The sequence below is a fragment of the Boleophthalmus pectinirostris genome, unplaced genomic scaffold, assembly GCF_026225935.1.
Source record: "Boleophthalmus pectinirostris isolate CB_2022bp ecotype Guang Dong unplaced genomic scaffold, ASM2622593v1 HiC_scaffold_19, whole genome shotgun sequence".
NCBI lineage: Eukaryota > Metazoa > Chordata > Actinopteri > Gobiiformes > Gobiidae > Boleophthalmus > Boleophthalmus pectinirostris.
The window spans coordinates 19119707-19263885 of NW_026571140.1; the positions used below are offsets into that span (position 1 = coordinate 19119707).

At 38.4% G+C, this 144179-nt stretch overlaps 1 protein-coding gene across 1 annotated transcript; it reads right to left on the reverse strand.

Moving 5' to 3' along the window:
* Nucleotides 1-24857: 24857 nt before the first annotated feature.
* LOC110175368 (protein unc-13 homolog C) lies at nucleotides 24858-97651 on the reverse strand. The gene is given in 31 exon segments (XM_055154841.1): nucleotides 24858-25143; nucleotides 25898-26057; nucleotides 27442-27534; nucleotides 29822-29969; nucleotides 30992-31072; nucleotides 31524-31576; nucleotides 31937-32064; nucleotides 33615-33752; nucleotides 34224-34312; nucleotides 37556-37633; nucleotides 38867-38944; nucleotides 40216-40359; nucleotides 41184-41280; nucleotides 42329-42455; nucleotides 49187-49272; nucleotides 51114-51247; nucleotides 57265-57393; nucleotides 59868-59957; nucleotides 67349-67417; nucleotides 68083-68233; nucleotides 71182-71345; nucleotides 71530-71645; nucleotides 72856-73025; nucleotides 78853-78994; nucleotides 80938-81165; nucleotides 81826-82045; nucleotides 87262-87333; nucleotides 89640-89718; nucleotides 90701-90770; nucleotides 93467-96511; nucleotides 96514-97651. Coding segments are annotated over 31 exon segments (7803 nt in total).
* Between the last annotated feature and the right edge of the window lie 46528 nt (nucleotides 97652-144179).

The window sequence follows — 144179 nt, forward strand, 5'->3', positions numbered from 1 at the left end:
AACCCATGCGGATACACTCGTCAAGATATCACTTCCCCTTTCTCAAACCTATGTAAGTGCGTAACCTATGTTGAGTTTGTTTATCGTCCAGGATCTATGGGCCTGGATCTGCGCGTCTCATTTTTCATCATAGAGGAGGAGAGGGGAGCGCACAGTCCGATTGGGCTAGTGAAGGAGAGTTCGAGGCCTGTGGGGAAATGACTGGGGTTTCCGACTTCAGTCCATTCACTGCGTTTCCTCCCGCCTCAGCTGCTACTACACTACTACAGCGCTCACCTTTACAATGAGGCGGTGAGGCCCCAGCTGATCCGACTGTGGATAGAGTAGACACATGCGCAGAGTGGAGCAAATCCCAAAAGCCATTTATTCCCAAAACTACACTGTATATTTTCTCAGCACTTTTTACTGCCATACACTTATTCAATCATTCTGATTCATTTAATACAAAATAAACTATAGGCTACTCAATATATCTGTCACATGAGTTGGCAAAGGCTGTTATATCATAAGAAACAACTATTATTACAAGCACAATAGTTGTCTTCTTTAAATGTCTGTATCATTTTGATGTCTAAACTGCCACATTTCAACAAATAGACATTTTGTTTTATCATTCATTTGCATACTTATTACAATGCATATATGGGCGCAGAGAAATGGTCTCCATCTGGGAATCACTATAGTACATTTATTTTTCATCGTTGGAGGATACGTTTGGAGAAGGCATGACTCAGATTATATTAAAGGGCCTATTGTACACTGTTTTGTTTTACTCATACACATTTAACACACAAATCCTGTATATTTTGACTGAGTTATTCTTCTTCAAACGGAAAACACTCAGTTTCTGATGTCATGTGGTTAAACAAGAAGTGCTCCGCAGTGTTTTCAAACTCCATACACCTTCTCTAGAATAATTTAGATGATGTCAGCTATGGAAATGATAATGTCTCTAATAAACAAAGAGGAAAAGGAAGGTGTTAACTTGAAAACTACCACTACATGACATGAACAGAGGATTCTGAGCTTGGGAGCTGACCGATGATTCAAACAATGAAACAAAACACAACTCCAAGTATGTTTTTGATGAGGTAACAACATTATAACATGTCATGAAACTCAAAAGAGACAATTATACATAATATAGGACCTTTAAAATGTAGCTGTAATCTCAATTATAACATAGTAATACATGTGTGCACCAACGTTACAATCACTTTGTAAATATTGTAAATGACCACTGGTGGAAGAAGTACTCAATTTTGTTACATAAGTAAAAGTACAGATACTGGAGCAAAAGAAATACTCATGTAGAAGTAAAAGTACCGCATGAAAAAAAATCTATAAAAATTAATAAAGCACCTGTTGAAAATGTGTCTTAAAGTGTACCAAATAAAAGTATTTCACACAGATTTTGAGGTCTTTTAAGACTTCACATGTGATTTTGACAGATTTGTGCTGAATTTTGAAATTATTAAATCAATTGTTTAATCCTATCTGTTTTTGTTTGTATATTTTTGTTTGCTTACTTACAAATGTGTTCAAAATAAACACTTTTCTGCAGGTCTTAAGCAATAATGAAAAATACTTTTATTTTTTAGTCCAGTTAAAATGTAGTGGAGTAGAAAGTACAGATACCGACTCTTAAATGTTGTAAAGTAATAGTATAAACTAAAACACAGATACCTAAGTACAGATACCTTAATTTTTTCTCAAGTACAGTACTTTACTACTCTTAATTTGTTACCTTCCACCACTGTAAATGACCAAACCAACACTTGGGAATAGATGTTATTATTTAGGCTGATGCATAGCCAATATGCTTACATAAATGTCTCACCAGAATCTTGAATGTAAATGGACGTGTTTTGTTCTTTAGGAAGTTTATCCCTGGATGAATGCAAATGTCTACCTGCTAATACCTGGTCAAAATGTATGCAGTACACATCCACCGGCTGACCTAAATCCATTACCTTTAGTTTTTTTTGTGTGCTATTTGTTTATTTCCACAGATAAACAAAGCAGTCTTCCAAATGGGATTTAATGACATTTTGAGGTTTTCTGTTGTAGAATTAATTGATTGTTAATTGTTTTTTAAAGTTAGAGCTGGTAAAAGCTACGGCATGTTCAATGTCACTCCCACTGTGGATTCCATGCCAATCAACATTTGGCCAAACTAAATAGAGATAGCCTGAGGAGAATTCAAATGGAGGGGATAGATAACGCAAATGAATTCAGGGAGACAGGGATTTGAATCTTGAACACACTGAGGAAGTTGAGCTTTTTGATGCTTTTTTTTGTAAGTACTGAGCATTATTATAGGCTTTATGTTAAGTCTGCTGTATAGCATGCACATTTTGACAGATAATGCTTATTTTCCATTCAAAACTCAGGCAATTTAAGAGCTGGAGAAATAATGTGCTGATCATATTTACATATTTGAAACCATATTTACACACCAAGAAACCGCTTGGATTATTTTTTAAAAATCCCAGAAGTGAGTCAGGTTACCATCAAACCACCCCGAGTTCAGATGGACTTGAGTGACAGATGGACTAGTCAATCAGGGATAGGCATGGTGAGTCTATATCAAAACAAATATGGCTTTTTATGCCTTTTAAAATTACTGGCAAATTAAAATATCTTGGGGTTATAGTGCAAATGGAAGACTTTTCCTATTTCTATTGTAGGCCATGTAAATGCCATTTGATTTCTCTCTCAAATTTCTTGTATATTTTTCAAAATTTACAATTTTTTTGGAGTAAACAATTCTTTTAGACTATAGATTAAATCATTCTACATTTGTGTAAGCCATAAATGAATGGTGGCCTTGGTTTGCCTCATTTCCAGCAGAGTGTTGTTTTTGTGGCAGAAGATGTACAAGAATTATTTAACACCAGATATACCCCCATGGCTGATGACTGAGAACACTGAAGTTGACTTTAGTAGTCTTCCTGCTCTCCCCTTTCATCTCCTATTGAAAATTATCAAAATTTGTCCAAAACTTGTCCAGAATTTAAAATATTCTTGTATGATATCTTCAATTGGTATTCAAGTATGTATAAATGCTCTTTAGTATATACATATGTGTGTGTATATATATATATATATATATATATATATATATATATATATATATATATATATATATATATATATATACATACACACACACACACACACACACACATATATATATTTTTTTATATATATATATATATATATATATATATATATAGAGAGAGAGAGAGAGAGAGAGAGAGAGCAGTGAAGAGCAACTATAAGGCTCACTTTGATACACATATTGGTAATCATTTGTTTTTTTTAAATAAAATCATAGTTTCTTGAACATACAGAGAGTAAGGCTTTAGACTAGGGTGCAATACGACAGCTTGAGGAGGCTAAAAGCTAATAGCCACACTGTGTTTGCCCTTGCAGCCTCTGTCCCCAGGGTTCTGTCAACTGCTCCATTCACTGTCCAAAGTAAGAGCCCAAGAGCACTAAACCTCACCCAAGTCTGCTTCTTTTCCCATTCTGCAAACATACCAAGGGCTCTGGGAGAAAGATGGAGATGGAAGGCAATAGGCTTAACATGTTCCAGGCAATAAATGTAATATGATGTATCCTACATGTTTCACTGAGCAGAAAGAATGTTGGAGCACGTGCCAGTAGTTTGTAGTTTTTTACAACTGCTTCTACACCAACACAGAGTTTACTGCCTTATTTTATCACACAAGTAAAAAGGAAATAAATAAAACATGTCAACATAATTCTGGTGTTAATATCTTCCACCTCGTACTCTATTGCTTGCTTTAATTTTATTCATCACTCTGTTTCGCATGATCTCATCATATGCCTGTCTGCATTGAATAAAATGGATCAGTGTATGCAGATTGGCTATAGTTAACTCAGCCCGGGGTATTAAACACCCTGAGCCCTGGCTGCCCTTCTGGGATTAAATCCTGTCCGTTGCCTGTTATAGTGAGGCCTTTCCATTGGAGGTAACTGCTGGCTGCGGGCCATCACTCATTCTACAAAGGCTTTAGTAGCTCTTACATTACATCCAACACTGACCCAGGTGTCAAAGCAACATGAGTTCAGATCACCATACATTACAGCAGACCTAGCAGGTGCAGATAAACACCCTGCTCTGAAGTAGAGAGACAGTGCTGTACAAGCTTTCTTTATTCTTTCATTTTTCATCTGTGAAGTGCAGTCAGAGTTAATAATGGTAGTAATGAGGGAGATCAATATGCAATAGTAAGTTTCAAAACTGATCACTTACACATACCTTTGGATTTTTCCAATAAACACAATTTATATTTTATGTACAACTCAGTACAGTTAGTTCAGTTGTGATGTCTCTTTATATCAACTGGGGCTATGGTTCTTTCTGATCTGCATTACACATAGAGACGTCTCCTTTAAGCATGTTTGAAATATACATGAAATTACAGTAATCCTGAGCACAGACCAAAATGAGGACGGGGATGACTCATTCATAGTGTGTGGAGTGTGGGATTGGCTGTGGCAGGGTTTGGTAGTGCAGGCTTGCTAGCTGTAGCTGGGCCTGATGCATGGGACTTATTTCCACATCAGTGAATGGTACAGGCTGAATCTCAGTGGGCTGGGTGACCCACTTTTCAGCACTCCAAGTATGTGTAAGTGCTGCACACAGCATATCACAGCACAATGCGCGCCTCTTATGTGGATGCACTCACGTGTCATGGCAAACCTTCATGCTAAACATTGGCTTTGGTGTTGTTATTATGGTAAATTTATAGTAATAATAATGGTAAACAATAAAAATAAAACTATAATATATAAAATTTTAAATGCTCAGACCCCTTTCAGCTTTAGCTTTTAGCTTTATGCGTTGTCTTTGACCCAAGGTCCACTATTTTATTTTAGGATGAGTGGCTGTGGAATTGCTTAGTCAAGTCAGGATTACTTTTCTTACTGAAGTCTGGGTTTCTGAACCAAAACCAGGTGAGTCAGTTTTTATGAATCCATAGTCAGGCTCAGTGCAGTCTAATGTCTGAATTTGTGATGTCAATTTTAATTTTAATTTGTCTTATGTTCACACTTATGTGAGCTATTCTGATCTTCTGGCTGCTTCTGGAGAACCAGGCATTCTGATTTGTCAACCTTATTATCTCTTGTTCCTAAATTTTGTCACGGATTTAAAAACATTGTGACTTCATTACATTTTATTATTACTTTGATTGTTTATACTGTGTAGGTGTGTGTCATTGTAGCAGCCATCAGCACAGTAATAGACATGTTTTGAGTAAGAGGACAGGGACATGCATGACTGTATGATGTATGAGATTTTAAGTGCTCCTGCTCAGATGGTTCTCTGTGATATAAAGTGAGTGCACTATATAATAATTTACAGTGCTGGTGTAAAAGAATGTCATATGGAGCATGATTTATGCCTCCTGGCTAAGGGCTAATCATTCTTCTCTGAGGTCTATGGTGGTCCCAACCTCATGAATTTACAATATGTATTCTTAACGAGAGGGGCATCAGATAATTCTCAGCACTTTGGTCATGCAGGCTTAAACTAACCAAGTCATTTCACAGATGTACATTCACACATTTTATGTTTAAGTGATGCTATCATCAAACAAAAATAAAAGAATCCTTCATCAGCGGGCTTAATGTTTGTATGGGTTTTTTCTTACATCTAAAATGCATCTTTTAAGACCCCACACCTGCCTGACACAGGCAGCTGCTGCAGTGTGAGGACAGTCAAAATAAGAGCCAGAGGTTAATTGCAGATGATGCACACACAATGGCATCTGGTTTTCACTGTGGGGTCTAGTGATAGATTTTTGATTTAGGAGGATTTATGAAACCTCTTCAAGTGCCAGGACTTCAGTTCCCTGCAGATTCTTTTCATTTTGTTGTTCTATTTCATCTCAGAGTAGCTAATAGTTTGTTTGCTGAAGGGTCTGACCTGAGACAATCTGCAAAGTAAAGTTAATTTACACGAAAAGGAAACACAGCAGCTCTGTGATGTGAATCATGCTTCCTGGCACTGGGCTTCTATCCATCAGTGCACGTCTAACACAGGCTTGCGGCAGCGCTGGCCTAAGCTTGAACCTTATTTCAGTTTATTTTGCAAGCTTTGGCTCCAGCCCAGAACCCTGGAGAAATACTCAGCACCTTGTTATCAACTAATCTCCTGGGGAGCCAATGGCAGACGTCCTGGAGATGCCCAATCTGTTTTACAGTGTAGAAGACAGATAGCCTTTGTGATGAGATGGGGTATAGAGCCCTGTTTAATGTTGAGGCATGTAATAGCCATATTATTATGGGAGTAATACTTGGAAATGTTTGTTCAGGTTATTAAAGGCTTTCTACTGCTTCACTTCCACTTCAGTGAACTTTCAAATAACTGAACTAATAACTGAATGGTGCATAAGTTTTGATTAACAGCACTTTACATGATTCTAGCAGTAATTGGTTATTTTGAATTAGATATTTTAAACTTAGACTTTATTGATCCACAAGGGAAATTATTTGGACACAGTAGCTCCCACATCACAATATAATATAATAACAAAGAGTACAAAATATAAATGGTAATAATACATTCTAAATAAGTGGCAAAAAAGAGCAAGAGACAGGTGTCAAATAAGGCATAATGACGTAAATGTATATGTACAGTACAAGTCAACATAAAATAGAAAAATAAGTAATAAAAAAATCTCAGCTATATACAAGAGGTCATAAGGAAGAAAGTGTAAAAAATTATATGATGATTGACAGAAACACATAAGGGTTAGTTGTTGGAGCATGGTATGAATGTAGTCCTCTATATCTCACTGTTTGAGCATATCAGCAAAAAAGGTGGTGGCAATTGTAATGGAATAGTAATTCAGCTGTGATTTAACAACTAATGATTAAAACTAGCCTAAATAAATAAATAATAATAATAATAATTGACAGCCTGAATAAACTTTGTAAATTTACACAAATGTGTCATCACCTTCTATGTGCATACAGTGTGAGCAACAAAATGTCATACATAACACTATTTATAAGACAGTGTCACCCTGACATCGGCTCAGACAGGGTTACATCTGCGTGATCTCATGTTCAGTTTGCAGCACATAGAGAAAATGCCACTAAAGCATCTCTGCAACATGCACATTTTTGAATGATATGTCTACATTTGTGAGGCTATACTGACACGTGCAGAGTAACCAAAGTCAACTGCAGGGCTTAAGGACCAAGAGCCCCCACCTCCTCCTTCCCCTATATTGTATAGGCAGGCATATTTACAGTGTTATTGTGACACTGCCAGACAAACAGAGGACTTGTGCTGAGAGGTACTCCCTCTCTCTGAGTGCACTAGGCTGATTTATGTTTCCTGAGAAGTGTCGGAGGTGAGATGATTACGCCGCCAATCTCCCTGGGAAACTCAACAACACCATAAAGGTTATTAAAACTGCTCCTACCTCACATCACCATATGGGTAGATAGTGCCCAAATGAGCTTTTAACAGCAACATGGAAGATCCAATCTCTCACAGGGCGATGGGATCACCACCACACTGCCCTTCGGAAAAATTCAATACTGCACAATTACATTCATGTTGCTTTAAGTTTCTAATCTTGGCTCCTTTTCACTCCAGCCCATCTAGCTGCGATCACCAGGACCTGGACTAGCTCTTGCTGGAGCTTGTCTCAGGGGACTGGGGGAATCAATGTAGGATTGACTCTCTCTCTCCTGTGTGCTGATCCTTCCAGGCTCTATCCTGTAATACCTTTTTCTATGCTGTGTAGGGTGCCTTTAATGGGCCTTCACTGCAGCCCGCACATGAAGCTTAGCAAAGACAACTAAAGGTGTTCTTGACTGGAGGTCAGCACCATCTTCATTGAGAAGACAAATGAGAAGTCACCAAGAGGCAGTGAGACTAACAAATGGACACTGTCTGGAGCTGTTTACACTCGTTAACATACAATTGATGCTGGCATTGGTGAAACTGACACTGGATTAGACCTCTTTAGATTAGCCCACATATAATGAGCCAAAATAGACAAACACTTCCTATGAAGAATAATCACAACATAGAGAAACACATTACATTGCAAGCAATTATGTGATTCAGGGGCATTTAATTTTTTAGGTTATTGAGACTGGAAAATAGAGACTTGTGTTTTTGTTATTCGGCATTATTTCAATATCCTTTCGGATCAATAAAGTATCTATCTTTTGTCATCATTATTTATGGCAGATCTATTCCCAGGTTGTATAACATACACTGAACTTGATTTTGATATACAGAAAAAGGCTTAGTAGTTCTGATATAGACCAAGACTGTGCCTAAAAAGTCCAACTTTGTCCCATTATGTGATTTTTTTTCAGGACCAATACATGCTCAAGTGTGTATCAATTTTCAATAGCAGTTTTAGAATTGATTAGTATGCAGGTAATGGTTTCTTTTTGACAACCCAAGTCCCAAAGCCCCACTGTGTAGGAGTGTTTGAGGAGAGGGTAAAAAGGGAGAGTGATGATGAGAATGAAATGGTTTTACTGTTTAAGCAAGGCACACATAAGACATTTTCAAAGTGATGAAAAAAAATCCCATTTTGTAATTTAGGTACACCCATTTTTGCACACCATTTATGCACACTGATTTCTAGAGTTCATTCATGACTCAAGATTCAAAACAACAAAATTAAAATTTAGAGCATCAAACACTGTTTTGATGTATAGTGCAATACCAAAAGGTGCAAGACCCCATAAATAACCACAGTGTAAACATGAGCACAATAAAGAGATATAGTGCAGCATAGGGACATACAGTCAGACATGTGGAGTTTTTGTCATTATACAACAATGCAAAGTCCAGTTCATTGTTATTGTATTGGTGCATGTGGTTATTGTCCATGGGAGAGGGCAGAGAGGGGAGGGGTTCATTGTTAGCAGCCTTATAGCCTGAGGATACAGGCTGTTGGTCAGGTTGGTTGTTCTGGCCTGTATGGACCTGTACCTTGGGCAGCAGGTGGAAAAGGTGATGAGCAGGATGTTGTGCACCACTCTCCTCAGACAGCAAGTGGTGCAGACTGTACTGATCTCCAGGAGAGTCGTCCCAATGAGTTGCCGGCCCTGCCCCCCCTACCTCAGAACACTTCTGATGGCACAGTTGTAAAAGATCACCATCAGTGGCCTTGGGATTTTGGAGCTCTTCAGTTTCCTCAGGCAGTAGAAGTGTTGCTGAGCCTTCTCCAGAGATGAGGCAGTGTGAATGCCCCAGGGCAGGTCCTCAGCTACAGTCACCCCCGAGATGAGATCATCATGTTATTAAACTGTCATGTAAACTGTTAGACCTGATATGAGTCATCTGATTTCTTTCTGATTGTCCATACCTTTTCTGATAAGAAAATGCAAAAAAGGGTAAACTAATGTGACAAGGTCAATGAAAAAGAAAAGTAGTTACTCTAAAAGACCATTGACTAACAGATGTCATGTTTCTGTCGATCAGCTTTCTTTTGTGCACGTGACCACACTCAAAAAGCAGATCTAATTATTGAGGTATCCCATTATCTGATTTTTACTAGCCCTGTAAATATGCCCACACCCAGTGTGTTGGGGATTGGGGATCTATTTGAAACATTTTAAAACTATGAGATGTGGCTGGCTTTTAGGATGAAGAACAATTCCATAGCAGCTGCAAAAATAAGCAGGGAGGACAAAAATAGTTCTGCTGCCTTCTGCCAAATTGACAGTGTAAAAGTTAATTTGTTTAAGAGAGGCCATGCTATTTGGGTAGAAAAGGGCTATGTTTGGGCAAAGGAGGAGATGGATGCTGTGGTGATATGTTTCTGTTAGTTTAGTTTGTTAATGTTTTAGACTAAAATGAGAAGGCGCTACTGCTGAGGCACAGGTTAGTTAGGGGGATAGCAGTGGAGTTATTTTCAGTCATATTTTCATGTTTGTACTTTATAAGTTTCTCTGGATTTGACGGGAACTAGTATATGACAAAATAGTGACATTAAAGGAACTTTTGTAACTTTTCAGGTTCAGGGTATGCTACATGCTTGTCTCCATTGAGATGTTATTGCTTTGATTGGAATGTTTCACCGTATGGCATGTCATTGCCTGTGTTTTATTGCCTATAAAAAATGAAAACATATTTTTACTATGAGAAGGGTCTCTGACATGTTACTAGATAGACAGATAGGTAGGTAGGTTCAGTGCCATACTGTGGAACATTCTAAGCAGTGAAGTGTAAGGAACCAGAAGAGATATAGCACATTTAAATCTAGTTTTATTACCATTGTGGTATCAAAATCAACATATAGTACAAAGGCTATTTCTTTGTATTGACAACTTATGTCAACTATTTTGTAACCATAAGAAATGTTTCTTTTTACAACAATTCAATCAATAAAAAGGAAGATAAAAAGAAGTATTCATTTCAGAGTTATGTAACCTCCTAGGGTCAAATATCTGACCTGACCTCACATAGTACTTATATTACTCTTTATGTCCTAATTTTAAAATATTGATTTGGAGATCACCTCTGACTCCCTTGTGACACTAACATGATCATTATGGCTTTTGCGGGAGTATGAGTTATTTGGTATTGTTGGCTGCACAATAATCAAATCTTTAGAGTTTACCAACTGGAAGTCATCAATAAGATTTATCCCTCTGATCAAGCTAATAATAGAGAGAGAGGTAATAGCTTGACTCCCTTGGGCTAACCTTTTTAACTTCAGGACTTCTTTCCACAAGAGTTCATTATAACACAGCAGCAGCAGCCCCCACTGGATACAACCAATATCTCTAATGACATTCTAATGTGCCATCACTTCAACAGCTAAAACAAACAAGCCATCAGTGAAGCCCACATTAACCATTCACTATAGCTCTCCTCATTGGCCCACTCTGGCATGGCTTGGGCATCTGTTCAGTCTCTACCATGGACTATACTCATACATTATTAAGTCCTTGTTTCCACCCAGAGCTGTCTTTATTCTTCATTTGCATTTCCAATCTATACAACTTCACTAATGGAAAGAGTGGCAAAGTCCCTTTATGGATTCTTCTGTTTAGATATTGATAGACTTTGGTTTTACGTCCCACAACAAGCACTACTAGGTCTAGCCGTAAAGATTATTATTATTTTTTTACCCTTACTGACTATGAAATAACTGTAACAACTATATATGCACAATATTTCCAAACACTTTAAAGGTGCAATATGTAATTTATTGGAGGGTTGGTCTGTCCCTGTTTGTCTCCATGAATGTTATTCTCTTGGCTGTAATGTTCCACACATAGTATAGTATTAAACTTATCCACCAGGCCAAGTTACATGTCAGCGCTGTGGATAGGCGACCTTACTCATAGTAAAACTGCATGTTTTTCAGATTCCGTTTCCACAATAGAAACAACTGCACCTTAATAAATGCACAACACATAAGTTTAAATGTCCTATATTATACAAAATTTACTGAGCTTTAAGTCATGTTACAATGTTGTTACATCATTAAAAACATATCTAGAGTTTTGTTTTGTTTCATACACATATGTCTGAATAAATCTTAATTATTAGTCTGTCTACAGCTCCAAATCTCAAAATGTATTGTTCCACCTTGTGATGTCATGAAGTGGTAGTTAGAGTAGAACTAGGCAATTAGGCAATCCCATGGCTGAAATCAGCATAATTCATCAATCATGATTCTAGTGAAGGTGTATGGACACAATGAAGCACTTCCTGTATTACAACATGACATCACAGGTGTTTTCTTTTTGGGAGAAGAACCTAAATATTCATTAAAATATAATAAGAGAAGAACCTAAATTTTCAGGGTTTGTGTGTTAAACATGTTTGAATGAAACAAAACATAACTCCAGATATGTTTTTGATGAGGAAACAGCATTATAACATAAATCAGAAAGTAGTGTGATAGGGGTGTCTTAATGCCATATACTCAAAAACATTGCAGGCAATAGAATGGACACTCCACCATAAAAATCTACATACAGTGCATTAAAGTTTTTCCTTGTGGTAAAGACTGTAGTTACTATAATATCCAAAATGTGTTTGAATAGTAGCATCAGTATATTTGCCAATCTAGTATATTGTTGTAGTAGCCAAAAAGTGTTACTAGCCATTTTACACAAATTGTTCATAGTTCTTACTTCTGCAGCGCAAATGGCAATTGGTGACACAAACCTTTAAATGTAAAAACGTAGGTAAAGAGATACAGGGTTCTAGCTTGCCTTTGAGCAAATGGAAACTGGTGCACAACCCTTGATTGATGAATCTTGGGGGAGTTTTGGACTGGTGAATTACTGCAGTTGGGGTTGTTCCAGTTTATTGTCAAAGGGAGGATTTGTGAGTTTCCAAAGAAATGGCTTCATATGATGGCCTAAGATGACTTCTACGTTCTGCGGGAACCAGTACTTTTCTAATTAAAAATTGAATTAAGACATAATATTTATTTATACTATCAATTACTTTTGGAAAGAAGTACGTGCTGGAGAAAAAAAACATTTTTTTTTGCTTTATGGATCAGAGGTAGTAAATAACGTTCATTTTCAATCAGGTTTGTGGAGATGCATACACATGTTTTATATGTTTTACCTCAACACAACAAAAATGAAAACAATATAATTTTAGTCTATTATTTAGCAAAACTTTTACATAGTGTGGCTTTAAAAAATACTGCTGAAAAATACCACTACTACTGCCTCCACAAGTACATTTGCAAACACCATCATAACATAATATAGTTTACTGGATTTTATTTATTTATGGTCAGATGTTTTATCTTGGGTAATATAGCAGACAAATATACACAATTTTAGTGTTCTCTTATAGTGACCTCCTCCATCTCGTCTTCTATTGGGTTATAAAAGGTGATTCTGTCTCCGAGCGATCGACCAGGGGTGATTTTGAGGCAATGTTACAGCCAGTGTGGGAACAATAAGACCCTGTGTCCAACCAGGAAACAAAGATGAGAGAGGAGAGACAGGCGCTGTTTGTGCTCTGTTTGAGTGTTTCTTCACATGGCCCATGTACCTGCACCCTCTCCAGCTTTTATTGAGATTAATGGTCCAAACCCTCATTGAAGCCCAGATAAACCATGCCACAAATCATTACGCTTTTTGTCCTCACAACCAATCCTGGATGAGCTCGGTGGTCTGTGTCCTTTAAATCAGGGCATCCTTTTACACATGGTGGTCACTAAAGATATGGTGAGTTTGCTCCTGTGTGCCAACGACGAAGAGCACATTTCATAAACACAGAATGTAGCTATTTTTGTACAGAAATATGTCAACCTTTGTTACATGATGCAGTCTTATAGTGCCAAAATAACACAAAAAGCACACAGGAAAATTACAGGGCCCACTATATTCTGATCTATGTTATAATGTAGTTTCCTCATCAACAATATACCTAGAGTTGTGTTTTGTTTCATTCACATGTTTAATAAAGGAAATGCTCCACTGTGTTTTTAAACGTCATCTAGATCAGCCCTGGAATTGGAATCTCTGGAATACCTATTAACCAAAAGGTAAAGGGTAGCTGTTTGATTTTGTAATTCATTTGGCAAGCTTTAATACTTTGCTCCATTCTTTGTATATTAACAACCACATCACTATTCATATTATTGTAATCATATATACATGTAATAATTTTATATTTTGCTGCAGCTGCTTTAATAAGAACACTTGTTTTTATACCATTTTTATAATATGAGATGGAGTTAAGGTAGCTTCTTATTTGTGGGTTTGCTTGAGATAAAATTTGTTTTTTTAATTGCTGGAATGACTTTAAGGTATTATCATTTTACATAAAGATCCAATATTTTCGTAATACTGGCTTCCCTCCATTCTCCAAAACCTGCATCGGTACAAGTGATTTGGAAATCTGGATTATTGGCAGTAGGTGTTTACGAATAGCACTAAGAGATTTGCAAATGTTTCTGAGAACATACTGTAATTGTTTTTAATAAGTGACATGAATGTTGTGAGTTTTGGAGATGTAGACAGGCTAATAATACTCAACTATGTGTGAAATATTTGATAAGGTATTGCTTAATGCCCTATAAACTTTTACCTATTCTTCCCTATCAAAATGGAAGAATCTGGACAGTTTTATAAATAGAGCTCTACATGTATTCTGCTGTGACAGTGGTGAATTCTGTAGTCATCATAAGTTTCCTTAGCCAAAGTTGTCTGTCTCCCAGAAGAGCATAGAAACCTTAAAAATTCTAGAGCCAATATATTTTAAATTCGCCAAGAAATGTCTCCCTTGGCCTTTTACTGACCTTTTCTGAAAATGCCAGCATCATCCACATATTACCTGCAGAATTATCTGACTAACGCAGTAACAAACCGACCAGTGTAGTAACTTGACAAATGTAGTATGGATTTATGGATACCAGAGGCGGTGTTTTAGTAAGTCAGATGCACTGCAGATAAGACAGACAGTAATATCCATTCTTTAAAGGGCCCATATTACACTATTTTCTGATCTATAATCTTAGAATGTTCTTTCCTCATCACAAACATATCTGGAGTTTTCTTTTGTTTCATTCACACACATGTAACACAGAGACCCAGCTTATTCAGGTTGAGTTCTTTAAGCTGAAAACACTCTGTTCCACCCTGTGATGTCATGTAGTAATACAGGAAGTGCTCCACTGTGTTTTTAAACCCCATACATCTTCAGTAGAATCATTTGGATAACTTCATTTCTGGAATTGATAATATCTACTGAAAAAAAAGTAAAAGGTAGCTGTTAACTTGGAAAACTACCACTTCATGACATCACAAGGTGGAACAGAACATTTTGATCTTTGGAGATATAGAAAGACTAATAAAGCAGGTTTACTCTAATGTGTGAATGAAACAAAACACAACTCCAGGTTTGTTTCTGGGGAGGTAACATTACAACATGTTTAAAAGCTCACAAGAGTCAAGAGTTTAATTTAAGCAGTTTAATTCTCCTTTAGGCAGTGTTGACTCAAAATAAAAATAAAAAATCTAATAATATATTACATCATAATCTAAACAGAGGTGAATGATCTTAGATTATGTACATTAACTTAATTATCTCACTACATATACACAAGGCAATTTAACATCTTTACCAGCATCTTTTCATTTCAGTTTTTCAGTGTCCTTCCCTCATGGCTTTTCTGACTTTGCATAGAAGCATGCCGTACATAACCAATATAAGACGCTTAAATGTTACAAAACAACCCAGTACGTACCCTTTTATACTTCAAAAACCAAAACACTGAAACATAAAAATCAATTAACATTTCCCACTGGCTCATTAGTTAAGTTTCAGAGACATCATGTTGAGCCCCTAAAGAGAGATGTGGGATGCTTTGGCACCACAAGTCCCCTTAGTGACCCCAGTGGCACTAAGCGTTTGGTGCATCCCTGTGCTTTGCTCCACTCCTCCATCTGCTGCAGGGCTTTCCTCTCCTCTCCTCGCTCAGACAACCACTGCCACACACAGTAGAATGCTGAGGTCTACACACTGGGCGCGCTCCGTTGGTCCCCTGCCTAGTTATTATTGATGGTCTGAGCGGGGGGGAAAGTGGCCACCAGCAAGAATGGTGCAGGATTTATTGTCATAGTTCATATTTGCAATTCAGACAACTTACCCAAAGCCAAATGTCGAATCACGTACCCCTTCCAGAAACCCTATGCATATATAATGGCTAAAACAGGGGCTACTTGCTAATGTGGTAATTGGTAACTGGGATGTATTGCAAAGGTGACACTTCTTCTGTGATTATGATTAATAGCACAACTGTCACCGCACCACAGCTATGGCCCAACAACTGCCCATTAGATTATGTTCCAGTCTATGAAGTAATGTCACACGCCTCCTGCTGGATCAGTGAGTTACTGCCTGCGTACGTGCATGTCCTGTGTGTCACTTTCGTCAGGCATGTGTGACAGTCTCAAGATGACACAAGATTTTATGTGCTGTTATGGCCAGTCTGACCATGGTGCTCCCTTAGCCTTGATGGAAAACACTAACGGGAGTCCTAATAGGTACATGGGTGCAATAACATTCGATAAATAGGCTATTACTCTTAGAAATAGGCAGGTAATACTCAATTTGTAATCACACAGACAGTTATGTTTGGTTTGAATGATAAAAAGAAGTGAGATATGTCTACTGATGCATTATTCTTTTTGTTGTGGGTGTTTAATGAAGCTGGGTATACATTCAGGTAGATCCTTTATGTTCTACTATCCTGTTCCTCTCAGCTAACATCTTCTCAACCAATTATTTTTTAGTTCTTCCTCCACTTAAAATCACCACCCGCTGTTAAATTTTTACATCTTTTCCTCTGATCATCTGTTCTTCAGTTTCAGTAAATCTCAATCAGTAATTCTCCAACCCTTTAGTGCCTTTGGTCACATGGTTAGATGGTTAGGATGAAGTATTATTATGTAGTATTATTACAGGTTGTCATGCAGTGTGTTACGTTATACAAGTTTTTCAAGAGCTTTTTTGAGGAATAAATGCTTGTGTACTTGATAGATAACATTCAATAACATCTTCATAGAGACAAATGTGTACTCTCCATAAAAAAGCTACATAAATAAATATTCAATAAATCCATTTACTGTAAAATATTTTCTGTTTTACAATCTATCACCACTCCAACCAAAATCCTCCATGGTGACTGGCCTCTGCTCTGCTCCATGACCACCTTAACGACTGAACTAGTGCTCTCTCCTCTACCCCGTCACACGGACCAGAGCCATTTCACTTTGCTTTTTTTCCCTCAGCACCATCACACTAGTCACAGTAATCTCTTACTGTCCTCAGCCCTGTCCTCACCTCACTGGCTTTCGACCACCATTCCGACTGCAGGTCTCTCTCACTCTCCCAGTTCATAGGGAAACTGCACTGCTCTATCAAGGACACAACCAGCTCAGTCCTTGTTATGTGGCCTGCATCAAACAGCACAATAGTCAGGCATTCATGATGAGTTATGTGCTAGACATCCCTTATTCTGCCTCTCTTTATATTGGGTTACTTTGTTTATTCTACACCCATGCATCCATGTCTCTTCTGCATTGTTTACCCAGCCATATTTAAAAGATAAACTCATTTTTGGTCTTCTATATTTTACTTTCACCCGATAAAGGTAAATGCAACTTTTTTCATGGAAGGTTCGCCACCATGCATCGACATTTCTTAAAATATCCCACAATATGATGTTAAACTTATCTTAATCTATTAGATTTATTCCATTAAGGATGATGTTATTGCTGAAATTGTTTAAAACGTGTATTCTTACTGCACATCTGAATTGTAACTTGGCCTGCTGGCATCAGTTGCTCATCTCCATGGAGATTGGTTCAATGCCATCCTGTACAACAATCTTGTTTTTTACTTGTTCCTTTCATGAAAATGCATATTAGCACAATGAATAACTGAAAGTAAATAGAACGCAAAGCAAGTGGTATACTAAATCAGAAAAGTAAGATAGAGCCCCTTTCTTTTTCTTTTCAATCTGCAGCACATATATATGTAGTTTGTAAGAATAAGGCGTGAATAGCATAAAATCTGCCTGCATTCTTTCATCTGTGGAAGCCTAAGCTGCAATAAACACCAGACGCATTACTGTACACCTCTTATAATTTATTTATTTCTTCCCAAAAATGAATGAGTGGGCATCCAGCCTCCAGTTGAGTAATTGGCTTTCGTCCATAGTTGCACTCCCAAATGACTCTGCATACTTTTATTGCATTAATTAATTGCCCGTTGAGTGAAAAGCATCGGGGCGGGCGGAGAGAACCTTTTGGCCGTGAGCTGTACGTTGGTCAGGGTGTCGCGGATCACAGTTAGAATGGAGCGGTCCAAGTGAGGCTCCAAGCTGTAATTACACGTGAGCAGATGGCTTAGCTCACTCCTCTCTCTCTCCTCAACCCTCCTTCTCCCTCTCACACTCTATACCCGCAGTGCACTCAGCCCCCAGCATTGTTGATTATTGTTCAACATAAATGGAGGGCCGCTGTTACCTCCGTTACTCTTACACGCTTCTACCACTGACACTGGAAGCTGTACGCAAATGTAAATGTATGACAGCACATCATGAGGTTTCATACTGGGAAGATATTCTGTAGCTCTTCAACTCTGATATTTTCCACTTGTCTCCTTATAGTTAAGTTTCCTTATACTGCATGGACTCCCACAGGATAACCATGGTAAAATGATCTATAGTCTACAGTTCTTTTCCTATTTAATATAGCCTTGGTGATTCACACACTGTGTATGAATTATGGAGTACAAAGGCAAGGAACCGTCAGTGTAAGTCTTAGTATCTTCTATCATTAATGTCAGCCCCCCAGCAAGTTTTTCCATATTATAAAAACCCTCTTGTGTGTTCTATAGCCCATTTGTGAATGAGCTGCCTATATACCCTAGTCAAAAAGTCTATATTAGATTTTATAAATCCCATTAGAATCCTCTCAGAATGAAGCTATAGCTCCCTCACTTGTGAGCTGGTAGCTTTGCTTTCATGTTATTAGTAAAAAAATGTGAAGTCATTTCATCATGTGCTATCTCATGGTCTTCAACTGCTCTATCACAAATCATTGGGTTGTACATTCTGAAACTTCCATTTTCCCAGACGCTTCCTACGTCAAATACATTAATGTTTCCACTTCAACAAGTAACTGTTGGACTGTGTGAAATGAACAGTTTGTCTTTCCCACATCCATGTGCACTGGGCAAGAGGCTTGCTAAGGAGCTAGCTATAGACATTTGAGATGCTACAGGCTTTTTATACCAAATGTGGCAGCAAATGTGGCAGAGGACTTCCAGAGGAAATACTTTGAGAGAATGAACCATTTCATCACCAGCTAAAACCAGAGTGCGGAGTAAGAGTGAGGCTTTTCTTGTTTACCTGGCTCTCACTGGAAGCTGCTGTGATGCTGCAAGACACAGAGGAGAGACACTTTTGGCTCTTCCTCTCCTCAAACTGCAGGATTTTCTAACCCCACCTGACCAGCCCTCCTGTTAAACACCCAGACCTTTGACTGAGACACAAAGGTGAATGAGAAGCACAGTGTAAATGTTTTTGCAGCAAAACTGGAATTTCCCTCGGGAAGTCTCTGTCTGTCTCTCTGTCTCTCTCTACTAAATAACATACATTTTCCTTCAGTAGTTTTTACATCCAAGGGTTAATCTACAGATATACTAGGCTATAAATAGCTGTTAATAACTGATTTGTTATTGTACATTATGCGTCTTATTTTGAGCACATCTGTTTAACTGGATAAAGCCAGGGTTTTAAACAGAAGCCAGCTGGGAAAGCAACTCCATATTATTGATATCTAGACTATAGGGCTCCAAAGGAGTTTTCAGATTGCTTTGTGGTTTGAGTCATACACTTTGGCAATTTTAACAGAGAAAAGACAGATTCCAGCTTTTAAATTTAACATTTTGTTAAATCAAAATGATATAGTCACCTTTAAGCAATCAGGTGAGTTTAGGAGCAGCCCATTCAGTTTAATCAAAGACTCCAGGATGTAATTTAGAGCATTCAGCTGGAAACAACACCCTGGATAACTACATCGCACAAAAGGGTATAAATAATGTTTTTGCACCTCTACTCTTGTTGTCACATGCATTTGCCATAAACCTGTCAAGCAGTAGAAGCAATTATCCTGTTGTTAGCCACGATGGTGCACTAACGGTGGAGAGCCAGCGTCACGCTTCAGTTCAACGGCTCATCTATCAGGGTCAGAACAGGCGAGCTGAAGTCTAGGGGCTACAGCTCAGGTCACCACAGCAATGGCTAATGAGAGGAAGAACCATACCAACACGGCAACATTACGAAGCCATCACCAGCATACACTCACCAAGTATGTGGTCAGCTATGTGTCAAGGGCACACTGTGGTCACGTGAAAGAAAACTGTGTGGAAGGAATAAAATAATAGGCTACAAACTTTACTGAAACATTCAGCACTATGTAACTTTTCTGGTGGAGGGTCCTTCATCTGCGCCTCTCCATAAAGATGTTGACTACTTGTTGCCTGGAATTTCCACATAGGGGCATTAAAGTTATCTGTCTCCATGGAGACAAGCAGGTCATGGTATCAAGTGAAGTGACAGATCTGATGTATGGAGAGGCAACTCCGCGATATGCCAGAAATTTCCCAGAGGGTGGGAAAAGGGTTTGAACAAAGAGCTGTCTAAACACTGAATGACAATTTGATGAAATGACCAAAATAACAATGTATGGCATTTATTTAGTAAGACGATAAACCCCTTGAGATAGAGCATCTCATTTTCCAGGGGGTCCTCAAAAGATCTGTTTTATACATGCATGTCTGCTTCCTGTTACAGGCAAGATTTTGACCATTCAAAAGAAGTGACATTTAGTTTTAAATTATTCATATCTGTCTATCTACTGTTTTATTTTTTCATGATTCTGAAACCGATGGATTGGTTCAGCTCACAATTCAATCATATTGCCAAGCCCTAAGTGGCAGCCAAGTGAGTAGTAGGACTATAACTGTCACAATTATTAATATATCGATTTATCATTCAGTATTTATCAGTGGTTTCTATGCAAAAGTGGGGAGATTTTTGTTATTTTAGTTGTAGTACAATAAAATTTGAGCTGTAGAGGGTTGAATGACTAATTCAAACAATGAATGTCTAATTATTGATTCATTCTGCTTTTTATTTGTTGTAGCTCATGCCTTTTAATGTTGTATTTAAAAAGGATTTACTGGAATTATCTTGCTTTCAGTATTATCCTTTATCGTGATATTTCTGCGTAGCAATACATCGTAGTTCAAAATTAGTACATGACAGACCTAGAGACTAAGAGCAGCGATACAGGATAAGACAGGATAAGTAGCGTGTGTTATTCTTTTAAAGGAGCAAGTACTTTTTGTTTTTTCTTCTGGAAGTTCAAATTATCACGTGAGAGTAAATGCCCCAAAAATACACCCAAACAACATGGTTTATATATTTACATGTGGAATCTACAACCCAGAAATACCTGCATGTTGTGAAGCTCTTCACATACTGTATATGGGCCAAGTAAGTGTACGTAGTCCTCCCCAGACGAGAGGTGCTGATGATTTATTAAAGTACACAAAGGGAGAGCGGAGGTGCGCCAGACAGCGGTGATGGAGAGGAGAGAGGATAGCCGCAGGGAGATGAAGTAGGCTGCAGGTTTGTCCCAGTCGAGGTGGACACAAGGGTATGGGGAACTACACATGAGCAAAAAAAACATAACATTGTTTTGAATTATTTGATTTATATAAGAAATCCTCATATTGCCAATGATGAGTAAAACTTTTCTGAAACTGGTGAGTACTGTAGTGTAATAGGTGTTAATAATTTTACATTGAAGTAAATATTGCATAGCATATTACACTGTGGTTTGATGATCTGTATTAAAGCTATTTACATGTGACATTTACATATGTACTTAATGTTATGACCACTTAATGGTTGTGAGTGAAATTATAACAATTTTGTAATTAAGGCACTCATCCAGAAAACTAGGTCTGACCTTTTAATGCATATAACATTATTAATAAGCCATTAGCAGCTCAAGTAGGGTCAAACCAGGCACCAGTCACTACATAAGAGAGTATATATGAAGGAGTGCATAAGGTTAATAGCATACACTGTAGATGATTGGAAATGCCCTTACATATCGTCCGGTGCAGTGAAGAAATTGCTTTGTATCAAGTTCTTCTCAAATTAGATTCCCAAAGTTTCCACTGGACCCATTCTGATCCAGAGGCTGCTGCGAGTGAGTAATCTCTCAAGTGAGGTGCCCTCCATCAATCTTCCCTCCAGACAACACACAATGTGCTCTGAAGGACACACTGAGCTCAGACTGGAGTAGCAAACACAATACCCTGCATCACAGGCAGACCAGCAGTGCATATTCAGAAAGTGATTTTTTACCATGCCATGGCCCTGCAAATAAACAGCTTTGTAAACAATATTTTAATCAACAAAGTGGATGCATGAACTGCAATAAAAGTCTAAAGTCTAATTCTTTAAATTGTAAACAGTGTATGTGCATTCACTCAACAGTCTATGTCATCTTACCATAGATTATTCCAGCTAGCAGATCCTCAAAGATCATTGTGTTGGCATCCCCATCTCTCCTTGTCCTTTGAAATGCACTACAGATGATGATAACAGAATTCCAGGAGGAATTTACCATATGCAAATGAGAGGTCAAGGTTGCAAAAGTCAGAGTTGATGTAATTGTGCTGTTGGCAGTCCTACATGAGTGAGTTAGGCTAATGTTTTTCCTCCAGGATAGACAGTTCTGTCTGCAGATGTATTTAACTCCTTGGCGTTTCCTTTTATTCTCTTCTTTCACTGTCTCTAATTGCTCATTACACAAATAAGATTTATAGTTTGGCACAAAACGGAAGATAGTCCTCCTATTATGATACCAGTCCTTACATTAACAGAGCTTTATGGTGGCATACAAAGAAGCTATGAATCCGTCTCATTACTATGTCTTATGAGAAAGGGCTGGTGGATTAACCTTCTCTGGAACCTCTAGATTTTAATACACTGGTCTGGCAACACAAAGTAATATCAGTCAACTGGAAATTCACAAAATTTTACTTCCCCACATTTGCCACTTCTCAAGTACACTCAAATCAATAACCACAGATTTTGTCAACTGATATTCCACCACCGGTGGTTTCACTATAAATTACATGTAATCAAATATTCACTGAGAAGGCAACAGCACACAACAGGACTGTGTCTGAATATTTGGCTCTAATCCTGTCATGCGGAGAGATGGCTCTTTGGTATTTTATGCTCAACAATGCCTGTCCTATTATCTCAGTAGTGCTTCAGTCTGTTGTCAGTGATATCTCTCGTTTTGTTTGTGCCCTTTGGTGTTTGGACCAGACCACAGCCGTGAAGAAAAAGGCAACATAGTGACACTGACAGATGGACTAACTCTAGTCTGGCTGTGCTGACCCGGACACAGGTAATTGCCGACAGTGGCATTTCTCATACAAAGATATCCTGGGGAGACATTTCATTCACTTGTATGCTGTTTTTTGTCATTTGAGATTATAGTGTTACCCTTTAGAAATTCTTCTTAACATCTTAATCTTGTATATTAGTTTGAGGTCTGCACAGCACTGTTCTCTGCATAATTGGACCTGTAGATAAGTTATGACCACTTGCCAGCACTCATAGGTTTTGGGAAATTTAATACATTTGTTGCTTTAGGGTAGAATAAACACAATCTTTTCTAATTAGGGCCAACAATTAATTTAAGGTTGAAAGCTGAAAGCATAAATAAATAAATGTAACTGTAAAAGAGGTTGTCCTAAGGCAGCCCCAAAACATTTTGTTTATACTTGACAATTGATGTATCCCTCAAGTACAATTTAGATTCTTCTATGTATTTATTATAACATCCTTTTATCTGCTGTTAACTACTAGAAAGTAGAAGACTGTATAATTAAAACATTTGCCTCAGCTCAAACAGAAGTGAAGTGTTTGTGTCCCAGAGAATTACAAAACCCAGTCACATCTGAACATACTTTATGCACATTAAAGAAAAGTAGACTTTTGTACAATATCTCACTAAATATATTTACATGACATACAATTCGCCATCAGTGCAATACATAGGAATGTTGCATATTTTCCAAATGTTAGACTCTTTCCTTTATGAAGAAAAATAATTTAAATCAATGATCAAGATAGAACTGTGTGATAAAGTAACATGTGCAACTTTGATCTGTTTACAGCAAAAAAATAAAGTCTTATTACTGCTCTATCAACAATCAAATATTAAGCTTTGTAAATGAAATAAATAACATGTACATATATATCTCCATACATGAAATGGATTGCTTTTGTACAAATATTTTATATAACTTTGGCAGTTTATCAGAAACAAAGTTATTGTATAAATCCAAACAAAATATAGTTACCAATATCTTGTAAGCTTGCCTTCCAAAGCTCATGTTCACAGTGGTCATTCAGAAAGGCTGGAAGCTGATGGCAAAAACAATGAGAATCCAAAGAAAAAGAACCCTCTCCATACGATCAGAGCGTTAGCACTGGAGGCTGTCGTCATTGTTGTCATGATTATAAAATTACAAACACCTATGAAGGTTTACATAGCAGTCATCGCCATTTAAAAAAACATCTTTTAGGACGACTTAAAATACAAAGAGTTTGAAGGCAAGGGGTAGGACCCTGCTCGATGGTCACTGTGGAATCATGGGAGAGACATGGCCCAGAAAAGACATGCACAACAGTGCTGTGTGGAAGAACGTGAAGCCAAACAAGGTCAAAAACTAAAAACTCTGCCACAATCAGAACGCCACACAGCCAAAAACTGACTTACACCGGACAAAAGAATCGAGCAAATTTTCAAACATACTATGTTCACCATATTTCATATATGTTGGTTTGTTCTTTTTTCACTGGTTTGGCACTTCATTGGAACGAATCTCAGTTCAAAAAGACTAAATGTTGTACAAAAGGTTTTTCATGTCTCATTAACATAATTTGTAGAATATAGTACTTAATAGTAAGCATACGGTAAGTAAACACTTGTACATACTGTAGTTTAAAATGAACATTCCAACAGATGTTACGCACATGCACAAAACAAACAAACAAACACAACTCTCTCTCTCGCACACGCCCGCTTGCTGCCTGTGACTCCACTCTCTGATTCTTTGGAAATCTCCTTCTGCTAATTCCAGCCCTTTCCTGACTGAACATCTGTTGCTACCGCTTCATACCTTAAGTACTTTAGCTTAAGACATGACAACTCTTCAAATCCTAATACTGCATTTAGCACAGTTACGACACCTCCTCCGCTGAACGCGTGTCCGTCTTTAGGCGCACAAACTCTTTAGCCACTTCGTCGTTGGTCCTTTGGGAGAGTATCCTCATGATAGTGAGGCCAGTTTCGTCCATAGAGATGCTCTTGACCAGAGGGTAGCAGGCCGAGCAGCTGCCTGATTCAGCCAGCTCTCGCAGTGGGATGACAGTCATGCCTATGATGCGGTCCTCCCGTGCAAAACAGTAGTCCTTCACTGAGACATGCAGCTCGTAGTACTCTGGACCATGTTCATTACTCAGGACACTGCACAGGGAAAACAGGAGAAAGTCAATACAAAGGGGCATTGTTAAAGGCAGTGCACTGAATTTTTACAATTTTCACACAGTGATAAATGGATCTAGTCAATTAATCATAGAGGAGTTTCTGGATCATGGTACTGCTAACAATACCGTCCAGTTGTGACAAGAATAAAAAACACAAAAATAAGTGCAGACAGTGTATAGTGGTCTAATTGAGTACACCATACTGTACTGGGGCAAAATAGATTTTTGATTTTACTACATGAAATAATTGGGTAGAGGACCTCTACATACACAAACCTAAGTACCCTATGAAAAAGCCTGGTTAGAGCCCATGTGAGTGAATGGACATGCTGTAAACAATGTTCTTCAGGTCACTCACGCTTGCTTTTGTTCAGGTCTGGACAAAGGAGTCACTTACAGTGTCTGACCGGGTGACATTTCTCCAGTAAAAACATACTGATTGTATGTCTTCAGACCATCAGCTCCTTTTATGTGAGTGAAATGAACGTTTCTATTTTAATGAGCTGTTCCTCTCAGTCAGCTTTTTCTTTTGGCTGCTCTCTAATTATCCACAGCAATTACAAACTTTGTAAAATCTATACAATGAGAGGTGTAAATCTTTGTACATCTTTATTTAACAGCCAGCCAGCATTGATTACACTGCTGTATCCACAATTCTTTTTTAGATCTCTAATCTCTTCTTCCTGCACAGATATAAAGCAGACTGTTGACCTAACGCTCACTGTAATACTTACTACTGGAATGTTTCGTTGTACTTTGGTGACCAATTGTTGTTCTTGGTCTTAGTGCTGAATTTGCGTTTCTTGTCAGCCAGGTGTGGTCCGACGGCGTTGACCTCCACAAAGGGTCTGAACATGGCATTGGTCTGCCACATGAGCTTGTTCACCCCCACCACTGTAAGAAGAGCAGATCTTGGTGGTATCTTTGTAAACTTAAAATAATAACTGGCTAAACAATCTGTTTACCAATGCAGTAGATGTTTTTGTTATGAGAGATTTAAACTCTATCGAAGCATTTGATAAGACAAAGCCTGAAGTCAGCAGATGTGAAAACTACAAAATGAATGAGACATATATGGAAATAGGAGCTTCTTGTGACCGTAGCACTATTGGCAGCTTGAGAGAGAATAGGAATATTGCTTTTTATTGAACTATTTTTCTTATGCCCTATGGTGACAGTATTGACAGAAATAAAATATGCTAGCTTTATAGAACATAATACACAGATAAGTCTTAAATACAAAATCCAAATCACCATAGCAACGATGATCCATTTGCCATTATACAGTGAAGCAGCCAATTAAAACAGCAGCATATGGTGGACTGTGGGAGGCATAGAGCTCATCACTAGAGCTATTTGAGGAATGCTTTTAGTTAAATCACAGTTGTGGATAATGACATTGGATTTAATTGTAATATAGCTGTGTTTGTCAACAGCGGGTACGTTTATCACTATGGGATAGAAGAACTGATCCGGTGTAACATTATGACCACAGACAAGTGGACAGTAGATAGATACAAACCAGCTAAAATAAGAACTAGACATTGACACTGAATAACCATTGCTGGTTCTAATAAAAAGGTGATACAATAGAGAAGAGTTGGAACGATATGAAAATTTCAAACTCAATATCGATACTAAGGAATAGACTCGATACCCATATTGATTCCAATACCACAATGAAATGTAGGTTACACAGTGGTCCATGAGCGTATCCTACTATATGTGTTCTTGTTCTGATACAGCTCAAGATCATTCTAAAGCCATTCAGGAAAGGTTCAGTTCTGTCCTTTGAATGTGATTTTTTAGTATCAATATCTGATAAAACAAGTAAAACTAAGTTTGGATGCATACACACACACACACAGTATGTTGAATATAGGGCTCCAATAATTTAAACAGACCTTCAGAATACATAAATAAATGTAAAAAGCACTTTGTGTAGAATTTTTGTATGAAAAGTGCTCTATAAATAAAGATGATTTGAAAAATAAATAAATAAATATATATATATATATATATATATAGGTACACAATGTTCCAATGAAAAAGAATAGTATCTTAAATTATTATTAGTTTAATTTCTAATCTAATTTGTCATGTCTGTTGTTTCTTGGTTTTGTTTTAATTATGAGCTGCATAACCTTTGTGTTATCTAAGTGTTAGCCAGAATTCTAAGTCCAGTTGTCAAAGAGATACCATGTCCCCATGCAGCAACAGCCATTCATTTAAATACAGGCTTTATTAAAGGAGGTGTGTGTGATGCCAAAAAGCTCACCCTTGACGCTGACTTTGTGCTCCCCGGTGCCAGGATGAGAGATGAGATTCACTTGCATTGACACCTCCCCCACTGATCCATTGGATGACTGACCTGGACACACACCAAAACAGCAACAAGAGGATTGGGAAAAGTGGCTCTGCGATAATCAAAGATGTTGAAAGAGACAGAAGAGAGGGGTAGAATACAGATGAAAGTACAGGCCAGACAAAAACAAAGTCTTTTTTTTTTGTTTTAGGAAATGTATGCAGGCGAGAAAAAACAAGCTTGTGTGTCAAAATACCCGAATGCTGGATAAACAGTAGGAGTGCGAACTGGTTTTACCCCCTATGGCATCACAGTAACAAACAAAGCCAGGGTTTCCTTTCACTTGAGGCTACATGAAAACCCCAGCATCAGACAGAAAGTAGCATTGTTTTAAAGGCTGGGACAAAGAGCCGTTGGAGCATGACACTGTAATGAATATACAACAATATCCCAGTCAAACTCAAAATTATTTTAAAGGCATAAAAGTATTACAGCTATATTTGCAGTGCCATCGCCCATGCACTTTAAAAAGAACACGCTGTTGCCAGGAAACAATTAGAATTGATTGCTTACCATGTGTCTCTATGGTGCTAATGCATGATGGGACTTGGACCATTAGATCGCCTCATGTTACAACAGCACAGATGTTCAACGCTGAAAGTCTACAGACTGTGAGCATCCAATGGTTTATCAATATGTTCTTTCTACATTTTGAGAGACAAATATTATAGAAATTGGTTCTATCTTAAATAATCCTTATTTTGTGATGATAAAAAGTTTTACTGCTTTCTTACTCTGTTCAATTGCAAAAATCTGCAAGATATTTCATCATTTGGTTGCCCACACAATCAAGTACGAATAACATGAAAGTGCACTATGCACAGTGACATGTAATCTATAAAATGTTATTGTGAATCCTTCAACAAATCCAAATGTTTTATTTACATCTAAGCACAAAGTAGAGAAATAATGCACTGCACAAGGCTGTCTGCTATAGTCAGCATGCCATGAATGTGTCTCCGTTGGTTTTATTGTACTCTGATGAATACATTTGAGCTGCACAATCAATTAGAGATACAATGCTATTCTTCTTCCAAACAAATGTTAGTACACATATATGATTCAGCCCTTGACAATAACAAACCATCGCATGACATTCATTTTCCTAACAGCCCACTGCACATCAAGCACCTCACTAACTCCATTTGGCGCCATCCCAGTAAACCCTGTCAAACATCACACTGTAAGCTAAAAGCAGAGCACAATGACATGGTCAATTAAAGAGGCACATAAAATTGTCTGAGAATAGCACAGCGCCAGTCCCATCTACTAGTAAGAAAAATTGGAGGCTTTGATTGGCCCGCTAGCTGTCTGTTCCCCCTGTGTCCTGCCTCCTGCTGCCAGCACTGTATTCTGCAAGGATGAACAAGTTACAGCACCACAAGCTCACAGCACCACTAGCGCGCTGAGTCCAGTCCCCCCAAAACATGCACGACACCTAAAGCTATTACAGATACAGTCATAACCAATTCCCCAAGACAGCCAGATGAGCAAGGCAATAATATATAATGTAGGTCACCAGGGAGGACTAGGTAAATCGGGGAAATATCTGTTTGAACACACAATATGAAATTATCAAGATGGTGCTTTACATGAAAGGCAACACAAAAAACAAGGTGAAGGGAATTTCATGTGCAAATACTGTATTGTATTGTGAAACACCACCGGTAGAACACATTGAAGTCACTTTACCTGCTATTTGTTGACATAGTCGTGGCCACTTATACATATATAGGTTACACTTACATACACTTAGATGTTTTATGTAATTATTTTTATGCCCTTTTAACAATTATTAATATTATACTTAAAGGTTATATATTACACCAAAGTGACTCATGTGAGCTTTAAACCATGTTAGAATGTTGTTACCTTTTCGTTTCATTCACACTTGTTTGAGTAACCCTTTATTATTAGCCTGTCAGTGTCTACAACTTCAAAACTAAAAACACTTTGTGATGTCAGGAAGCAGTAGTTTTCAAGTTAACAGCTAACTTTTACCTTTAGCTCAGTAGAGATAGAAGTGTTTTCTATTTGAGAGATGAACTCAGCCTACACTTGCATTTCAGTTGTTATTTTTGGTACCAATTTTTGATTGCATATTTTTTATTCTCCTGCTGTTTTTGTACAACAGTGGAGAAAATAAAGGTTATATGTCTTCTGTTCTATATGTTCAAATGACAATTTTGGGGGGCTTTGCACTGTATGTTATGTTGTTTCTCCTAGCAGTCACTTTTAAGGACTTTTGTGGACTTTCAGAGGAACTGCATTTTTTCATATACTAAGTACTTACCTTGAGAGGTTTGGGTGCATATATATTTCTTGATCAAGGCATCTGTAGGTTGAGTGTAAAGGCTGAGAGCGTATTTGAGCGACTTCATATCAGGACTCTTTTCTAAGAAGGTTTTCTTCAGTCCATTTCCACCAGCATGGAAATATTGCTATAATGAAAAGAAAAGACAACTGTTTTCTAATTCAACATCTTCAGCTCTTAGCAGAAGTAATTAGCAGGCATGGTAACAGTGTGGGATTTCAAGGACAGTAGGCAGTGGACATGGTGCAGCAGACAGACAAAGATGAGGAGAGCTATAAGTGCCTCTTCTACGTCTAATTACCCAGCGTTTAGACTCTACCCCACACTTGTGCGTTAATGCATTTGTCCTGATGATAAGACTTAGTGCTGAGGACAGACGGCTGTGCAGTTCTTTCTATTCTGTCAACACGCCCACGTTTGGAGGTGGAGCAGAGGCTACAGACAGTGCTTATTAAGAAATGGCCTTGATTACACCAGTGACTATTGTAAAAGCCTAAAGAGAGATCCACTACAATGTCCCTTATTAGTCAGTCTGTCTGTGTTACGTAGTTGTGAGGAACACTTTACTTTCTAAAGTGCATTCTACTGCTTACTGTTTAGAGAAGCTTTATAATATTTCACTCATCAGTCAAGCTAAATTCATATCCCAATAGTTTGCAATATTTGATTAAATTTATTTCAATAATGCAGCCTTTTCAAATATATTTATACAGTGCATATTGGTTCAGCACACCAGCTCTTCCTTGTCATTATAAAGTGTGTTTGGTGAATGCTCTCATTGGAATACAGATGAACAGGAAACGACCACGTGAGTGATATAAAGCTGCAGGTTCTGTCTTCAGAGACATATAAATCAATTAGACTCCTCAGCACTTTATGATGCTGTAAGCCCTCAGTAGCTCCATGCTATAACTCTTCTTTTGTCCCTGAAGAACTCGGATCTTGAAATTGTCTCTTGTCCCTTGACAACAAACAGCTGCATAGCAATAAATTTGTAGTAATGTAGTTTGCCTTTCTTTTGCTAGCACTTGATAGCACAGAGTAGTTCATTGTTTTATTCTTAAAAGGTATAGATTTTTGTTTCTCTCTTTTACTTATTTGCACATAAAACATTGTGAAGATTCACAGTTGTCTTAACATAAGGCTTACCTTGATGGTGGGAAGCACCAAGTCCATGGCTGCACATTGTCGTGGAGTTAAACTCCTGGCTTCCTCTCGAAAAGCATGCTCCTGCATAAACATGAATGCATTAAGTCCAGTGTATTTTATTTATTACTTTTTACAATCTAATGTGAAACTCTTCACTTACTAGTACATTCAATAAATTATGATAATTTGAATACAGACCTTTCCTCTCAGTGATGGGAATGATATAAAAAAAAGTCATTTTTAAATGACTTTAAATGCTACATTAATTCCTCAGTGCACTAGCAGCAGTAATCCTGTATGCAAAACCTTTCCAAGAACCAAATGACAAATGATAATACCGCTACAGATGTTGGAAAAATACTTTTAGGAGGTTAGAGGTTTACAAAAATAAGACAGATAATAACAAAAGATCCCTTGCTCAAAGTCTGGCACAATAAATCACATTTACATTCTTTTCAGTTTTTCTTAGCATGTGTGGAAAAAAATATAGTTATAATAAAAAATCCCCACAATTTCTTGCAATAAATATTACCTTCAATTTGGAAAGTTGTCCTAGATCCTTGGCAGCACTGAAGATCATCTGAGCTCCTTGCTATTTGGGTGAAAAAAAAAACTTTGTTATTTCTAGTAGTAAGTTTCTATTAAGTAAAACAAATATGAAAAGAAGCAATAACTGCATTATGTCACTGGACTAAAACCAACTAAGACAACAAAGCTACACAATCTACAAATGATGAAATACAAAGATGAAAATTATGACCCTAGTTCAAAGATTAAGCATATGAAAAAATAACCTGCCATGTGCTGTAATCTCCATAATTTCAGTGTTATGAGCAAACTGAACAGATGGGAGGAAAGTGAGGGGAGTAGAAACAGGTGGGGCAGAGGAGGGAGGTCAGGAAGATGGATATGTGAAGAGCGGAAAATGGAAAACTACACAGAGACTTACACTTTGGTCACTCAGCGGTGGCAAAACGATGGTTCTCTCTATAGTATTCAACACTATCTTCCAAAGCTCTTTTAGGACCCGCTTCAAAACAGTCTTCTCACAGATCTTGGCAAATAACATCAAGCTAAAAACAAAATTTGATAGTATTATTATTATTAGTAGGGCTGCACTATATGCACATAGTATTGTGATCAAATCAATTCAAGTTGGTGCAAAAGAACAAATTATCCTGTATAATGCCATTTAATAAAAAAATCCTGTTCTGAAATAATTCCTGGAATTGTCATATTAGTTAATCAGTTCATATTTCATAACATTTTTCCCTCAAATCAATTTGTACTCCGAATAGAATCATACTTTTAAAATACATATAGCAAACCTAAGCACAAAGTTTTTGATGCTATACACAAGATGTTCTAGCAAGTACCACTAATTAACTGAGAGAGAAACATGCTTCTTCAAATGGGGTGTCCTGTTTTAATCTTCCTCTATTCTACAAGCATAGTCTTAGAGACAGGAGGAAGGATTTTGTATTTCTATATCATTAAGAGGATTCACTGTAATACCCCACTGGCCTCAATGTTGCAATGACAAATGGCCCAAAGCAATTCTCTGAGCTCAGTTGAACCATATCATTGCTTTGGTTCCTTCAAGATTGCCATAAAAGTATATACAATTCCTTGATTGAATCCCTTGACATTCACAAATAGAGTAGCGACAAAAGCAGTCAGCTCATTCATTGCAATACGATCACAGCATTGACATTGTGGGAATTTGAATATGCAAAGCTTCAGCAGGCGGACATCAGTAGGAAAAAATACTACGCCATTGAAAAATGAAAGTACGTCTGCAGTCGGTTACCATAGTCTGCATTTGTAATAACAACAATTACAACAGAACTACAAAGCAGCAGGGTCACTCTGACAATGATCATATACATATACTGCACAGCTGTTATTTTAAGGCAAAGTTTGTACAATAGTAGCAAAGGAAGCTGAGTGAATATGTTTTACCACTTATCCCAGTGGTTTCTTTGGTTCTGATATATCTCTGGCAATTGACTGTCTTGAATATCTGTTCAAAGGGAGGAGCTAACTACATTAAGTTGGTTACAGTTTGTTTTGGCCTGGATCTGAGGATGGAGTTGTAAATGGGTGACAAGTTGTACTTTAGGCCCCAATTTCTGTTTAAAGGATTGTTTTTCCTGATAAATATAGACTCTTTGACTCTTTCAAACCACCTCTTCTCCCTTGCCAGGATCTGTACAACTTTACACATTTACTTTTTTGAGGACTTTGAGAGGAACTGCAAATTACATAGGTTGAGCTAGTTCTATATTGTTATTTTTGTTTTCCTAGATAAATAAACTGCACATAAATAGTCTGAGCAGAGAATAAATAACATTCAGATATGTATTGTCTTTGACTCATGCAGTATTTGATGCAGCGTGTCAACAAGCCCCAGGGCACAATATACAGGATTTATATGGGCATGTCTGTAAACAAACCCAATGCTTTTTCTCTCTGGTTTATCATCAACAACTATTTTCCTTTGAATGAACTCCACCACCTCTATTTAATTTATTTTTGTACAACAGAATGCCAAAAAAACATAATTCTCTGAAAAATAATTAGCTGAGAAAGAAACTTACTTCATGCTTGTGTTTTGCCTTACTTTTTATCCAGGAGGTCCATGAGCGGTCGTAGAACAGTCTCGGCATCCATCGCAGGGTTACTGCCTTTGATCGGACCTTTCATTTGCACCAGCTCTGTGTTCATTTGCTTCACACAGTCTTCTATTACAGGTTTGAAACTGTAACAAAAACAACACAAGTTCAAATCCTTTGGTTTTTAGAGTTGGGCAAACAGGGTCAAGTAACATTATTGAGGAGTACCAATTACAGGGTGAAAGAAAAGTAGGCTGGCTGGCAACTTCATAATTTTTAAAGTTCAACATTTGTTTTGTTAACAAAGTTCTCAAACGTCTGTTATAAGAGTGACAATATGTATTGCAAATAAATATGCTGACTACTTAACATTAGATTTCCTGTAGGATATATAATTTGATTTGATTTCTTATAAGTATATATAATGCTATAACTATAATCTCCAACATGCAGAAACATCTTTTCTTTTCATTTTTGTTCCAAAAGCTCCAATATTCAAACAAACTCAAAATGAATGCTAGTTGAGAACAATTGGGAACAAAAATATTTTTTGGTGTTTGCCCTGAAAGCACTTTTAGTTTCGCATAATTAAAAAGAAGCGTTAGTAAAATACAAACCTTGAACCGAACACTCCACTGAGCTCATCCAGTACTGTGTTGAGTTTATTCTGCAGTTCTTTCAGCAGATCACTGGCCTCTGCATCAAGCTGTCAGGGGGAGACAAAAAGCAGAAGATCATTAGGATTCTGCACCAGCCCACACTGACTTGAACAGTGGTGCCTGGACGGGGTGCCTGTGCTGGGGTGTGGAGGCGGGCACACAGAGCAGAGTACCCTGCTTTAGCGGTGGTCTCCCCCTTGCTCTGTGCCTGCCATCTGTGCTGATCACCCAACAGAATACCAATGGACAGCTCACCTCAGAGTGCAGCAAATAATGACTGCTTGCCGAGTCATGAGACATGGTGTCAGCAAAGCAGCGTGGAGCCAGTGCTTTCTCAAATGGGAGGGCATTTGTTACACTGCTACCAATATAGTGGAGCAGGAGAATGCTGTTAGCCAGCCTTGACACTGTTAACATCACAGATACAGCTGTCATATATTGTGCAATACCATTGTGAAGTTGAATTCTAAAGCCAGTCAAAGTGCAAAATGTTCACGTTTGGCTTGCTCTGATGTGTGTCTACCTCACATTTTGTAAGTACCTCACAATATGAGTATGTGTTTGTGTATTGTCGGTTTCATGCTCATTTGATTTAAATAAGTATGTTTTGTAAATATGGCCTAAGCAACTGTCACTATTTCTGTATTCTGACCAGCAGCCGTATAAATCGGAGTATTGATGTTCCTATGAATCGCTGTTTATGTTACAGGATACACGCAGGACGTTGGCCTTGTACAAATGTTCAAATATTGATGGGTGGAGAACACACGTAGCTCAAGTGCAGCGGTGCCTGAGATGGATGTGTAAAGACTGGCCTGGCACCACATGCATGACAGATCAACACATTAGGCCCGATAAGCTCAGCCATGGAGATGCTCCTCTCACACACTCTAATGGTGAATGGCTCAGCTGGGAAGCGGGTGTGTAAACTAAACCTTTTATAGACATTGTTATTTCCCAAACATGCCTTTATCTCCAGCATGAATATGAGAAATTGTGTGTTCACATGCGTACATCCTTGTACTACTGTTGTCACTTAAATAAATGTAAGTGTAGCATAAAATATAAAACTGCTCATGTAGAAGCTGCCCTTGTTTTTTCCTGGGTAAATAATAGATAGTGGAAAAATGTATGTAATAGTCTTTTATCAGTTGTATCTGCACCCTATTGCTTATTAAATGTACATAGACAAAAAAACATAAAATATTCCTGTTTTAAAATGCCATGTGCTGATAATGCAGAAGAAATGCTACACTGTGATGCCAACAAACGTTAAGAATTATCTTTGTGTGACGGTATTCACATGCAATAGAACAGACCCTGGATTTCCATTTTAGCTATGAGGCCAACTGTAAGATGTAAGATTGTGCCTGTAGCTGTAAGCTGTAAGACTGTGCCTGTAGCATTTCCTTTATCACATTTTTTGCCTTTGTCATACAATCTATTCACTGTGGTCTTGATTTCAAAATGTCAATACACAAGCTATAATAGATCTTCAGAGGAACAGATGATCTTAGAGTTGTTACTCTGGCTCTATAGATTTCACATCAGAGATAAATAAGATGACTGCTTTTTCTTATTTGCTGTGACTAGTCCTTACAATTACAATTCTGCAGGGTGGATCTGTCACTGACAGACCTGTCACTGCTGTCCTATCAACAGTGTGAAAAAGGCAGTGTTGTTTCCTACAATTCCTACAAAATAAGTGAAAGATGTAAAAAAAAAAAAGTTAAAATTACACCAATCCTTAGATTAGGTTTCAGAATCCTCATTTTGATAAGAAAATACTGTGACGATCAAACTGGTGCCAGCCACTTAATTTCTCACCAAATCTGAATAAATATGATACATTTGCCATGAATAGAAAAGTGGACAATCGGTAAAAAGCAAGAATCAGGATGATTTTCAATGATGCTTAGATGAGCCACTATCCCGAGAGCGGAGTGGATGGAGAGTGTCTATTCCGGGAGGCTGATGGGTTGCTCTGATTCCGTATGCTCTGTGGCACATGCGGCTGGAGGGGAGGGAGGGGGTGAGGGGGTGGCAGGGGGACAGGCTGTGGGCTTTGATTTGTAACATTGACTATATGGCAAAAAGGTAGTGCTGACGGATCCTATAATGAACACACCTTACAGAAGGACACAACCCCCTCCTCCTGGAGACAGAGAGAGACAGAACAGAGGGGGGAGAAAAATAAAAGGGGGGATAGAGGTAAACAACGCAAAAAGGCAAGACAGGCGTTAGACATGCATTGAAGTTAGGTCGACAGGGAAAGTACTCCACTACAGAGAGGTACAAGGATTTCACATGTAAGTGTCAAATGGGAAGGGCAGACCAGGGCTCAAAAGACATTATAGAGGAAAAGTAGTCTACAATCTACATGACACTGTCACACCCAATCAGATTAGTCGTGTGATGATCACAGTACACACACTTATGAGGTCAGCGTTTACATAAATGTCACCAGATAAAAGTCATTTACATAATACTGATACAACATTGCTATGCACCTCTGGTCGAAGTTTGGGATCTAATTACTAGTGTCAAATTTACTGACAACATAAAATATGTCCTTTCCTCAAAAACAAACTAATTTGATCAAGATAAGACTTAGCACACACTGGGGATCACAATAGATTTTGGAATAATAAAACCAAATTGGTAGAGACCCTATAAATAACTATGCTTTGCAATAGTAATTTAGCTATAATCTGGTGTAGTGCATTGCGGTCTTTGAGAGCTTAAAGGTGTTGCACCTGCTTTCTTCAGATAATAAAGTCAAATTTGTCTTATGATTTTTTTTTTGTCTTGCCTTAGAACAAGGGACAACATGAGTCCACTGTGCACTATTTCCATCTTCTTATAGAGTGCTTTTATTATTGGTGAACCAACAACAAATAACTGACAAATTGACAAACAACTTATGTTTGGATTGTAAAAATCAGGTGCAGCGCCTTCAAAGTGTCTCTACATTGCTTCTTCAAATACAGAACAAAATACTTGTACGAGTATTGCTATTAACGAATAACACTGTCTAAACTCAAAAACAACAGGTAGAAGTCTGTGTTTGGAGAATATAAATGTGACTGTCTATGTTCTACTTAATGAAATAGCTAGCTGTACCTTGATATCAATTTGCAGTGGAATAAGTGGCCTGCATTAATGTGACATATTGTGGACACGAGTAATTCTTCAACAACATTATAGATAAGGGAAAAACAATAAGAAAAAAGACAGAAAAGACAACATGGGATTGATGGCAGTGCTCAGTGTTCTCTGAGGATACAGACCTGTTTGCCACCCATTGACTCAAACATCTTCTCTAGTTGGACTCGCAATTGCTGAATGTTGTTGAGAAGAATGCATGGCTGTGGAAGAAAAAAATATAAACATATAATTAACAATAAAAATGTAATTCTATTTCCAATAGAATATTGTGAATTTGATGAAATAATACATATTCTTGGAAATCAACTGTAAAATCCATTTGTTGTGATTTTCTGACACATCATCTATACACAGACGTGATCTTTCCACAGAGAGCCGACAGTCAGTTGGGAAATGCAATACATTAAACAACTGGGAGAGAAATGTCTGCACTGAATATGTCAGGCATTATCGATTCCCAGCAGCACCACAACACAAGAGGAACAGCCGGCAAACATTAATCACTTTGGGTTCTATGGAGGTCATGGCTAATTCTTCAACTTTTGCAAGAAGTTTCCTCTAATGCAAACTAAATTATGTACCCCAAGTGTAGCATTTCACCATGGTAAATTATGATGTTTATAATAGAAGATTATTTGCCCCAAAGTGAATGAGATGATTGGTGGCTTTCAGTTCCCTATTAAGATAAGTTTCTTTGTAAGAGCAGCTTGTGTAAAGATCTGAAATGCAATATAAGATTTTCTTTTATATACTAGTCAAATTTCTGTAAAAACAAGAGAGAGAGAACAATCCTTACATGAATTTTAGTAACAATTGGCAAGAAAATGTAATTATGCATTAGTACACCTTAACATGCATACCTAGAACATTAACCCAATCGCACAACCACCAAAAAAAAAGTTGTTTAATCAAAATACGTGAGCGACTGTCAAATGTGTCTTAAGGCTCATTGTGATTGTGCCAGTGCCAACTGAGGGGAATTTCATTTCCCATCAGATGTCTGCAGGAAGACAGGACATTTCTTGTTTTCTCCTGGACAGTCGTAATGAGCCTGTCAAGAGAGTGGAGAAACATCTGCCTCCAGTGCTGTGCCTTCTTTATCTCTCATTCCTTTACTTCTGAGACTGGTGCTGTAATTAGGCCATGCACGAGGCTTAGTGTGTAGTCATCCGTCACATTAAACAATGGACAGAGAGCCTTGAAAATACCAATGGCTTTTCCCCATCAGCTGCATGCCTTGTGATGAATAATTGGACAGAGTTAATAGAGACACTTTTCTGTGTGAATCACGGGGGTTCAGTATAGAATAAACTTGACTGAACTCGACTGAACCTCTTATCCAATGTTACCATGCCAACCACACACAGATCACGAAATAGCTGCCATGTTTGCAACAAAAGTTATACAGACAAACTTTGTGTGTGGGCACTTACCACATTCTCTTTAGTTAAATACAAGTGAAAGTCCTTGGATATGATTGCAGCATACTGCAGAAGAACTTTGTTGATAGTCTGTAAAAAAGAAACATACAATACAAAGTATATCATGTAATTTGTTTTCACCTAAAACTTAGTAAGTCACTGAATAACTACTTGGCAGTAAGAAAAATCTAATTCAACACAAGTAAGTTTGTTATCAAGAAAACATTGTGAGTTTTCATACAAGCTGAGTGTAAATGTTCGGTACCATTCTTATCTCACACACCCAAATATGATAGCCCCTGGAGATTCCTGTCTAACCTTATCTGTCAATCTGTCATCCACCAGAATTACAAAGAAGCTGAAAATGTGTGCAGTGATGTCTACCTTTTACTTTTACTACCTTTGTCCTCTTCCTTTCTGCAGAAATTATACTAATCAACTAAAATTCATAAAAAACAAACAGTGCATTGCATTTCAAAGCTCTCTAAAATCTTGAATCTCCATATCTGACTAATCTCCTACTGCCTACACACCATCCTACACACCGTCCTATCATTACGCTCCTCATCTGCCAGCCTCCTGTCCATTACTCCAGCCAGCAGTGGCTTCCGTGGAACTAGTCACTCTTCTCCCTACCCCTGGAAATTTCTCCCACCATCCATGTACCATCCTCTCTTTCAATCAAAAGTGCATCTTCTTGATCACCACTCTTTCCCCCTAATCTGTTTTTCTATGTTTATAATTGTCATTCCTCTTCTTTCCTGAACATACCTCACCCACTTGGATATTGTTCAGCCTATTATCTGATTCACTACAGAGATTCGTGTCTATGTAACTGTATTCATTTGTCTGTCAACCTTTATGGAATTGCATGATACAATACCACCTCCATCTGAAACTCCTCTGCACAGTACTTACATTTCCTATACAAGTCTTGCACTGCTAATGTAGCATTTATCTTGCAACGCATACATATAGTAGACACGAGACTGTCATATATGTTGAAATGTATGGTAGTTTGTTCTGAGATTTTAGACTGCTGTTTAATGAATAAGTCGGCTTTCATGTTAGGAATCAAGCATCATATTTCATTGCTAGTTTAATTATCTGTTTTTAGAATGGTTTATTGTGTATGTTAGATATTAAAGAACAAACTGTGCCATCAAATGTAACAAAATAGGGACAAAAACAACTAAAAGACAAGAGAATGAACAGAACTGCTGAAGTCAGAGTTTGAGCAGTTCCTAATGACTCGGAAAGCAAGTATCAACCTGAGCAAATAATGCATGTATGCAAGATCAATGCTAACATCTTTAACTGCTGACTTATTGGTCCCTCAAGGACTATTTAAAGAACCTGACCTTCGCAAAGCGGCACATGAAATGAGCCAGAGCCTGTGGGTTTGGACACTCCAGCTTCTTGATAATCTCAAAGCTCTGGTTGAGTTGAGTGAATACATCCACAACTGAGCAGGAAAACAGGGCGTGCTCTGACGTCTGCTGGAACTGTAGAGAAAACAACAAAAAAACATATGTAAATATCTCATAATTGTCAACAAAGTAAACAATTCATGTCACTATAACTCAGCGGATGGCAATAATAGGTGTGAATATAGAGGAACTTGCTGAGTGAACAGTACTAATAACAGGCCTTCATCAATGAAGGGAACATGGAGTCCACTTGTGAATATATCCAGTCCTAATGACATTGATAGACAGACGCTGTTAATAGACCCTTGGAGCTCTATTTAATTATACACATTAAGGAGCAGTGAGAGGAGAAGTTAATCAAGTGATTTTAACATCACTGGGAGGACAAACACTACTGAGAGGATATCAATGAATCATACATTTTTGATAACCTATTATATTTCTAAATCAGGCAATCACTGACTTGCTTTGGTTTTGAAGTATACCAGTGTTAAATGATACATTTAAGTGTTGTAGAAAACTTACATTGAGAGTAATATTCAAATCCTCTGGAATATTACATTTTATTTAAGTTGCTGTACGATAATTGTAATTGCAAATTTTTTCTGTTTCTGTTGTAATGTAAACCTACACAGATAGCTTGTCATAATTTCCTTAAGTGGCTTTTAAAGCTCAGACACTCTCCTTTCTGTTTATGCCTAAATTGATATTCCTGTCACTTTCCCAGCTTGGGGATGTGTTTGGCTGTGCTACATTTCTCTATCCTAAAACTGTGTTTCTCAAGAGCTGTATTTCCTTTTTTACAGGCTGCCCTTGTACAGTAATAAAACAACCTAAAGTGGCTGTGTTGAATAAATATAAGTAGGATATTTTAGGGAATAATTAAGTGTTCCGCTCACCCCATCTTTCTTGTCCCTTTCCAGTGCACCGTTCAGGAAATCCATGGCAACGTCCTCATTCTCATCCAACCACTGAATAACAAATGGCTCGAACCAGCTGAAATAAAAATAAGTTAATTAAGCTAGGTACAATTTTAGCATTCATTTAATATTATCTTACAAAAGATAATTTAAGTTTAATAAGAAGTCCAATGTCAAATGTTTGGTGAAGAAGAAAAAGCGTGTGGTTTAAGCCAAGGCTTTTAGATCAGGTTTCAGTTTGTCGACAGATTGGAGGCAGATAGAGGACAGCAGAGGACAGACCGTGCCAGGGACAGATGAGTAGAGTAAGGAAGTACATTTGTTGGTGGAATAGTAATGCTATTCTGTCTGTTTCACTTTGCCATTTTCTTGTTTAATATGGTCCCTGAGCTTGTCCTCAAAGCTACAAACGTCCCCTCGCAGCTATTTTGTACCCTGCCCGAGGGCGTCTCTATGGAAGGGGAAACCAATAAATAATGTGGGTGTGGCAAAAGTGAAGTAGTTACTGCAAAAAACACAGTGTATGTGGGTGTTTGTATGACATGTACAGGCCTGGACAGAGCAATCCTGATGGAGATGGTGAGTGACAGAGCTGGAACAGGGGGATGGGGACTCATTACTCTGATAGACTGGCGGCATGAGATGAGCCAATGAATTCCCCACCTGCATTATCAGCATGTATATAGGCCCTGCTTTGCATTGCTGCACACAAATACATGGGATGATGAGCGAAAAAGTGAAAAAAGGGACCAAACCAAGGCTATAGTTTTGTTACATAGCTCTAGTCTACACAGTTATATCAACAGATGTTTATTGCTGTGATTTGCACCACTTGTATCCCTACAATAATGCTCTGTAATACTGTAATAATTTTTAATTACATTACATACCAATTTGTTGAGAAACCTATTCACACAGTCAAAAGGTTCAACATCAGAACCAGCCACTTTGCTTGTAGCTTGGTATTCACACCACTGTCTGTTACCTCACTCTTCTCATTAAGGTTTATTGAAGCTTGGTTCTTACATAAGGACAAATAGATGACATTGGCAATCTCTTGTCTGTTAAAAACAGTGATAATTAAGAAGATAGTAGTGTAAGAATATAAATGAAAAGGCACTTACAGAGAATATTCGGGTGGGACACCCTTGAAGGCCGGCAGGTCACGGACATACTCATTATAGAACCATTTGACTTTGAAGTGAAGATTCATGTATTCAGTACTTTTGCATAGGCGGTGCTTGTCATGCTCTGTGAATCAGAAGACATAAAATCAAATTAGCTGGTTAACAAAGATACATTTCTGTTTGTATTATAACTGGACTAGAGATGCAAGCAGGACAAAATGTTACGAAAGTTATGAAAAAGATAAAAACAAAAACAAAAAAACAAACAAAAAAAAAAAACATACAGTTAAAACCAAAAGAATACTTCTGATCTAATATTATACACCAAAGGGGCTGAAAAAACTGTGAGTATATAAATAATCAACGGTTCTGAGTCAGTCGGTTGTGAGAGTGCTGAGTCATGTGGTCCAGTGGTCAGAACAATTAAACATTTCCATAGCATGCCCTGGGGTGTAAGAGAATCGTACAAAGATGGAATGAGGGAAGGAAGAAAACATGTGAACCAATGGAGCAGCAGACTGAAAGAGACTGAGAAAGGAAGAGAAAGGGTGGGCAATTAAAAAGCCAATTACACTAAACAATTTTAGGATGATAGCTATGCCGTTAAAATGATAATCATAATTTCTGTCATACATTATTTCTTGAGAATGCATGTTTTTTAAGAGCCAAGATGATTAAAATAAATTGAAATGACAATGCCAATTACATCTAGCTCAAATATGCCCATGTGATACAATAATAATAAAAAGTAATAAAACAATATTAGATGATGCAGCAGGAGAATATGGATGAAGGCTTTAAGCACCAGGCCAATACAACATTGGTGTGGTTAACCAATCTTTAAACGTGGGTGCCTTCTCAGTGTCATACAGCTCTGCATACCTGTCTAACAACATGGGATTAAGAGGAACGGAAACTACTGTGAAAAGGTGGATTTTACTCAAAAGGTTAATCTGAAAAATGTATACACACATTTCCTCTGTACGAGATTCCATACAACATCAAAGAGTTTTTAATCCACTCCACACAGCACTGAGCCGTCGGGACTTAGTACGATAAGAACCTGGGTGCTTACTGCAATTCTAGTGCCTTTTATTCTAAAGTGAGCACTGAGGGAAAATGGTTCTAATGTGCAATTAGGCTCCATAATATTGAACTGTAAAAAGCAATCATGTGCTTCTAACTCTGATTAAGTTTAAATTATCACCGGACTATAGAAATAATGCTTACTGGCACACACTCAATGTTGTAATGTAATATGTCATCTGTTGAATTATTTACTGTTAACTGAAAACAATTAACATTTTAATGACAATAACTTCCTTTCAAACTACATACATTGTTGTAATCTTTCTTTGCTGAAGCATTAATTTAAGTCTAAAGTAATGCTTTATGTAAAAGATACAGAACAGAAACCATATGCTTGCCCCATTATTGTACATTTTCACAGTTTCCACCTTCACTCAATGCGCTTTACATCAGGAAACTATTCAAACATACGCACACCAGTGTACACAGATAATGGCTGTGAGGTGGGTTAAGTGTCTTGCACAAGGACACGATGACAGTATTTATCTGTGGGAGCTGGAATCACACTGCCAACCTGTGGGTCAGTGGACCACTCTACCTATGATGTTTATGAATTGAACCACCACCCTTCGGATCAATGGACAAACACTCCAGTCAACTGTTACTGTCACCCAGGCAAATATTTTAGACATCTATCCCCCAGTTAGCTTGTAATGACTGCAAGAAGTAAGGTACAGTAAAACAAGCAGTGTATAGTTTTGGTCCATGTGAGTAATTGGTGAAGACAGTCTCTGGGTCTTGAGTCATAAAGGACTGAGCTGGCAGTATACTGTATAAACAGAGCACACATAGTCACACAGTTACACTAGAATCAACAGAAGACAGCAGATGGAGGTCAGAGTGGAGACGGAAAAGGACATCTCAGCAGGTGTTAGTGGGACAGGCCTGTTCTGCTAGACTGCTACTTCACATGGAGGGGGCTTTCCTCCCTGTGAATGTAAGGTTACCTCAAGGAAAGTTTGGTTGTTAGTAGAGAAGTATTATTAGGAAATGTATGTGCGTAAAATCATATTGGCTTTTTAAAACATTTTAAAAAAACAAGACCTAAAACTTAATTCACTAATATAAAAAAATACATGATTAAATGCTGGATGATATTGTAAGATCAGGAGTTTTTAGTTTGGTTTGAAATGTGAACAAAATAGCCTACATCCACTCTGTAGCTCCAATTAGATGGTTTAAATATACACTGCTAGAACTGAGATACACACAATTATTACACTCCAATGAAATGCAAGGATAAGGTTTGACATCAGAATGAGTCATTTGTTTATTTCAGAAAAAAGACGCTTTGCATGCTTTACTAACCTAAATAAAAGAAATTTCTAAAGTACGTCACTACTCTTCTCTTTATTGTTGCGTTTATTTGTGTTTATTATAAAACACAATTTATAAAAGGAGTTATTCAGAAAGCTCTTGGATTCAGCAAATTCTCCAATTGTTCTTGCTTGCATCTCAGAATGAAAATATTTTCATCCTATAGGCATTTTACATAGCAGTTACATTGACAGTAAACAAAAAAGTTACATAAAGATGACATATAAATATCACTTATCAAACTAAGAAAATAACCAAGTGAAAATTGAAAGAATATCCCCACAAATGCATTGATTGTCTGTTTGTCTCATCCAGCTCAGTGAAATTGTCAATCCAATGCTCAGGGATTAAAAGATTATCTTGCTGAATTCAAGTTTAACCCTTTTACAGTGTCACAATGCTAGCCTGCTCTCAAATCACCATGGTTACGCTGATCTCTTATGTACAAGCTGCCTACACCTAAACATTCAGACCGATCAATGCTCTTGAATAATGCCCTCTCTCTATAGCTCAATTCAATGAGCCGTGCAGCAGGGATGGTGCCCCTAGAGGCTGAACCATGTCGAAACTCATTCACAGCTAAACAACAATCTATGTACGGGGGGGTAGAATTGCACCTTCTTTATACTCCATTGTGACAAACAAGAACTGTAATAAAATGAGTTCCCAGCTTTATGACTCAGTCTTTAAAACATCTGATTGCACAGAATATAATTGATTTTCCACTGGCTTTAATATGTGTGGTAAGCATATTGACTTATTGGGATACTGGATTGTAATTACACTTGGAGTTTGATGTAGCAAAATGTAACTGAATTAAACTTATTAAGAAGTGCAACTGTTGTTTTTTTTTCAGCTTGCTTTAGCTGTTGTCAATTGTGTCTCTGTGAGGATCATTAATCATGTTTTGTCAGATCCATCCAAATGACCACAATTCTACTAAGATGCTCTATTTAAACTATTTAAACAAATACCAAAGAAGGACACTGTCCTCTAAAAAGACTGAGTGGCCTGTCTGTCACTAGCAAAGGTTTCCATCGATCTTATGTCCTCCTGTCTTCTTGAGCCTAAGCTTAAGCAGATCTCATGACTTATGGTCTCTAAACAGTGGTCATCTGTCAGCAATCATGACTGTCTCATTAACAGAGTCTCCCTCAGATCAAACCTTGTGTCCATAATTATCATATAGCAGTCTCAAGTGTGATTTAGGGATAGGACAAATATGAAATACTCAGGGTTGCCAATATTGATATTAAGGGATGCAGTAGAAAAGCGATTTAATTCATGCTTTGAGTTCCTTAATTCAAAAAGAGGTTTCAGTTATGGTACTGTAATTCTTCCATGGGTCATAGTCTAGCAGGAATAATGCCATAGACATTTTACAAGTGGACAAACTATTTTGCTGCTAAATGCCATGTCAGAAACATGCTAAAATGTTGCAGCCAATACAATATGCACACTTGGGTAGGTCTTCTACAGATACTGTACTCATAAGCATGCATTAGTGCTTATGCTGGTGGTAAACAGCTGTCTTGAGGGAGAAACAAGCTCAAAGTCCCTGGTGAGGATGTCATCTTGTATAACTAAGCCCACAGGGGCAGAAAAACTCATGGGAGACTCACTCACTCTGCTTCATTGATTTAAATGCTACGTGAACGATGATGAACTATGATTCTTCACCACACTCCTTCCTTCCCAATCTCCAATTACCATCTAGAGGAAATATCTATACAAGCTTGTGTGGTTAGACTGATTTCCCCAAGACTAAAGGCCAAAGGACCAACATGGCAGACAAGATATTTTTTCCTTAGTGACACAATTCCTCCATCTTGGCTTCTGACCCAGTTCTGTCAAAGGGTAGTTCTTAAGCTGCTTCACAAGGTCCCAATGACACACCCCACTATAACACCAGAGCCCAGAGAAACACTAAGTCCACTTGATGCAACTGAAATGCTTAATGCTATGGGACATGGTCAGTGTCATGACTAACTAATGAGTTATCTATTGTTGTTCATTAAATTAATCCTCTCATCACAATGTACAGCTCAATATTTAGAAGTACGGAAGCCAAGGGTCATGAGTAATTAGATGTCAACTTTCAAGCAAATAAAAAGTGTAACTCTAAAACAAAGAGATGTAATTAAAACTCGGCACCCTTTTCTCAGAGATAAAAATTTATTGCAAACCTTTTGACTTCAGATTTAATTTATCATGTTCTATAAGAGAAAGGAATGATCATTAGAATCACACGTATCTGCCCCATATACAACATCTCTTAGAGCAAACAAACGCCACACATCACGAAAGAATATTAATTGAAATTCAATTATAGAATTCTGTACAGTGAGGCTGTTCCAGCAGAGTGGAGGTGAAGTAATGGGCTGCCTGAGCATTGGATCTTTAATGACATGCTCCAGAGGCCACAGCCATTAAACAGCCTATAGTGAATAAACACAGTATAGGACTTCATTGCAATGCTAAAAGTAGAAGCACAGTTTTTCATCTTGTCAAGCTGTGCATTTATTGTTGCGTATTCACATTTTCCATCAAAGGAGCACTTGCATCAGTTTCAGCTACTGTATGCCCTGTTTGAGAAAGGTAATGGTAGAATAAAAAGAGAGTGTTAATGCCACTTTGTCATTCATTCACTCTCTCATCTTCTCACACATTTTCCTGTTTAGCTTCTCCTGTTCCACATCTCACACACACATACACACAGAGGCTAAAATTAGCAGCATCCATTTCTGCACCAGCATTGGCACCAAAGGCCTTCAAGCAGGAAGCAGAGGATGCATCAAAGACTTCATTAAGTAAGGCGACTGCACACGTAACCGCACATGCACACAACCACGCACACGCACACACACCCCTTTTATTTCCATTCATTCTTTACATGTATCGTGCCACACAGAAGCCCTGCCCATGCTCGAACACAGCACACAGAGCTACACATAAACAAAACACTGCAACAAAGTGGGACGATGCTGGCGCCTCCTTCAGGGCGTCTGTCAAACATCCCACTGTGGCTCCGCTTATGTAACAGGTCACTTGTATTCCTTTAAATCAGACACTGAAGCCGGCAACCCTGAATTCAAATTCAGACCATACTCTTATACATAAACTGTACAGTATCTATGTCATCTTACTCTGTACACATAAGGAGACAGGCTCACTGTAATCTCAAAAACCAAATATAACAAAGAGTAGAGCCTTTAATTCTTCAATTGATTGTGGTTACTGCTGATAGTATGGTGGAATCTTGTCAAGCATTTTTGTGTTGGATTATGTGTATCTGAATGTATAAAGATAAAGCTGCACTAAATTAGAAAAGAGATATAAAAAGAGCACTACTTCATTACAGGGAGCTCCTTTGAGTAAAGTCACTGTCTCATCCCGCTCCTGGCATTGGGGCTTTCACTTGTACTTTCTCTCGACACTTGAGGCCAGAGGAGGCTGCAGTGTGGAGAAGTATGTGAGCCAGTGCATCTCCTTTTGTTACACAGACATCCTCAGGCACATCACATGTACACACAAATGTACTGTGCACTACAGCGCAGACCTGCTGTCACAGTAGCCACTAACACCAAAGGTGGTCACATGGACACACATGCCTTCATAAAGTGCAAAATGTCTTTTATTTAGCTCTTTCTTTTTCTGTAGGACAAAAACCTTGGACAGAAAAATATATATTTTGCACAAACAATAACAGAATGTGTTTTCTGATGCAAAAGTTGAATTTATATAATTAGTGTCCAATCGTCCAGTACACTTCATAGGCTCTAGTGAATTTCTACAGGATAGGATGCAGATGTAGTGCTCTACACTGGGGTGTCTTGATCACACCTGGTTGCTATAGAAACCCAGTATGACTTTTTTCCAGAGATAGCAGCAGGTATATAATATGCAGTTTAAATGAGGATAGATCACCAATAAGATGCTATGGTGCCTGATACATTTCCTTTTGCACACAGCATGTAAACCTCTGACCTACAGGATGTCTAGCTCTTCTGTCATCATTAGGACCCCTATATCACACCCTGCTAAAGGAAACTGCACTGTCCTCCACCATAGGAGACCTCACTGAAGCATCAAAATTCTCTCCTTTATATTTATAAGGGGCAAACACAAATACACAATTTGTACTTGTGTGTACATTTGCCCACATTGTATACATAATCTGGATGGAGCATAATCCTTAACCCCCATTCCTCAAAACAGCTAGTTCAGTAAACTCAGAGAGGCATTTAATGCCTTTAGAGAACTGAACCAAAGACCATGGGGGTGGGGAGTCAAACCCACATTTAAATGGAGCATCTGTGGCTCAGGCAGTGGAGCACATATATGAGATTTTTATTTACTTTAATTTTCACACATTAGTGGTCTCTGAAACACACTTACAACATGGCATGGATAAACCAGGATTAATGCCTGGTCAGCAAAGTCACTGACCTTCCATAGCATACTTCATGTCCAAGGCAAAGAGGTTCCACGTGATTTCAGAGCTGATCTTGCCCACGTTCAGCTCCTGTGGAAACCTAGAGGGAGCGAAAATGGTTTCAATCAGTCTCATTTCCACACAATGACACACTTGACCGACTGTGGGAATGGCTTGGCACATACTAAACTTTTACATATTGCAACACAGATGACTGGAAGACACTGCATGAACTACAATGTAAAGGAAAATCACACCGCTAAGGAGAGTAAGAGGGTGGGCACCTATTTGGCAAGTAATCTGCTATTTTGAATGACTATAGATTTTCAGTCAAAGCTTGAGCGTGCGGTGTCAGTGGTTTAATTATACGTACCTACAGACAGTAATGGGAGGACTTTTATAAATGACAGGGGTTTGGCCACATAGAGGTCAATTTATCTGGAAATGTTTTGTTTTTGGCCAGAGACCGCCTTGTTTCAAACAGCAAATGTCTTTGTCTGACTGTTCTGTCTACTCCATTGGGAGATATAAAGTATGTTATTGGCAGTCTCAGATATTCTCACCTACTCGCCTCGGCAGTACTCTGATGTGCAACAGAAACAAGGGCTTAGTGCTACATCTTGCACTTGAAAGGTTATCTCTCTATTCTTCTATGAACCATACAAGCAATAAACCAATATATTCCCTTGAGACTGTTAATGCAGGTTAAGGGAAAATGACAATGGACTTTTGCCTACGAATTGTTGCATGAAGTCAGCAGCCACTGTGGTAAACTAAACTAAGGTAGATGTAAACTTTCAAGTATAAAGATGTTGCTAGCTTTCACAAACCTTGCTTTAGAGAAGCTCTCATTCCAAAGGTAATTGTAATGATGCACTTGGCTCTTTTTTTCAAGTTTAGATTTAGACTTAGACTTAGACAAACTTTATTGATCCACAAGGGAAATTAATTGGACAAAGTAGCGCACACATCACAATATAATATAGTAACAAAGAGCAAAAATATAAATGGCAAAATAAATTCTAAATAAGTAGCAAAAAAGATGGTAAGTGACAGGTATCAAATAAGACTTAATTATATAAATGTAAATGTACAAGTAACATAAAAATAAAAAGATAAGTAATAAAATAGAAAGATAAGCTTGCAATAAATTGATAAAATGCATACTATTTAGATGAAGACAGTATGTAGTGGCATCTTTGTTTGACAACTATTTCTGTGTATAATCTCCAAAGCAACTTAAGGCTTTAAAACACACATAAGTGTTGATGTTTATACAGGAAAAAAAAAAGTGGTATCTATATTGTTATTTGCCAAACAGATTAACCTTTTATCCTCAGGCTTCACTGCAATTCAAAGGGAATGGATGCAGATTTTATAAAGAGAATAACAGGAATAGTTTTTGTGATTCTCAAACCTGACCAAGGGAATGCGTTGGAAATGGGCATGAATATTGCAAATCTATCATTAGACAGTGGAGGAGGGAGCTCTCGGCATAAACAGAGCCTTAATAAGCATCGTAAATCAGCAAGAGGAGGGAGACAAGAGACGAGAACGCTAATGCTAGTTTGTGAGTGATACAGAAACAAGAAAATGCATCTTGCTTTTATTTGCAGCCACTTTTATTCATGTCATATAATTTGATTTTGATTATATGTACCAAATGACCTAAGCCATATGCAGCAACAATTCCATTTTGTACTGGAAAACACTATACCGGTACCTTTTATTTCCCACAATAACTACAATGTGATTGTAATAAAAGAAAAATGCACTGAAAATTACAACTATGAACTGAAAAAAAGAAACCAATCTCACCAACTGGAAACAAACTCTTTCTTATGGTTTATTTGATCAATAAACCATCAAACTGATAAAGACATACAACTGTATTTCCAATTATATGCACACTTTTTTAAAGAAACGTGAGGAAGAACTTACTGGTTAATGACGGGGGTGTATGCAGTGCGGTCCTCATCGATCACAGATACCATGAGGGTGATCAGTTTGGGCCAGAAGTCTAGGTTCTTGATTGATGGTCCCTGCTCCTCACGGGGAATATCCTGCTTCCGGCTCTACAGTGGGAAAAATAGAGATTGCACAGTCAGGAACTCAACCAAGGTAAAAACAACAACAACAAACAAACAATAATAATAAAAAAACTACACTGAATGCACCATACAGAATATCCTGGTAATACAATCAGTTGAAGAATTACTTTTTAGTAGGATACAGAATTAATTCAAAATGGCCCACACAAAAGCAAACATTTGAGGGATGCTGAAGCTTCTCTAGAGACTAAAAGCAGAACACAGTGCTTACAGGTAAAACTTCACTTCCACATTCCATCCATTGGGGGTTAAAATTAGTCAGTACTTTTAGCTTTCAATGGTGGAAAGTGGCTATGTAAATGCACAGGAAATAAAATACTACAACCAAATGTCTAAAACAAAGAAGTGAAATAATGAATAGTGAAAAATGTTCAAAAGCTCCAAAGCATAAACTACTTTATTTAATGATTCAGTAGCAGTAGCTTTAGTAATTTGGGAGAAAACACAGCAAACCAGTCACACTGTAATTTGGCTGTGTGAGTGCACACAAAGCATAACATTTACATTTTAATAGATTTATGCAAATAATATACATTTCTATTAGCTGTTTGAGCTAGTGTGCTATCGAGTATCACACTTGATACCCACGGCTGCACAAAACAATGCGATACAGATCTATTTGGTTTCAAAACAGCTGGGATATCTCTTTTGTGTGTCACTGTACAATGGGAACCTCGCTGACATCCCATGGAACAAGACACTGTAAATTAAAAGCACTGTCTGACTGTAGCATTAGTGCTCTCCACACAAGACAATCCTTCTCCTGTCAGCAAGTGTCTGTCTCTGCAATCCATTCTCTACCAGCATGTTCTTCAGTACAACACAAGGCTTTGCAGGGATCAGCTGCACTAACAGATCTGTATCATTAGATAGAAAAACAATGACAACATCAAATAGCATTCACAAAAGTCTAGTTTGAGAGTAGACTCTCAAGAGAGGGCTACTTCCACTGCATTAGAAGGATGCAGATACTGAATGGGTAATTCTATTGGGGCCACAATCTTCACTGGGAGATAACAAGCCAATGTATATTTGTGTGAAGCAAATAAAAAAACAAACTGAAAAACAGAAACACAAATACAATATATTCTAATAGAACCAATCATTAAGTATTATGCCTCAAATAGTACTGGCTAAACCAATTAGACAAAACCTTAGAGTTGACAAAAAAAAGTTGACAATTGGGAGACAGAAGTCCACAGTTTACTAATGCTTTCATACCAATATACCTATTCTCTAAATGATCTAGATCTTATTTAATTGTCTGCGGTGCACTGTATTCATGTGATCAGACTTTATGTCGCCTGGAGAACAGAATTTAATCACAAGGGAACAAGATTACCAGGCTTTGGAGCTGACAGCTGATCATACAACCCTGTGCTCCATTCCTCTAATCATTAAACCAGGGTTCATGGCAAAGATTAGTGTGTGCTATTCTACTGATCTAAAGAGAGGGCGATTCTTATTTGCATATGCAGTGGCTGGCTGAGATACAGTAGGACAGAGAAGGTTGTGTCTTGCCTACTGACATGGATGCTGTACTAGCAATAAAAGCTAATGCTGACTCCCTGTGCTCATTTGTATTCCCCTCAAGCCTGAACAAACACATTGTTAAAGGTGATTAAGTAGTCTGGCATCCTTTTACAGTCAACAACACACTCATGGGCTTTGCTCTCAATAGGATGTGCTCCTCATCCTAAATAAAGAGCACTCTACAGTATGGGTGCTTGCTGTGCACAAGGTGGTGTGGGCACTAATTCTGTAAAATATGACTCCTCCAGGGTTGCAGTTAGTAGTGGTTGTTTGGTATATCCAATATCTTAACTACTTAAGGGAATGAGAAAGGGTAATATAACTACATGCAGTCAACAAAGCCACCAAGTGTAAATCTGATAACTAATCTGCTAAAGAAATCCCCAAATATATCAAGAACCCATTCATCTGATTGTAGCGTGGTGGTGTGGGAGCATCTTCAAAATAAAGGTAGTTACATCCTCAACAGTGTAGCTAAAATTAAATGCTCTGTATCAGTGGCGGACCATGCATTTCACACCTAGGCCTTCAGTAGTACTCCGTGTGAAACAATCCACTCCTCAATAACTATTTTATGGTTATAAAAGCCATGTTAGTATACAGAAATACAGTACAAAGAGCTGTGGAGATTCCATGCACGAAGAAGTGAGGAGTGGAGGTGCGCAGAGATTCCGTGCATGGAAAAGAAGTGAGGAGAGGGGGGTGTGTGGTGCATGGAAAAGAAGTGAGGAGAGGGGGGTGTGTGGTGCATGGAGAAGAAGTGAAGAGAGGGAGGTGCGTGGTGCACAGAGAAGTGAGGTGAGGAGTGGGGGTGGGGGGTTGGGGGGAGTGGGCAAGCAGATTCTGTGCGACTACCGTAGTTTTGCGAGGATTCATGTGGTTAGGAAGGACCTAGTCAAGGCGGGGGCCACTTGTTGTCAAGGCGGCCGCTTTAACTATAAAGTGCTGCAGGAAACACTGATATCTCCAGTACTGTCCTATACTGACCTGCGACATGAGGGACCAGGCCTAAACCAGAACCGAACAAGGACCAAAACATGTCTAAACCAGGACTACACCAGAACTAAACCAGGTCTGAGCATCGAGACGGGCCCGGAGGTGCGCCCTCGTATACTGTCATACTGACCGCAGGCAAAAGCACCAGCGCAGAGCTGGGCTCTGCGCAGCTGTCACCCGATCTCGTTTTGCAGACACCCTGCTCTGCAGGCTTGGGGTTCTCTCTCTCTCTCTCGTTGGCTCTCGCTCTCCAAGATTAGTTCTGATTTAGTCCTGATTTAGACCTGGTATAGACCTGGTGTAGACCTAGCGTGGTCCTGGTTCAGACCTGGTTCCGCTACTGATGCAGTTTGCTATCTTTGGCTGGTTCCCTCTCTGACTATCCAATCAACGTGTCTGAATACGGTGACATTGCTGTACACCTGCTAGAAGGCCCTGGTGATACCAACTCAAAATCTGATTGGTTGAAGCAACAGTTTCATCGACATTTATTTTGTGCTCGGGGGCCTGCAAAACGGATTGTGAAGGCCTCCGGCAGACTTAGACAAATTATGTCTGAAATGAAACTGAGTGAAATTGCCCCAGTAAGATATATTGTCTAAGCAGCTCTTGAGGTCAAAATATGTCTGCTGCCTGCTGACTGTGTGTAATAATAAAGCCTTTAAGTGCATGCTAGCATGCTGGTTGTTGCTAGAACAAAAGAAAGTAATTGAAAATAATTAAATTAAAGTGTAACTGCTACTGTTAAGAACTGTGTTCAGTAAGAACAGTGCAACATGTACCCAAAACACATGCTAAATGAGTTACTAGGGTCAGAAACACGCAGTCAGAGAACTAAGGCTAAACAAGTGATTAGCAGGCAGAGAGTAACAGTGGCAGGACTTTCACATACGGTCCCGCCTGCTTAGACTGGCAGGAGGGCATTGATTTTACTAGCTGCAGGTGGATGTGAGCAATTGTTTGGGGCTTAGGAGGCCAGACCAATCAGTGCACAACGGGAAACAGGAGCCAACCGGGGCGGGACAAAGAAGACAGGCCACCAATCATAGGTACAGATTTCTGCACAAAATAAAGAGGACTATGCAGAGGCAGAGGATGATGTGATGTGCTTGTGATACCCCCTTTTATCCTTTTATATATTCTATTCTATGTAGAGAAATTTTCCAATCTCTCAGAGAGAGAGGATAATCTAGAAATATAGCGCTTGAGTCGAGCAGTGTGTAGACTGCATACTGCACAATCCAGGTAATTTCTTCCAATTCAATACACCTGTATATCCATACACATTCAAACACAGTATTTTTTAAGCAAAAGAGCCCTTAATCTCAATTTGAATAACAAATCATAGAGTTTTAAATGCATACTTGCTTGAACAATGCTGAATGAAAATAGGTGTGCACATTAGACATCATACATACACCATACTGACAGTGCATCAGTGTTTTAACTCTATATATTTCTCCCTTCCAACATCTTTCAAATCCCTTTATTTTCTACCAAGATTTAAGAAATTATACCTTATCCTCTTGCATCTCCCACAGCTATTTCCCAATGAAGCCAAAAGCACAGACTTTGTTGTTGTGTTAGGCTGCAACACAATATTTCACCGGCTGTTTGACCATGGTGTGTCATCCTTGTTCACTCACTGTTAACAGCTACCTCATAGACCACATATGCTGACTCTTGAGCTTGTCAGTATATGTGAAAAAGATCTATTCTAATCACAATAGGGTACAGTTTGTGTCCTTGTGCGAAAGCATCGATGTGAGGGAAAGTGCATTAGATGATGGTATAATTAGTGCATGTGTCTATCTCAAGGCCTTGGTAATTGCTTACAACCTCCTTAGGCTATTTAGACAAAGCAAGCCTATAATTCAACATTTGAGTAGATTGCACCCTATTATAACCTAAAAAAAAACAACATTATCTTCTGTAGCATGAAGACCATTTTCTTTGGGTAAGAAAGCGTAAAATAATCAGGCAGAGTTGCCTGTTGGTAGCAATGGTTTACTCAGGTGAGATACAAAGCATATCAAAACATTAACTTGAGCAAAATTACAGCACTTTTATGGCAAATCATACGGGATAATCATTTGCCATAAAATAAAATATTTTCTACACCTGTTTTCAAACAAAATTACAGCACTTCAATTAAACTACGGTAATGTGTCAGGAGTGAGGTATTAAAACAATAAAAGACAGAAATAAAAATGTAATTATCAAAATGAAATAAACTATATCCTCTTTCTAATATTTTAATAAAGCAACCAGAGGTGGTCAGACCTACTGTGGGGTTTTAGATGACATCGTGACATAAATAAAATTATAAAATTGCGAATTTTACTTTTGGTTATCAGTAAGGTAATGTGGATGTTGTTCCTGGCTCCACCTGGGTATATGACATCATCCTGCTCTAGCCTCTGAAAACACCAATTAGTTTTACATTTTACTTGACATTTATTTTATTGAGGCATACAGTGTATGTTTATGTTATGTTTATGTATGGTGTATGTTAGATGTACAACTTTTTGTAAGCAGAATGTAGAATCACATTAGAATCTGTGTTATCATAATAACCTCCACAAAACAATTCATTATAGCGTGACTGTCTCAACCTCTTCCACAAAAGTGCAGCTTGTGGTATGGCCACCGGGAATACCCCCATGCAAACTTCCCAATAGACACAGTGTAAATTGTTACTGCCCAGTAAATGTCACCCACAATATATAGCCTATTGATTTCTAGCCACACCACACTGGATTTATATATTCCCAGCATTGTTGCACACATATATAGAGAACACACTAAAACTGAAAGGGCAACCATCATGTCAGCTTTATGACACACTTGAAGGTGATGCAGGAGAAAGACGTGACAAAATGAAGAAATGTAATAAAATCTAATAAATAGTAGCACTAATGACTAATGACTAGCACTGGGCTTTCATCAAAATTCAAGTTCATGAACATGAGCTATGTTTTAGAACAAACTTAATGTACACAAGGGACAATTACAAATAATTAAGTGGCTTGTGTTACAATAAATGCATTACTTGATATGATACACCCATATTGGGAAATTAGTTCTAAACCTGCTCAAGTACACCACTTCCATCATACACTATAAATATCCAAACTCTAGGGATACCACTTGATTTCACTAAGTGAGGCCAACATCTCTTCATTTACTGTAGAGCTGCAACAGTTTATTCTTCTTCTAATCTAAAGCAGCCGGTAGAAGAAAACTCTCTCCTTTACTTGACTACACATCAAAGTCTTGAGAAGTGGAACAGTCAATTTCAAGCGAAAGGGTCATTCTGCATGACATAAGCCATAAAGCTTTTAGGCTAAGTGCTTTTCTTCATGTCAAGTACAAAGAGGATAAAGCTGACATGAAATGAGCTGAAAGGCTTGAGGTGAGTAAGAACAGAAAGAACTGGTAAAGTGGTTTACCTGGTCCAGCAGCTGGTTATATAGTTCGTGACAGTTATCAAAAATATATTTGTAGGTTGAATCCAGGCAAGCTTTGACACAGTCCTTCACAACCATGCTCGCTCTTGGTGGACTTTGTAGCTCTTGTACCTGCATAAACACATACAAGATTCAGTTTTATTGGGTTTTCAAGGCTTCTCAAGTCAATGCAGTGAGACTAACATCAACCAGGTCAATAAGGTCAACCAAGCACAACATTGTGGCCACAGATATGTTTAGTTCTTAACACAGATTATTTTCATCATGCTAGGGGCTGCATTAGTTTATATGTAGCAAATTAACATTATGTCATATTGATGTGTGATACAATCAATTGGTCAGTTTTGACAAACAACAGTTTTTATGTGTTTTGGAGCATCAGAGATGGACACCAGGGATAAAATATATATTTGGTGTTAGTGTTGGGATTGGGACTGTGACTGATATAAAAGTATTTGTAGAAAATCTTACCAAAATCTCATAATTGGAATAACTGTACAGTTCAATCTAAAGGATGTTTGTATACAGGAGCTATTTATTAGTAAATATTTATGATGTTTTTGAACAACTTTAACAAATGTAAATGAAGATGTTGAAGTTAATGTAATTTTTTGTGCTCTCCACCAGGGTTCAGAATGTTTAGCTGGTCAAAAAGCATTTAATATTGAAAAAATTTAAATGTGTAAATGTAATAAGGTAAATGTGTGAAAATATTTCATCTTTTTGTCAACTCGGTCAGCCATTTTCAAAAATCTGGAAGAAATATTATTATCTACATCTCTGAAGCCTCTATTTGTTACCCTTACTCTATTGAACGTAGCACTACCACACAGTCTAGTAACTTTTACACTTTTTGATATTCAAGATTAACAGTGTTGAAATTTCTGCTGTCACAGCTGCACAGCGTCAACTCCGTCAGTCCAGTATGACACATAGTGTATTTCAGTATAATCTATGTTTTATAACGGAAAAAATTGCATTTTGTCAACTCCATCATATTTCATTTCTGATGGAGCTAATGCGTTGCTGACGGAATTGATAAAGGTACCTGTAGTCTCTAAATGTGCTAATAAAATATTATTTGTGACCTCAGAAATTTGTTAAATTGCCATTTTACAATTTAAGTTATTATATCACATAATATATATGAATTAGCATAAATAACATATTTTATAACATCAAGTTGAATTTGTGATGGAGTTGACATTTTAGGCTAATGGAATTGACAAACCAAGCATTGTTAATTCACAGTTTTCTTCACAAAAAACATTTTTTATAGACCAATCATGTTGTGACACTAGCACTTGGGGGTCTAATACATGTAAAACATGTAATATCACTAATACCAGAATAAAACCTCATGGAGGGGAAGAGGAGAGGGAAAGAAAGGAGAAAGAAACACTGGAGGAGCACTAGCGAGGAAGAAGAGGGCAATGCACACTGAGAGACAGGGAGTCGAGGGTTATCTCATAGTTTGGTAGTTCGAAGTTAAAAAATTCAGTTTTGTGAAATATGGTTAGTGTAAAACGTAGAGTTTTTTTTCTTGACTATTGCAATTCAGTTTATGTGGAAATATACAGCCTAATTTATGTTAATTATTTACAGTAATGTATTTTATAAGTAATAGAATATTTTGAAAGATATTTTGAAACTTAATTGAACATCAAGTGTAAAATGACAATTAAAATTTTCAGGCAAACCTTAATTGGACACAATGGTAAATAGTTAACATTTTAATTAGATTACAATAAATTACATTTTATGTGTTTCTGTGTGTCTGATGGAGTTGACAAGTGTCTTTTTTGTCTAAAATTCAGAACTTGTTCTTTTGCGTTTCTGTACAGCTCAAACCTTACTCTACACAGACTCTCATAAATGTAGAATGCTGAAAATGTGAATTTGTTGTTCAACAATATCCATACCTTGTTAGTAAAGTGCAACCTTTTCAATTGTATTATGGATATTCTGACTGACAGACTCATAGATTGACTTTCAGATGTGCCATGCGTACATTGTGGCACACTAACTGCACTGCTTATACATGTTAAGGCTGAGAATGACCAAGGCACAGACTGAAGGCTTTGCTAACATAAACTGACAGTTTTCTTTCCTTAGCTCACAGCTGCCATCTTAGCTATGCCTCAGAGCCTTGGCCCTGCACCCCCAATCGCACCAATGGAGAGCTGCTTTTCATATAGCAGTAGACAACTAGACAAACTGTTGCAAGAGGGAGCTGTAACCCTTTTAAGCACAAGCATTCTCTAAAATAGTCAATATACATAAGTGTATTTCATTACTTCACTCTGTTATTGGAAAAGGGTGGAAAATACACAGTAAATCTTTTTGGGGGCTAAAGAGTGAAAGGTTTTCAGGCAGTATGTGTTAGGATTGATTTCCTCTAGATGAAATGTGGCTAAAATCAATTACGGTTTATGTTATTAATTGAATGGCAGCAGATTTCATGGCCTTGACCAGTGCTCTGTGTCACTTTGGCAAGGGCAAAGCACTGCTGCAATAAATGTCAGAAGTCAAACTTTATCTGAGATATTTACAAAGGTCAACATTTCAGATACTGTTTGCATTACCTTCATTCTGAAAAATGTGATGCTAGTTAGTAGATCAACAGTGGACTTGAGATCTTGGAGTCGCTCTGGGTTTCCTGCTGGGAAGTTGTCCTGGGAAGACAAAAGAGAAAGAAATAACTGTCAGAACACGCGCCCTATAGCATCGTACAACCATCAAAAAATAAATAAATCTCAGTCCATAAGTCAAAATATTGAAACTGATTAGAGAGCAAAGGGCAGCGATCATAAGGAAATGAGTGTCTGTCTAATCGTTTAGTGGACAGGGGAGGTCTCTGTTGATGAAAGCCCCTATTTCAGGGCCATGAAGTCATCAGGCAGTGCACAGAAGTGTGACCGAGTGCATATAAAGCCTGACAGCCCAGAGCCGTGCCATCACTGGCCCATGGACCAGCCCACTCCCCTCTCTCACTATGCTGGAATAAAATTTTGCTTGTCTTTCTGTTCCTGCTTTGGCTTGTCAATAAATGCACACAGGAGATTCAAGTAAATAAACAATAAAAAAAAATCCCAGCAGCAGCCTTCAGGCTCCACAACCCAATCACAGACAGGACTTTTCCTCAGATTAAGGCTCACAACAAGATGAAGCACAACATATTGCAGGGCTTTGAAGTTGACCAAACAACTTTTTTATGAGAAAAGTTACTGAAGCAATATCTTCACTCAAAGTTGTCAATAATTTTACATTACTTTTACATGGAATTCCAGGTCATGATGGAATTAATAATAACTTCAATGATTGTCCTTGGAATCTATTTTGGCTCAGAATTACCTCCTGAACGAAGGGTTATTTTTACATTGAGTTAATAGTGCCAATTAGAAAACCAAATTTAATACCTGAAATTATTTATACAAGGGAAACACTTTCATTCAGTATTTAAGTTCTGCATAAAAGTATTCTGTGTAATTAAAAGTAATAAGAGAAGGTTATCCTGCACGCCATGCAGTCTGGTGGTGCCAGCGGAAGTGCCAGTGGAGCTCCGAATTTTTTTGGTTTGGAAAAAAAACACGCGTCACACCGCAACAAAACTGGTCCACAACTGCAACTGCAGCTGCAGTGGCGGTTCTAGGATTTTTCTGAAACAGGGGTCATTAAGGGGCCAACATTTGTTATTTTAGGCTTTAATTAACCAAATAATTTCATGGCAATAGGCAATCGCCCATTCAATTGATACAACTTAAAAAAGTGCCTGTTTTTAGCCTAGTGTGAGAAATACAGTCGGACTAGATCCAAACCAGAGTCCCGAACCAGCGGGGGCAGCTCCGGTTCAGGCCGGGCTCAGAGGAGCTGGAGCGGGGAGCCTCGACCTGAGGAAGCGCTTTCCCGGGGCGAACCAAATGCGCGGAGGACGGACGCTCAGAACAACATATAACAAACCAAACTGGACTCACGCTTCTGTCCGGATGCTGCACCACCTCGGAACCAGCCGCGGTTCTTGAGCGCGGAGGACAGGAGCAGCGCGCCCGGACCTGTAGTCTACAGCGCATTCTCGCTTTTCCCGCACGGAACCAGCGCGCAGACGACTGAACGTACCCGCTCGGACTCCATCAAGTCCATCAAGCACTGGTCTTGCTCGCCACTGTTTGGAAGCAGCACATGGAGGATGAAGCCTCCGGACCATCTGACCAACGCGCTTGTAACAGAAGACCAAGGACCAGACCCCAGCCCCGTCCTGAGGAGCTGCGCGCTACTGTGAGCACTGTTGGCTGCTGCTGTTACCCGAACTTTGTACAAACTCACCGCATCAGCCCAAAGTTCTACATGTTGCTGTTTTATGAGTTCATGGTGATAATTTAAGATGAGGACGGCCCGTGGTATTAACAGGAACATCGGTGTTGATAACTGGAGGTATCGCTGTTTACCGGGGAAACAGACACGTGAATCGAACCAGTTTTGGTTCGTTTGCCGGTGTGAACGCGGACCACACTGGAGTGTATTTGTTACATAATAACAATTTTATTGCCTGGTGCGGACCAAATAATCGAACTAGTGGTGTGAAAACGACCTTAGTTAGATTTCAAGTTGTCAATTGAAATTAATGTGATTCTCATTACTCAACTGGAAGTGCCAGCCACAACAGTTCACAATCTTTATACTCCCTTTAAGAGCTGTTTCTTGTATGGCAGACATCACTGTGCTTGACCCATAGGGGCAGTGTGTGTGGGAAAGGAGAGGGGATCTTTAGTAAAATAAACTTTTTTTCTGTTTAAATCAGAATCTGTTTTACCCAGTCACAAGGGAAGAAAACTTCACCTAAAGTAAAGTTTTAAGGATTTTGTCCTGAAAAACAGCAAAAAACTAAAAGACAAAGAGTTAAGAGACAAATTTATAGCACAGGGGCTACGAAGCATACTAAAACAGCAAGGCCTCTCTAAAAGTAGGAAAACACACAGTGTGCACTACTTCCAATAAATTCCATTAAATGATGGGATAACACAATCGCATTCTGATTAGCCGTTTGGGCCTAATTTTTATGCTGGTGCAGTCTATTCTTTTTGAAGGCAAGGAATTTGATGTAACTATCTTTGTATCTTATTCTGAACGTTTTAGCTGTGGTAAATATTCACTTTCACTTGAAATAATATATTGTGCATTGTAGTGCATTATTTTTTGTTGAAACAGATATACCTTTGCCATCAGATCTTTGACTTCCAGGTGATATACGTACCCCTTGAGCTTTTATTTTTGCTTTGTCTGTTTTAAATTTGAAAGGATTATCATAGGATTAAAGCGGTTTAGAGACTATCACAGGAACTTGCACCCATACAACTGCAGCTTTGTGACAATTCCCCAAAGAAATAAGGAGAAGCCCTTCAAGGCATTACAGATGAGTGCTGTATCCCTTGGAGACACAAGATTATCTGCTTAAAATTCACACATCTTATTATTATTATTAAAAGAAAATCTTTATTTACACCATATAGTGTACAAGTATACAAATGAAATTGTACAGGATAGGAAGAGAGGGAGCACTAGTTTGCATGAGGTAAGATTTTTCTGGAAACTATGAAAGTGCATGCCCTTAAGAAGAATAGTACCCAGGCAATAAGAGTGCTTACTGGAAGAAAAACTCTTTCTAAGTACAATGGCTCATACATCTCAACACATTAGAAGACACAAAGGCTCAAAAAAAAAAAAAAAGCAAAAAGGCTGCATGAAATTACAAACACCAAATCAACACTGTAAATAAACAAATTACCTTACAATAAAACTGGGAACAATAAATGTCTTAAGTCTAAAGCCCCAATCTGCACTAAAGACAGCATAGACAAGCGAGTGACGCAAGATGTCACCATGCCTAAAGCCTGTTGGAGTAAAGTTTAACTGGAAGAAACGCATATGAGGCAAAATGCAAAATGGCAGATCTCTCAGTGCTGATCCAGGGCCTGTGTTTTACAAAAGCAAACTCAATCTTCCATCCGAATGTCATTATGGGAAAATCCATACGGTGGACGCTTGCACTGGCCAGATCAGAATCTTATTACCATCCGATAGTGGCAGAGCGGCCCATGAGAGGGAGATGCTGAAGGAGGGAGTAGCTGTGTGCTTGTGTGTGTGTGCTTGCATGAGAGGCAGTGGTCTGTGGCAGGCTTGACAAGAGAGCAGCAGGCCAGAGCTGGCAGGTGAAGCCGATGAGATTTTCCCTGACTGCTTTCAGCAGACACCTCATCACTGCACAGCAATATAAAGCATGATTTAGCCAGAGATTTCCCAAAGTACTTGGTGCAAAGACTAAGAAGAAAACCATATTTAAATATGTATGCATATCCACCTATTTGCACTTATTGTGCAGTGGTGAGTGTGTACTTGCTTGTACATTGACTTTTATGCCCAACTGTTCTCAACAGTTTATGGACAGCTCCAACAGGGGTTGTGTTCCTATTACACAATAGTAAGCGTATAAGTGTCTTTACATAAACTATATACGTCAATGTGTCCCAACACTGTATAGCAAAAGTACCAGAGCCAATAATGTTAACTTGTTCCAACTTTTGGTCTTAAAAATTGTGGTGCAAAACTTTCTATATTGTAGTTACTCCTCAACAGTTGGGGAGGTAAATGAAGCATATGCAGAATAAAGTTCATTTCCCAGTACCCAGCACTTGACTACGACGGTGGTTAAGGATATAGATTAAGAGAAAAGCAATGGTTACTCCCAAGTTTCGACTAAAGCCCATTGATTCTGTAATTAATGTGCACAGACACGGATCATTATCTGCTGACTACTTTCATTATTACAAGTCCTGATAGGGCATCCTTAACGCGCTTGCAAATATCCTTACAAGCTTTTCTAAGAAAAAGATGAAAAAATCTCTTTGCTGTATTTTGTCAGGTTTTTTCACATGAACAACTAATTCTAATCTGCAAATGGGACTACAGTAATTCAGTTGGTAGATCATTTGTCCACTGATCCGAAGGTTGGCGGCTGGAATCCTGCTCTCGACATAAACATAATTGGTTGAGCAGTCAGATTCACTGTCCCACAGGTTGGCTGGTGTGATTCCAACTCCCACAGATGAGTGCTGTCGTTGTGTCCTTGGACAAGACACTTAACCCATTTCGCTCCCAGTGTCTGCACACACTGATGCAAATGTGTGTGTCAGTGGGTGAGTGGTTCCTTGAAAGCTCTTTGAGTTCCTTGAAGGTTGAAAAGTGCTATATACAAATGTGACCATTGTGATCATTGTGACTTGATGTTTGTTTTTTCTAAGCTTATGCACAAATGTTAGTTTGCATGTAATAAGCTCTATTCAAATGTTATTTGTCAATTACTTTGAAAGAATGGAATCCCGAGTTCTCCTTTTGTTATCCTAATACCAATCTTTCTCTCCTGCCACCTCCCTCTTGTCCTTTAAATCCTCTTCATCCTCTCCACACAGCCTGTGACTCCCAGTCCCTTCAAGTCCATGGTCTTTCTGCCTCTATTGTTATCACCACACTGGTCTTCGATCCCACTTGTTTTTCCTTTGTAGACAGACAGCGGGATCTGCTCCTATCAGGGGTGTCTCTTGTAATCACATGTGGCTTCGCACAGTGAGCACCGGAGAAGAACAAGGTGAAGGCGCACAATCAGCTCCTCACTGACACATCGCCTGTAGTGTTACGTTAAGGCAGCAGGGTCATCTTTGAGTGAGTGTTCAGTGCGCAAAGCATGCAGGGGACAAGTGACGCTAGCAGGGGTATACCCGAATCTGTGTTTGTTAAACAGCTCTGACAAAAATAAGAGATGCAGTTTTTACACGGTGCATAAAATGTAAAATTAAACCCTAAGCAGAAACTAGTATGGTCCATTTGATTACTATAAAACATACAAAGAATAATATTTGGACTGCAATCAAACTTATGTAATTTATATACAAAATAATTTAATAATTGAACACTACAATTGTGATTCATTGTCTGTTTACATTTGTAGCTAAATTCAACAGCATTAACATCATTATAAAGTTGTTACAGATAACAGAAGTTATTATCAAGGTACTGCAAAATTGAATCCACGAACAAAGGTCTACAATCCCCAAACATCTAGAGAAAATCATCCATAAATCACCATGAAGCAAATGAGCTGGTTCTACAAATAGGCTTGAAAGTGGAGGTGATTTGAGAGAGGATTACAGCATTACACAGCCATTGCCAGAGAGCATTGTTAAACATGCAGACAAGAAAACGCCACAGTATTAGGTCTGTGTGGGAACAGGAAAGATAAACATTCAGCATTCAAATGTGGACCAAATCATGAGGATTTTGGGGTAAATGTTCTGTCCATTAAAATTGTAAAATATTTTGACTATATGGCTCTGAGTTGTACAGTATGTCTGTTTGGCTGTAGAGTATCTTATCCTTTATTTGCAAACCCATTGAAACTTGCTGCTTAAACATACTCATAAAGCTTGACTTGAGCACTTTATGAAGAAATAACTGCATGACATATGACTAAAAGGGCTGTGGGTGAGTTTGTGGTAAATTCAAATTAGATCCATCCATCCATCCATTTTCGTCCGCTTATCCGGGGCCGGGTCGCGGGGGCAGCAGCCTAAGCAGGGACTCCCAAACTTCCCTCACCCCAGACATGTCCTCCAGCTCCTCCGGGGGAATCCCGAGGCGTTCCCAGGCCAGCCGAGAGACATAGCCCCTCCAGCGTGTCCTGGGTCTTCCCCGGTGCCTCTTCCCGGTGGGACATGCCCAGAACACCTCCCGAGGGAGGTGCCCAGGAGGCATCCGGAACAGATGCCCGAGCCACCTCAACTGGCTCCTCTCGACGTGGAGGAGCAGCGGCTCTACTCCGAGCTCCTCCCGTGTGACTGAGCTCCTCACCCTATCTCTAAGGGAGCGCCCAGCCACCCTGCGGAGGAAACACATTTCGAGCACTTGTATCCGCGATCTTGTCCTTTCGGTCATTACCCAGAGCTCATGACCATCGGTGAGAATAGGAACGAAGACTGACCGGTAAATCGAGAGCTTCGCCTTTCGGTTCAGCTCCTGCTTCACCACAATGGTCCGATACAGCGACCGCATCACTGCCGAAGCTGCACCAATACGCCTGTCAATCTCACGTTCCGTCCTCCCCTCACTCGTGAACAAGACCCCAAGATACTTGAACTCCTCCACTTGAGACAGGGACTCTCCACCCACCCGGAGAGGGCAAGCCACCTTTTTCTTTTTCAAATTAGATAATTTGAGGAAAATAATCATAATGACCTACTATGTGACGACCCAAAAATATCGGCATGGTCTATCAGCCATTGGCTTCTCTAGATTCTAAACAACCATTATCGGCACTGGCCATGAAAAAAAAACACTGGTCAATCTCAACTACATATCCACATCAAAACTGGGACTAAACAAGAACTAAACCTGAAACAAAATCTGGATTAGAATTACATGTAGAACTAACTTGGCCTCAAACCAGGACCAAAAGTGTGAACGAAGAAAAACTAAATCTGAAAAATTATAATCATAAATTCTTTTTCATATGCACTATATACCTTAAATCAAACTTAGTATTGTTCCTGAACTAATATATTTTCAGCCGATTGCACAATAGTACACTCTGCTGGACACAGTCATTGATTATTTCAAACCTTCTTAACCCATAGAAACCACTTTCTTAGATATGAAATGATTATATTGGTAACACATTAGTAATATCAGATGTCATGTTAAAAGATTAATGTTTCTAAATCACTAAAAAAATGAGAGAATTAGTATCTCATCATAGTGCAAGCTTACTTTCATCTATACCCTTATATCCTGAAATATTCACCTGCAACACAATTTGCATGCCAATTAATCCAAAAAAATTGGCATGAACACCATGTTTCTAAATTGAATCTGACAGAGCAGCAAGGAACCAGTTGCTAAGATGCAGTTTCTAATAATGAAATGATAATAAACAGCAGGGAAAGGGCATATTAATCTCAGAATAAATTATGTGCTACATTGAAAAACATGTGACAGAACATTAATAAATCATCACACCTACCCGATATTTGGAGAGGTCGATCCTCAGAGAGTTATGTAGCTGGTCCAGCAATTTGACAAACTTCTCTCTCTGTTAACAAAAGGTATGTTGTGTCAAGTGAGCCAATGGAAAACATGACCACGTACTGATGACACGACATGATCTAGATCTAGAGTCTCTTACAGTTATTAATTTCGATTTGATTATGTTTACCATTAGGCATGAGACCAGATCTCGTGACATTAAATCTCACAAGATGAAATTGCAACGATATTGTGCATACATGTGAAAAAGTATCTTCTGAGATTTTGCTCTGATGGTTTTGAAGTTCAAATGACTACTGTTTTACAATGACAAAAAAATATAATATAAAAAAATAAAACAATGTGAGGGCAAAACCTTTATCGAACCTGCACAATTTAATAATTATATTATGTAAAAATCTTGTTGCTTTGTCTCTTCTAGTCGGAAATGTCTCATCCTATTCCTTTGCAGCCCATGTAGCACAAAACGTTAAAACAGTTATGAGTTAGAATTTAACACTGTTATATATCCACCTCTTTAAATCATTCAAGGGCACAGACGTGGTAAAAGTTCAACATCAAAGTGTGCTTTGGGTCTTTGTGAACTATATTTTCTGTTTGTCTGAAGGCTTTCAGGGGATCACAAGTCAAAGCAAGGAAGGTAACATTTTGACCCAGGACTATATACTACTGCTTTTGAGTTCCACAAGAGCTATAAATCGGTGCACTTACCCCGAAGTTGGAGGCTGCAAATCTGTCTGAAGCAGATGCCGTGGTTGTGGTGGTGGTGTGGGCGAAGTAGGCGTTTATATTTGCAAGCAGGTTGCTCATCACTGCTGGCACACCGGGACACATGTATTTGGCAGAAAGACAGGAAAAATGCCTGTGAATGAAACAAGCAGCTGTTAGCATTTATGGTGCAATATATAAGATGGGCAAACATTTAAATAAACAAATAGCACTATAAAACCAAAATAAACAAAACCCCTCAAGCATTTAAAAGACAGTATCCAGAAGTTAACTAGTGCAAATAGAAAAGTATATTTAGCTGGAAATTCCTGCAGCGAAAACAAGTTTAGCCGGCACACTGCAGTACAGTATTTTTTCACTGTAACCACAGAGACTGCTGAAGAGGAGAACATATTTTGATGTTCCAAACAATTACTCCTGCTGGAAGAGTTACTGCAAAAGTACTTGACTGCTTGCTGCTTACTCATGTAATAACAATAAATCAAGGCTATCAAGTAGTAAATAAACTCTGGTTAACCTATAGCTTGAGAGATATAAGGCTACAGAAAGCAGAGCAAGCAACTGTAATTATGAACCCTCAATGCTTTATAGAAGGCTAATATACTTCATAATTGCATTACAAGGACCACAGGAATACAGGCACATTTTACTCTTTTGGATTCATACCGAAAGCACCTAACAATATGCATAAGTTCAGAAGCAATAATTGCAATTGATAAACTAAGGTATCTGGTTTAGAAGGTGGAAATAAAGAACATATGTTGATTTAACATTTTACACCAGTGTATAATACCACTTACATCATTATTTATGACGCACATCAAGAACCGCCACTATCTCCATCTGGATATATTTAAATAGCATTTTCATCTATTTTCTCTGCCTCTGTATGTATAAAAAATTTGCACTATCTATAAGGGGTGTAAGTTGTTTGACTCCCACTCTAATGGAATCTGGGTGGATTTAAAGTTTAAAGTGTAGAAAGATGGATTACTTGGGATTCAAATTATTTTGCTTCATGATGAAAAGATTATGAATAATACCATAAAGAAGCAAAAGGGTGGGATATTTAAAGGCCCTATATTAACTCTTGTGAGCATTAAACCATGTTATAATTATAAATGCCTCATCAAAGACATGTGTTTTGTTTCATTCACACATGTCTGAAAGAAATACTCAGTTTAAATATGCAGCTTTTTCGTGTTAAACATGTGTGAATAAAACAAAACACAACTCCAGGTATGTTTTGATGAGGAACCAACATTATAACATAGATCAGAAAATAGAGTAACATGGGCTCTTTTAAAAATTTTTTATTGAATTAGAGATTGATGGAAATGTTTTAATCTATCAAGTTGAGTTATACGACTAGGCAAACTTTTTTCTTTCAAGCTTTTATGGTCTAAACGCAGTGTGATTATAAGGTGTTCTCCGCTACATAAAGTGAATGTATTAAAGACAGCGCAGTTTGGGGGAGTAATGATTGCAGTTTTACTCCTATCCATGCTTCCTGGTCCAGCACACAATTTTACACAGACACACCACCACATGCGGCTCATCAGGAGGCCTATTTAATTACTCTGCTTTCAGCCACCAAATTACCCGGGAGTACTTGGGGTTAGGCGAGCGAGTGATGCGGGCAGAGTGGCGATGGCATCCACTAAATTCCCTTGGTGCGTTTAAAGCTCGATCTCCTGAGTCAGTTTTCAAGAGGGAGACATCAGTTGTGCTGGTGTTGCCGTGTCTTTATTTTTATGAGCCCAAGAAAACTACTGTGCCCTAAACTCCCATATAATTTTGTGGCCTAGCTGGCAAGATGAAATGCGAATAAGGAGGGGTGTGTTAGGGCACCACTGAGAATGCAAGGGTTTGTAGGTACCATGATTTATGCAGCCATCATTGCAGGAGTGACTAGGAGTGTAGGTTCGATGATGAAGAAAGCAAAAAGGTAAAGGCTTTCATAAATTCCTGATGAGGCATAATAAGCGCTGATATGAAAAAAAAAACACACACACACAGAGTAGACTAGACTTGAAGCCCGAAGCTGCAACTGCATTATAGAAAGCTGGTAATAAGGACATTGTTTCATTTATGTGTACTTAAAGAAGCTGTCTGCCTTCGATATGCCACAATGCACATTCTTGCTAAAACAATAGTCTGTCACCTAGCAACTCAAAACGAATCAGTAGCAGAATTTTAGCAGGTGACGAAATAATGTAGAACACCACTGTAGAGGCTGTCACCACACTTGGTTACAGATTTCCATTGTGTCGTCAAAAACAGTATCACATTAGAGGCTGCAAAGGCTGAAGATTTTTAAATTATTGTTTCTATGTTACAGTGAAAACGTAAAGCAAATGGTAAGAGCTGTTTAGAGTTGTTCAGTGAAGCCTGGTTTGATTGGAATAGTATGGCAAAGTACAGGTCTCAAATTACTTCCGCAATTATTACATTTTAATTATTTCGGTTGGAGATAATAATAGACCAGTTGTGCGTAAGGAACTGTTGTGCAGGGTAAATGTAAAAGATATTGTGTTGTTATTGTTTTTATGTATTTATTTTATGTTTTTATGTGAAAAAACCCTAACAGATATTTGAATTATGAAAAATAATAGAACAAATGCTGGGTGGGTTCTGGTGTTTAACATAGTTATAATTATCTACATATCTTATTCCAGTGACATTATTTTCTTTCCATATGGTCACTTAAGACAGTGGGTACTGTGATTTGATCTCATCCTCTTTATGGGATTACATGTAGAAGAAACTGAGACTTGAGATATTTATGGCAGCAAATGGTCATGAAAGATCAACCGGACGGAGAGGAAGGCAAAGCAGAAGTGTTTATGTCCATCCATGATCAATATGACCATTGCAGGTTAGAAGTTTTTCCACAGGACCAGTGATTAATCAATCAGACTCAAGAGAAGTTCAATAGTCCTCCGAGCTGGGAATCTGCTGAGAAGACATCTTTACTAGGCCTCCTCCTGCTCTCTGCTCTCCTCCCTTCTCCTCCACTCTGCCCAATGAGACAGTGACATATGGGTGAGGCAAAAGGCCATAGATCAGGGTGGTACTAACGTCATAGCCTGATAGATGGACTCCACTCCGTATCTCATGGCGAACTCATCCACTATCTCCTGGGACACGTCGTCAAAGTAGACCTTCCACGCCTCGTCCCCTTTCACCTGGGGGATCTTCACCACGCCGCCGTTCTTCACCTCCGTCAGGTAGTGGAACAGGTTCTGTGAGTGGCATGGGAGAGATAAGAGCGAGTGGGTGAGGTGATGAAGCACTCTGTCACAACAAGTAATGAAAGAGATGTTTCTGTCTATGGGCCTTCACCTGCAAAGTGAAGATTATGGCCCTGTCCATCTGTAACTGGGCGTGGCGTTAGAGTGAAGAGGTGCTTCATATGATGATGCTTACCTCATGTAGACAGGTGTACTGGCCATGAGGTGGAGCCACGTTCTCCTCTCCCTTCATTTCAACACTGATCTTCAGTCGGATGGCCCCAGAGACGGCAGACTTGTCTGTTCTTTTATCTACAAAGTAAAGATAAGAAATTAAATTTGTGTATTGTCAAATAGTTAATTCTACACTGACATGCAATGCATTGCCCTGTTCCATATTATACCAAGAAAATGCTAATCATGTTTCCTGGTACGCACACACCACCTCAAAATTCACACTTAACTGGACGTTCCAGCTAAGTGGAGTTAAACTCAGAACAAACCAGGACTAGAACGGGGCCAAATCAGTTCAACATCAGGGCTACAATGAGCGGAAAATCAGGGCCAGATCAGAAATATATTTGTCTATGTTTTCATGTATCTAGCAGGTAAATATTAATTAGACTTTAGCATGCTTTTACAGTTCTGTAAAGGAAGGCGCTACCAATCTCTACTAATAATAACATATTGTGAGAGGGGTCAAGATCCTTATAATTCAGATGTATAATAAATTATATACATTGTAAGTATGTGTGTGTTTTTTCAGTATTCTTCAGTAATTCTTCTCACTAATGGAAGGTCTGTTGGGAAAAGTATATTACCTTGCACTGTATCTCATTAAGTACTGCAGTTGAGATTTTAGCCTATATTAAGGTGAATTGATGTATAGATTTCAGTAGGTCTAATTGCAGGCAGGACCTTTCAGAGATAATGGCTGTTAAACTGCCATTGTGGTTCTGCTGTGTAATAAATTGTATGACCATGTTAGACTATACCCCTCAACAATCAGTCAAAAGAAACAAATGTGAAATATAATGATTCAAAATGATCATGACATTAGCGCAACAAAAGGATAAAGGCCACAGTTCAAGAGGATGTGAAGTGGCCTGAAGAGTGGAGTAGGTGGAGGGAGGACACCACATCAGTAAAGTCCTGTTTAAACATTCATTGAGGAGGTTTAAAAAGGCTCAGAGCAGCAGCAGAGAGCAGGGGTCCCTATTACCACAAATTGCCATCTTTTAGCTCACGTGGCAAACAAAGACAGTACTGGCCGGTCATTGTGTTCAGTAGATGTGGAGGTGCCTATATGCTTCCATTCAATTTTATACGGCATGAAACCAGCTACCTAGACCTATATCAAGTGCTGAAACTGAACCACAAATCACAAGGCATGATGGGTGACCTCAGCTGAGTTGTTGCCTGACCAGTGACCACAATAAAAAACTGATGTAAGGTTGTGTTAAACTAAAAAGTAAAAAACATTCAGTTATAGTAAGTGCTGGGAGGCAGAAGTTGTTCATACCCAAATTATACCAAACGTCCATCTCTCCACTCAGAGTGCGGACCTCGATGATGGTTTGGCCCAAGAAATCATCCGACTCCCTCTTAAAATGCTGCTTGACCCGTGATTTGATGTCATCATCCTCATCCCAAACTCGCACCTTGATGCGGTCGGTGGCGTTGTGGCATTCACTGCGATTTGGAAGATGATTGCACCCAAGTCAAAACACAAACGCTGAGACATGAGCAATGGCAGGAGCACATTCAATGACAGCTCATCAAGTTTGTGGGAATTCAGTGGAGCGGAATGACAGTCAGAAGAACAATTCAAGCAGAAACTATTCTGACAACGATTCTTAACCCTTTATCGTACGGATGACAGTTTGATCACTGAGAATATATATATATATATGTTTTGGATTTTGGATTCCAGTTCTGTCAGCATAATAGCTTAAATCTCAGGTGTGACTAGGTTCAGTGACAGGACATTAAACAGCAAGATTAAGACAGTGAATGTGTGGATCCAATTCTAGTGGAGCTGTTAAGGACCAAAATAGTGCCCAATTGTTCATTTTTAAGGTACAAGCATGAAACTTTGCCAGATTATTAACATCCCTAGGACCAACATTTCTGGATATGGAACCAAGCCCAAGTCGACTCTGGAGCCGAGTACCGCGCATGTTACAAAATGGCCGACATGGAAACGAGGCTGGGAGCTCAATTACTGCTTAAACCTTCTTTTTTGGAAAATAATGTTAAATTATCATATAGGTTATAAAGAAGAATATGTATCAAGATACTAGCTACTTTCAATGCTGTTTTTAAAGTGAAAGTAAACATTAAATAACAACAACAACAACAAAAAAAGCTACTAAACTAATGGTGTTTTTTTAAAGGTGCATCATGTAACTTTTCTGGTCGCCATGGAGATGTTATTGCTTTGTCTGGATTGTTTCACAGTGTGGCATTAAATCTTTCTATCTTCATGCAGACTAAACAAGGCCAAATTACAGGTCAGATCTGTGGAGAGGCGACCTCGCTCACAGTCAGAATGTCTGTTTTTCTAGGTATTTTTGAGCTATAAAACCAACTGTAATTGAATAAATGTAAGGTAGAGCTGTTTATTGTCATACTGTAGAACATTCCAGGCAGAGCAATGACATCTCCATAGAAACAAGCAGGTGACGGGCCCCGAATCAAAAAGTTACACAGTGCATCTTTAATAGTGTCATTTACTGTTTCTAGTGCTTGTTTGGTCATTTTAAGAGCAAACTCGGTAAATTAGCAAAAGAATCTGGGCAACAATGTGTAAAAATGAGAGTGTGTGAACTCTAGTGGCCTCTGTGATATCAAGTACTATGTGACATCACGTAGAACTGCCCTGATTACAGCCAGTTTTTTTTGTTTACAAATCCCTGGCTATAGGAGAGGAGTTTGTAGTTTGGATGCCTGTTAGACCAGTCACACTGTTCCTTATACCCCCTAGCCCCGCCCCTCTCTCCTTTACTCCTCCAGGTACCACTCAGTCTATCAGCGCTATTTGAAATGTGTTTGTGGGCGGAGTTGAGGTGTTTAGTCCCACTTCAAGGCAAAAGTAAAACTTCATGAAAATAGTTTTGTGTAGGTTTGATTTTCTATCTTCATTTCTCTCTCCCCCTAATCTTTCTTTAGCCTGTATATTCAATGGTTCAATCAGCTCTTCTGTGAGTACAGTACAAGTACAGTTACATAGCAAAACATCTACTCATTGACAAGTACTACTGCAAAACTTGTGCTTGAATAAAAGTATAAAGTATACACATAAAAACTACTAACTACACTTTAGTGACTAGCATTTTATATAAGACTGTGTAGATAAAACCTGAAGCTGACTTAAGTTTCTTTAATGCAGTCTTGTTATAGATGTTACACCTGCTTGTTACTATGGAGATTTCATTGCTTTGCCTGAAATATTCATCAGTAAGGCATTCAACGTATTTATATAACCTATATATATATATATATATATATATATATATATATATATATATATATATATATATATATATATATATATATATATATATATATATAGTATGTATGTATATAACCTATATAACCACCTCTCCATAGATCTGGCCTGTAAACATGGCCTGGTTGCGCCACTTTCTTGTCTCCATAGAGATAGACAAGTTTAATACCATATTGAGTAACAATATAACACTGCCATTTTCGCTCCCAGCAGAAAAGTTACATAGTACATCTTTAATACTACTAACAAATGTATGCCCAAAAATCCCTCCTAACCCATCACAGTATCATAATAACAATAATGACAAGAGCAGAGGTGGACGGCTCATTCCAGTAATCCCACACCAGACTGAGAACACCTTTGAAACTGTGGAGATGGTGATTTGGGATTATGACCAAATTAAGACAAGATTAGACCAGGTTTTAGTGACAGGTTTTGTCATATTTTCATTGCAATCGATTGATTGTAATAAAGATATAAACCCATTTTTAAGACCACAAATTTACTATGTTTTAGTATATATACCCAATAATGTGAGATATACAGGCTATGTAAAAGGTTTCACAGTATGACTTTAAACTTATCCATCTCCCTGGTGACAAGTAAGTACGTATTTTTATTTATATAGTTCTTTTCACAGACATATGTCACAAAGACACTTTGCAGATCATTATTCAGCATTATTCATTCACTCTAGACCCAGTGGTAAGCTACTACTGTAGCCACAGCTGCCCTGGAGCAAACTGACAGAAGCGCGACTGCCATGCCAATCGGCACCACCAGTCCCTGTGACCACCACCATCACTCGCACACACACTACTTTCATACTAGGCAAAGTGGGTGAAGTGCCTTGCCTAAGGACACAATGACTGGCGTCCCACAAGCAATAGACCCACTAAATGTAAGAATGTCTGCATTTTAGGTATCTGAGCAATAAACACATTTTCAGTCCTTAACTGAATAAACACAATACTGATGTTTAATGTCATACAGTGAAAGATTCCAGCCAAAGATGTGACATCATAAAAGAAGCAGGTTGTGGACCCCCAAACAGAAAACCCAAAGCGTGATGACAGTCACTAGTTACAGTTGTGGACCACGCTCCACCAGGCAAAGAACGTGCTATGAACTTATCAAGTGTGGATGCAGAGTAGCCTGTGCTGGGTGATGCAAGTGTGCAAAGACAAATTTGGCATGTATAGATTCATGCCAATGTGGCAGCAGCTGCACTTAGAGCACTTTGAATAAGTTTAACGATTTAAGGAAAATCTCTGATATGTTTTTTAGGGTTATGCCTCACATCCATGCAGCATTTAATTACCATTGTGAAACATGATGAGGAACTTACAGGTCATAAGAGATGTTTAAATTGTTTTTGTTATCAAAAACCCAATAAATATGGCTTTAAAACCACTTACCATCCACCCGCCCGCCGGCGGGCGATTTTCCAATAAAAAATGTTCACTCTGTATATTCACCTTCATTATTGTTTTCACTACTGGCATGCCATACATCGTTTGAAAGCTTAATTTATCAATAAAACAACCATATCATTCATTTTATGCCGTACAACGAGCCCGAATTTATGTGAATTTAAAAATTCACATCATAAACAAAGAATAAGATACGCGTTTCTTACCTTTGAGCCGGTTCTGTCTGTCCAAAATGCGTTCAATCCATGAAAAGTTGTACTCAATAAATCCGTAATAATCCACAGAAAAAGAATATCAAGTTGTTTTTCCAAAAAATAATTCCATGTGGGGGAATAATCCAGAAAATCGTCGTCCGTATGAGTGGATGAATCCGTGAATGAAAATATTATGTCTCTTCTCCGCCTCTTCTCCCGCTCTCACTTCCCTTTCTCTCCCGCTCTTGGGTACGCTTGTTTTCCCCACACTCTTAGCTTCAAAATGAGACCCTCCCCGCTGTTGTCGGTGGCGGGGTTTAGGTGGGACAAGCCGCTGAAGAAGCTAACGCACTCACGTACTTCCTGGCTTTACGCACGCGTCATCAGTTTGTTTACGGGAAATCTCTTCAGTCATTGGATCTTCCAGAAAGTGATTGACATATTGTTTTAGCCTATCACCAGAGCTTTCAAACGGTGGGTGGGACATTCAGATTGTATTGGAAACGGACCCTGTGTTTATACGCGCAGCCGAGAGGGACCAGGAGAGAGACACAGAGAGCAGTAGTAGTAGTAGCAGAACAGCCACTTGGAAGACAATTTTGGCTACTTTTAGTTTTTTTTCTTGAGAAAACATGCCTAAAGCTCAGAAGAATTAGTATTATAATAATAACAATGATTATTATTATTATATTATTATTATTATTTTGGCACAAATTTGGCAATCTTGTGCCGAATTGTCATTTTGTATACACAAAGGCTCACAGCATCAAAACCCTTTGTCCTAGAGATCTGAAATTCTACACAGTTGTTGCCAACAACTTGAACAATGAGTGTAGTGAGTCACAAATGCCTAGCATGAAGTATGCCCAAGCTAAGGCCTTTATTTTTTTCTATTTTTTTTTTTTTCGAAGCAAAAAAATACATTTTTTTTTTTAATTTTAATTGACTGTACTGTAGGTTAGGCAGCACTCACAGTCTTCATGTACATATCTACAGAAACTAGAAGGCCTAAGCTTTAAAATGGTGCCTCACACAAGCATGTGGGTTCTAAGGTTTTCTTTTAATAAGCTATGGCATTTGGGTATGTCTTACCATTGTGCACACACCAAAATGAGGCGGGTGGTAACAGGTTAAAAGATAAAATATTGTATTAACTTGGATTTCAACCACAGGGAGCCCACACAACCCTTACAGCCTCAAGGAAAATGGTCACATGACCTCATTAATGCTTTGGAGCTTATGAAAAATTGTTGTTCAACATTACAAAATGGATAACTAAGCAAATTAGACTGTAAAAAAGGGATTATGCAGTGTTTTTTATGCCAGCCTCATTTTCATATAGTCCATTTTGTGACACGTCCAGTTCTCGGCTCCAGGGTCGACTTAGGCTTGGTTCCATATCTAGAAATATTAGTCCTGGGGGTGTTAGTAATGTGACTAAATTTCATGCTTGTACCATAAAAGCAAACTATTTTGGTCCTTAACAGCTCCACTATTCTTTCAACATTTATTGATTTTCTGTTAGAAATTTCTGTGTGCCTCACCCATAGAGTCCTCTTATACAGGCCTTTGAGGTCCATCACTTGAATATGAATGAATATGAATCAATTTGTTTTGTTTTTTTAAGGGACAGTCCAGAATTTTGGACATAGGACCTAATTTCCTAGTTAGCCAGAGTGTTGGAGACATGTGGAGACACTTTTTAAAATAGTCTATCCAATCCTTGTATTTGCAGAGGTCGCTGGTGCCAGGCTAGAGCATATCAACCGCCATAGTTAGCCTGCCACTAAAAACAGTCTTTTCCACTCCACAAATGACATCTTTATGCAACAATCAGTGAAACAGCGCACACATTTATTATTTTTTTTTTAACAAATCCTTTTCAAGAGATGTAGCCTGCTGCACTTGTCTAGGACTCTCTTTCTGCCAAGCACACACTAATGTATTGCTCTATTAATCTACATCCCAGTAGTAATGGGAAAGAGTTTTATTACAGCCACTGCTGGAGTCTCATTACAGGTATGTCTTTAGCTGCTCCTGCATGCAGAAACATTGAGTCAAGGGCTAAGAAATGCTAAACAAATTAGTCAAATAGATTATTTATAAAAAATATATATATTTCAGATGGATTTCAAAATGAAAAAGTACACTATAAAAATCAAGGCCCAATTTTGCTTTTAAAAGGCAGGACTGTAAAATAATGGCACAATAAATGAGAGCGATAGCTTTTCTGATGACTTTAAAGTAATACTCAAGCTTGTAACAGTTTCACAAAGCCAATGATTCCAATGATATCACACTATCAGCATTAAACTTACACAAATATCAAATGAGATTATACCAAATGGACATAAAAAAAAAAAACAAATTGCAACACTTACAAGTAAAACTTTTCATCCCAGACAGGATTGAGGTTTCCAAAAATAGTCTTGGTCCGGCGCTTGGTCTTACCCACTTGGACTGTTACATAAGGGTCACTTGAACCCGTTTTATCCTTGGCCTGAAGTCCTTGGGCACTCATGACTAGAAAATGAGAACATACATATTCAAATAGATGAAAAATGTATAGCATAAAAATGTATGTTTTTATACATTCTCAATTTGAGTCAACACCCATTTCTACAGTGTAATGTACTTCTTGCTTAATATTCACAACTGTGCCACTGTCTATATTTTTAGTCAGAGGTTTGTATTGCAGCCAGAGTTTCTTGCCAAGAGTAAGGTGTTCACTGAAACTATAGTGTAGGAAAATCTGCATTCTGATCAATTCTGTAGATATCCTGAGTGCTTTTTTCAACTCAAACAGCAGAGCAATCTTCACATATCAACAAAGAAGATCAGTGATTGAGAATCTCCCTTCAGCACATGGGCTGGAGGTGCAGAAAGGCAGTAGTATTTCACTGCCATAAAAGGAAAAAGGACACTGGGACATTAAATATGCATAAGTGATGGTCTAAATTATTCAAGGTACATATATAACCCCCAGCTCGATGCAGACAGGAGCTGGTGGGCAGGAGGGGCATACACTGTTTGCTTCAAGAACATTTAAAATCAAATGCCTCAATTCAAATAAAATGTTCCGTCCCAATGATATTTACTGATCAATAGAGACAGCAAAAATACAAATACAATATATCATTGGGTTCAAGTTGAGGTCAAAAACATAATAACTACTGCATTTTATATTGCTATATGACTTAACTTTTAGGCAGTTTAATTATGGATTACTGAATTATTGAAAAGTAGCAAAGTTTTATTTTCATGTATCTGGCTCTGCTCAACCAGTCACAATCTATAAGCCGAGTTGACAAAAGCAACATCTGGGAAACTAAAATATGACAGATGGAAGGCAGTAGTAGGTCAACCTTTCTATTAAAATGTCTAAGGCTTTTATCAGATTTGCTCAATAGACTTATTTATATTTGTGTTGCATCTGCTGCCTTTCCTTCTAATGGCACATTTCCAAAATTAGAACAACTCACGGCCAGTGCCATTTGAGGCCTATTGTTTTCCCATATGATAGTAAAAATATGACTGCTCAATAAATCCAAAATTGGACTTTCAATAAAACCTCTAGGTGATTCACAGAGGCAACCCTGGGTATTTCTCATGTCATTCTATTCCCTTTTCCCGTTCTTCTAGCTTTTCTCTTTTTTTCTTTGCAGCGGCATTTCCCCTGGTCTCAAATTCTTGTCTCTCTCCAGTCTATTGATTGATGCTGTCAGAAATGCAAAGTGGGCAATAACTGAACTCAGCCTGGCACAGTTACCACACACGCAGATCCATGTGCCGGCCGGGCTGGAGGTTGCATGCTTTGCTCTTGACCTTGCCAATAAAAACATACCTAGAGTTTTATTTTGTATGTCTGTTTTGTATGTATGTTATGTGATTTTTTAGTGTGTTTGACCAATTAAGAAGCCAAATAAAGTCTGCTACCTCTTGTGTATCCATTATTTTAGACTGTATAGAAAATAGCATCATACATCTAAGCCACAATCTACTATTGCTGCTGGGCATACTTTTGAGAATATATAGGCCTTGAAAGACTGTTAAATATAAAATGGCTTTATATAGGTAGGTATAATTACAAAAACAATCCCATTTACTGTAATGGACACCAGCCTATGGAATCCAGAATTTGGAGATCTGCCTCGTATTCTAAAATGAAGGTAATGCACAAGGCTTCTAATCCTCAGGCAAAATAATAATGTAAAAGATTTTTAAGCCTCAGATCACAATCATGTCCAAAACTTTCAAGTAACCAAATGCAGTATGTATCTGTAATCGTGTTTATATTATTGCTTGTAAAATAGAATAAGGATCCAGTGGTTAATAACAATACTACTGTATTATAATACTGCTGGAGTGAAAGCAAAAATCATTGTGACTGTTTGAATAATGCATATGAATATTTCAGTAAATCTTGCTGATAAGAATGTCAGAGTGATTAGACACATGAGTCAAACCTATAATGTTGATCTTGGCAGACCACTTGGAGGTTCCGTCCAGCACAGCCTGCTTGGCAGTCTTCAGATGACTGGAGAAATCCTCTTTAGAAATCTGGAACATTTCCTGGATAACTTCAAACACCTCAGGACGGTTCTTTTCTCGAATCTTCATGCGTTCCTTCATTGCCATGATAATGTTCTGAGTCTTGTCCTCTGCTCCATGCTTGGAACTCTTCTCCACCGCCCCTGAAACAAGAGAATTGCAAGGTTATTTTCTGATTTTTATGTAATCAATCCCTATGTGTTTTTCATCACTAAACTGCATAAAAGATATTTCTCCACTGCTATGCATATAATAAAGAATGGCAAGGATACTGTTTATACAAGAATCTCATTGGTAAACACAACACAGGCAAATAATGTTTATTACTGCGTGTATTGCCAGAGCAAAAGGGTACTGTATGTTATGGTAAATCTGCTTATCAAGATACCATCATGTAGCCTGAGTTCATTAAAAGCACAGATTTGAAGATGAATCAGAAGATGAAGGAATATAAAGAATATTTTATGCTGGCATAAACAGATTGGAGGTTCCAAACTGCCATGGAGAAACTAATCCATTTAGTAGTGTATTAGATATGCCGCGTGGCTCACGAGGAGCTTGTGTGTTACATTGTTCTTTTGACAATGGGGGTGGCTGATTGGAAACGCTGATTGAAACTGTGATGAATCCCAGTGAGAGACTCGAAACAGCATCATGGCATTTTAGCTTCAAAGAAGATTACATAGCAATACATACACATATGTTATATTTCTAAGCAGATGTACCATAGCAAAATAAGAAATAGCATTTCTGTCAGACCAAACTATTATCTTAACTGCAGGCAAATGTATTTCCTCTCTTACTTTGTAAACAGTCTGCATTGAGTAAGTCCTGGCACTTCTCATGACACTTGACACCACATTCAGAGCAGCGCATCCCTTGGCGTGCAATACCCCAGAGCAACCCCTCACACTCATGACAGTAAGTGGGAGCGGTGGCTGTCCAGACCTCAAAGTTGTGAGGCGTTGTAGAGGAAATGGGGTAAATTAGTGCTTGGAGAGTCTTCTTGAAAACATGGAGTTTCTGAAAATAAAGCAACAAAAAAGTAGGAGATTAAGATTTGAGATATGAGTATTGTATACAAAAGTGTCATTGAGTACAACACTAAATAAAAATGAAAAACATGTTTTAAAAAGCATTATATACACTTGTTGGATTAATATTGAATAGAAAACAGATTTTTACAACATAATCATAATTGGTGATTGTAATCAACAGTTTATCTTCGTACATTTTGTTTGTATCATGTATAGCATTGTATTGCTCTACAGCCTTGTGTCCATTAACCTACATATAAGTATATATAAGTATACATGTGTATTTGATTGTAAATGAGTTTCTTTATTTGCCACAGATTTATTCAAACACGCCTAATCGTTCAAAGCTTCTTCATACCCAACTCTGAGGGGTGTCTAGACTGACTGCAGTGTAACAGAAGCCTTGGTAAATTCGATGCAATTTACTGCAGCCGAACCCCCATCCACTGGGAGCGGAAAACAGGCAGGGACTTGCCAATTCTTGATGGCACAATCAATGGATGCTGTAAATAAAGTTTTTAAAAGTGAGCATTATCCAGATTGAGAGAGAAAGACTGAGAGGGCGAGTAAGTGACAGAAGGAGAGAAGGAGATGTATCGCTGTTAAATAAATCTTTAAGAGGTGTCTGCACTTCGTTTCCTCCTCTTTCCCTCCCTTTGTTGACAGTCCCAATGTGTTAACTATGTGTTTAATGCTAAAGGAATAATCAAGAACTATATTTCAAGAGTACATTATTCTCTTAGAAAATTAAGTCAAAAGAGGTAGCACACTAATCTCATAGTTCTCAACAAAAAGATGCAGTGTCATAGTGAAATGCAAGACTGGACAGAAGCTGTAATGAACCAAAGGAAGATAGGGATTTCCCACAGTAATCTGAGGATGATGAGAAAAAGCAGATGTCTCAGATTGACTTTATCCACAACTTTTACATGAGTCTCACCAGATCCAAAACTACAAGCTTAGCCAAATGTAATACTAGGCCATCTAATCATGAAGACAGAATTCACACTAGATGAAAGGGGACTGTCTGGAGAAAGCATCTTTTTCACATTCTCACTTAAAGGACTGATTGTATTGATCTTTTTGTTTTGTTGCTCTGGTCCACTGTCCCACTTCCTTTGCTGTTAGGTGATAATAATTCAAGCAATTAAAATGGTATGAAGGAAGACCCAGGACACTCTGTCTATCGGCTGGGAACACCTTGGGATCCTCCCGGAACAGCTAGAGGAAGTGGGCGTGGAAAGGGATGTCTTTACACACACACTCGTGGAGGCACCACACAGCTGCCTCCATGACCTGGTCCCTGATAAAGCGGAAGAAATTGAATGGGTAAATGAAACATTCATATTTCCAGTTGGCTTGTCAGTTAAGCAGAATAGGCCAGTGTACTCCTTATTCTGTTTGTAAAAGCATATAAAAAGTATTGAAGATGTTAATAGATTGCAGATTTGCACAAAGAATTACTGCTGAATTGCTATGTTTTCAACCCAATCTTCACCTCAATTGACTTTCATTTCAGAGACTCTATAGTCCACAAAATGACACATGAAAAACGCTTCATGTGCGAGTATGTATGTGTGAATGTGTTATACTGTGATGTAACCCTGGTGGCTTTGCTGTCTGCTGCTACTGATTGACAGCCCCGGGCTTTGCCTCAGAGCAACATGACATGACTAGTACAATCTAAGATCCTCTCTTCGCCTTTTATTTCATAACTTTTTTGTTTTTTTCTTGCTCAGAATATTTTTTACAGATCTGTTGTTTCCCATTACAGAGTTCTCCCATAATCTGTTCCACCACATTAAATGTTCCTTGATAACAAGTGTCAAAACAAATTGGTGGGGTCCCTTCTGAGTCTATAAACAAGGTGCACACATACTGAAAATATACATATCAGCAGGTCACAGTTTGTGAAATAATGTGGGACTGTGTTCGAATTGTATTGAGTATATTTCGTAATGAGCTTTTAATAGAATTTCTCATATGCATACATTTGATGTAATGGAATATTAACACACCTGCTTGCCAAGTGACAGTCGGTTAAATTAACCTGCTCACATTTGGATTCTGTGTTCATGGGGCCTCTGCAGTACCAAACATGGACATTTCTGATGCAATACGGACATTTCAGATGCACTCACTCAAAGAAGCACTCCTCTGGACTTAATACAGCAGATAAAACTCTGACATCTGTTTGTCCTATTTAACAAGACTACACAGTCCGTAGCTTTGCTGGGAACTCAGCTACCACAACCAATTATGTCTACTTCGAGTATCCCTTTAATCAGAATGTTGGATATCAATTCATTCATGAATTTGAAGTTTAAGACAGCAAATGTCAACGATGCCTAAAAATCAACCCAAGACTTAATTCAACAATAAAGACAAGGTAGTGTTTTTTCTTCTTACTTAAAGATCATTTATTCAAGTAAGTGATGAAAAGCTGTCACTGGAGGGCAACTGACTTATAAGGCAAAAATGCACAAAGCCACAGTGAAAATAACAACCGTAAAGATGAAATATGAGTGCTTGCATATGGTAAAGAGCTCTTCTGAATGCATTAATCATACAGGCTTAAGACAGCATCATGTTACACATCAGATATGAAATTACCATCTTGGTTATACAGCTTAGAAACTGCTTTCTCGTGCTGTTTGACTCCAATAACCCCACCTTCCCTCAGGGAGGCAAGAATTGCAATCAATTAATGCAGAGAGCCCTTTGGAGGTCAACACATAAGTGTCTCTCACCATTGACTGGGATTATTTGCTTTTTCTCTATCACAGAATTTTTATATACACATGGTATTTATTGCATTGCAATGTACTGACAATGTGACATTAAGAGCAAAGGATAAATCAAATGGCAAATATAAAAAGTAGTGTTTACACACATTGAAAAAGTGAAACAGTAAAAGAAAAATGTGATGCCAAGCCATATGAATATCTAATGATAAAGCCATAAACTAATATCTAATTTTCACTCTGAAACCTGTTACTCCAATCTTAACATTGCAGCCCCTTGAGTACAATGGAAACTCCAAACTGTAAAGGTTTGTCAGAGTTCTAGAACTTTTCTTTGCATAACCTAAAAAACTGGAGTATGTGTCTTCAATGAAGGTTAAAATGGTTAAAGATAAGCAAAAAGCTCCGTGGAGGAATGATGACTCGTACAGGGCACGGAAAAGGGAGTGCTGGAGGGCCGAGCGGAAATGGGGCAAATCAAACTTCTAGAGATTTACAGAGAAAAGATGCATATGTACAACTACAGTTTGGGTAGAACAAGAGAGAGGTTTCAGACATTATTGGAAATTGCAATAACAACTCTGCGAACACACAGTGAACAGATTAACAAACCCTCCAGCTCCACTGCCATTAGAACTAATTTCCACATCTAAGTGCAATGAGTTTGCAGTATTTTTTAATGACAATGTTCAGGGCATCAAAAATGCCATCAATTCCACAATGCAAATAACAAGCATGTGGCCACAGAGACACTTAGAGCTGAGCCTGTACCTGACAAAACTGTCTTAAAGATCTGTTACCCACTAGATTTCTAAAGTCTGTCCTCAACTTTTTGCAAACTTAACATATCACTTCAATCTGGAACGTTCCAAAAGGCTTTGAAAACTGAGGTCATTAAGCCTCTCCTAAAGAAGAGCAGTCTTGATGCCACAGTACTGAACAATTTCCAACCCATCTCAAATCTGTTGTTTTTTGGCAAAGTTTTGAAAAAGCTGTTTACCAACAGCTTACTAACTTTCTCCAACTTAACAAGTCCTTTGATATTTTCCAGTCAAATTTTAGAGTCCACCACAGCTCTTATCAAGTTGACATCCACCTGAACACTGATGCAGACAAAGTCTCATGCTTGATCCTGTTAGATCTGAATGCTGCTTTTGACACTGTTGATCATGGGATCCTCTTACAAAGACTACAGGACTGGGTGGGCTTCTCTGGTACTGGTTCAAGTACTATCAAGAAAGTAAGTGTTTTGTTGAAATTGGAAACTGTGTCTCAGATTACATGGCCCTGTCCTGTGGCGTGCCCCAGGGGTCAATCCTGGGCCCCCTTTAGTTCAATCTCCACATGCTGCCGTTAGGCCACTTAATACACAGCAATAATGTGTCCTACCACAACTATGCAGACGACACTCAGATCTATTTCTCACTGGCAGCAGGGACTGTGGACAAGTGGACTCACTCTGCCATTACATCCAATAGTTCAGTGTGTGGATGCAAAACAACGTTCTGCAGGTAAACTCAGACAAGAGAGAAGTCACGGGCTCACAGAAACAAAGAGAGTGTCACTCACCTCCAGTCTCTCTCTCTAAAACCTTCAAATCAGTCTAGAAATCTAGGGGTAATAATGGACTCAGAGTTGAACTTTAACAGCCACATCAACTCAATAACATCTGCAGCCTTTTACCATCTAAAAACAGAGCAAAAAGCAAAGGTTTACTGTCTAAAGCAGACTTGGAGAGACTCATCCATGCGTTTGTCTCCAGTAGGTTAGACTACTGTAATGGCCTGCTCACTGTCCTCTCCAAACGAGCTGTGAGACAGCTGCAGTATATTCAGAATGGTGCAGCTCGGGTTCTGACTTGAACCAGGAAGTACGAGCATATAAGTCCTGTGCTCAGGTCTCTGCACTGGTTTTCTGTGGCTCAGAGAATACACGTTAAAGCGACTCTGCTTGTGTACAAGTCTCTCCATGGACTAGCACCACAGTACATCTCTGACATGTTAGTGCCATATGAACCATCTCGCACTCTGAGGAGCTCAGGGACCAGCCTCCTGCTGGTGCCCAGAATCAGGACTAAACATGGGGAGTCAGCGTTTCACTTTTATGCAGCTAAAACCTGGAACAGTCTTCCTGAAGATGTGAGACAGGCCTCTACGTTGATGCTGTTTAAATCCAAAACAGTTCTGTTTAGCTATGCATATGACTGAAAGGTTTTAATTTTTCCATTCTGCACTCTTTTTAATTTAATTTAATTTAATGTCTCTCTCTCTTTTTAATTTTATGGTTTTAATGTATTTATTATTCTTTAAAGCAGTTTGAATTTCTTTGTGTATGATTTGTGCTCTACAAATAAACTCGCCTTGCCTTGCCTTCTGTCCTACAGTAGCCTAGAATAACCCTGTGTTCACTGTTCACAGGGACTGTAAAGACCATGCACACATGATGTGTCAGTACTCACCAGATCCTCATTATTCAGGGTGGAGCGGTTCACTAGAGCGAACGAGATGCCTGCCTTTCGTGCAGCGAGGGTCTGAAGCAGAAATGAAACAAATCACATAAGAAAATATCCTTCCAAAGAAAATAAAAAGTCAAAATGAAGTGAGTATGTGACGAGGAAACACCAGCTGTATTGTACTGCTATAGGCACAGAGAGGTATGTTGCAGTGCACTGTTTGAAAATGTGTACTTAGTAAATTTAATATCAAGAAATCTTTTTGTTTTGTTACAATTAATATAATAAAAACATGACTTACCAAAGCCTATGATTTCCAGTAGCAAAAACAGTAAAAAGAAATGGAAACTGAGTTAGAGACAGATCAGATGTGGCAGGAACAGGTAGATTACAAACAGCAGAGTTATGTTTGACAAAACTTAGCGGAGATAGGTGCTCAACTGCCATGCAGGACTGTGAGTTTGGTGCACGGCTCTGCAGAGATCACTATCAATCAAGTGAGATTATTCAGCTGTTGCATGACTTTTAACCACTCATGCAAAAGTCACCAAATTGCAGTCATGCTTAGCTTTTTATTCAGTTCTCTGCTGGATGGAGCTTTGATCATATTTTCTGCTGTCTGCTTAGCACATTAGGTGAACACAGAAACACTCACATACACTCATGAATGGGTGAAGCCAGCTGCAAAACACAACTCAGTCTTACTCATACAAACAGGACACACACCCAGACCAACACTGACTGACATGGATGTTACACACACTAGTACCCACACCAATTAGCTGCTGTCTATCCACTGAGTGATTAGAGTAAGTACATAAAGTCTACAGTAAAGGTAGTCATGTAAGAGGAATGCAGACATGGACAGCTGAGTTTTGGATTAGTCTTTACCAGCACCCACACTTGTCTGCACAGCTCAGCTATGGTAAAGATCCATGAAGGCCATGGAGAATGTAGGAGGGTATGCGACCTCTACATGAACTGTGTTGATGTAAGTTTATCAACATGCACCGGCACTGCTGAGGTTGCTGCGGGCAATGCATTACGAACCCATATTCACATATAAGCTTCAGCTACAGTGGACTGTCACTTTGGCAATTAATGTTTCACTTTACTTTTTTTGATTGTTATTTTTCCTTATTTGTGTTGCTGGAAGCCTTGCTTGCTGTCCCAATTACACGCTGTTGCTGCCCTGAAGCAATCACACAGCAAATGAGGGATATTGACAAAGGATAGGCATGAGAGGGGACCAATTAGTTTGCTGACTACTGACTTCATCCCATGTGTAAAAGGCTCACCAGTGTCACTTTTACATGATTTAAAAGCCTCACACCGTTAAATCAGAAGTCAATGAAGTCTTCAAATATATATTTTTAAGTTGAGTTGTCAACATTTCAGGTAAATCAAAATTTCATCACCTGCTGAGCAGAAAGAGAAAAAAATCAAAGCATCAGTCAGGCTGAAATCTGACAACCCACTGAAAATATTACCCATAGCTGTTATGGGTCTATGTAGGAATGGCAAATATACACGCAAAATTCAAAAGATAAAAAATAATAATAGTTTTTAAAAGTAAATAAAAAAAAAACAATAACCCATACTTACCAAGACATTGTTGGTAATTAATTTAATGAGAGATATGGACAAATACAGCATCAACTCATGTTGTTCACTGTGTAATAAACATTCAAAGTATCTACCTGTGCATGACACCATACTATTTTCAAGTATCATTCAATTTAAATGTAATTTCTTAAATTAACTAAGGAGTAATTATGTTTGCAACCAATTGACTACAACTCATGGTGATGAAAAACACATGTAGACAAGACAAACAGAAATTACATAATGGACAAACCTATATAACAGAAATGATTACTCTCATATTTCCATTTTGGTAACCTAACCATGTGGTGCAGTCCTAAGGTCAGATCAGCGTTATTTGTCCCACGATTGGGAAACTCCAGTGTTGCAATGTAGAGTTCAAGAACAGCAAGAGAATAGAAACAGGCACTCAAAAATAAAGATAACTATTACAAAACACTGGTGGGCATTTTATGATTCAGTGTCTTAAACATCCTCTCTAGGCTAATTAATAAATCCAACAAAGTTAAAGCTAAGGTTACGTTAACATGGCCACAAGTCTCTTCCCTCACTGAACAGCCAAACTTGTGTTCATACTTGCAATTCAAATCCATTTGTGTAATACAAATACACTAAAGACATTATTACCTTATAATAAATGTAATAATTACAGTTAGGAGACTTTCAGTTTAATAGGGGAGCACTCTCACACAGAGAACAAAACCACTGTTTCATTGTAAAGTAGGCTCACTAAGATTTGACATAAATAACAAATAACCTTGTTGAGGTAGATGACTCACCAGGTCTCGGACAAGAGGCACTGTCCTCTTTCGACGTAAATCTGGCATGCTGTCAATACCATAAAGAATACTGCCAGCCCTGGGAAAGCAGACAGATTGAAAGTGTATTAATATCATAATAATGCCATGTTGGGAGAGACATTACTCTGTTGAAAGGGGGCCGTGATTTACACACACAGCAAACACCATGGATCATGGCTCATAGCTACCTTACATACCTCACCCTCTGCCCTGAGCGTAGCATGAGACCTATCACCTCCATAAGGGCTCTGGTAATCCTTCAAGCTCTCTGCTGTTCACATATGCCCTGTGCCATCTTTCTTTCAGAGCCTTTTACTATTGTTAATACACACCTCATATGGGAATATAGTTCATGTTATGATTAATAAATGCAAATATATGTATTCACTACCAATGTAACCAGTTAATAATACTGATTTTGAGACTCAGGCATATCTAGAGCATTTAGACATGTCAAAAATATGACAAAAAATATTTTGTACATCTGTTTCTTAAATTGCTTTCTTCATCCCCAACTGTAAGCCCAGAGTAGGCTCAGAGGTTCCCTGCTACTTTCCCACAAGTCCAGCTTTTCCCCATGAGGCTTTCAGTGGCATCTCCTCAGCTGACACTTAATGCCTCTATAATGACCTGAACATGACATCAACATCATGATGCATCTACACCTCAAGCTTTGCTGTCACCTTCAATACAATGAACAGTACAATGTTGCATGGGCCATGACTAAGCAATTCATGACTTAATGGACAATTACAGTAATATTAAAGGCCCCAACTTATTATCTTATTGGGTCTGCTGGTTTCTACCATATCCTAAACAAAAGCATTTTACCTGCAGAAACTATGAGCCATTTTGTATACTGTAAAAAGTAGCCTCTCTGTGGTGCATCAAATTGAGCAGAATACCTTAAGTTTGGCTGAATGCCAACGGCATGCTTTCAGCATTTACAGGACCTCTTTCCGAATTTGGGGGTTTACCAAGCGCAAAGCAACCTGGAAGAGTGTAGAAGTGATCTAATCAAGAAATGAGCCACCACTCACCCTACAGACTGCAAGCCAAGCAGTTTGGGATCCAGAATGCTGCGGGGCTTTGAAGTAAAAAAACATAAACAATATGACAAGAGTTACAAATGTTACAAACATAGCAGTTTAGAACAATAAACAGTCACAAGATTGAAAATGAAAAAGAAAAAAAAAAAAGAGTGAGGAGGGCTGTGCTATAGACCAAATTATTCCATATCAGTGTAATGTGTGGGATATAAACTCTAAAAGAATTTTGCCCTTTTGATGCTTCAAGCCAAATCTGCCCATTGTGTAACCCTCCCTTTTCATTGACTGCACATCCACTCCTAATAAAGTAGCTACTTTGACAAAATAGAATTATGAAGGTGAAAAACTGACAACATGACTTACTGGCACATGCAGTATTCTGTATGTCATGTCTCGACATAAGAAACTTTTTTCACACAGTACAGGACACTGTTTTCTATATAGCTTTACATTCAAGGGGAGGGGAGATCACAATAACATACAAAACATACATGCACAACAGTTAAGATTCATAATAAACCTGTGTATCCAAAGCGCTGCTGTCTGAAAGTAAAAAATGACAGGAAGCATATAGTTAATACTGAGCATTTTAGTGCAAAAAAACAAACTGTGTTTGATACAAGAATCTACTAATCTACCTGATGCCAAACTATTTACGCAGAAACAGAGAAAGTCAACATGAGCCACAGAAGGAATAGCTCTAGACTAAATGGATGAGCACAGTTTAAACAGTTGAAAATCCTGTTATACTTAAAAGCTCTCAACTAAAGATTGGAAAAAGAAGCACAGCTATATTTTAAATCAATACAACTCAAATTAAAAGCCCTGTCTCTAATCAATAGCACTACCTGGATGAACACACATAGCTATAAAGACATGGGACATTAGGCAAGCGTTTGGTATCATATTGCAGGTTTAGAGCATGAAAGCAAGCCCTTTAAATAAACAAGACTGCAGAGGTGTGATTACTGCGCAATTGATCCATGGGTGATGAATGGTGGCGTAATCATGAGCTAATGTGGTACAAACACTAAACAGCTGTTCACCAGAGAAAGATCATATTCCCCCTCTAATTAAAATGACAACTACTTGGCCCTTGCTGACATGTGTAGTATACTGCACAGGGACATGGACACAATTTAACTGGTTAGTTTATTAAATGCTCAATGACTCATTGATAAGAAAGAGATCAACATGATTTAATTTTTTTAAACTATTGTCCCTGGTTAGAACACATTAGACCATAACAGGACAGTGGTCTCAACAAGGGTTAATCTAGTATTTTTGTCTAGAAGTAATTGCACAGCATAAATACATTTAAAAATGTATAGTGATGTAGTAACCTCTAGTATATAAACAAATCATGAGTTCTCCTTTAGACAGAAATTCAGACATCAGTATGCTTAAAATTAAGAACCATGAACAGCTACTTTGCATCAAAAAACAGTATTCTCAACAAAGTGGTTTGCATGTGATACAAGATGTTAATAGAGTAATAAAATAAATCAACCCTTCACAGTTCCAGCATGCAGAAATAATATGTAAACCTCTAAGCTTAGCCATAACCATAGCTAAAGGAGAAAATGGTTTGCCACAGAAGCAATAAATCCCAAAATCTGCCTGGATGAGATTTACAGTCTCGAGAGGCTATCTAGAAAACTGAAATAGTGTAGTATTCATTATCTTATATGTTATCTATCTACCATTACTAGTACCTTATGTCATCTATCCTCTCATTATTTGTTGTTGTTGTGTTTTTCTTTTTTGTCTAGTTTACAATAAATCAATCTGAGCTAAAAAAAAAAAAAAAAAAAAAAAAAAAAAAAAAGAAGAATACATGATCCCCCTTCTATACAAAAACCCAGGGTGTATAAGATTTGTCCTCACAGCACTTTCCCCAAAGACCAAAGCCATTCTATATGACCGTCACATTACATTAATAACAGATGACACATTATCATTCACTGCCCCACAAACACCTTCTTATGGGTTTAAAATGTTATGTTTCTTCAATACCAATATAAACCAATCCCAGAGAGTTTGTATAATTCTATACCATAAATGAAATTATTCAAGTTTCCTTGAGTTACAAATACAAAATGTGTAAACTGTAGTCACACAGCTGAAGCAATAAACAGGGCTGACAGTGTTTAAACAACTAAAATAACTGGATTAGATTGTCTTGCTCCCCAAAGAGCAAATAAGTTTATATATAAGCAAATCTCTATATATATTCTAAGCAATACTGACCTGGTTACAAAATGTTCCTAGGAGTGGAAATTAGCATCTGAATACAAACACTTTTGTAACCAATTAGAGTGTGGCTGCACTTGTCAAAAAACAAGAAAAATTCAAACTAGGAAGATTCTAAACAATTGAATTACAGAAGTAAACAGATAATATGTACCTTGTTGATATATTAACTATGCAAAATAGACTATATTTACTTCATCCTATGCATATTTACTTCATCCTATGCAAGAAGTACCAAACAATGAAAACCAAAGTGTTGATTTCTTGGTCTGGGATATCTTAAGCCTGGCATTAAAGGTGTAAGTTAATGAGTTAAGTTAATGTAAGTTTAAGTAGAAACTACAATAAATATATATCTTTCAATCAGATCTGAATAACAATTAACAGCATTAAAATCTAATTCAACATAAATTTGACAAGCATCATAAAGTGAAGAGAGGACATACTGTAGGCTTAAGACTGTAAAGCACATAATGACAAACAACTATGTCTAAAGTTTCATACCTCCTGCCAGGATCTGCTGCTCCAGCTCAGCCATCTGTTTTCTGTAGGCTCTCAGTGCGGCTTCCTTGAATGTAGGTCGCACACGCTTTTTAGGAGGGGCTTCTGGACCTTTCTCCTCTGGAACATTTTTGTTTTCTTCTTCTTGCTGTTGGTCCACATTTGTTGACACCTCTGTGGCCTCATCCACTATCTCTGGCACCTCCTCTAAGTCCTCAACACCCTCTTCCATCTCCTCAGTCACATCGTTGTCCTCGGTTTCATCTGGTTCTTCTACATCTACATATTCAACCATAGCATCATATTCAGCTGTTGCCGGAGTTAGATGTGCCTCAAATTCCTCACTATACTCTTCGTCATATTGATCGTCTAAACTGCAGTCATATTCCAGAACACAAGCCTCTTTAGGTGCCTCTGAGCCCTCTGAGGCCTCTAGGTCTTGAGTATTATCAATGTCCTGAGGTGCATCATTGTCTTGTGAGGCATCAATGTCATCAGACATGTCATAGTCCTGAGAAGTCTCACACTCCTGTGTCTGCTCTGTCACATCGTCAGTTTCAACAATGCTTGTTCTGTTCTCCAAGTTAGCCAACACTTGTTCCATCACTTCCACATAATGAGTCTCACTGTCAGGCTGTTCTTCAGACTCCACTGGTGGGTCTTGTTCCTTCTTTTCCTCAGATTTGCTCTGGGTGGGCTCTTTGTAGACCTCAGGTGGTGCAATAGGTGCAGGGCTGGAATTACTAGTAGTTGAACCAGACAGTGTCCGGAAACGGCCCATAAAGGATGAGCTTGAGGGCTCCTCAGGCGGAGGTGGTGGAGGAGGAGTCTGATTCGGTTGAGCTCCAGTTTTCCACACAACCTCCAAAGCTGATTTAGCTCTTTGCAGAGTAGAACCAAAGCCAAACCCAAATGATTTTTCACTAAGGTCAATACTTAGCCTACTACTCCAAGATTTTGGAACTTCTTCAACTTTCTCTGTTCGAATTTCACTTTGACTACGGTACATACTGGATGATTTATTCTGTGCTTGGTGAAAACTATGGTTGACATCCAATTCAGGAAACTTTTCTTGTTTTGGAAGTGTTTTAGAGCCCTCTTTTGGTACAGTTCTTTGAGATACTTTAGGAGTTGTTTTAGCTTCAACTTTAGCAGGTTCAGCAGGTGTGGCTCTCTGTTCAATTTGGGGCACCTTTACACTTTCTGGAGACACTACTTTAGCACCTTCTTTAGCTGGAATTGTATTATTACTTTCTTTATTCTGCACTTTTCCCGTTGCTCTTGGTGCTGCTTTAGGTGTTTCTTTTGGAACCTCTTCTTGGGTTATTTTTGCAACTTCTTTGGTAAGTTCTTTAGCAGGTTTGACTTCTTTAGATGTAATGTGTGTGGGCTCCTTGTGAATAACCTTCAGTGATTCTTTAGGAGACTCTTTAGGGGTTTCTTTAGGGGATTCTTTTGGAGACTCTTTAGGGGACTCTTTTGGAGACTCTTTGGGGGACTCTTTTGGAGACTCTTTTGGGGTTGAAGCAGGACTCATGATCGGTGTAACTTTAGGACTCTCTTTAGGGGGCTCTTTAGGACTTTCTTTAGACATCACTGTAGGACTCTCTTTAGTGAAGATTTTGTTTGTAACTTTAGTCTCACTAGATGCTATTTTGGACGTTACTTTAGATACTTCTCGAACTGGTGTTTTTGAAAGATCTTTGCAACTGGGTTTAGAAATATAAGTGTCTTTAGGAACAACCTGAGAAGCATCTTTAGCAGATACAGTGTCTTTAGCAGTTCCTTTTTGTGTGTCTTTAGCAGATGCTTTATGAACTTTTTGGGAGTCTTTAGCTAAGTCCTTAGTGGTCACTTTGGGTGTTACCTTGGTTGCTACCTTGGGAGTTTCTTTAGAGGATAGTCTTGTTGTTTCTTCTTTTGGAGTCACTTTTGCCTGTTTTTGCGTTACTTTTGTATTATGTTTGGAGCTGTCTTTTGAAGATGTTTTTGTGCTTTCTTTTTGAACTGCTTTAGACCCTTCTTTTGATGTTCGAAGAGTCTTGACTAATTCCCGCTCTGCAACTGGGGTTATGATGTGAGTAGTAATCGGTGGCAAGGGAGCATCCCTATCACGCATGAATTCTTCATCACCCTCAAACTGTAAATCTACTTCCTGGCATTTAGTGATATTTTCTGGAAATCCAGGAATAGTGGATGGGTCAAATGGACTGCTAACCTCAACAGAAGCTTCTAGACCAGAGTCAGCTCCTTGTTCTAAATTTTGCCAATCTTTCCACGGAGATATATCACCCTGCAAAGAAAGCTGGGAGCCACTATAATGGCTTCTGTCACCAGACATACAGATAAGTCCATTGCTGACACCACTATCAATAGTTTCTGTAGTTTCCATTTCATTGTGTTCATAGGGCTGACTAGAACCTGCATACCAAGAAGAGGCCATATCCTCCTGTTTTCTTTGCCACAGTTCTTGGTCTGATGAAGAAAGAAGTGAGCCACCATTGACTCGAGTAAAGTATGCACTCTCAGAGAAGTCCTCTGAGTAAGACTGGCAAAGCTTGGAACAATCCGATTCAGAACGACTTAGTTTGGGGGTAGAATATTCACTTTGAGAGAGCCATCCAGGGGTTAAATCTGAATAGTAGGACTTTCCATGTTTATCTGGGTCATAATAGGACTCATCAGCGTAATGACCCGACCCTGAGTAGCTAGCCTCCTCTCCTGACCGACGATGGTCATGGGAACGTCTTTTCTCTGACTTGCTTTTATGAACTGGCTTCGAGAGAACCATTGCATATTTATTTCTACTTAATTCCTCTAATTCTTTGTCACTGTCCATGGAATCCCAATCATCACTTTCTACCACTTTCTCCTTTGCTGAAACCTTAATGTCCATACTTTCATATGTCTGAGAGGAAGACATTGCCTTGTCTTTTCTTTCTTTTCCATCATGAGTTAAGCTGTCAGTAGACACTGTTATTCCAGTTCCTTTAAGCTTATAGCATTTTTTCAAAACAACATCCCTGTCTTGAGGTGATGCAAAATAACTATAATGGGACGAGGTTTTGCATTCAAACATTCCCTTTGTTGACCTAACCTATGTGCAAGTTCAATTTTAATTGTTTTATGAGCATCAACAAAGCCCATCTTCTCTTTTAATAATTTATATATCAAACTCTCAGTTTTTTCAGATCTTTCTTCTGGGACATTGAGAAATCGTAAAGTGGAATTATTAGCTTGAGTACTAATTTGTTTTATGTAGTCATGTATATCACGGGTCTCCCTTCTTGACTGAACAAATCCTGAACGAAGCTGCTCAATTTCACTCTGAACTACTTCTACACTGCTAGATATCTCATCAATAGAACTTTTCAGTGCATTTACATGACCTCGCAGTTCTGATAGTTCTGTTTCTATCTGGCTGATCCCTTGAAGCTCCTTGAAAATCATCTCCATAACATCCTGGGTTTGACTTATGCATCCTGTAGAGGAGGACCCTGGTTCCAAGGTCGAGGTCTTATGTTGTCGGCCAGCCCGATCCAAGGACTTGCTACGTATGCCCAAGGTTTTTCTCCAGTTGCTCGCCTCAGAGTCGGAAGAAACACATTCCTGACTTTTCTTCCATTTTCTAAGCTTGCGTAGAGCCCCTAGTCGAAGTGTATGTAAACTGGAGCGTTCCACACGCTCCCCCTCTGAGCTTCCATCAGAGGGAGCCAAACTGATAAGGCTCTTTCTATTTCGTCTGACCGGCATAGTGTGTGATTTATGCTCATCCAGTCGTCGGACTGGCTTTGAGTCACTTAGGGAATCAGAATAGCTACTGTCAATTGAAAGAACCTCAGGAAAAAAACTTTCATTATTGTTTAGAAAAAGTGAGTTTTTTGGAAGTCCATTGGCTATAGCTACACGATAACTGAAGGTGGGTGAAAGCGACGAGCAGTCGTTCTTTCCGTCGTCGTCTTCAAGCGATATGTTACGTGCCGAAGAGCATTTGGAAATCTTTTTTACAGTTGTCTTCAGTGTTGTAGAGAGAGTTAAATTATGTGCGTGCAAATCAGTGGTCAATCTGGACTCTTTATTTTCACTTCTCTCTTTCTTTTTTATTGGGTTGGCCAATTTCTTTGTAAACATTCCTTTGCAAATCTTCTCAATGTAGGATGATATAGTCTTGAGTAGGGCAGAAACCATGGATGGCAATCCTGTAGATCGTTTTAATCATCTAGTAAGGAATATGTTGGCTGAGACACACCAATGACAGGTCAAGCACAATCAACCTGTGCTTGACAATATGGACTTGGCTTGGTGATTCTCAAGGATCCACTAATACTTATAGATCCAAGGGCCTTCTTCCAGTAATAGATCACCTGCAAGACAAAACAAAACAATAGTTTAGTTTTCAGATATCAGAAGAATTCTGAAAAGGGTTTTCAAAATAATTCTCCCAAAGATTTTGTATTCCTGTACATGTCACTTATTGTCACTCTTACAACACTGCATGTGTTCCTGGCTATAATATTCCATAGTGTGGCATATAACTTATCTATGTCCATAGGGAATGTTCCAAGTGTAGTTTTACGTTCTAATCCATAGAATTGTGCAGGTAAAATTCAACTGCCAGAAAGTTATAGCCTGTACCTTTAAGGTCAGGGTCAAGCTATCAAACTTTTTTTCATATATCATATAGGAAGATATACACATTTTTATTTGAATTATTTGAATATGCTTATATATATATATATATATTCTATATATATATATAGAAACAGCATATAAATAATGGCTGGATCAAAGCAATTTTTTTATTAAATAAAACTGCTCAACTGAAATAAAACAAGTAGGGGGTTGTTGCACAGAGGTTGACAGCTGCTCCACATTATTTCTGGCCTTCAGAGCTTTATGCCTATACAGTCTTATGACTCCAGAGACATACTCAGAGACATGAGTCGCAAAAGACTACAGTGACATGATGTTAATGTTGAATGCATAGATATGAATACCACCTAACTTAATTCTGTATGAGGATCAACAACACCATTTGCTACCTCATGGCTTAAATATTCACTACATCACAAAGATAACACTTCTACTACAACAATTCGTTAGAAAGTTAAAAAAATAAAATAAAAAATTTAATAGAAGATCCTCATGACTCAGCTTTCCTTTAGACTGGCACTAGGCCAAGAACAGCCTTTTGCAAGTGATGGGTCATGACCCCAAACTGTCTGTCCATAAATAAATCGCATCAGATATTGTTTATATGCGTCCTGACATTGTCTTAGCTACGCTCAATGACATTTCTAGTTCTCATACAAATTCATAACATATCTATACTCTGTAACTGAAGTATAACAGTAAAAAGCATGGGGTTAAGTGCTTGAACCAGTGAGCACAGAATAAGATAAATGTGTGGCTTTCAGAGATTATTATTTAAACTATATTTTGCACAATATTCCAGAAAAAAAAAACAATAAAATTTTTTAGCATTTTGAAATAGCCAGAACTAACCAAAATGGTTTAAAATTAATGATGGACAATGTAAGTGGATGTTGTAGTTTTCTTAACACATATTTAAATGTTAATAAATGCTCACTAACAATTTGCTGCTAGTTGTCTTTTTCTAAGAAAGCCAATATCCCAAAATGGAGATGTTTGATAAATTCACTCCATTGGATTCTGCAATTCTCCAGAAAAGCATAGCATTCACGGGGAGTTGAAAATGGGTATGTTTTAGATCCTGAGGTTGAAGATTGATTTTTGGGCATAGGACATCAGATAAATTCAATCCCTATATGGGAATTTGTAACATGGGAGAGCCCCAACTATTAATGAGTCAGACTCAAGAGGAAAAGGGGGAGCACCTCAGCCACACCCACTCATCGCTAAGCACTGCTATTAAGACACATGAGTGCCCATGACCCAACTACTGTATTTCATAATGCACTTAATGCTTGGAGTGCAATAAAACTCCATCTGTCACAGTTGCACCAATGCTGCTATTCTACTTTGAAATGTAGTGTCAGTTGGAGGCATGCTAACCCACTTCTCACATAGTAAAATCTGGTCTCCCTCATCATCAAAACCAACTCTAAATTCTGTCAATAATCCCACATGCTGCGATGGCACTGGATAATTCATTATCAACAATAAAGGGGGTTCTGTGAGAGGGCTTAAAACTGGGTGCATGAAGACAGAAGATGCTCGTGTGTTACGTCATGTCTCCAGCACACATGATTATGGATTATAGTTGACTGTGTGGATTAGCGGGTGTGTGCATGGCGGAGTGTCCATGTAGCTTTGCGTTGAGACACATGCGTACAGTGCACCGTCCATGTGTATGTGTGATCGCTTTATGGCAGCATGCAGCTGTGCAGTTCTACAAGGGGAGCAAAGCGAAGTGTAGCAGCGGGGGGGTTGAGCTGTGAGGGTGTAGGCATCCTCAGATCATATTGCCCTCACGCCCATCTTCAGCTTCCTATGCATCCTTCATATCATGCAGGCTATATTTCTACACAGGAAAAGAGGTGACTGTAGCTTAAAGAAACCAGTCAGCAACACTACAGTTTGTCTCCCCATATTAATCAGAAAACGGACGTTTCTTTAGCCGAATTGACAAGGAGCAATCTCGTCGCGTTTGCTCAGTGTGAAACAACAGCATTGCTCACATGCGTTCATGTTGTGTGCGTAATGCTTTAACAGCATATGGAAAGGTGAGAACGAGATCATCGAGATGTGTAAACGTTTGAATGAATGAGGATACTGTATGAATTACGATACAAGCAGTGGGACAAAATTACCTATATATATGCATTTATATCGAATTGACCATCCTTTTCTACTCGTCACATGATGTCATCTAACCGCATCTTTCTGAAATACTGGTTTATTAATCCGCTGGCAAGGCCACAGAGGGAAAGGAGGGAAGCAACAAGAAGGATCAGAATGAAGTCAAACACTCATGATTCCCACGCCAAGAAAACAGTACCATCGACATGCACTACGCTGTGCACATACCTGCTCTTGTTAAATCTTTCGTGCAGGACGCCAGCAAAGTGAGCACAGCGAGCCGAATCCCCGGTTGGAGCGAATGGTCGGTGCGATACGAGCAGCGGTTCTGGAGATGCGAGGGGAGGGGAGGGAGGGGAGAGAAATGCCTGCTAATACCAGAGCTTACAGCATCGCTCCGCGTCCATGAGACACCACATCCCACAGCCGTGCGTTTGCACACACGCGCGCGTCACCTCCATGGCACCGTCCGTACGTCTTGCCCTTATTCTCGTCTTAATGTTTTCCACGATTGGAGGTGCTGCTCTCCTAATTTTTACGCACCCCTATGGGTCAAACGATAGATCTGAGCACCCTGACGTTGCCAAACTATGAGGTCTCATTAAAAAAGGGGATGCAGACAGCAGTGCTGCTGCTCCTGACTGTCCAGGCTGAGGCTCTGCTCCTCGGCTCGAGATGTACGTCTTTCCCTGGACGAAACTAACTCTCTTCTTCCCTCTCTCTCTCTCTCTCTCTCTCTCCTTATTGAGCAAGGCAAGGGCTATATATCCCCTCCCCCACATACTCACAGCTTCATTTCAGATACTAGAGTATAGAAAATAAATATAGAATGTAAAAGCTTTTTGCGAGCAAATACCATTTAAAAAGCAACAGAATTAGAGTTCCATTTGGATTATTCTGGGTACTTTTGTGCCATTATTTCACATAGTAAGCCCGACACTAAATTAAGTGTGTTGCTGTTTTACTCAAATAAAGTTACTTTTTTCTAGAGAAGAGAGAGACCAATATGTGTTGGGACTGGCAGTTGTCAGACACTAACTTCACTAACTTGCTGCAAATTAAAAGCATTTCACTGGCCGCATTTTGGATCATCTTTAGAGTAGGCTCTCTACTGTATCTCTTAAAAAGTTTTATTATTACAGCCCAGATGGTTCTACAAAATGCAATACGTTAATACAACATGTATAATAGATTCAAACTAAGTAAAACTAAAACAGCATCACACAGTAGTGCCATAGCCTTAATAAGGAGAAAATACATGTGAAATAAAGAAGCACACCTTCATTAGACAGTGCCACATAAAGCAGTGGGAGCCCATGTTAGAGACCTGGCTGGTTTAATTTGTCCTTGTCAGACATTTTGCTAATTGAGGTGTTAACTTAATGAAGACTGGCATACAATAAAAAAACATACAATAGACTGTCACAGTGGTTTTCAAAATTTCAACAGTGTAAACTGAGAGCAGATTAGATATTTAAATACGTCCATTTGCACCATGTCTCCCCACAGGTTTCTCGATGCCAGACTCCCCATCTCAGCATAAATGTATGTCATGCGTTCTTCCAATAGCCACTAAATGTCTGTCCTCCTGGCAAAATCCCTCTCTCTCCCCTGTCACATGACATGAGAGAGTTCATGAATGTGGGTGGGGACTGAAAGAACCATGTTAAAAGCTGTGGCAGATGCTCGCCCCCTGCTGATAATATTAGCTACTGCACATCGAGCATCAGCTGTTTGAGCCAGTCTGACCCACTTGATCTCCTATAATGGCAGCCCCACACATGTGTTCTGCAAAGGAAAGTAGAGCAATGGCCTCAGCAATTTGTATGGTTCACTAGAAGTTTATTGTGATCCAAGAAATAAAGTAATTTATTAAATTATAAGTGTCCTAGAATTATTTGTAAATCTAGGGGAGACATTAAAATGTTTATGCTTTATGTCTTCCATTTACATGCACACAAAGCTGAACAACCTAAAATTATGCTATATCTATATGTATGTATAAAATTGTAAACAAACACTAGATTGCAGATATTCAGATGTGGTGACCCCATAACTGTGAAAAGGGTCTTATTTTACATAAACTTCATGTTCCCTTGCAAAAATCTTAAAAATCAAACTCACGGGCTCAGGTGTGATTTAACACTCCTTCTTTTGGCATCACCTTTTTGTCTGCCATCTTAAGTTCTTGCTTGTGCAAATGTGGACACTAGAAAAATGAGTAAAATCTCTCTCTAAACAAGATTACGAGATTCTTATGCAGAGCAACATAAAAAACATGACACAGTAAAATATTAATGGCAGAAACATTACTATTATTCATCACGTTGCACCATATATCGCTGAAGCAAGTTCCTAGTTTGTATAGATTGTTCACTGACAATGGCAATATAACTTTTTTTCTGATTCTGATTATCTCTACAAGCATACGTCATTATAATTCAGAAAGGAGCCTGCAGCATTTGGTGTGTCTCCACAGTCCATCCTTGGCTCAACCCGATCTGGCACTTTAAAGTGGTATAATAAGCCCTCATGTGATTTTATGGTCTACCTTTTTAGTTTTAGAATTTCGCTTTTTCACATCTAAATAAATTTTGAATATGTGCATTTGTTCTAGATTTATGCTATTAAGATGGCCTGTGTACATTGTAACTAGAAACCTACTACTAAAAGGATAGGCAGATGCATTTTATAGCCTTCTTAGTGGTAAACCCTTAAAGGAAAAGGAGAAAAAAACTAAGTCTGGCACACGATAACATCACATATGTGGCTTTGTTAAACTTAGATAGCAGAAATCAAGACAATATTAAAGAGCTCTATGCAGATCACACAGCTGTTGATTCACAGCTGGTAAAAATTCATGTCGCCTTTAACACCACAAGACAGGATTAACATTATCAACATAACACCTAAAACAAAAGATTAGAGATGCTGGGTTAATAGAAAATCTACTATGGTGAAAATAACAATAGCAACATACTACATCTGTAGTTAGGGCATCAGCTGAGCTAAATGAGTCCTTAGAAAATCTGGCTCAAAGAGCCAAGAGCTTTTTGCTGTACAGAGGGCTAACAGTTCTCAGTTGTAGTGTGTTAATGTTTACAAGCATTAAAAGTGACTTTCAGGTTCACAGAATGTTAAGGAGAAATGATACAGATCAATCAGCAGATGATTTAGACCCTAGCAGTGAGTCTTGCCCCCAAATCGCTCAGCTGCTGCATTGCAGACAAAACACCCCTTGGTCAGGTAGTTTTCACACAAACAACAGCTAACAATTATGTGTAGAAACACATAGGACTTAAAACTAAAAGTGCCCCTGCCATAAGAAGCAACATCAAATTATAATAATCACAAGTCAGTTGCTTATATTTGAAACTGTTGTGAAATTGTTATTTTAAACAAAGTAAATAAAAATCAAGATCAGGCATATCATATTTGTTTAAGGGATTTGTGTAATGAGGGGCTGGTAAAAACACTAACCTACTCTGACTAACTACTTGTATCTCAAAGTTAGTCATCATCATCCCCTTCCGCATTCTACTGACGGATGATGCAACTCACTGTAATCCTTTGGGTTTTGTCCCTGTGGCAACAAGTAGAAATAACATATAAATTGCATTTTCACATGTGTATGACATATATCATGCACTCTTTAAGTGTTAATGTTCAAAGATTAATTTCTTTATAGATTTTTATGTTTGAACTTGTGTCTGTATTGTGACCATGCCTTACCTTCAGGAAAGATTAGTTCAGCATCGCTCAAAGCCACAAGCTGCCTTCCTTCTTCTTCTTCTCCTCTCTTCTCCCCAGCCGTGGTCCTCTGTATCACATAAGGACACACAGACAGTTAGCAGGGAGAAACCCAGAGGTGACAACCTGTTGATGCCGGCTGTCCTTAGCTCATTCACTTTCACCATTTGATTCATCATGATGCTCATGCATAGCATATAGATATTATATAGGACAATGTAAGGTTTATGTCAAAGCAATGCAGCCATTTCTTATTGATTTTTAGCTCACCCTTTTGTATCAATACATTTAGATTTTTTAACTTTCAATAACTTTAACACATTGTTATATGCCATTTTCAGAATGCATTTCATAATGCACTTTTCCTCTCCTTTGTGCCATTTTAAATGTTTTAGGTAGGTTGACTAGATTTTCAGAATTAAAAACTGGGACACATCTGGGTTGGGATGGTTGGTATAAATAAAATTGTGAAAAGAACACGTAACATTGCCCATTCTTGACTGCTGATGCATTTATTTATTTTTTTGACTTATGGTAATTTGAAGCATGGTTTCTATATTTTAGCTAAACAAATGACAATATATTGCCCTCTTTACTTTTGGCGGGGATCAAATTTGTCAGAAATAAGGACAACTGGGACGTTTGTTCACTCTAGTTTTAGGCATACTTACCTACAACTTCAAACCGTCTGGTCTGTGATGGCTACCTCTGTTTGTTACCTCGTGACAGCAAGTCGGTCAGCAAAATAGGGATTTTACCACGTAAATAGTGCCCCCTACAGCCATATTATTGTCAGTCGTTCCCATCCATGGTCCTTCTGCACAACACTGCCCGGATGTAACTTTATTTGGCGCCAAAACAATGGACGTAACGTGAGTATTGAAACATTCAGAATCATTCAATAAGTAGACAGGGCATCACTGAAGTGATCACTATAGATGTTTGACCATATATGGTTTTAAATGATGGAGTCACTGCCAGTTGCTCTGAAACAAAAAAGAGAAGCGAAAATCCCGCGTGTGCACGGTTGCATCAGCAGGACAGCGGCCCGAGTGACCAGGCGTCCCTATTTACCTGTGTCCCTTGTCCCAGGAGATGTATCCAAAACCAGTGATTTCTTCCAGTTTTATACAAGTAATATCAAATGTGTCCTTATTTTTTTGATACCCGCCAACAGTAAAGAAGGGGATTCATTTTCAATTATTTAATCAAAATAGACAAAAAATAAAATAAAAGCTTGAAAATTACTCTATTGCACTGACTGAAGTCCCTAACAAGATATGTGAATAAGTCATAAATGGACATAATAGGTAAGAGGTAATAGTGGTGCATAATAATATTCTTAATTACACACTCTTTTCACAATTGTATTATTACCAACCACCCCAAAGTGGGTGTGTCCCAGTTTTTGAATGAGAAAATCTGATCATCCTATTATGTACATTCAACATGATGGTGCCAACTTCTGTATAAAGATTTTTGTAAATAAGATAGAAATGTACATTTATTAATCATTCAAAGTATCAGATACAGTATATATTTAGTTTTGTATTCATTCTTAAATAATATGTGGATTCTACAGAAAATTTTATTACATACTCTAATCACATTCTCTCATTTTAACAGGTCGTAGCTGGACTGGCTGCAGGTAAGATTTTTAAATGAATGTATTTTTCTGCATATTTACAAACAAGATGGTAAATTGCGCACTTTAGTTCTAATACTGTTTGTTTATTTATTTGACTTCAGTTAACTCATGGACTATCTGGATTTTAATACATTTATTTAAATCTGTTTGGATTAAAATGACCAATTGATTACATTTGCAATAATATAATAAGTGTCAAGTTAAATACTGTAAAATGTGGTGTATGGCCTAGAGGCCTTAGATTTTCATTTATTTTATTTTATTTTATTTTTCATGAAAATTGTCAAAATGAAGATACAAATTAGGATGAAAAGTTGATTCATAACTAGACCAAAAGAAGTACTGTGTTTTAAAAAATGATGAGGATAAAAATTTATCTCTGCAAAGCCGCACTCCTTGTGTGAATGTTGTAACTTGACTGAATGCCCGATCTCATCTAATCGCAGAGAACTAGACTTAGACTGCTGGACCCTGGGCTTTATTCATCCATATATATTTTCTGGGCCCAGTATCATATACCTAGCCAGTATTGCTACTTTATTGTGAAATGTATTTCTTTTATATTCTTATATATTAATTATTACAAGGACAATGCATATTGTTTACCACCAGTACAACTGTATAATATGCCAACTTGCCAAGAGTTATGAGTTAGCTAAGAGGCTAGTTTCCATCTGTAGTCCTTTCCTTTCACAGTTAGATACAGATTAAATATAGGTTAGTTAATTAAATTCACAGCAATACCCTACTCTCAAAGTCAAGGAAATAATAGGTTTTAATTTAGGGTTGAGATTAATTAATCACCTTTTCTCTTCACTTCTCTCTCCACTAATACTTCACAAAGCTCAGGTGTGCATGCCTGATTATCATTTGAAATTAGCTTTGAGCCATACACACACTCTACAGTATGGTATTAGCATCATGGCTGTGTCAGCACAGCACTTCCTGTTTACTGTTTAGTCCCACAGCAGGCTGCACACACCTGATAACAACATCACAAAGCATTCTGGGAGATAAAAGCAGTGCAAAATGCACAAGGGCCCCAGTAGCGCCTGGCATTGCCTGACGTGGCATTCATTAGTATTGCCATTTGGAACCTTATTCCCCAAAACACATGCAGAGAGCCTAAATGGCCCATGCAACAGTTAGGCTGCTGTTCTGCAGTATGTTAGCTGAATGTCTTACATGCTTCTTGAAACACAGAGAGAAAAACCTAGGCAGGCAAACTCCACATAAAAAAGAATTGCCCTAAGTCAAACCCAGGTTCTTCATGTTGTGAGGCAAAAATGCTAATGAGTGTTTCACAAATCATTCAGCATCTTTATTATTTTTTAATCTTGTAATTTGTTCCTAACACATTTCCATCATTTATAAACAATAACAAAACAGTGCATGTTTACTGGCTCAACTGTCAAGAAAATAAAGACTGAGTATATAATAAAATATATTTTTACATGTATAATAAATTAAATATCAACTTTAAAATATATTTTAAAACATAATGTATCATAGACAATGATGAATATGACACTTGTGGTGATTCATTATCAGTTCATAGCATTCTCCATACTGTATGTCTTCCCCCCTACTGATACCTCACACATACAGTACACAGAACAGACAAGTTGAAATCCTCCTGGGAGCAATTATTGTGAGCTTCTAAGCTGTATGTACATGCATTTTCATCCTCTCTGTCGTGACAATACAGCACTTTCTCTGCTTATTTACAGAACAATTCTTGGCCACTGGCTTTTACTGCAGTCATAATTACCCACACAAATAAGCTGACTTCTGAAAATCCAGCAGCTCTGATGCTTCTGTTAGTGAGGCAGATAGGATGGGGAGGACCACATCCCTATACAACCAAACCTAAACATACACATTGGTAGTGCAACCAAGAGGACATTAGGCATTGTACATGAAATCGATACGTATTTTATTTGTTGTATAATCACAGTATATAAAATTCTAATTTAAAAAAATCATTGCTAGCTGTCATTTTTCAATAATTATTGGTCAATATGCCAATTTTATAAACCACTAAATCATTCTGAGTCTATTTAACAACTCGATGCACAGTGACCATTATGATTTCTCATCATTTCAAGCGCAGTGAATAGGTTGAAGATGGGATTAGCTGTAGAAGTCAATGAGTGGAGTAGAAGAAATCAAACATTTTATGAAGCAGAAGATGGATTAGAAGTGTGTGGGGTAAACAACAGGAGTTTGGAAAGGGAGTGAGGTGAGTCTGGAACAGATGGCTCTGCTTTGGACTTAATCCACAAGCAATGCAAATGGACAGAGACACTTATAAACTTTCCATTAACATCACATGATGTATTATAGGTGACCACAAGCAATACAGATTTGGATTACAGATACAAATCAGTGCCTATACTGACCATTTTCCAAATATCTGTCAAATTACTTAAAGGGCATCTACTGACATTTAAGCAGTCAGAAATGCCATTTGCCATTTTACTCTGTAGCATATATGAATTTAAGCATTTAGCTATAATGTGCACATTAAAAGAAGTCATAAAACAATATCTAGTAACTTTCTTGGTAGAGGGTCTTCAATCTGTTTTTCTCCGGGGATGGTATTACTTTGCCTAGAATGTTCCACAGAATGTCATGTAATTTCTCTATCTCCATGGAGACACGCCAGGCCAAGTTACAGGTCATATATGTGAGGTGACCCAGCTCACAGTAAGAATACTTGTTTGCAAGGTATTTTTCAGCAATAAAAGCACTAATTAAATAAATGCAAGATCCATAGATTTAATGCCATACTGTGGAATATTCAAACTGAGCAACATCTTCATAAGAACAAGCAGGTGACAGACCCTCCACCAGAATAGTTAATGCATTTAAATTGTTTCTTCTGATTTACCAATACCATTTACCAATATCTTTACAAAATGGAATATAAAGAAATATTCATTTCCATTAAAAAGCTCTTTTAAAACAATATGTGTGACTCAAACAGTCCTATGAAGCGGATCAATACATTTGACCAGATAGCTTTAGTACGTTTTTGCTTGAACATGGGTATTGATAGCACTTGTACCAGTTTAGCTTCTAGTATGGGCAGGGCAAACATATTATATAGAAACACTAAGAAAAGCAACCAAGAATACTGAGAACCCATGGCTTGCTACAGGGTTATAAGATACCATAAGATACCTGTACCTAGAACTTTCTGCAGGAAGTTTGAACACAAGATGTCTATGTGTGCCTCTATTTTAATTGGCTTGTCATCATGAGGGGACTCATGCATATTTTTACCATTTTTATTTGATAGGAAAGGGCACTGCTTATTGGCATTACCTTAAACAGTGTAAATATGCCAAATAATCATAATTGTTTATTTCCATCTGTTGCCATGTACATTTAACACTAAAAACTAAAACAGAATGTATTACTGTATTATGATGCAAAGTATACTGATTTGACTCTTGGTAAAATGTGGTATTAAATGGAACATGTGCATGGTTTAATTAAATCTGTTGCATCAAGAGTTGGACAGACCATGTTTACATTAACCTGATTATGTGTTACAGGATGTATGACTTTCCACTCTGGCTTCAATCTATCAGGTCGTATTTAGAGATGAAAGTAAATTCTAAAGGATTGAGGTGAGTGACAAAGTTAAGTTGCTTCTTACATCGGAATATATAAATATTACTTACGCAGCCCCACAACTAGGGCTGAAGAAGCTACTCTAATAGTCCATAACATACAGTATATATCCCTAAAAAGTACCTGAAAACTACAACAAATTGACAAAAAAGAAAATGCACTTGAGTTTCATGTCTACCGTGCTCTTTATATCAGAACTAGGGATGGGCATTCGATGAAATTTTCTTAATCGATCGTCGGAAGAATTAACGATCGATTAACAATTAATCATTAACGTTTTTATATAAAAAATATCATCATTATTATTACTATCTGCACTACTAATCTGCATAAATAAATTCAACTTTACGACATATAAACCGTAACGACTCTAGAGCCACATCAATCCGTTTGACATTATAATGTGTTTAATTCAGTTTTGCGCAACTCTCACAGAAACTAAACTTAAAACCGCATCGCTAATTTGCATAAACTAAGCGAAGATAAAAATACAGCTCTTGTGTCGCTGATGCGGTTCAACTTCTGTCGGATTAAAGGACACGACTCAGTGGAATACAGGTTAGTGTGACCAGATTTGCCTTTGTCAAAACCAGGACACTGTACGGGGGTGGAAGGTGGGGACTCGTCATCAACATTGGGTGACTCTCACCTGGCAAAACTTTTCCCACTTGACACCGAAACATATGTGCTGCTTTGTACACTGTGCACATGGACTCACACTTGTCCTGACCGGAAAGCGTGGAATTTCTTGTACAAGTCATCGTTGCACATCGTTCGCATTTGCACTTCAGTACGTTGCAGGCTGACCGACATGTACGGACCTGTTTGGTCACGCTACGCACAGCAACCTACATTCGGTTTGTCGATTAAAATGAACGTAATCGATGAAATTCTTAATGATCAATTATCGATTAATCGACTAATCATGCCCATCCCTAATCAGAACACAAGTGATTTATGAAAAAGTCACGCTTGCAGGTCAGAAACTGTAGCTTGGATGTACTAGTTAGCAGGTGTATGATTTAACAATTAATCAATAATAATCAATCTTGCCTAGAAGTGTATAGAGTTATATATTGCTCATATTTGCTGACATATTGATATTTTGAGAAAAGCCCTATAGAGGACACATTTGACAGCCAATTCCTAACCAATATAAATTTTATTCCGGGTCTTTCTTGGTGGCAGCCAGTCCTAAAATTGTGAGTGCTCTCATGAGTAGCTTTGTATTGTTCTCGACTGCTTAAATTTGTAAATGCATGACTGAGTGTGTTGTCTGAAAGATCAGCACTGGTCAAAAACACAGTGAAGCTCTCATCAAGTACATAGTGGTTATTGCAAAATATAAGAAATCTTGTAACTGAACATGACCATGGCATGCTCAGCTAGTCAAAGAGCTTTGATAGTATGGAAAAGACAGATCTCACCAATGGCAATTATGAAAGAAATAACCTGCAAGCTGTCTTAATTGTCCAAAATGGTGTAGTGTAAAAGAACAAAGGTATTAGATTTGGTCATAACAACAATCAAAAAAGCAGGCACAACACTTCGATTTATATAGCGACAGTAGCTCAGTTCGTAGTGTCCACTGATTCAAAGGTTGATGGTACAAATCCTGCTCATATCATTGGTTGACTGGTGTAGGAGTGTGTGTGTGAATGGGTGAGTTGTTCCTTGATGTGAAGCACTCACACCATTTATAGCCTACAGTCAATAGTTTCTTAATTATTTGTTCTCATTTGTTCTCTTGGTGTTATAATCCCAAACCATCCAGGCAGCTGCACCTACCTTGTCTGTGCAGATTTGCAGGCGCTCTTGCATGCCACAGGGCAGCTGTGGATACAGCAGTAGTTTACTATCATCATCAAGTGAATGAATAATGCATGAAATTATGAAGTGATTTTGAGATAAAATTGGTGGGTCCATTTTCTTTTTCTCCTAATTTCCCAAACCAAGATTGAGTATGGACAGATTTACACTCTGTAGGCAGGTGGCCGGATTTGTTTTGGAACCCCAAATCTGTTTGGTGAAACACGTCTATTTCTACTTGGATGGAGACTGTACAGTTGAAAGGCATATGCTCGACCTCAAGTCCTCTTGTAGAAAATGTTAAGAAAGCAAGTGAGTTCCTTGTGTCCCAACTTGGCTTTTGACAGGTTGTCCGCTGTGTGTTGCTCTCATGCATGGTTGATAATTTTCACTTACTAGAAGAGGTCACTTTTTAGAGCGCTCATTGCTGAAAGGGACAGGTGGAAATTAAACAAGGAAGACTGCAGTTAAAGTGCCTTTGACTTCTCTAGAAGAGCAATCAATAGAAATTCCTTTTGCTCACCTTTGCCCAAATCTAATAACCGCTGAATGCCACTGCAATTTGAGTCACCTGTATTGTTTCTCACAGTTCAAATACCACTTGCTGACAGTGTAGTTGGTACATACAAGTTGGTAAAAATAAAAAATTTCAAATGCTAGACAATATCTCCCATATCATTAGAGCTCTTAAAAGTATTATAAATAAATGCAGATATTGCTATATTGTGATTACTTCCGGGCAGTTTGACAAATTACTTGACAGGCATTTTGCAATATAAAATGTACAATATAAATGCCATAAATATTGGAGTAAAATTCAAATAGCATCAATATTACATTGCAGTCTGCATTTTCAACCCTCAAATGCCTTTTTTCAAGGCTATTTTATCAAAAGAGTAGACGTTCTTATATAGATGTAGAAAGGATTTGTGCTTAGACTCTTAAGATATAATTCATACATACATACTTTTTTTTTTGTTCTTTGAGTACACAGTTTGGGAGTGATACAGTTTGGCTTTTTGTCCAAGGCCAGAATGTTGTTTTTCTTGGGAGAATACTGAGTGGCTATTGCATGGAGGTGGTAGGATTATGATAATGATGAAGATGACTATATCCTTAGGCTTCCTGACTGCTTACATTATGTCACAAGCTCCTGGTGAGCTGTTGCCAAAGTGATGAGACCAGTTGGGTAGAATTTGCCCTGACAGTCGCCCACATCCTCTTTCCTCAACTCCATTACATCAACATTCACCCAATGTTAGGGAATCTCACACACACACCAAAACAAATTAGAATATGCAGAGATTGAGGCAGATACATTGGGATTAGTTATACTTTGTGCTAAGATGTAGAAGACCTGCTGAGATACTTATACTAAAAAGTGGGCATGCTAATGTGTGCGTAGCAGATTGTTTTTACTAAGAGGCCTGTAATGGGGATGGGATGTGGAATGGTTCATATTTATTTTTGTTTATAGTACGGATGGGCATTCGATAAAATTTTCTTAATCGATTGTCAGGAAAATTAACAATCATCATTATTATTATTATTATTACTAATCTTCATAAATAAACTTAACTTTACAACGTATAAACCATAACCACTATAGAGCCACATCAGCCCATTTGAGATTATATGCGTTATATGTGTTTAATGTAGCTTTGCACACGTTTGTTTATGTCTTCTAGAAACAAAACTTTTAATCTATGGCTAATTTGCATAAACTAAAAGTGCTGCTTTTAGCTCTCAGCACAGCTCTTTATTTAACAGTCATTTCACTCACTTTACTCATGTTGGTCACTTTATTTATTTTGGCTACTGTTGTGATGAAAAGACTGAAAGGTGGCTTTTGGATGCATGCATTTTATGTTGCAGTAACTGGGATACTGCGATTACATGTGCCATGACAGGATACTGATGTGCATGTAAACGCACTCATTGAGTGGTATAATGATCTCCAAAGAGCACTGTGAGACTACATTCGGTTTGTCGATTAAAATGAACGTGATTGACGAAATTCTTAACGATCAATTATTGATTAGCTGACAAATCATGCCCATCCCTAGTTTATAGTTTTATTTGAGCTGTATGTATAAGCAGCTGTGTCAACTTGATTTTTGTTTGCACATAAATACAGTACACAGATGTTATTTTTAGAAAGAAGCAACAACTCATAGTTTTAATGTATGTTGCTTACCACCAACAGCTCAGTTTGGCTCTGACTGTGTATTGAGAAGCATGCGGCATGGTTGGTTTCTCATCTGTGTTAATGTACTTGTTGCCAAGGGATAAATAAATAAACATTAGCCTATTTGTTTTTGGCAGCTATTTTGTCAAGCTTTGTATTCTCACCCAAGCAGCAAATGGTGATGTCCAATAGCTTAAATAAGAGGTCAGACAGACATTCAGCATAAATGTTTTGGCTTTAAGTTTGAGGTAATGTCATCATGGATCCGCAAGCCTGTCGCAGTCTGATCACACTGCAGTCATAAAAGACTAGTGGGGGGCATTTGAGAGACAGGCAGAGGTTAGATGGTGAAAATGAGTTTGGAGCATAAACCTTAATACTGGCTAACACGGTTTTGCAGAGGAGCTTGGCTCGTGCTGCTGTCATGTCCCCTGGCGGTTAGATAAGCCTGGAATCTCCGCCTCAGTAACAGCCTCTGAAAGACACTAAGAAGCAGTGATAAGCACATATTAGCACCTCCACAAATGCTCTCTGTTTGATTTAAGTGTGTGGAGCTGTGGCATATTTCTGGCACATCTCTGTTTCTTTCTCCTTTAATTTATTTAATGATTGTGAATCTGTTCAAAACAAATAATAATCACATACAAGAACTGTGAAAGAAGTAATCCTAAAAAAATATCCACTAAAGCAAGGGATGAAAAGGAAAGAGGGGTCATTTAATTAGAACCTGTACTGAACATTATGGCCCTATATCCATTGATACTTTTTATAAATATAATATATTTTAAAAGTTTCAGAAGTATAGTATGTATAGAGTAAGCCATGTCTGTCAAAATACATTTCATCACTCTTTCTATACATTATCCATGGGGATATATATTCCACTGTACCTGTTGTGCTTGAAAGTCTGTCCATATACTGCTTATAAGTGCCTTGCAGACTTGACAGTGGAGACAGGTAAGGCTGTTTCCAAGGAAACACAGTCCTCGACAAAGATGCTTTCCAAAGCTAGTGTCAGGGCGATACTAGGACTCCCTCAGAGTCCACATGCATGTCAACCATTCTCTTTGTTTGGTTTAACTCTTTATGAAGCCCTTAATTTATATCACAAATTTATACAACTATAAAAACAGCTTTGAGAAAAGGTTTCCTCCCACCCCTGTCACTTGGTACAGTGTGTCTTTACTAGACACCTACACCTTACAGAGTTGTTTAGTGCAGAACACTCTCACAACACTATCATTTGGCTCCCACTGAAAAATAGTGCACATTCCATGTCTAAATGCCAAGTGAAAATGGACAGCAAAATATAGTTTTCACTTAATTGTGATGTGTAGATTTCCCTATTTGACAACACAATTCTGCACAATCTCACAATTATGTTAACACACCAGAAAACCAATACACAAGAATCTGCATTATTTCAAATGCCATTGCAACAGGTCATTCATGGGTCAAGGGTCACGCCACTACTTTTGGTCAGCTGCTGAATTCACTTTTAAAAGGGATGTTTATTTCTAAATCAGTAAGTAAGTGTGGCAAACATTCTGAAAGAGTAAACTATTAAATCTTCTACTGACTGAGACCGCGCAATTATAAAGAAAGTCCCATGCATGACTTTATCATTTTTTACAGTGGCCATTGTTAAAGGTTGTATGGAGGATTTTTTTTTTGTTTCAAATTGTCAATGATAGCATTATAGAGATGCAGTAGCCTTGTAATTATGATGACCAAAAAAAAGAGAATAAAAATTCATCAACTCTGGACGTGGTGGGGCTAAACATTTGCCAATAGATAACGACACTGCCTCGTCATCTCTTAGCTGACAGGCTGTCAATCAATCTCCCTACATTTCTAGCGTAACTGACTTGCCTGCACGCTGCCATTACGTGGTTTATGTACGCCTGTCACGCAGTCCACAGACGCACAGACGCTGTTTACTTCACCAATGCAACAGTTCTTAGCGGCTTTTTTGACCTATATCTTCCTCGCAGTTAGCACAAAGTTTGTTGCAATGGCAGACAAGAATCTACGAGCAGTTAGCCGCAAAAGAAAGTCAATTTTTGAGATTGCTGAAAGAAGAAGACAAGGGGAAAAGCAGCGAAGCTAAACTAAGGTGATTCTTGTAGATTCATTCCAGCGATGGCGCGACTGAAGCAGACGCAGGGTCTAAAGACTGACACATTGGTCGCCAAATTACTCCTGGACAGGTCACTTCTGCTTATTATGAAAACGTACTTTATTTCCAAGAGCTAGACAAACGTTTTTCAGGACACGAATGCGATATCCTATGCCTGAAAACGTAATTTTCAATGCAAAGAAAGAGCCTGCTTGCTGCTGTGTGTTGTAGCTAGTTCATTCGCACGGAATCTCCGCGCACCCCTCTCTGCACCGCTCCCCTCTCCTCCTCTCCTCTCCCTGCTCCCCGTTCCGCTCTTCTCCCTGCTCCTCACTTCTTCTCCGCGCACCGCTCTCCTCTCCGCTCCCTGCTCCGCTCTTCCCTCTGCTCCTCACTTCTTCTCCGTGCACGAAATGTCCACGCATCCCCTCCCCCCGCTCCTCACTTCTCCGCCTTGCCTAACCAACACTGTAGTTAGTTGTTTACAAGTCATTTGCAGCGATGAGTACTTGTTTTCTAGAAACAAACCTGTTTCTGGCGTAAGGAGGAGGCGGGAGGAGGCGTTTCTACGTAGGGAGCTGTGGGGGAGGGGGGGTGGTTTCACGCATGCGCAACATTTGAAAAACGACAAACAGTCGCTGGATTTCTCATTCCTTGGAAAATCCTCTATACAACCTTTAAGCCACTTGTTCCTTCTTTGTTTAACCACCATTGCTCAATTACCCACAGAATTGTAATACTCTAAAGAAGGACATTTTGTGCTCATTTTCTAAGCAAGGTTGTTTTGTCAATAAGATCCAAATATTATCATTATTGTTGACTTATTATCATTAGTCTACATTGAGCTGTTCACTGTTAATTCAACTGACTTTGCATGGTCAATGTCATCTTTACATCTTCATGGTCATACATCTTTCATTAGTTTACTTCACATTTTGGACTTAATGTACTATTTTCAAATGATTCATGTTGGCTCTAGCTATTGCAGTCAAGTAAAAAACTAGATCATTTCCATAATGTGTAATACCAGTATCTTATATATGATGACCTATGTTTAAATGCCAGAAGGCTAGGTGAATGCAGCTAATAAATGCATAGAGGCATACACCAGCATGTCTAAGCTATCTATAAGGAAAAGAACACACAGATTTAATGAATAGAAGTATGTTCCCTATATCTTACAAGCGACAGGTCACCCTAAGTGAGGGAGAATTACTTTACATAATCTTTGCCATAAAGTTTTGGAAACTAATAAGCATAAGTACACATCTCACTCACTAGGTTCACTTTTTAATAAAGCATGAAAAGGGCTGTAATCAAAGATTTACTAAATATTATATTTCTTCATATTGTGTTTTTGGTTATTGCTCTTTAGATCCAGTCCAGATGTGTACTAATAAAATATTATTACTACATTATAAGCCCATGTTTTGATCTTATACTTATATGGTGGTGGACGTCTCTCTGCTCCCGGTGCAGACGGCTCCTCTGATGGTGCTTTCTCAACTGGTTCGCCTGTATTCAGCCTTACATTTTATTGTGTCCGGTTATGTATTTTAGCGTGTGAGTGTGTGTGAGGGTGTGTGTGTGCGCATGTTTGTGTGTATGTGAGTGTGTGTGTTTGGGTTGTTTGACTATGTGGGGTTGGGGGTGCGGGGGTTGGGTTGGTGGGTGGGTGGTTGGGTGGTTGGAAATGCGGGACTGTTTTTAATCACTGTAAAGCACTTTGTGTTGCATTTTGTATGAAAAGTGCTTTATAAATAAAGTTTGATTTGATGATTTGATTATACGAAAACCTGATGTGTTTACACTGAAGGCTATGTGTGAAGCCTCTTTGTGGTTGACTCTCATTGGACATTGTCTCTGTGCCGCAGGCATGTTCCTGGTTAGAGGTGGCATTTTCTTTCTTCATTATTTCCGCCTACACTTTTCCAACCAGATAGGAAGAGATTTAAGGAAGAGAGACCTAATGTGTTGTGACAGTCTATCTTCAGCACATCACCCAGGGTGTGGGCTAAGGGACACAAACTCGGTTGTAACCTCACAAAAAGATGTACATGAGATGCGACACAGTAGTGATTTTTTGTGAAATCATAGTTAGGTTTTTAGCCACACAAATTAACATAATACTTAATTATACTGTTAAACTGTAAAATCCCCCTATAAGACTTTCAAATTATATAGATGCAAGTTTATATTAACATCTGCAGTTTGAATAGATGAACAGGTTTTGACTCTGCAGCAAAACCAAAGAGACAATAATGTTTTCTTGGGCCATGTTTAGAGGTACTTTTTAAGTCATGCATAAACTAGGGCTGCTCGACTATATCGTCACTATCACAATTATTTTGATAATGATGATATAGTCATCATTATCACAATTATTTTGGTCAATATTGAAATCACGTTTATTCAAACTATTATTTTTTAGTTACAGGAATAATTTATTCAGCATTTCTCTCTCAAAAAAAGCTTTGTTATTGATAATTTACACAAAACTTTTAAATTGAAAATAAATATAGACTACAAATATGTATATGAGCAGTTTTGCGATGTATAAAACATAAAATTAATAAAATATACTTTGAACATGAAATAAGGCATAGAAAAACATAAATGTATCCAAAATAAATTATATATATATATATATATATATATATATATATATATATATATATATATATATATATATATATATATCCAGCTGTTCTACAGTCTCTGTATTAAAAAAAAAATTAAATAAATACACTTATTTATATAAAAAATATCTCAAAATAAACTTTGTTTAGCTTTAGGGTGAACTCGCACTAGGACTTGTGCTCAGGCATGATTACGTAGGGTTCTATGTTCCGCACTCACACCTGCACAACTGAACCGGGCCACGGCAGATGATGTCATCACATGGCGCTGTTTATTTACATGTCGCAAGCAGAACTAATGCTTTATTCGAGAAAATAACACCAGCGGCAGAAATATCTATTAAATAGTGAGGCAGATATGAGTCCTGCTGCGATGTGCGCACCTCCGTGAGTTTATGGATATAAAAACAGTGGAGAGGCATGAGAACAGCCAGAGACGGGGACAGGAGGAAGAGTGAGGACAGCCGGAGACAACTCTGCAAAACTTTTGTCTCTGTCACAGTCCTTACTGAAGGTGAGCACGGAGTCACTGTGTGTTTTAGTGCAGACTTTATTCAGTTTTTATTGTATGAATGACATCAGCCCACACACAAGGCTCGTATAGTAAAGTTGTGCGTGTGCGCCTACATGAACAACCATGACATGCTTTGGTCCACCTCCTCCAACCGGGCCGAGTCTGGTTTGATTGCACACACACTGGACAAACATACCGTGCTTTAGGGGCTATCCCTGCTTGGGCACAGTTCTATAGTCCTAGTGTGAGTGCACCTTAAATTTTTCATTTCAACTTGATTATATCAGTTTGGAGATCGAAATCACGATCAAAATTCAATTACTTGCAAAGCCTTAGCATAAACACACAAATGTATGACTTTACAAACTCACGAGAATCCATCGGGGCTACCTCCCGCTTTTGCGATTGCCTTGGCCATCACTGGTTCAGAACAATCACAAGGCAGTATTGTGGTTTCGTCAGAAGCCAACGGTGAATCACCAAAAACAAACCAAAACAAACATGGCAGTGCAGACAGTTTTTTCAGAGCATACGTTTGTGATACTAGGACTCCCTGAGAGTTCACATGCTATTGTATTTTTTTCAGAGGATACGCTTGCATTTATAGATGGGGAAGATGGCTGTGCTTTTCTCTCAGACAGATTTAATAAAAGTTAGATTTTGGGCTTGTTCCTCTGTTGTGTGTCTTTGACCAATCAGCTTCAAATATTTGTCATGACATTCTACTTTGTCATTTCAGTGAGAGCTGTTCGCCAGGCTACTGTGTCTGTACAGTTTTCAAACATTGCTGGAGTTTCTGAGCGTCATTATTCTGTCTTATATACTATTGTACGGAATAACTTACCCTTACCACTTCCACTGTTGCTTCCATTCATCTACCAAAACAAGTGCATAGTATGTAATGCACGGTATGGGATATTATGCCATACAGTGCATTACATACTATACATGACATAATGCATAATAAATATATTATTTATTATCCACATTACTGGCATTACCATCCCCCTGCAGACCCTGCAACCAGACTAGTGTTGCATTACTCTTAAAATCAATGCTTGACCCTTGGCCCAGTAGCTGACTTTCAGTCAGACTTTGGGGGGAATTGTATCCCTCTTGTTAACGATGTAGATGTTCTGTTTATGGAAGCTCTAAATCTCCTGTCTGCTCAAGTGAAAGCTTGGTCCTAGCTCCTGGATCTTTAAGAACTTAGCAGTTTAGGCTTCCTTATGTAAAGGATATGTGCAACTTTATATCATATATTTTTGACAGAGATTGCCTGCAGAGATACATTTAAGTACTACATGAAGTACTGGTTATATAAAAGCTTTTTTAACAGACATGAATGCTATTCAATGAATTGAAAATTGACTGAGCTGAATTACATCAATGAATCAATCTAAATGACTGTTCTCTGTAAAATGTCAATAATACTTCAGCAAAGAGCCACATGTGCTATCAAACTGTCCCCACTTCAGGTGGCAGGCTGCTGTGAAAAGGATTTACAGCTTTTGCTCCATTCAAAAAAAAAAGGATTTCCCTAAAGCCTCAAACAGGTGGGACTGTCACAAATCAATGCTGTGCTGTAAATCTATAGCTTTCAGCGATGAAGAAATGAGACCTGGGACTCACAATAGCCTCGAACAGCAATTAGGTGCAACTTTAAGAGCTGTGCACTTACAGAGAATGTCACTTTGTCTTTGTATGTAATATTGCATTATGTTTTTCAGGATAATCAATGTAATACACAATGTTTGTAAGAATTACTGCAAAGAAATGGAACAAGTAATATGCCTCCAGTGTTTGACAATGTGCATGGACTGTTCCAGTGTCGAAATGACATTTTTAAAACAAGTGCTTATTGGCCACCACTTCTCATTATAAAATTCAGTTAGTTAGCACAGCTCTATTAAATTAACTAAAATGTTGTTATATATATATCAATACAAACAAAGAATTGATGACAATGTATTTAATATATTACTGAGTGAAGATTATATTGATGTTTTATGAAAGTGGCATGCTATATTAAGTGCTATAAGTGACATACCTCTTATGTGGATTTGAAAGATGACAGCATTTGCTAAATATGTTCTCTTAAAAAAATGGTATGTTGTTTATCATGACAATGTCTGCAAAGCATAATCCAGGGACATTAATCACAGCAGTTACTACATGTGGAATGATTTCAGACTACTCTGCAGTACACAACACATGTAATATAGTAGTCAGCGGCCTATACTGTACATGCACGTGGCTTCAGGCTTTTACACTTATGAAAACACTATTACTGCTCAACATAGTCCAGTGAACCCTTTATCATTCAGGACATCTCATTTTTTAACTCTAAACCCAAGGTAGATCCTGCAAACAGGGAAGAGGAAAGCAGTTACAGCACATGAGGTTTACTGTAATGTGCCTGCAGCCACTGACATGAGTGAAGTCACGCTGGCTCATGATCAAACACACCAACACATAGCACTTTTCCCATTACATATGCACATATACCAACTCAATCCAGTAATTATAAGTAAATAGGTATGTTTTGTTAATCACTGCATTTTGCACAATAATTCACAATCATTTTTTGTCCTCTTGCCACTGTACGAAGCATGTTTGTGGGGGTGTTAGCTTATATATTCTATGTGCAGCTATATTGTGCCACACCATTGTTTTCCTCTCATTGTATCCTGTATATAGCTGTATCTTTGTAGACAAACATATTCTGCAGAAGCACATGAACACATGTTTTACTAGCCACAAGATATCTATCATGACTACATGTGTGCTGTTAACGCCATGTTTCTTCTGCATTTTCTTAAAATAAACATGTGTTTTTACTGTAGTCCATCCCCATATTTAAATAGATTTTATACAGTGAGTGCTTTGGCATCCATCCCCTTTCCAGTTGCTAGTGTGTGGTCAGGTTTATTAAAATTCAGCGCAGCATGCAGACAGCCCAACAGCCCGGTGACACCTGGTCTCGCCTCAGAGCTCCAGAGGGCTCTGCGGGACACCTCTGATAGGACTCCCCAGCAGCCTGACACTGACACCCAAATACACACCCACACTTTTTTCTTAAAAGGTGGGTTTAGGTTTAAAATTTGTAACACTATCAATACATCTATTAACATGTATTAACAATAACAAGTAAGCTATGTAAGTAATGGTTTCTAAATTTGAAGAGCTCCAGTCTGATCACCGTGCCTTTGCCATTTTGATGAAAGTATGTTGGCTTTTAAAATGTCCTAAATACTGGATTGTGTCTTTGTTAAAAGTGTGCAGTGTGTTTTAGATAATTTTGCTCTTGATATTTTGAAGCAGTGTCAACATTTTCATCACTTATAGTCAGTTATGACAAGATGCATATCATCAAAGACCAGTCAATCTGATAGCACATGCTGGTAGCCTAGTTCATCTCTAGTACAATAAAAACAGATAGATTTATCACAATAGTCTTTGCAGCAGTGGTGCTCAGCTGGCTTTGCTTTTACTGCACACACATACAAACATCATCATTTTTATGTAGCTTGGACAGGCTGTCCAAGTCTCAGCTCCCAGTCCCATACCAATAAATGGGAAGCAAAAACTGCTCTCAGAGAGCAGTTATGTTTTATCTTCTATAAAACACTCATAATCATCACTGGTTTTCTGTAGTATTGTAACGTGTAATCTGGTTCTGATGTGCTAACCCCTCAAAAAACAGACCACAAACCAAGTAAGGTGATATGGCATAATGGCTATGCAAATTGAATCGTGATATCATCCTTGTCATAATATGCTATTTTGGATTGTCCTTATCAGCGTGATTCAGTGCTTCTTTCTTTAATTCAACTTTAATTCCACGGTAAGAACATTTCCTTTAAAAATGCAATGCATTTTATCAGATACTGCAGTGACAGAATGTACATTAAAAATACCCTCTCTCATTCAGAAAAAAAGAACAAATACATTGTTTTGTTGCTTTCAGGTTTTAGTTTTTTTGTGTGTGTATATTTTATTAAATTTTTTCAGAAAATCGAAGGCAGCATGTAGCAGATAATATTCAAAGCAAATTCTAACACAAGTCTAACAAAAAGAAATATATTAGGCTGAAGGCACACGTTTTCAACCATTTTGTTGTAGCCCATGGGACTGATGATGTCATAACTGTAATTGCAAGTAGAGCCCAATCGATATATCGGTTGGTCGATATTATCGGCCGATATGGGCACCTGGAAACATTGGCTATCGGCCGATATGTTTGCTGATATGGGCCGATATTTGACGTGGGCATGTTATACCTCCTTATAAAGCTTAGACTCTCTACATTATGTTCATTTAATCCAATTTACAGACAAATAAATGTCCTAATATAAAAACATTTATTAGTGCAGACTTGTGATGTGAGGAGGAGCCTGTGTGAGCTCTGAGTGTTGGAAATATGTCGATTTTGAAGCTAGTTTTGGTTATTTCTCATTGGTTAGCGATTAGCTGCTGTAGCTCCCACACATAAACAGACTATTTTCTCTTCTATTGGCCTATTGTAAAGTGACTATATTGGCTGCATATTTGTTACTGGACCTGCATTGATATGTAAATGAGCTGTGAATAGACATGTGAATGATCCACATTTACGCATATAATTAATTACCACGGCGCTCACGTATTTACGGCTAAAGGCTGATAGCGGTAGTTTCTTTACTTGCTAGTAGTTATGGGTCGGTCGCAAACGAAACGGCTTTTAGAACCGGCTCTTTGAAGCGAACAACAGGAGCCTGCTCCTTATTGGGAGCCATGTTTTCTCTTTCTCTCACCCGCTCTCTTTCTCTCACTTTTTTTCTCTTCACGCCGCGTGCAGACTCTTGGTAGTTTGACAGCGCGCAGCGGCTGAAAACTAAACTTTCAGAATTATTCGTGTGCATAGGATAGAAAAAACTTGCATATTTCCTGTAGTTCAGCATAAAATAAATAAACCAGGACTAATCTTGGGCTCAAGAGAGGGAGAGAGACAGAGACCGAGTCCCGACACTTAGTCCTGGTTCTGTCCTGGTTTAGACCTGGTTTAGACCTGCTTTAGACCTGATTTAGTCCTGCTTGCAACAAAACAATCTAAAGAGTCGCTTGGGAGCCAAAAGAGCCAGCTGCTTTTAGTGAGCCGAGCCAAAAGAGCCGGTTCTCTAAAAAGAACTGGAATACCCATCATTAGTAGCTAGAATGTGATGCAAAAATGCCATTAAGCCGACCTAAATATGACGCAAAGAGTCAGAATAACAATAATGTTGCCTAAATAAACCCAATTTAAAATCTACTAGAGCCAAACCTACGTTTTTTTTAAACAATTCAACATTTACAGTGAATTTTTACATCACTAAATAGCTCCAACTCCCATTTTATTGGTATCATATCAGCCACAACAAAATCCATATCGGTCGGGCCCTACTTGCAAGTCCAGTATTATAACAGTTCTTCACTAAAACAGCATTTTGCACATTTTACCTGAACTTCTTGTTGTTTTTTTTTAAAGACAATACAGTTAAGTGTATTTACCTTGTTGACATGTTTCAGCTGCTAGCTGAAGCCATCTTCAGAACTGTCACCGGTGTTGGTGGTGACGTGCCATAAATTAGCTGTTGTTACTTCCTTTAGGCGTGGTCAGCCTGATTGACCTGACAGGTCGCTAAGACTGACCACGCTACATTTTACCTAGTTTGTACCGATACATTTAAAATATTCATATTCACAAAAACTAACAATTTACTCTGGTTTTCCAGAGATGCTTTCCCATTATAAACCTAGACTTAAAAATAAAACTCTTAAAACATAGACCATCTTTTTGCCAGTCTTATATCATAATATATTTGATGTTTGTTCTTAACATTTGCTATCTGCTAATAGTAATAATAAGAATATTTCTCACACATGGAAATACTTAACACCTGAGTTTTTTGGATCATGGAGGACTTGGTAAACTCACCAGAATAAAAATAAATAAATTAATGAAATTGTGAAAAATGACAACAAGGCTTTTTGAGTTGCTTTTTAATTAGTTCATCTATATCTCTATTACAGTAAATAGCAATTCAGTGTAAACACTATTACTTTTTGTCAGGATTCTTCCAACCCAAAAAAAACAAGATGGTAGTAAAACATGCTGTATGTACAGTAGTTGTTCTTTAAAAATACGTCACTTGACAGTAGTTTTTATTTCAGAACTTTTCACTTAGATCAATTATCGAATAGCTTTTCACAAATTTATAACTGCAAATTCATAGTACAGGTCATAATGACATGTTTGACATTTAATAAGTGGCTTGATAATGTTCAAATCAATCTTCCATCTGCAGTAACAGCTCATTATAAACAAACTATTATTATAACCGTAATATGGATATCAATAAAGCACAGTGTTTTATTCACCACAGTCCCATAACTGTTTTGAAATGTCCTCTATTTTTATGACCATTGTTCCAGACATGTGCAAATGCATCATAAACATTGTAAAAGCCTTGGACACAAACTTAGCATAACCTTTAGCAATAGTTGAAACTGGATGGTAGTGAAATTACTTCTATCCACAGAGCAATAAATACAAAATTAATTGAAATGTTTATAGATCATACTGTTGAATGTTTATTCTCTTCCCAGTGCAAAAATTGTAAAGGAACATGCAAACCATTTTACATTAGTTTTAGTGGTCCTAGTTTACATGTTAATGATTAATGATTAAATGACTATGGCCCATATTACTGATCTATGTCATTATGTTGTTTCGTCATCAAAACATACCTGGTGTTGTGTTTTGTTGTTTTATTCACATGTTTAACACACAAATCCTGCATCCATCCATCCATCCATTTTCTTCTGCTTATCCGGGACTGGGTCGCAGGGGCAGCAGTCCTCCAGCTCCTCCTGCAGGACCCCGAGGCGTTCCCAGGCCAGTCGAGAGACATAGTCGCCACAGCGTGTCCTAGGTCTTCCCCGGGGCCTCCTTCCAGTGGGACATGTATTTGAATTTTGAATTTATTTGTTTGGAGGATAAGCCCCTTGAGATGTGTCACCATCTCGTTTTCAAGGGGGTCCTCAACACCTCCCAAGGGAGCACCTCCCAAGGGAGGCGCCCAGGAGGCATCCAGAACAGATGCCCGAGCCACCTTAACTGGCTCCTCTCGATGTGGAGGAGCAGCGGCTCTACTCCGAGCTCCTCCCATGTGACTGAGCTCCCCACCCTATCTCTAAGGGAGCGCCCAGCCACCCTGCGAAGGAAAGTCATTTCGAGCACTTGTATCCGCGATCTCATTCTTTCGGTCATTACCCACAGCTCATGACCATAGGTGAGAGTAGGAACGAAGACTGACCGGTAAATCGAGAGGTTCGCCTTTCGACTCAGCTCCCTCTTCACCACAACGGTCCGATTCAGTGACCGTATCACTGCCGACACTGCACTAATCCACCTGTCAATCTCACGTTCCGTCCTCCCCTCACTCGTGAACAAGATCCCGAGATACTTTAACTCCTCCACTTGAGGCAGGGCCTCTTCACCCACCCGGAGAGGGCAAGACACATTTTACCGGTCGAGAACCATGGCCTCACATTTAGAAGAGTTGATCTTCATCCCAGCTGCTTCACACTCTGCTCCAAACCGCCCCAGTGCACATTGCAGCTCCTGGCTTAATGGAGCCAACAGGACAACATCGTCTGCAAACAGCAGAGATGAGATCCTGTGGTCCCCAAACCGGACCCCTGGCCCCTGACTGCACCTAGAAATTCTGTCAAAAAATACAATGGTAAATGGTCACATTTTTCTATAGCGCTTTTCCACCTTTAAGGCACTCAAAGCACTTTACAACAAGAAACCACTCACCCATTCACACACCAGTGTACACAGACACTGTGGGCAAGGTGGGTTAAGTGTCTTGCCCAAGGACACAACGACAGCATTCATCTGTGGGAGCTGGAATCACACCAGCCAACCTGTGGGTCAGTGGATCTGACTGCTCAACCTGTGATGTTTTATGTCGAGAGCTGGAATCGAACCGGCAATTTTCAGATCAGTGGGCAAATGCTCTACCAACTGAGCTACTGCCGCCAATGAACAGAACCGGTGACAAAGGGCATCCCTGGCGGAGTCCAACATGCACCGGGAACAGGTCTGACTTACTGCTGACAATATGAACACAGCTCCTGCTCCGGTCATACAGGGACCAGACAGCCCTTAGCAAAGGGCTCCCAATCACCCCTCTCCAAGTGTCACTGTCATTGCCCACATGGGCGTTGAAGTACCCCAGTAGAACAACGGAGTCCCCGGTCGGTGCACTGTCTAGTACCCCTTCCAGGGACTCCAAGAATGCCGAGTACTCTGCACTGCTGTTCGGCCCGTAGGCTGACACCACAGTGAGAGACCTGTCCCTGGCCCGAAGGCGCAGACATGCCCTTTTATTTACCGGAGTGATCTCTAACACACGGCGGCTGAGCTGTGGGGAAATGAGCAGCCCGCTGCGGTCAGTGAGGCCGACTATATCTAGTTGGTAACGCTCAACCTCCTGAACAAGCTCAGGTCTTTCCCCCCCAGGGAGGTGATACTCCATGTCCGGTCGTCGAGGTCCTTGCCTTCAACCTCTGCCCAGATCTCCTTGCACCCCCAGGTGGTGGGCTCACGGAAGGGCGGTCCCATGTCACTCCTTCGGGCTGTGCCCTGCCGGGCCCTGTGGGGGAAGACCCGGCCACCAGGTGCTCGCCGTCGATCTCCCACCCCAGGCCTGGCTCCAGGGCGAGGCCCCGGTAACGCCATTCCGGGCGATAAGCTTTGGAGATGTGACAGATTAATAATAAAGGATTACTTAAATGTGTAAATTAAACAAAACACAGAGCTATGTTTTTGATGAGGTACACTTTAACATGTCTAAAAACTCATAAGACTCAATTCTGCATAATATAGGACCTTTAACGAAACATTTAAGTGATTATTATTTTTGTCTTCTAGAACTCTGTAAAGCAGCAGTGCAAGATTATTCAATGGGTGAATGATACACTGATGCCACACAATTTTCACATTGAGAAAAGACAGATGTGGCAGCACATTTGAACTGAATGATCTGTGTCCGAGGAAAATGGTTCAATCAATATCAGGCCAACTCTAGTGGACTTCCCAGCACTTAAATCCAAAGAGAGCTTGATGGGAGGAGAGACATAAGCTGTGGATGTGAGTAGGAAAGGACAATAACTCCGTCTTTACTAATCAATACACTTTCACAGGATCAATCATCATTGTCCTCATCTGGCACCAGATGAGCATCCTAAACCCAGGGTCTATGACAGTAGGCACATCTAGTCTAAAGAAAGTCACTATGATCCCCACTATTTAGAAACATAGCTTTATACTACACAGTGCTTTTACAAATTACAAATTGAAAATTAAAAGCACTTACCCAGACCATGGTCATCACCAGTACTTTGCTTATGTCCTACACTTTGTTTTTTGGATTGGTCACTCCTCCGTTTTAGTTTGGCACTCAAAATTTATATCACAGCAGTTCTGAAAAGAAAACTGCAGTGCTCAATGGAATCTGATGATGTCGCTGTAAACGTCATCACAACAAAGAGCAGTGAAGCTGTTGGCACCTCCTATGGATTTTTTTTTTTTTCATTTGTGTCGAAATGACTACAGCTCTCAAAAGTAAATTTTCCTTAATAGGTCTGTTTTAGACCTAGATGAAAAAGTCTAATGTGGCAAACTGAATTTATAGTCAACAGAGTTAGACATTATTCCATGTCACATAAGGTAATGTGTTCCTCAATCTAAATATGTATTGGTTGTTTTAGACAGAGTACATCTCCTTACATCAAAAACAGCTCCTCACCCCTGCAGTCGGCTTTCCTCAGCTCTCACATAAAACCGATACAAACAAATATCCTTGTGCGTACAAATGAGAGCCTGGAGAGCGGCTTTCCCATTGCCCCTAAACACACAGTGACATGTCAACTCCGATTATCAACAGCACTCCCTCTTTGCTCCAGGACCTTCTATTTTAGAACTGCTTTTTTCCTTTGCAAGCACACAGATAAACAAATGGATGTTTAATAGTGAGAATGGATTTATACACATTTGATGTGCATTATGTTGTCCCCCATGCTTGGCCTGAAAAGTCATGCACCATCAGTCATACTATTTAAAGTGGCATAATTCAACATCTATTTGGAGAAGTACTGTATGTGCTGTTCTAAAAAAGGAAAGATTAACTAATAAAGGGATAATTTTGTAGCACTCGCCCTTCTCTTTTTCTCTTTGCTATTGGTAGTGATTGGTGAAGAGTTTAGGCCCAGGCCAGAACATAATATTGCAGATCTTCTTTTTTCGAGTAATTGTTTTTGAAGTCATTGCACACTTTCTTCATACATTCCTCCTTCCATCCAATTATTCACCTCAACCTCAAGTTTATAAACATGCTTTACAACTTTCAGATGCCAGAGCAGAGTTTTGCCACACAACTAACTTGCCAACAGCACACCAGCTTTGTTTCCTGGTTCGAGATGATTCTACAATATTTGTACAGAGGAAAAACTGTATTTGTTTAATTACATGAAAGCCCCGAGCTTGTTCATTTTATCATTAGACATTCAAGTTGTACAACAAAAATAGATGGAAGGTGTGTCAGGTGTCCTTTCCCTATTACTACATATGGTCATGTTGAAAACAGTGTCAGATTCAACCGCGTTCACTTTCAAACATTGAAAGCTTCAAGAAGATAAAGCAAGAATGTGAAGCAACACAGAATAGACAAGCCTGAGCTCACAAGAGACTGGGACTGGGAGCTTTGAGATGAAGAGTGGCTGTATAAGCGCGGCAGTACCTAAAAGTGACAAATGCACTCTATCTTTCCACAGTGGCCGTAGCAGCGGTGGGACAGGTGCATGTGACAGCAGAGACACACATTTGCACTGAGACACAGAGCCACAGAGATGGCCCCTATCTTACTGGGAGGATCCAAAGAGGAGACATTGTACAAGACATACCCCCACTCCAGCACCCCATGATTCATTGGGACTTTTACTACTTCAGAAAGGTGTCGCCTCCCATCAGTACCTCCAGATCGGTTTGGCAAGCCACATACAGTCACAGGTAATACCTTTCCCCTGCTCCCTCAATACACACAAAACAGAAGATTAAATTGAATAGAAAGAGGTCCCAAAGCTGGCTTCAGAAAGCTGGAAACATCTTCAAGAGCACTCCTTCATGCTTTTATGTACAAACAAAAAGGCCATGGTGTGACATAGTAATAGTGCAACAAGAATAGCAGAGGGAGGGTAGTGCAGGCACATTCAAACCCAAGGACACGGATTTCGACCTTCATTATAAACTCAAGGGAAAATCCAATAAGAGAATACAGAGTTCTTCCACAGAATGAGAGAAAAGACTTACCTTGGAGTATGTGGTGCATTATTACACAATAATATAGCCAGCATTAAAATTATAGTACATTGTATGTCTAACTAGTTAGTTGTCCCATATACAGATATATTTTCATTGGGTTATAATTTCACAGCAGTGCATGTCTTGCTAAACAGTTTATTGGTTGCAGCCACTGTTTAGCTTTTTTTTTTTTTTTTTTTTTAAAATACTTTACTTCTCCATGTGCCAGCTATGATGTTATGTATTACCAGTGTACATTACAAACCAAGATATCTCCATGCCAAGTTGTCCAAAGTATTTTTTAATGCTTGAATAACTCATTATTGTACATTCCGAACACACTCTTACATATAAAGCTGAATTGTGCATGACCCATACATTGACAATACTATACTAGTTTTTAAAGTTACAGTCACTTTTTTGAGGTGGCATAGGAACTTTCCAATTTTATGCCATACCATGGAAGTTACTTATTGTGGCTATAAATTATTCTTTTAATTTTCATGTTTTCTTTGTAGCTTCTTATTTTTATGATACATGCCCATTATCATAAACAAATGGCACAGAGCACATTTTGTTGTTATATATATATGTAATTTATATAATTTGCTGTAACATATAATTTCCCTGCAACTCCCCACTCATCAAATCATTCACAGAAAAAAGGTTGTTTTGACCAAGAGAAGCAGATTTCTTCCTCTAACCATCGATAAGTTTTACTGCATTCAGTTGCCCAATAGGCCATTCACTAAAATCAATGTGCACCCTTCCTTATCCTAATTGAATCATGTCCTACTTTTAAATGAAAACTCAAGATGATTAGTCACTAATGAAATCCACAGCATGATCTTGCTTGTTCCATTTGGTGGAAAATTTCAATATAGCATTTTTCTCTCATTGCAAAAGTATCTTCAATCCATGACCGTAAATTAAAACAGGAGAGCACGTCATCATTGGGATATTTAATTAAATGAGACGTGGCACATGCACGAAAATGGACAATGGTTTATGAGTCATGCCTAAACCAAATTATACATAGCTGATTAATGGATATAATAAAAAGATTATATTCTCATTTGGCCATTTGGATTGGCACAGTATATCCAGCACTGAATATACAAAAATAATGAATGGTGTTTTCATCATGTGGTCTGTTACTATTAAAAGAGAATCACTTTGCCCTGAACAGTGGGTACCTTATTACAAAACCACCAACTCCTGCCCTATTTAGATCTCTCCTCAATCCTGAAAATGAATCCTCTTTGCCATACCACCTGTGGTCCTATCTTCCTTTAACATCAAAAGCAACCCTCTGACACTGAGCTAAGATGCTGTCAGAACAGAGATAAACTGAAATGAAAATATCTAAAGTGCATCAAAAGCTTGAGTAAAAAGGGAAGTTCACATGCCCAGTAGAGTTGCTTTACCCATTACCAAATCTAAATGTCATCCAATTTAATTTGTTGTGGAATTAAAATCCCAGGTGTATGCCCATTGCCACCACTCTGCAGTGATTACATTGTCTTATTATGAATCTGATTTGATTAAAAAACATCAGACAATCTAATTTGCTTTTTCACCCTGTTTAGAATATGGATGTTCTCTCCAAATAAAGGAGGGCAATATGACAAAAAAAAAAAAAAAGAAGAAATTCTGCATCTTTTAAAAGTTAACTTCTCTGTGGTTGGTTAAATCCAGTTGTTGCTCACTTAAAGTCTTACAGAGTCTAACCAGTTGGGGACATGGGTGCGGAAAAGTGTCTGTGTTTGAGCATAGAGATGCAATAAATAATAGAGAAATAGCGAATTACAATATGACAATATCACCAATCACACACTATATCATCCAGCCCTACATCCAAGACCATTGGATGTGCTGAGAGCAAGTACACAGTATAAGGGCAGTGGGGTTTGTGTTTATTCTGACATGTTTGACATTCATGTCAGAATGTCACACATGTCAATATGAGTAATGTGTGACAGTGGTTAGGGGCTGAGTGTTTGTGCACAATCCTCTGCAATGAGTGTGGGACAAGAGGCAAGGAACACTGCTTGATGGGAGCAGATGGATGTATGGACACAAACCATGTGTGAAAATGGGCCTAGTTGTGCAAAGAAATGAATACTATTAGTCTGTATTAGTTTTGAATATGACACAGAGATGGACTCACTTCTGAGCTTTTAATTTTTTAAGGTATGTATACTTGCTTGAATTTGGCAAATGTAAAGATAAATCAATGCATAAACCTGTCCAAAATCTGTCACCTTTTTATTATGCTAAAATTGGCAATAATTCCCTTATCACCCTTTCATTTAATTGTTTATTCATTATTTTTAGTTTAAGTCATATAAAAGGTATTAAACATTTTGACAATTGACAATTGCATAACATCTGAGCTATTTAAATATCTCAATGAAGAGCCAAAGTTGTATTCCACTTAAAATCACATCATCATTTAATTCTTTTTACCATGTGCAGACAATGCTCTCCGTTGGAATTCCATTGTGCTCCAGCCTGCAAAATATATTCATGACCTATAGTCAATACGTTTAAGAACATGCACATACTGTACTGAGTTTATTAGTTTAGACTCAAACCAGCAGGCTGTGTCGAAGAGTATTTTTGCTGGATGCGTATAAATGAAAAAAGTATCTTATTTTGTTCTTTTCTGTCATTATTAAAACATTTGAAATATGAATATTTGAAGTCAGCTTTCAATCAGAGGAAGCTTCTTGATATAATATGATAATAAGAGTCATTTAGGCCCATAATCACAGTATTAGCCTGGGGTTATCTGCAGCTTCATATAATATTAATTTACTTCAGAGGTGTATTGGCAGTGTAAGAACACTGTGTGAGCCTGTCTGTGTTCCAATAGGCTAAGCAGGTACTTGTGTTTGTGCTCCAGTCTTATTTTGACACATCTCTGTGCCTCAGCATTGAGAGCAAGGTCAGTATGCAAAGACACATTGCCACAGCCTGCCAGTCCTCTTTTTTCAAAAAAAACTTTAATATGAGCATTTTGATATAAGGTTCCCTGCTGTTACTAGTTGATGCTTACAGTGAGTGTCACATACAACATACTTTTTTTATTACAGAACTACTTGACCGTTATAGTCATCATTACACTTATGCGGTAATAGGTTACTGCTTCATAATAACATGGGATGGTTATATTCTTGTAGAATGGACATTCTTAAAATTATAATTATGTGAAGTTCATAATTCAAAACCCAATTTTATGTTATTACCTCAAGAGAATAGAGGACCGGCAGTGAGCCAGTGCCTGCAGCCAGCTCAACGAAATTACTTGATTAGCTTAATTTATATATAATTGTCTAATTTCAGCAAGCTAGTGACATTGTCTTACTTAGCTGTAAATGCACTATTGCATGAAATCCAGACAGTAGTATTACTAAAGTCATGTTGATAAGTTGTATGTTTAGACTGTATGGAGGGTCTGGGAAGCCCAGGTAAGATGCAGTGGACATGCAAATCACTTCTCAAATATGTTGATTTGAAGTTGCAGTATCGTAAATGTGAAATCAAAAGCTTTAACTATATTTTCTTGATTATGTGACATCATTGCAGCTACAGTACATGCATTGCTCAAACCACTGTAAGTGAGGGCTTGACTGTGGCTTCACAGAAGAACAAAAGAGATACAGGAGGTGAGCTGTACAGCACCTCAGCCTGAGAGAACGCCCAAGGCCACAGCAGCTGAGGCCTGTGCAAAGGACAGTAGTGCCCTCTGGTGGACACATGTGCCAGTACTTACATCCTCACCTTAGGGCAGACTGCTCTTGTGTATTTAAGCTACTGCACTGTATGGTGCTGGGCCATTTTGCTTAGGGCTGTCTTCTGTGTGTGGTTGTGCATATGCTGCTGTTGCTTTACATTGCTGGAGTTGCATAAATTTTGTTTTTGTTTTGTTTTTTTCTTAGCTTTTTTCTATTAGCAGCCTACCACATAAAGCAGACTGTAAATTCTAAATTCTAAACCATATGCTAAATAACCTTTTAAAGCAGCATGATTAAGCCAAAATTTAATTAATAAAAAATACTAAATATTAAGTCTCCAGTCAGAATATTTCAGCATTTGTTTAGTTCAGAAATGCATTTAATCTGACTGTATAATAGAAATAATTTGTTGTCTGGTTGATTACTAAAATAGTCATTAGTGGCAGCCCTAAGAATAATACCTCATGGATAACTTTTCAGGGTGTTTAGTAGTGAGAGGTGCACTGGTCACAGGAGAATACCCTTGTCCCACTTATTTAGCCTTCATTATTCATTAGTAGATCCACTTCCATTTTTGTACATACAATACCCAGATGGTAATTAATAATATGATTTTATGATTTATTTACAACTTTCATAATCATAAAACATTGCATACACCTAAACATAAATCATAGCCCAAAAAACAGACATTCATATTGTTCATGAAGGCTAGAGTTTAGTTAATTTTTTTTTCTTAGACCATTAGACTGAATATATTTGTAGCTTGAGCAACTTAACCTGCTCTCAGATCCTCTGGCTGGAGGCAGTAAGTCAAGTCAGGAAAAAGCAACTTGCTTTTCAATGTGCCTTCTGCTTGTTTGTGGTGTAAAGCTGTCAAGGTCAGCGCCATGAATTCTTGCTTTGTGTTATCAAAGCAAGTAGTTGACAGAGGAAGTTATATTAGTTGTACTGTATATCTATTTTTTCTTAATATATATTATACACTAGTACAGACGTACATCTAGACAATTCTGTAGTTACCTTTGAAATGTCAAATTTTGTTATGTTTATTTATTTATTTCTTTACCAGCACCAGAGTATCTAATCTTTACGCTAGTTTCAGTACTGATTCCTTTCTAGGTAGCTATTTTTGACTACTCTAGTAATAGTACTTGTAGTGTGTAGATACTTCTGAACGTCAAAATATCTCTGTTCTCCTTAGCGATGCAGGATATGCTGGTGTCAGGGCCGTGTACTCTCTGGATGCTGCTTACATGACTTAATCTGGTGGCACATCTTAAAACTGTCTACTCCAGCTTTATTCAAATCAGACCTTCAGAGATGAGAATGACAAGCTCCTTATGCATATGATTTGCCTGACCTCCACGTACTTTTAAAAACTTGTTAGCATATTCTACATTCACTTTTACAGTGCCGATACTTAGTGAGCTGCTGAGTGGGGCTTTTTCTACAATGCATAAATAGTTGAGTGTTGAATACTGATGCTCTAGTCATACAAATTTGTTTCAAGGCTCTTAATTTCTTTTAGACAAAATGTAGGTGCAAGGATCAATCAGTGCCGGCTTATGTTATGTACAGTGTATTCAATAATTGTGTATATGAGCTGCAGGCATACATATAGATTTACATTCTAATGCCGCACGCTGACATTTGCTCAAGAAATTAATCATGCATACAGAGCACTATGCATATTCACACACTAGTAAGCCATTCCCTGGGAGTCCTTACTGCGCCATATGCACATGCAAGCCCACGCAAACTGGCACACAAGTCTTTTCTCCTTATGCAGACAATGCCAAGATAGTGGTGAGTATATGTGGACTATGAAGTAGCAATCATGTTACATCTACATCTAGATCTAGATCTACATCTAGACATTTAGATAAGGCTCACACTTCCTGAAAGATTTCATACAAGTACTCAATTGCCTCTCAAATACGTATTTTTTATAGAGCGATATCTGTCTGGTCACCACGCTCTCCATCATGTCTCGAGCCAGGACCAAACATGTTCGTGCAATCAGATTTGTTTAATACAGTGACACATATGAAACAAAGGAGCTCATCACCTCATCATTTACAAACAAAACCAACAATTCTCTCACCTCAATGAGAGAGATGCCACCTCAGAGTTCAGTGCTTTGCTCACTGATTCTAAAGAACTGTGCAATATTTTTCAGTCCCTTGTGATTTTTCCCCCCTTTCTTTTTTCCTGTAAGACTGGCCATACTGTGAGATTGTTTTGATACGGACGGACCATGCCTGTCTCTAATTAGCTAATCCACCTGTCAGTCTCGCTCATCAGAACTCATGTGATAAGACTCCCATGTACGTAAAGTATTGGAGATGTTTATTTTGGTTTCTCCGCCTATCTTGGTGGGTTTCCTCTGGGTACTCTGGTTTCACCCATCAACCCAAGACATGCATCAGTGGGACAAATGTCCCACTGATGCATGTCTTGTAAATGCAAATGTACCTTAGTGTATTCTTCTTTGCAACACTTCAGTGTTTTAGTAGAGATGCACCAATCCAATCTTTTCAGCTCCCACAGTTTGGATTTAAGTATTAGTGTACAGAATCAAAATAAAATTTCCTTTCCTTAAAACATAAATAATTTAAGATTAAATGTATCTATCCTTCAAGAAACTACAGTACAGCTTTACATAAATAAGCATTAAAAGTTTTATAAGACACAGGAATAATATCTCTATATACCACTAAAACCACTATATACTGGGACAGTAGTGGTATTACATCAGTTTATAGGCACCACAATATATATTGTCTGAAACAATATCCATGAGCTAATCTAGCATTTTTTTTCTATCTGGATCTGAACCAATATTTTTTACCAGTATAAATATTGGTGCATCTCTATTTAAAAGCTGCTCCAGCTTTAAATTTCAAATTAAAGAAGCATTTTGACTCTGACACTGCATTTTACATAATATATTAATATAAGAGATATATTTCAGAATGTTTTTGTGGTAGAATTTCTGAGATGAGTGCTTAAAATAAAAATAAACTAAAATTGAGGTCTGCCCAATCAAAGTATATTAGTTAAATTATATATGGTTGTTTTACACCAGTTGTGTATATATTTGCTTATTATTTGTTATAAAAAAAAATGTAGTGTGGGCACATGCGTAGCTTTGTTACAGATGCACTTTTTATCTTATTTATGAAGCGCTTGCTCGTATTTGACATTTTACATCTAAATGATGTACAGTATATATCATATGTGAAATGACACAGTTTGTCCACTTGGTGTAGCTGTAGGTCTACACTTGAGCCACTAGCTGGCCTACTTAAGTGTGCTGAAACTGAAGGACTTGCCTCCACAAATGCACCTGTTTCATCAATACTGTGGTGTGTTGTAGAAATGTTTCACTCAATATAATCACGCTAACTGAAGCGGGGAGTGGATTCTTCCTCACTGCTCCACTTGCGTTAGATTTTCACCTTTACACACCTGTGAGCTTGGATCAATGCGTGCCACATGGGCAGTTATCAGCTCTGCCACAGACGATGGGGATAAGTGCCTGGAGACATGGAGGATGCCCAGCACTTTTGAGTTTGACATGTTCTACTGAAATGGCACAAATAGACCCAAACTGTGCTTTATTTTGGACGAAACATGCCACTGGGGGGCAACAACTGCAACAACTGTGCTCACAACATAGATGGTTTTGCTATTGATGATTGGAATTATAGCATACTGGGGAAGAAAGTTTGACAGTATGTGGTTTAAATACTTTGTAAGATCAGTGTTTTCAGAAATTGAGGACGATGTTCAAAAAGGGAACCCAGTATTAGTTTAAACATAAAGTGAAATTCTCCTGTGTATTTGTTGAGCTTGCTACTCGCTTTTGCAACAGTATTTTCTGGACTTCATGTATACTAACAAGTAACATTGTTTTAATAGATTGAATTTTAGTTGTCAGGGAGCTTCATGAGATTTTCTAGTCTGTAAGAGGATAATGATATTGTGGGTTAGGCTAGGTAGACATAGAGAAACTATTGATTTCCATCACTTAGACAATTAGAATATCTTAAAAAAGTTTATGTTTTGATGCATTAGCAATTTTAAAAGGTTTAAGAAATGTGGCTCAAGAGCAGTAAACCATTTGTTCACACAGATGAGAGGGAGAGGGCTGAGAGGGGCGTGGAGAGGTAACAGTCTGTTTACCCAGCGCTTCCATATAGTCATATAGTCATTTGGACCGCTCTAATTGCTGAGTAATCGTCTGATTGTGAGCACCGGCTGCCTGCAATCTGTGTTAGCAAGCAAATACTTTAATCAGGTTTATATCAAACAGTAGCCTGTAAAAACATGACATTTACAACAGAGTGCCATAAAGCTGTGTAAGCTAATCAATAGGCACGCACACATACAAATGTGCACATAGACACACATGCACGCAGGCAAACAAGCACAATGCATGATTTAGTGTCAGCTTCTCTGCATGAGGCCAGCACAGACACAACATGCTTCAAGGCCTCTCTTTGTCTCCCATTGGATTCAGCTAAATGTGAAATATACACATTGTTAAGGTTCAGAGCAAAAGCTAATAAATTATATTGCACTATTGAAAAAAGGGCATTAAAATTAAATGGGCTTTTTTCACTGGCAGGTTTGAACATTTGAAAAGGTTTTGTGAATACTGGCTTTTAACCTGATATTTCTAGAAAACAAACCTCAATATATCACTGAATAAAATAGAAAATAATTAAATAATGTGTGTAAATAATAATTTAGTGATAATTTTTCATTCCTCTCCCATTAGGATAGCATGTATATGCAGGGTTTACAGCCACTGACTTTTTAGCAATACATATTGTCCTTTCTGTGAAAGCAACAATTAAATCTTAACTAGTCTCTAGACTAGTTAAGATTTAACTAGATTTATTAATTGACTAGTTTAAAGATTATGACTATTATGACTATGTAACCTTTCTAGTGGAGGGTTTAACATCTTCTTGTCTCCATGGAGATGGTATTGCTTGCCTGGAATTTTTCTCAGTGTTAACTATTTAATAATTAATTTATTTTGCATTTATTCAACTACACCATCAAAAGTTACCTTGAAAAACATTAAGTCATATAACATAGGAAACCAAGTTATTCACAGATTCACAGTTCTTCTAACCTTTTAGAAGTTAGTTATGCAAATGGTGGTGTTGGTTTACTGCTGCCATAAGAAGTCCCTTGGTGCATGTGTGTTGGGCTATGGTTAATTTGCATTTGAGATATAGAGTAAAGATTTAGTATACCATCCACACAGTAGTACTAGCTCTACTAAGAACCCAGCAGATATTCATCTATGCATCCCTTATTACTCCTCACATGCATATTATTATGTTATTGACTGATGTGGGATCTGTGCTGCCTGTATTATCAGTCAGCCTTGTGTTTAAGTCTATTTGTCAGACAGCAGTTGCTTTCATGTCATTTACTTTCCCAGGCTCATTATTGGATGAGCAAACACACTGTAGTGAGCATATCCTGCAAGAAGCCGACCATAAAGTCCTACAGCTAAGCCCCTGATGCTCTGATGACTTAAGCTACAGGTGAGGCCATTGTAAAGTTCTACAAGCTCAAATCACTGCTTTATGATAGGAGCACTTAAACCTGTTAAGGGCTCTTATCTTACCTCTGCCAAAAAAGAGTGGGCTAAGAACACTCTATGTTTTGGACCTGACAAGTATGCAACTACTTGACCTGTATAGAAGATCTACAGCAGAGATACACCATATAACTGCAACCAGTAAAATACATTGTGTTTATATTATGGATTTATAGAGTTAAATAGCTGAAAGAAATATAGTTTAATAATTGATAATTGTTTCCTGAAATTTAAACAGAATCGACTGTGTGCTAGAAAAGAGATTTTCTTTACTTGGGGTTGTTCCAAGTATTTCCCCAAAAGGACTTAAAAATTATAGATATTACATGGATAAATGTATACTTAAGAAGCCTAACTTTGTGCACTAATAAATAAATGTTTTTTTATTGGAATCAGATTGTACCCCATCTAAGGCTAGCTTTCACAATTATATTGACACAATTTTTTGTGATGCTAAAAGGAGCTTTCTGTCTGTTTTTGTATTGTAAAAAGTTGAGACCCCAGCTTTAATGGCAGAAGAATAGATTTTATGCAGCATGTTGATCAAACTACTTGTAAATCTCTGCGATCTCGATAAAGAGACCTTTGGTTTTATTATGTTTTATATCATGATAGTGAACCAAAGAAATACTCATTTGACTAGACATTCATCACATATTTTTATTTATTGTAACCCTGAATATAATGCAGAAAATGTTTGTTATTTCTGGCTAATACATGAAGTATCGGTAAACAGTGAAACTTTATGTAGTCAGCTGACTTCTGAAGCTTCCTATCTCTCCAGCTCAAATTTACCAATCCATATTTGGCTGAAAGCATAGACATGAATCATGAGTGTGTTATATGTCATTAAAAAGATTCACTCTTATAACTTTTACACCTAATATTATTGTGGTATTGTGTATTATTCATTAACACCACAGTGAATGGCCTAAAGAAGACAAAATATACTTCATTACTAAATGCCAAAATAATAAAAAGTTGTATTGTTTTTATAAGAGAATTATAACTGAACATCATTGCATCAGCTTTGATGAGTTGTTGTGTAACGTTAATACTTTTTATTTGACTACAACTTTTTAAATGGCCAATTATTGTTCATACAGTGTGGCAACTGATACAGACAAATGTAGTCTATGAAATTGAAAATGCTGTATCTTGTTGACCCACAACCCACAGTGACTTTGGCTGAGACAAGGTTAACTGCAACCTCAGGCCTCTTCTCTTCACTGAGTCCTATTGGTAATTTTAGCACTGCTCTTTGGCCACACCAGTGAGAGCCCTTTGACAGATCATAGGTACATCTCCCATTGTAGAAATAAATAAATAAGTAGATAGATTTAGGGGGAAAAAAATCCTCCTGGTGTAAATGCTGTAATTTGCCTCTCAGCTGGTAGAGGCAGCTTTGACAACGGCTAAACAGCTCTGAGGCACAAAAAACAATCAATACAGATTCTCTGCTCCATCCCGGGCCCACCTGCTCTCTGCTCTGAGTCCCACACAGGGAGGCAACCCCCACTACCTCCAATACACACACAATATGCAAAGCCCCAAAGCAAGCCTAGTGTGTCACTAGGCGCTGACAGCCCCGCCACGACTCCCTTACACCTGCTGAAAACTGTCATTGTCTTTGGTCCGATGTGCAGCGCTAACAGGTTGATTTTCCATATCCACGCCGCATCAGTATTCTCTCTAGGTGGTCCCTTGTTCCCACACAGGCGCTGTTATTTGTGCTGTCTGACGCCCACTTCCAGGATTACAGCTCAGCTCGCTGTCAGACAATCAGCCGACAGCGGACACACACGCAGGCAGCCGCGCACACGCTGCTTCTCCCCTCGCGCTCGCCCTTACACCGTACTCTTTTGACTCCTCTTTTTCATATTGCAATGTTGTTGATGCCGCCGTGTTCATACTCAAGGTCCATTTGATGCATGTGTCAGGCGTGAGGTGGAGGTTTAACTGATTACATCAAACTCCAGTGTGGTAAAAGAGCACAAAGGTGTCAATCTGGGCCCTGTGATGGGAGATCAGTGGAACAGTAATGCAATGGTAGTGAGTTATTAAATGAATAAAGAGGCAGAGCTGCCGAAGCGTATTGATTTTTCACAGCTCCCTGAGGCTCGGAGGGCTTTCAAGGCAGGAGAAGGACACACACACACTGAGTATAGACACAGACACACATGTATACAACGACACACATATACAGACAGACAGAGAAAGGTTTAGGAGTGAAAGGATAATGGCCCCAGCAGTTGCAGTCTCACTTAAAACACAGTTTGGGCTCTCAAGGTTTCCCACTGGGCGCCCGCTGCCTGATAAAAGGACTCATTCGGAACCGGCCCGGGTTTTGTTCTGCTTTGCCCACTCCAGCTGTAATGCACTCACACTTTTCTGTACAATGCACACGTGCTGTAGAACATATCGGCGTTAGGTTAGCCTACTCTTAGCCACCTGGGGCTGTAAGCTTTGTGGGGAAAAAGCCTTAATCATAAAAGGATGGGGTGTAACAGGTTTATCAAATGCTCTGGTGTGATGAATGGCCTTATCTGATTAAGCGCAGCTTACCCTGAAGGTGAGTGAATACCAAGAGAACCACCTTCCGTCAAACGATATTGTTTAAATCTCACAGTGCACATTACTCTGCAATCATCTTCACAAAGCACAAATCAATGACTTACCTAACAACTGTTATAATGAGAAAGCTGTATGCACAGATAGTTCACTACAAATTGAAGCAGTTTTTTTCTGATCGTTTTGTCAAAAGCTTCATAGGAAATACGTACTCTGCGGCCTTTGTGTCATCATGATGAATGCTCGAGGCATTTTCAGAGAGTGCAAATGTGGGCGAACCTAGATCCATCTTGATTTCAGAAGTCCATCGGAGTCCATAAGGGGAGGGTCAGTGTCCATCTGTTAGCCTGACGTGACACGGGCCCTGCACAAAAGAATGGTCTCTCCACTGACCCCGTAGCATTGACTGTGTATGTGTTTCTATACAAAGAAACTAACAAGACAGAGACATCAGTGCATCTCTTTGTGCATCTTCTCACACTGTAAGCACTCTTACATATTCTTGTTAAGAAGCAACAATGGCTTCCTCACAATCCATAGACATTCAAAGTGATTCAGCCCTTTGTAATGACTCCTGAAGGGCCTCTTGAGTGCAGGAGCATGAAAAAGAAGCAGGCAGTGGCTGGCGTCTTGGCTCTATTAGACGCTGGAGCTCAGTCTTACTGATAAAACCCTTCTTCTCAGTAATGGCGCTAATGTATTTGCTTTCTTCTATGTCAATCATTGCACATGTACACAGGTCGTTCGACATGTGGAAAGTTGTTGATGATGGCCAGCAAAATATTTGTGCATTCAGGTGAAATAAATGTTTGTATTTGATTAAAATCCTCTATTTTTACAGTGGTGTACCATGTTTTGTTGGTGAGGTTGAAGAGTAACCTGCATTTGTTTCTTTATTGCTGTATGTGGAAAGGGAAGAAGAGTGGGGAGAGATATTCAGTTAATTATCAGAGCCAGGAATCAATCTAACAAAGTTTAAGCTAGCACTGAACCCAGCAAAATGCACTGCAGCCTAGACCAGTAGACTGCAATGCATCTCAGGACTACTGACTTCTAACACAAACCTTGGGTAGATCCAGACTCAGTGTATGTGGTTGACTGCCAGGGGAGGTGTGTTTTATGGACAAAGATGAAGAGAGACAGAAAGACCACATTAAAATTCAGTTATTTAGATTATTATTCACTCAGACTTTATCATTTTTATTAGGAACTGTGACATAGAATAGTCTCATCTTTAGTCCAGTCATTATGTTTTAATAAATTCCTCTGTGGTTTCGCTCTCTCAATTGTATCAGTTTGTTGTTGTGCTTCTTCTATATCAGAGCTACTTCAAGACTGTTGACAATTATATTCTATTCTATAGGCTTCAGTCTGAGAAGAGTCTTATATTGACAGTAATGGAAGGGCCTCGCTGTGCCAGTCTAATATGATTGGTCTGATAAGTTGAATCAGTGACACATCAGTCATCATCTGCCTCTAAATGAGCAGAGATGGAGCAGACAGAGCGCTCTGGTAGGAACATGCATGATGGGTAACAATTTCTAGAAGTTTAAGATAATAATTCAAGATAGCAGATAATACAAAGTTATAGTCTGGACATTGTTTGTGTGTTCATGCTCTTGATATTCGCATAACCTTAAAGTTAACTTTGTTTTTTATTGTCATATTGTTTTCTTATCCCATATGTATTTATTTTTGTACCATCCTTATTAGCAGACCTCTATGTTTTAATGAAGTACTTATTGTTAGTATAGTAGTAAGTAGTGATTGACCTTTTTTTTTCCTAGCTGATGCTAATGCTGATATTTTTGAGCAAATATATAGGGCCGATTTTGATTATTTCCCCGAAAATAAGTAATACAATTTTTTTCACTGCCCTTTTTTTACCATAAATTTTTAATCGAGCAGTATTGTCACATCTTCCGCTGTTATTTCTTCACACTTAAGGGAACAAATAAAGCTTTATGCATATAGGCAGCAGTTTGGCCAAAACTAAATATCAGCTTATGTGCTAAAAAGTGCAAATAACAGCCCGATATATTAGCCAACTGTTATACCCATATACCTCTAGTTCTAGCTAAGCAAGTGTAAGTATAATAAGTATTCAACATGCAAATGTTACATGCAGTATAGGCAGCGAACACTCTTCTGACAAACAAATGGACAGACCAAAGCCTCACCATAGTGTGTTGCTGTGTGTGGTGAGACGCACATTCCTACAATACAGACTGCAGGGAAATCAATACTTTTCTCTGCCACATACAGATGAATTTTCAGCGGCCACCTCGTGGTGTG